The sequence below is a fragment of the Aulonocara stuartgranti genome, assembly GCF_965226115.1.
Source record: "Aulonocara stuartgranti genome assembly, chromosome: 3".
NCBI lineage: Eukaryota > Metazoa > Chordata > Actinopteri > Cichliformes > Cichlidae > Aulonocara > Aulonocara stuartgranti.
The window spans coordinates 47787549-47905171 of record NC_138941.1 but is presented as its reverse complement, the minus strand read 5'-3'; the positions used below and the strand labels follow the sequence as shown (position 1 = coordinate 47905171).

Sequence of the window (117623 nt, the reverse complement as noted above, 5' to 3'; positions counted from 1 at the left end):
ATCGCACAATAAAGTGGATGCAAAATATCCACATAATTTGGCTCTTACATCCACAGTGAGGTTTTACAATTGTGAAAATATGAGCATATAAATATCAATAACACGGAGACAAAATACACAAATTTCCATTGCAAATGACATTGCCCTCTTACAATATTTACAATAATTAAAAGCTGTGTAAGTAGGCTTTTAAGGGTTTTTTGAAATTATGAATAGAAGCCAATTCTCTAATTGCACAAGGCAACTTATTCCACTTAAAAGATGCTCTAAATATAACAGAGTTTTTCAAAAGTTGCTTTTAACTCAAGGAATTACTAAATTGCGATTTGCTGAAGATCGTGTAGTATGATTATATATTTCATCGGGATACTGCAACTGAGCAGAAAAAGAAATGTGGTGTGTTTAACTGTATTGCTTTCTTTATAAATACAAGTAAGCCATAGTATAATTTAGCTTGTACAGGAAGCCAAGAAAGTTTATCATGCATTTTATCGATATTTGTATGGCATGAACACCTTAACACTAATCTGGCTGCCTTATTCTGGACTAACTGAAGTCTGTTCAGATCTGTCTTCTTAGCTGCTGACCAAATGATTGAACAGTACTCTAGATGAGATAATACTAGTGCATTAATGACATCTTTCATAATTGAAAAAGTAATATAAAAGGAGCATTTCCTAGCTATAGCTACGCCCTGTCCCATTTTCTTAATAACAGAGTCTATGTGCTGAGACCAGGAAAGATGCTGATTTATGGTAACACCAAATAATTTAATCTGGGTGACCTGTTCTAATACCGATCCAGCTATGGAAAGATTTAGTTGTGGGCTGTTGACTAAGCGTCCTCTGCTTCCTATTAACATGGATTTGGATTTAGACACGTTTAAAATCATGTTGTTTTTACTTATCCAGTCAGACATGTTCAGCAAATCTTGTTGTAATACGCTTGTCAATTCGGAGTTGTCACTGGCTGAATAAAACATGGTGGAATCATCAGCATACATTACAAGATGAGATTTATCCAGGACGTACGGCAAATCATTGAATCCGATTAATCTCAACAGCTACAAATGACAACATTGCTGAAGTCTAAATATTAATTCCGGGTTTCGGGGACCTTGGTTTAACAATTAATTTGTCAGATTTCAGGACGGCAAAATCACCTCTGGCCTCTCTCAGCCGTGGTAACAGTTCTTTTCTCTTCTTCCTGATGGACTGAAAATCCTCGTTGATGTAAAGACTGGTATCTTTCAGCTTTCTGGCAGATGAGAGAATTAATTGTCTATCTTTATCTGGGCATCAGTTCCCTCATCTGCAAATGGTTACTGGACTTCCTGACCAACCGCCCCCAACATGTCCGGCTGAATAATCGCTGTTCATCTACAATCACAATGAACACCGGTGTACCACAAGGCTGTGTGATGAGCCCTTTCCTCTACTCCCTCTTCACCCACGACTGCAGACCTGCTGATGGTTCCAACACCATCATTAAGTTTGCAGATGACACCATGGTGATTGGCCTCATCAGTGACAACGATGAGGCCGCCTACAGGGAGGAGGTGGATCGTCTGGCTGAGTGGTGCAACAGAAACAACCTGCTGCTTAACACCGAGAAGACCAAGGAGCTCATCGTGGACTACAGGAGGAATGCTGACCCACATCCACCCATCCACATTAAGGGGACGGCTGTGGAGCGTGTGAGCAGCTTCAAGTTCCTGGGAGTCACATCTCCGAGGATCTCACCTGGACGACCAACTGCTCCAAGCTGGTCAAGAAGGCTCACCAGCGCCTCTTCTTCTTGAGGACTCTGAGGAAGAACCACCTGTCCTCAGACATCCTGGTGAACTTCTATCGCTTCACCATCGAGAGCATCCTGACCAACTGTATAACAGTCTGGTACGGGAACTGCTCTGCCTCGGACCGGAAGGCGTTGCAGAGGGTCGTGAAAACTGCCCAGCGCATCGCTGGAGCACCACTTCCTGCCATAAAAGACATCTACAGGAAGCGGTGTCTGAAAAGGGCTGGGAAAATCATCAAAGACCCCAGTCACCCATCACATGGACTCTTCACCCTCCTGCCCTCTGGGAGGCGCCACAGGAGCCTCCGGACTAAGACCACCAGGTACCGGAACAGCTTCTTCCCCACAGCTGTCAGACTCCTGAACTCTGCCTCCTGACATCTGACCCACGTTAAACTCATGGACTGAACATACACACACCCACAATGGACAACTGTATCCTCAAACACACAATAATAACATGGAGTGAACCACCACTCACAACCACTAGCACTTTATATAGCCTCTGTAGGAATTATATCTCACTTATCTTAACTGCACTACTGTATAGCTCTGTGTAAATAATCATTCTGTACATTCAATAATCTTTAATCCTACAACTGTTTACAACTTGCATAGTTCCCATTTCTGTATAGCTGTATATCTCAGATTCTGTAAAGTTATTTATTTCATATTCTGTATAGTTTTTCATATTTATATCCTGTTCATAGCCTGCACATACTTATAGTTATAGAATATTCACAACATACTTCATACCGTGTACATTATAACATACCATAATAGACCCATTTCTGTAATATACTCACATATCTATATTATTGCTATTATTTATTGTAATATATCTATATCACTAAAGCACTTCTGGATGGATGCAAACTGCATTTCGTTGCCCTGTACCTGTGCATGTGCAATGACAATAAAGTTGAATTCTATTCTATTCTATTCTATTCTATTTAAATCGTTGTAATCTGACCACAATCTGCCTGGATCGTTCATTTTCCTTGTATGGACCAACTCTGTGAGCGCGTTCAATTTGAATGCTATCACTGTCCAGGCCCAGTTTGTTCTTCAGCATGTGTCGGACTTTCTCCTCTGATCCTTCCCAAGTTTCTGCTTTTTTTATCTATTAATCCATCCACCACAATGTTGTTCCTCCTCGATTGATTTTCTAAATAATCCATCTTGGTTGTTGATTCTTTGCGTTGCTCATGTATGCTACGGACTGCCGATTCAAACTCTTTTAGCTTGCTTTTAATGCACTTCTCTTCAGTTTGCAGCTCAGTGAAAACCCCATCCGTGAATTGCAGGCTGGATTTAATTCATGTACATGAATGCTAAATGCTGTCCAACCTTTTGTTAGTTTCATCCATGATTAATTGGACAAATATCTTAAAGTTATCTTGCTGTTGGTGAATCAGATCTTTATAAAACTCCTGTTGCTGTTCCAGTATAGCGTTCAGCGTGCTAACACTGACATAGCTGTCATCCTCTGCCAGTAGCGCCATAACGGCCTTCGGGAGCATATTTACCAGGTCGTTTCACCTCCCCACCAGTGAAGATCGCTGTTTTCAATTCCAAAACTCAAAAAGGTCCAGTGACAGGTAAGAGTGGCTTGCTTGTTGTTCTTCTGAATACAGATTGAACAAGAGCAAAAGGCACGTGTAAGAGTATGAAAGATGCTGAGGGAGTGTGCAACAAGTGTCACTTAGTGTATATGGGAGAAAGACACAATCCATAACAGCAATGCTCAGTGGTTAGTGGATCTGAGAGCAGACCACTGCAACTTCCCTGAACAGGGTCCAGTAACCAATGAACCAATGTATGAAGAGTTGGACAGCACCAGGCCCCGATATGGTTCAAGCCTACAGGCTGAAGAAGCTGACTGTACTCCATGAGCATCTGGCAGCACAAATGAACCAGCTGCTAGTTGATGAGAGACACCCAAATTCATGGGCTGCATCCTCCTGAGGACCCGGCCTTCGCGGTCTACGTGGGCCGGGTCCTCAGAAGGTCGGGTAGGCCAGAAGTAAACGGCTGGGGAAATTGGACGGTCTAGCCTTCTGATTAGCGTCACCGCTGTCTCGGTGGAGTTTAATAAACTCAGCCGTCTGCTCCTTGCTATCTAAAATATAACAGGACACTGGCGTAAATTCTCGACTGTCTCACACTTCTGTTTAATCAGTTTTCTGTTTGACGTTTAGTCAGCTGTGTAAAAACCAAGGAGGAACCCACCCGGGGGATTAATAAAGTTTTATTTTATCTAATCTAATAACTTTAATCTCAACCAAACCGATTTACTCACGAACAAACAAAACACTGAAAAAAGCCCAACAATAACATTTTTAGGTTGTCTAAGTGACTTATATATTACGTTGAACCCGAGTAGCGAAAGTCTGCGGTGATCTGAAAATGATGTGCCGGGAGTTGTGCCGTTCTCGGCGGCTTCAGTGACCCTCGAGCTCCCGGCTAGCTATCGAGCTGGTGGGTAGCAGACGCCTCCGAAAACGTCGAAGCACTTTTGCAAATATGCGATATCTTGATAAACCGAGCAGATATTTGAAGTTTACACAGCTTTCTCGCCTGAAAATATGTTAAAAGTTTATTTTGTGACCCAGAAAGATTAGTATGAGTAATTTTAAAACTTAGTAGCGGCCGCCATTGTTGGAAACTGGAGTTTGGCTGGGCCGCGCTATGAATTCTGGGATATGGTGGGCCACGAAGGACACACCCGACCCATTCTTCAAATTCGGGGAAAAGGACGCATTTATCGGCTGCATTCAGAGGAGTCTACGAATTTGGACAGCCTTCGGCGCGTCGCTGTGACATAATCGGTCTACAAATGCGGCCTCAGGAGGATGCAGCCCATGAATTTGGACATGACCCCAGAATGGTTAACTGAAGGCCGGACAGTCCTGATTGTCAAGGACCCCCAGAAGGGACCGGTCCCATCCAACTAACGGCCAATAACCTGCCTCAGCACCACGTGGAAGCTCAGATAGATGGATATATGTAGAGAGAGAGAGAGAGATATTACACACTTCTGAGCGAGGAAAATCTGAATAATAACATCCTGTTTCTGTTTGAGCCTCAAACGCTAAACCCACTAGAATCAAAATAAATGAAAGAAACACGCACTATAAACCATCTCCACTTGCGCCTTCTGTTTTTTAAAAACTTGACCTCACATGAAAGCAGCACTTACCACCAAACCAAATATTCCAGCTCAGAGTTTCTTAGAATAAAACAAGGCCGAGAGGAATCTGACCAAAACAAACTCCTCATGGTCTGGATGAAAGGTGGGATGTCTGAGCATGTCCACATCTGTTGCCTCTGTTTTCTTTGATTCTCTATCACTTCTCCTTCGTTTGTTCTTTCTATTGAAACACAAAGATAGAGACTCATACACACACATGTAGTTAAATGCGTTGCAATTTGGTGGCATTCCACAGCTGTGATTATCTATAGTCCAATTATTTCTGTCTGCAGGGAGAGAGTGGGAAAACTTCAGGCTATGGGGAGCAGACTGGAGACAGGAGCATGGCTGCGAGATCAGACAAGAGCGCATTTGTCCAAAATAATTGTTTCTTTTTAAGTTAAAATACAGAAACTCTGCAGAATAATATAACTGTATAATACATTTTATGTGTTGGAGCTACCAGTTTTGATAGCATGTACACTGAAAACCCTGAAAAAATACTGTACAGTGTACTATTTCTAAAGTAAATACATTTTTTTCTTTTTTAAAAATATTTTTGACCACAGATTCAATTTTTGCAATTTACCATACACAGAAAATCTCATAAACTTCTGCAGGAAAAAAGATAATGTACCCTTTTTTGCTGTGTAGTTATTTTCACCATGTGTGATACCTTATGTAAGAAACTTTGGGGATTATTTGAGAGCACAATTATTGTTTGGGTATGGTGCCAATGAGGAATAAAAGTATCTAAATGCAGTTCATTAGTATAGTTTTACCCTTCACTTAACTTAACATTTCAGACATTTTTCATGCCTTTTAGTGGCTTCTTTGGCTGTTTTCATCGCTTTGTATGATATCTGTTAGACATTTTCAATACATCTGACTCAAACTAACACCCAAAGACGCATGGGAACATGTTTATTATATTTACAACAACTGTTTATGTATAATATGCTAATTTTAACCTTTAGATGTGTAGTTAGGTGTATTTTCCCCTAGGCTATATACCAATGTCCATGTGTGACATTTTTTCATGACACACTTTAACAAGATGTTAAACAACATGCTGTGTGTTGTTCTTACACCACAGCTTTGACTGGTGGTGTTTTCTTGACTGATTGTGTCTTAATACAGCTGTTATATAAGAAGACTGGTAAGAATTTAGAAAAATGTGGGATGTGATTAAATGTTATTGTTGGCCTGCAAACCAGCATAATTAGGTGGTCGTGTAGGTCTGCAGAGCTTCAGGGTGGAGGGTGGAAAGTCTTTGTTGTGATAGGAATAGAAGTCCGTGAACAGAGTTAAGATCTTTTCATAACAAGCCTAACTTGGAAGTTACCTCTTCAACTATTGAGATTGAGCAGGAGTGTCTGTGTGTCTGTCAGCATAATGCAGAAACACAACGGATAACCTGTAAGTGTTTTTAAACTGCACTCAGAGATTCCTTTCATAACTTCTTTTTTTTTTTTTTTCTTTTCTTATGAATGGGGATCTGTGCAGTCACATGAAGTATTTACTCCTATGTAGACCGCATTGGCCCAATTTGGGACATTTCTCATCATCTCCCTTCCTTTCATAACTTCAAAGGACTGATGACTGAAAATAGTTTCCTCCAGCTGCAGATAAGAGGGCTTTTCAATATCTGGACTGAGTGCTAATTCACACTTTTCCCATTTCTTTAGTAAGCTCAGCCTCAACGGGAACAAGATTTTAAATTATAATGTGCAACTTTTTCTACACTAAAACAGAGAAAAGGTTATTTTTTAAAAGTTATTAATTAAAACACATTATTAAAAAAACATATTTAACTATAAAAAACTCATTAAATACAATGTATATTAATAAAATAAACAATACATATGATTAAATATTTACTTTATTAAATTAAATATATATTTATTAAAATAAATAGAACTTTATTAAAATATCTCAGATGTTTCCAGCAATGTCCAGACCACATAAATTTATATATATATATATATATATATATATATATATATATATATATATATATATATATATATTCACTTCATTATGGTATAAAATATGCTTTATTATGTCACCCACCTGTCCATGACTTTCCTCTCACATTGAGGAACTTTGCATGTCACTTGAATGACTAAACGTTTCTCCTGCTAAAAACGCTGCATTCAGACGAACAAAATCAACTTTATGGGATTCCTTGGCTAGTAAATCAAGACAAATTGAACTTAAAGACGTCTGTACTTTTTCTGTCTTTCTCAATATTTGCTAAACAAAAGTGTTTTACACAGTTTATCTTAGGAGTGATTTCCTTTGATATGGCTACAATCTGCTCTTCAGAGGCCTGCAGTATTACGTTATACAGCAAAATTATAGTGAAGCAGCTCTCTTGCATTAAATCATGCAATTATATGTGGAGATGGCGGCTTAAAATGAGCTGATAGTTTTCGCAGTGGATCTCCTGTTTCAAATAAAAGCCCAGGACTGTCCTCTCGTTCTGCTGCTTACCGCCTGATGCTGTTAACAATACAGCGGGAGGCGCCCTCACAACTTCTGCCTCTTTGGCCCATCGTATTGGAAGAGACGTCCGAAAGCCGCTCTCTCATTGGCCGAGCTTTCCATCGGTCAAATCGAGGCGTTTGGCTAGTGGGAGAAGTCCCCGCCTACCTCGCGTTGTAAAAGTTTTCCCAAAGTTTGTTGCCGTGGGAATTTTGTGAATATTAGACCGGAAATAGGTTGTGTGGATATAAAAATAAAAGCTAATGTAATGTGAAATTTTCGCGTTAAAAGCTAAGTATATGAGGTGGTATTACCAAAAGATGATTATGATACGTTATAACACAAATCTACCTTTATAAAATTCGACTAGAAGTCACTTTGTGGTCAAGTTAAACATTTTAACCGGAAATAGAAAGCGACATTTCACTGTAATTGTTGCTAACTTTGAGCCCCGCGTGAAAACTTTCTGCCCTCCCCCTTTTGCACTCCCTCCCTCCGTCCTTCTTCCTCAGCCAATCCATCCGTTCCTCGTTGATGTTACAGCGGTGATGGAGAAGCAGAGTTACCGCCACCGGCGCCGCTAACCTCAGTAACAACACAGACAGCAGGACGAAGAAAACGAGAGGGATAACGGATACACGGAGCGGAAGGCGAAGGATGGAAACCGTGGAGCAGCTCGTCTCCTTCCACCACATTCAGGTCCAGTTGAGCGGGGGCGCGCCTTGGGGGTTCACGTTGAAAGGAGGGCTAGAGCACGGGGAGCCGCTCATCATCACCAAAGTGAGTGACCATAACAACTGACAGCGTATATACGTGTGTTTGTGTGTGAAAACTCCCTGTTTGGACGGGCTGAAAGTATGTGTAAAGTCGCTTATGCTGCACTGTGTTAAATGCACGTTGCGTTCTGTAAAGTTTTCTGCACAGATTTAGACCCTTGGCTTGTTACTCGTATGCCACTGCACTCTCATTGGATGTAGGAATTGGATTTCATAAGGATGTGGCTGTTGCAACAGGCCTGACCCAACAGAGCAGCGGTTGTGGTGGTTATTGTCGCAGGTCTGTGTAGCTGCTCCCCGGGTTGCTGGTTTGAACTTTCCACTGAAGTGATTGTGCACAGCTTAGTTTAAAGTCCTGCTCTTTTTGTGAAGGAAAAAAAAAACCATGTGATTCTCCAAGGCTAAAGCAGATATCCGGTGCAGGTTGATGTTTCTCAGCTGTCACTGTCTTTGATTCCCCCCCCACCCCAACACACACACACACACACACACACACACACACACACACACACAATGTAATGCCACTGTGCTTTCAAACCTGGAGGTTAAAGGTTCCTGCCTGGGGGGATCCTGAATGAAAGGAGACTGTTCATCTTCTTGTTACGTCATTTAATGTGAGGTAAAGACGCCCAAGTGTTGACAGACGTCATACTTTAGATGACTTGGTCTGGGCCATAAATAATCCAGCGTGAGGCTGTTTGTGGGATGTGGGAATCCTTGTAAATGAAATCCTGTGATTCTCTGTGCTCATTGCATGTTCCTCACATGGTTTCTAAGATGCTTTTACTTGAGTTTGCACTGGTGCGGTGTGATGTTGTGTCCGCACAGATTCAAGAAGGCATCTAAAAGTATTTGGTTGCGTTCCTGCATCCACAACTTGTGATATAGCCTCAGCCTAAATCACAATACTTTAAGGAAGTTTAAGTTTAAGGAAGGTTATTTGTATGTTTTTGCAAACAAACAAAATAAAGGGCATTTTATCTTTTTTAATTTATTGCCTCGCCTGCAGCAGCAGTATGATATACAGTGATCCATCCATCCATCCATCCATCCATCCATCCATCCATCCATCCATCCAAAGTCAGATCGCAGTAGCAGCAGGGTATTCCAGACATCCTTCTACCCAACTAAACTTTCCAGTTGCTCCTGGCAGATCCTAAAACGTTCCCAGGCCTGACAAGCGATATATAATATCTCCAGTGGGTCTACCTCAGGATCTCCTCCCAGTTGGGTGTCGCCAGAAAAAAGAAAACCTCTAGGAGGCATCCTAACCAGCTGGCTCCTTTTTGACACGCCCTCTGGACATCTCTAAGGCTTAGCCCAGCCACCCTATGTGGAGGAAACTTTTCTGCGTTACTCTCTTGGTCAATACTCAGACTTCATGATCCTCGGTTGGGGTTGGAACGAAGACGGCCTTTTGGCTCAGCTCTCTTACTGCTGCGGCAGTCCGCTATGATGTCTGGTTTACTGCTGACACTGCGACAATCCGCCAGTCCACCTTCCCATCCCAAGATGTAGAAAGCTACTCTGTAAGGTTTGTGCACTGAAAGCTAATGTGCTAAGGTTTAATCCATTTGCTTATTCTTAGGCACAGAACAACAGTTGCCTTTTCCCCCCCCAAAGCACGTGTCCCCTCTGAAGACTCTTAATGCACTACAGAATCTATTACTTTGTGCTGTCAAGTAAGATGAACGAAAATGTGTAATAAATGGTGGCGGGCTGCATCATCGCCGAGAAACGCCACCTATCTGAAAGAGATGTTCAGCAAGCTAAAGACAGCAGTTTTACCTTCAGGCTTTCAGAAGCTGATGTGACCTCATGCTGCGAGATCAAGTCGCTCGGTGGGGGCAAGGTTTCCTCCCAGCCTCTCGTCTCACAGTTTGATGCCACGGGTGGTGAGCCGGTAGAACCGAGGAGGGAGTCTTTGAATTACTACAAGCAATTATTGCTGTGTGTTCTGCTGGGGGTGGTCCGTGCATAAGTAGGACATGCAACCTCTGCTCCCAGTGCCTCTCGTGCTCTCTCTCTCTCTCTTTCCCACTCTGTTGAGAAGTCACAGCAGCAGCAGTGGTAGTGGTGTAAATGTTGGCTGGTGTGCGTCTAGATTGACCACAGTGGGGGAATGGAAAACCTGGCTCAGTCATCTGGAAACACAGTAACATAGCTCCTGGGAAAATGTGACTGAGACCGCTAAAGGAGATAAAAATCAAAGCTGGGCTCTGTGGCTGTTTTGTGTCCGGTGGCGAGCTGACACTCGCACACAGATGGATACACAATAAAATCAGCTCGGAAGGTGAGTGACGGACAGGGAAGTGTGGTGCTGAAATGTGTTTGGAGTGTTTAATGATTAAGTGTTAAGTCCTTGAAGGAAAGGGGAGAAGGACAGGCAGAGCGAAGGTGAAGCTGAGGTGTGTGAAAGGCGTGAGTGTGGAATGTGTTTTAGGGTCAGGGAGGGCCTGCACACAGAGCGTTACGGTGTCTGTGGACCACAGATTTAGAGGGATGAGCACTGTGTGAGCCTGTGACTTTCTTTATCTTATCTATTCGCTGTCTACAGATTTCTGTTTTACAAAATAATCTTAAGTCAAGGTCCCATTCCAGCTTTCTAAGATTGATAACAGCCTGTGTTGTGATTGTGCCTCAGTACGAAGCAGCAGGTTACAGGCTGATAAATGAAGCCAATGCCTAAAGACAAAAACTGCAATTCTTCCAGTGGCCACTTGAGGCTGTTTTGAACAGTGTATAAATCGCCATAGACTCCCATGTTAAAATGGAGCAGAGATAAGTAGATTTACAGCGTCACGTGGAAACTGGTTTGATCTTTATTGCTAGTTTCTTCCTTTGTAAGAACTCTGAAGGGGTGATTTGTTCCTTTTGTTAACGCCACTTAGATTTTTTTGAGGCTTAAACGTTATTGATCACCTTCGCTGAACTCAACGTCGCTGTGGCATTTTAATGAAATTACATTGTTGATACATTGATGACATGGTGCAACTCTGGCAATCTGTTGCACACTTTAGAGTCACACCAACCAGATCCTGAAGCAGGTGGAGAGCTGGGACTCGTGCTGAGCTAAATGCTGGCTCAGTGACGTGTGAAGCGGGCGTCTTATCTGTACAATCAGAGGCTCACTGGAGGAGAACAAGAGTTCAGTTGTAGTAGTCAGCTACAGTCCAGCATGGTGGAGTTGGAGTTCGTCTTTGGGTTGAGGAACTTGGTGGAGAGGCGGCTGATCACTGTTTTGATATATGTTGTCAAAAAGCGAAGCATGGGTGCACCTTCTTTCAGTTTGCTTGCTTTTATGCTGAATGCTGTTGCCCCCACTATCCTTGGGTTCCCAAGGCGCTCCCAGATCGGATGAGATAGGTAATCCCTCGGGTGTGTGTCGGTTACAACAGTATACCTCTATTTAACAAGCAGTTAATGAAAAACGAGTGAGGCAACAATAGGTCATTAAAGCGTTGTTTGTTTCAGTCAGATCTTCTTACAGGCTTCTCACATTTAAAAAGTTTCCTTTTCTCAGGATTTATGCCTGAAAAGTTTTAATGTGGATACAAGTGTCATTCAGCAGCGTGTCTTTATGGAACAGCCTGGTGCCCTTTTCACAGTGTCTGTGTTTTGAAGAATGTGTGTGTGCTGCAGGAGGGGGAGGGTTGGCTTCTCCAGTCTGAGACAGCAGAGGGATGTAAGCCATTTGGTCAACATTTCACCAGGAGCATAACTAATTACTACTCTCTGTGGGTGTGTGTCTGTGTGTGTGTGAGTGTGTGTGTGTGTGTCGATTTCCCAGACTGGAATACTATGGTGTCCTTTCAGCCAGTGATCAGCTGTGTGATGACACGGTGAGTTTGAGGTTTTGTTTAAAGTTGGTCGGTCACTCGTTGGCTTTGCTGCTCGCTCAGCCGTTCAGCGACTTGGTCTTTGAGCCTCTTACCAGTGCTTTTCAGCCAGTCGGTCAATCGAGACGTAAACATGCTTTGGTGAAAATAGAGGTGAGGAAAAATGAGTCACGGTGCATCTGGGAAAGCCTAAAGGCGAGTCAAAAGCACTTTATTAGTTTGTTTCTACATCTTCATGTGTTTAATTGGGGCCAGGGCACTGATGGTGATGGTTTCTGGTTATGTTGGTAAGTAAATCAGATTTTTGAGAGCCTATAGCTCAATAAAGGCTTGCATGTTTTGATTTGGATGACATCCAAAGAAGACCTGTTTGTCTCTCTATCTGGAATCAAACTTGCAACCTTTTGCTTGTCAAGTGAATGTGTAAACACCTAGGCTATTGCTATAGCTCAATGAAGTAGAGGGAAATGGTGAAATTAAATAAAATCTCAATAAGTGATAAAATGCCATGTAAAAAGCTCAACATACTCCAGTAAGGAGTGAAAATAGGAACAAAGTAAATAGAGGTATTTTAGTTTGAAGCTGGAAAACGTCCTCCATGTGGTAGGTGAGCTGAATCGGTGTGCCAGAGAGGAAGGGAAAACAAAAACTTGAACGGTTAAAAGCCTTTTCACCACCTCATTATTTTAATCTTTCCACTCGACTTTTAAAATAAATACAAAGCCCATGAAGAAGTCTTAAATTAGCACCTGTTGGCTGCGGACATGATTTAACTTGGCGCGCTTCAATGGTGCACAGAAGAGAGAGTTCAAGAAGGCCCGCCAAGTCTTCGACAAACACACTGGTTATCCATTAAAACGACGTATTTCTGACAATAAAAATCCAACATCAGACACTTTTTCAAACTTTCTAACATGTTGACAGAGCGTCGGTTTAATGCCAAGCTTCGTTTTTCAGGTATTTTTAAATATTGTTTTTCAAACAAACCACACGTCATAGTTTCCTGAGAAATGTAATAATAAAATTCAGTTAGCGGAGATTAAACTGAATAAAAATGCACAGAACGCAGTCAAAGAAGCATGAATTTTATTGTACGAGTGATAGAAACTCCTACTTACAGTCACACAGGTGTGTTTTAGGGTGACGTCTCATTAAAAGCCCTACTGGTTGTCAGACCCGTATGTTGTGTGACATTTGTTATGTCCTTTGTAGTTTTGGAAGACTAAGTGATGAGTTCCTTTCATTTTTGTGTTTGACAGAGCAGCTGCCGCGGCGCTGTCAGCTCGCTTTCATGTGTGGTTTTATGATCTACTGCGAGCTCTCTGCTGTTTCTGTCTCTGTGCCTCCTCAACAGGTTTTTTTAGGCTGCTCTGCGGTGGCTGACCGTGAGACGACGCTCCAACGGGATCGTTGCACATCTAAAAGAAATCCATCTTTGGCTTTAAAGATCTTGCTTTGGTCACAGTTTGAGGGGCGGTTTTAAGTTATAGTGGCTAATTGAGTCTTTTTGCATACAGCACGGTAATTGGTCATGCTCAGAATTAAATTTAATGGCTCATGTTTTCAACTCTGCTGAGGTTTTTAGATGGATACCAGTTGCCCACTTTACTGCTGTGCTTTAGATTGTTTTTCCCACCGAAGCTCTTGCACACCCGACATGTTTGCTATCTAAAAGATCTCAGACTGCATTGTGCAATTTAGCATTTTTACAGAATGCCTCCAAATGTTGACCTTATATCAGGTGCTCCATTGCAGACTGTGTAAGTCAGGAGGGGCCAAATACAGCCAGACCAGTGAAACTCTCCTTTCTGTCAGTGCAAAGAAGATTAACTACACATTTAATGCCTGAGAAATCTGAATGTTACAAAAGGAAGGGCAACAGTTCATCTGTTTTTCTGTGTGATAAAGAAATCTTGCTGGAGAAATAAATCTCTCAGCACGACTCTTTGAGCTTAAATTTTAAGAAACTTGTTTTCTTTGTACAGAAAAATATTTGTACTGTCTTTCTGAAATTTGACTCTTTTCTTTGAAAAAAACTTCTATAAAAACAGAAATTTCTATAGTAGATAGTGAAGAAACATGAACTTTACCATTATTTAATACTACTATTACTACTAACTACTAGCTGCTATTTAATTACTTTGGTGTTTACTTCATGAGGAGGATGTTTCAGTTAATTTATAAAGCAAAAAAAGAGCAAAAATTTCAAAAATTCATTGTTTACTGCCTATCATATACAAATATTTGCTATTTTTTTGAATTCATAGCGTAATCTGCTTAATGTTTTGACCGTTTTTCAGACAAATTTGTCTTAATGAGTCAAACCAGACTGGTTGCAGTTTAAAAAACAAACTCTGCTCATTCAGGTTGAATTTCTTGATAATAAATGGAAGCTTTCTTTTAGCCAACTCAGGGGGGGAAAGGCCTTCAGTTCCTCCAAAAAAACTGAGGGTGTCTTTTACTCAGATGTACAATAGTTGTACCTTTTAATAATAGAATTTGGTCATTATAAAGAACACCTGAAGACCGGATTCAGATCATAGACTAAAAGCTGCTTTCAGCTGCTCCCTTATTCACAAGGGGTCACCACAGTGGGTAGCTCTGCATATTTGATTTGGCAGTGAGTTTTATCCCGGATGCCCTTCCTCACGCAACCCCAAAGGGATTTGTGTCTCCTCCCGAGATCGAACCAAGCTGTGGTCAAAAGAGCAGACATGATGCTTTTCTGTCTCCTGCTGTCGATACGCTCGGTGTAACGCTAGTTTGGAAACTTTTACTGGAACATAATGTGTTGTCACCAAGGCCATTAACATTATTTCACTTCATCTGTCTCTGGTTAGTTCCACACGTGACGTATGCGTGAGGACAAGTAACAGGAGGTGCACTGAGACTGAGAGAAGGAGAATCTAGCCTGAATATAAACACAGTAACAGCAGGACGCAGCAGCGGAGATGCAGGGACAAATAAATACACCGTGTGCCAAATTATTATGCAAATTGTGTTGAAGTGTCATAAAGATTAAATAAGTTGTTTTTCAATTAAACCCATGGATGGAATTGTGTCTCGGGACTCTTTGTATCACTGAAAACAATCTCGGACACCTGTGATCATTAGTTGCCAGGTCAGCCCAATTAAAGGAAAAACTACTAAAGAAGGATGTTCCACATTATTAAGCAGACCAGCATTTTCAAGCAACATAGGAAGGGAAAAAGGATCTCTCTGCTGCTGAAAAGAGTGAAATAGTTGAATGCCTTGGACACGTAATGAAAACCTTCGATATTTCACGAAAATTTAAGCATGATCACCATAATGTTAAGAGATCTGTGGCTGAGCCAGAGCACACATGGGTTCGTGCGGATAAAGACACAATGAGGAAGGTTTCTGCCAGACAAATACATCAGATTAAGAGAGCAGCTGCTAAAAGGCCATTACAAAGCAGCAAACACATATTTGAAGCTGCTGGTGCCTCTGGAGTAGGGCTGCTCAATTAATCGAATTTTAATCACGATTACGATCTGGGCTTTCAACGATCATTAAAAATGACAGAGCCGATTATTAGCCCCTCCCTCATTTATCCGCGACACCTTAAAGGCCGGTCCGTGAAAATATTGTCGGGCATAAACCGGTCCGTGGCGCAAAAAAGGTTGGAGACCGCTGATTAAGAGGTCCCGAGGGAAGCTCGGAAAGCTAAGCAGAAGTTATTTGGAGAGGAGAGTGACTGCTGTTGGTTGAAAAGAGAGGTAAAAAAAAAAAAACTTCAGTGGTGTTGCACACTATTTTATATTATTTTCTAAAGTCATTGTTAACCCTTTAAATCCGGTCAGAGCAGCATGCTCCGTTTTGTGTAACTATTTTTAAATCCCTGTAGAACCCGAACCGCGTAAGCTAGCGCAATAATTTGTTTTGCATATGAAACCGGAGGAGTTGTACTTACATCTTATGCCATCAGCTTGTCCTCGGTCACGGTTTCGTTCCACATATAGCTTTGCAAAAATTGCATAAAAAGCGCTTGCAGGAACAAAAACATAATATTCCAGAAACACGCTTTGCCGATCCGATCAGCTGTTCGTAACACTTCCCACAGTGAAACAGACGTCAGCGCGAACTGTCGCATGTCCGCCATTTCCTGGCCGAAACCGGAAGTGACGTCATTTTCGCGGAAATGTAGTTTTTTACTTGTAGGCCTTAAAAGCCTATACTGGTCATGTTTGACTTTTCTGAATAGTTTCTGGGATGCTTAGAACTCAAATTGCACTGCTGGAAATAGTTTATTTTGATGCACCTGCTGTTTTCTTTGCAAATTTGCATCATAGGATTGTTTTTTTTGTTTTTCCTGCAGTATATAAAAATTGGTGTATCTCCAAAATAAAACTATGAAGACACTCAAACTAAATTTCCTGTTGTTGTAAACTATTTTTTGCAACTTTTTTGTATTTAAAGTTTTGAGGGATAAACCTCTTAAATTTCTCCAAGTAGAAATATATGTAAAAAAACAAAACAAAAACGATATAAATTTTTTTGTAGTTTATTGCACTTTTTTGCAATTAATGTAGTTACTATGGACTTAATGCATACATATTATTAAAATATGGGCTATAACAGTTATTTAGCAACTTGAAATGCTCCCACAAATGGCACTACAACATGTAAAAAAAATAATATAAGCTCTGGCGGACTTGGTTCTATAGTAGGTCTTAAAGGGTTAAATAAATATCGTCAAATAATCGCGATCTCAATTTCAGTGAAAATAATCGTGATTATCATTTTTGCCATAATCGAGCAGCCCTACTCTGGAGCCCTGCGAACATCAAGGTCGGTTGTTTGTGACACCGCCCTCTGGTAGCACTTAACAGCTACAACATGTAGATAATGGTCTACAAAACTGTGTGTAGACCAGGTGTCCCCAATCCCAGTCCACGAGGGCCGGTGTCCCTGCAGGTTTTAGGTGTCCTTGATCCAACACAGCTGATTTAAATGGATAAATTACCTTCGCAACATGTCTTGAACTTCTCCAGAGGCCTGGTAATGAACTAATCATGTGATTCAGGTGTGTTGACCCAGGGTGAGATCTAAAACCTGCAGGGACACCGGCCCTCGTGGACTGGGATTGGGGACACCTGGTGTAGACTCGGCAAAGCATAAACGCACAGCCAGGTTTGAGCCATTACAAGTGCTGATTGGAGTGACCCTCCAGCTCCCAGTGGACAAAGATAAAAAAGGACTTGAAGTTGTTGCTTACGCTACGAGAGACTTGTGACTGACATCACTGAAATTGAGGACCTTCAAAGCAACAACCTAACCAGGTTAATTTTGGGAAAACACTAAATAGGAAGGACCTGAGTGAACAGATTAGCAGTTACAAGTCAATAGCCTTGTCCAAATATATTTTACAAGATACAGTTGGTCCCAAATACCTTCGTCGACAAGCCCTCAAAGCACTTAAGCACCATCAGGGTCCATCTCACCCTGTCTTCCTCTGTCACACCAACCCTCTGCATGTCCTTCTTCACTACATCCATAAGTTTCTCCGTGGTCTTCCTCTTTTTCACCTGCCTGGCAGCTTCATCTTCAACACCCTTTGTCAAAAATATCCACTGACACTTCCTAATTTTGTCTCCAAACTGCTCAACCTGAGCTCTCTCTCTTACATGCTCATTACTGCAAAAAAACCGAAAAATTGTAGAAATAGTTTGAAGGAAACACTCTCGATTAAAATTTTAAGAACAAATCATGTGAATAAGCAGCTGGCGTAATACATGACCACAGTCTATCACTTGAGGGTGAAGCACGCCAAAACAAAGAGTAATAATTCAAATTGCATGTTCAGATTGGTCTGGTGTTCCTTCAGTTGTCAGCCTAGGAAAAGAGTTAAGAGCCTGTACTGTTCTGGGAGCTGTACTCTTGCTTGTTTACGGTCCATTTTCATTGTGGTCCAGGTGTTGCATAAAGCTGGGTCTCCATTCCCATCACCATCTCCAGTCTCCTCTCACTCAGCTGGCAAACTCTCGGCCAATCTCCCAGGCCGCGCAACCACCGAAACCAGCAGCGCTGCACTGACCGGCAGCAGGAGGTAGCTTTGGTGCTGTGTTTTCCAACGGCTGAACTCTGACCGAGCTGTTTTTAAGTTGGGCTCCCTCAGAGTAAAATTATGCAGAGCTTTGTGGAGTCTTCACAAACCCAGCGAAGACCATGATATGACTCCTGCAGTGGAGAAAATTTCATTGGGTGTTTCTTTATTTTTATCTGATTATCACCCTACTGTCTGGTCATGAACTCGTGCCTGTTTTTGCACTAATGCCTCACATTTTTGTGGATCTGGATGACTTTTGAAGTTAATCAGGAGTAATTAACAAAGTTTGGCATTAGCACGGTAGTGTACTTAATCTACTATTTTCACAACAGTTGAGATCATAAGGAAATCTGGGAAGCACTTAACTGATCCAGGATCTAGATTTAATGGCTTTATCACAGGATAAATAAGGATATAAACTGGTAAAACTCCTTTAAATGATCAGTTTTGTCTGCTTAAAATTGTTAATCTAGTGCAGTTGAAGCAGAGCAGGTAATGGCACATTGTTGCAGGGTTTTTGGCACTTTAAGACCGTCTCATCTTAATCCAAACTGTAAATCAGTACATGTTGGCACAAAGGGGTGAGCCTCCAAAAGAGTTTGATGTTTTTGATTTGTGGCTAAGAGGGATTTTTCTCCTTCTTCTACTGCTGGAAATCAAGCTGCATTTCTTGTGGGGAGCATTCCAGCACAATGAGTTTCAAAACAGCAAGAATCTGAGATTCCCAGCTGATATTTTTCTTGTTTTGCTTTTTGTTTTGCTGACGACAGAAACAGAAAACTCAGGGATTTTTACAAAGGAATGTTTTGACATTTGGTCAAAGGTATGCAGCCAGCTGTCTTGAGGTTGTAAACAGCTGGTGTGTGTGTGTGTGTGTGTGTGTGTGTGTGTGTGTGTTTTCCCCCTGCATTCCAGTAAAGGTAGCCTCCAGTAGCAGTCTTCTCAGAGGGGGGTAGATAAAGATGCCATCAGATAGAGATGCTATTGTACCTACTCTGTGTGTGTGTGTGTGTTGTGTGTGTGTGTGTGTTTTTCCTGTCCACTGCCCTGCTTTGCTAACTGTCCTACCTAACCAAAAACATATGTTGTGCAGTAACAGCGCACAGCAGCACAGTAGAGTGCATTGATGAGAGGGCGGCAGAAAAAATGTGGGAGTATTCATGTTTCCAGCAACTTGTACTGAACTTTACTTTATGAGGGTTTTTTTTTCTTTTTTTGTTCATTTATGAAGCAAAAGCAGAGCCAAAAAAATCCACGTTTTACTGCCTATCAGATATGAATATTTTTTGTTGGTTTTCAGCTTTTCTTCTTAGTTTTTGGACCATTTTTCAGACAAAACAAAACTGAATTGAGTCAAAACCAGACCATTTTAAAATCAAACTCTTAACATTATGAAAAAATACGCTATAATTAGTGAAAATGAACAACATGTTTTAATTTGACACTGTAACAGTTTTTTCTTGTGATTAGTTGAGTTTCCTACATATAAATGCATGCTTTCAGTAACTTTCCCTGCAATTCTTCCAACATAACATGGCCACTGATGGTGCCATTCCACCAAAGGTACACATGACATGATAACTTAAAAATCAGATTGAGAGAAGGTGAGATAACTTTGGCTCTGTGTAAGCACCTGCACACACAACATGCTAAAGTAAAGCTAGCCAAGAACTCTGAGTGATTTTAAAGCTGAGTGCATTCAGACTCCAGCCCAGCAGCCAGAGCCTGGGCTTCAGCAGTTAACGAAGGCAGAGATCAGCACACAGGCTCTTGAAGAACTGTAGTTTAAGGTTATGTCTGTGTAGGTTCTCTATCATCCAGGTCCCAGTGGTCCTAGGAGCTTGGAAAGGAATCGACTTGACTTAAAGTTTCATAAAGACATTTTCACCTCTCATCCTCTCACGACAGACTGCCACATTTCAAGTGTGTATCTAATGATTAAGGTGCAATAGTAAGGACACAGCATGAGGTCACCTTTCTGTTTCCTCTCTTATTTTCTCATGCAGTTACTTCAGCACTGCATTGCTCGCTCTGATATTACGGGACGAATTCTTGATATTCACTCGAAAGCTCATGCAAGAAACTGGTATAAACACCCCGGTTTTCATGCCTTTTTTCTTTGTAGGTTATCGTGTTTCACAGATGACTTGTAGCCACACTGTGAGGCCTGACCACAGAAAATAATCCAGATGGAGTTAACACATGAAATGTTTGAGAAAAACGGTTGGTTGAGGGAAACATGTAGCTTGTGAGTAGGTGAAGTTGTAGACAGCTGTGTGCATGTGTTTGGGTGGGGCTGGAATGCTTCTGTCTCTGATCTGTGGAGCCTTTGGTGGTTTCTTTTAGGCTACGTCTGGAGGCGCACACACACACGCGCGCACACACACACACTTTGTAGCTATGTGAGGATCCGTGCTGACATAATGAAGCCCTTACCTTAAGCATCACAAATAAGTGCCCAACAATAACCTACACCTGAATCATAAAACAGATCCCAACGTAAGGGCCTGCTAATGAGACCAGTGCTCACAAAGATACACGAAGAAAACCCCTGTTTGTGTAGTGAAACTTGCCCTCGAGCAAAATTATATCATTGCAGTTTCGAGGCTGCTGCAATTCTTGTTATTTTTGTCAGGCATTCCCCCTTTTAGCCCCTCACTTGAGGGGCAGGACACACACCCACACACACCTCAGCCATCTTTTCTTAGCTCAGATTACACATGAAATGTTGATATGATGGAAAACAGTTTTTGACAACAATCAGTTGAATTTTAGTTGAATGCCTACAATCATGAGGAAGTCACAGTAACACTCACTCCTCTCCTGTCAGGGCCCTGAGAGCTCAGCGCTCCTCTGTTTGGGGAAAACACATGCAAATAGACGAAGCACAAGCAAATTAGGCTGTTCTCCAGTTGCAGCGCACCCTCAGGGTGATTGCAGCCTTTATCGCTTACCTACAGCAGTCTCATTTTAGTGACTTTGTTCTTGTTTAGGATGCTCAGAGAAATAAAAACAAAATTTTTAAAGTGTGCTCTGTTATCAGAGTTCAGTCATAAAATCATAATGCAGAGCCCGGAGTTAAGCTGACTGTGCTGAGATTCAGCATCAGAGCTGAGACTGAGACTGAGGTTGAAGCAAACAGAAACAAGTCACGTGCTCACAGTGCACGCAAATGTGTTTCCTTGGCATCTGGATCCCACAGAAGAAGACAGAGCAGTGCTGTTGGTGAAAGAGAGAGACATAGGTCATGTCGAGATTCATGGGCTGCATCCTCCTGAAGACGTATATGTAGACCGATTACATCACAGCGACGCGCCGAAGGCTGTCCAAATTCGTAGACTCCTCTGAATGCAGCCGACAAATGCGTCCTCCTTTTCCCTGAATTTGAAGGATGGGTCGGGTGTGTCCTTCGTGGCCCACCATATCCCAGAATTCATAGCGCGGCCCAGCCAAACTTTTCACACAGCTGAATAAATGTCAAACAGAAAACTGATTAAACAGAAGTGTGAGACGGTCGAGAATTTACGCCAGTGTCCTGTTATATTTTAGATAGCAAGGAGCAGACGGCCGAGTTTATTAAACTCCAGCGAGACAGCGGTGACGCTAATCAGAAGGCTAGACCGTCCAATTTCACAGCCGTTTACTTCCGGCCTACCCGACCTTCTGAGGACCCGGCCCACGTAGGTGGAGAGCTGTCCACCTGCTGCTCGTTCGAGTCACTCTATAATGACTCTAAAGTGAGACAATCAAGGATCACCATAACAACGACCTGGCCAATGAGACAGCTGATAGGAAAAACATAAGATGGGAAGGGCTGGGACTAGCTTGTTAGAAGCTGCTGAACTTTGAAATTAAGTGTAAGGATGGTGACATTCTAATTGATTGATTTTAAAAAAAGAAAAAGTAGGTTTGGCATTTGTTTAAAGCAAACTGTGTGTAGAAACACTAATAATAATGTATAATTTAAATTACTGTCAGCACTGAACGAGTGGACAAATATCAGCTGACCACATAGGGGGTAAAGACTGTTTACCTGTTTTGTTTTTTTTTTGTTTTTTTTGTCTTTGGTGTTCTGCTAAAAGATCCACTGTGTCACCCTCAAAGTGGTGATGTCACCATTTACTCCAATGCTGCAGTCTGCTTCCGGGCGATAGTGGTCACCACGCAGACAAAACCTCTGCGTCAGCATCAAGTCAAGAAGTCAAAGAAAGTCTCATCTGTTGTGATTTAAAGAGCACAGAGATTCTCTGAGCTTCTGCACTGACATATCCTTAAAAACCAATCATACACACTGAGGTCCAGGACCGGCTGAAACAGCACCAGCAAGCGGATGTGATTTCTGGTATGTACTGCTGTTTAGGAAGGCAACAGCAGTTGGTGTATTGGCTTCACTGTGTACTGGTTAGTACATTCGTTGAACAAGCAAAAGTTTGATTCAGTTTGGAGACATAAATCAGTCAGGAAGGGCGTCTAGCATCAAACGAAACTGCCAAATCAAACATGTGGTGCTATCCTCTGTGACGATCCCCTGCGAATAAGCGACCAGACGAAAGGGGTTTGTCACACAGACAACATTAGTTATTTTAACAGTTGGAGCTTCCCATGTCCCAAAATATAACATGTAATATTCTGCATGCAGTCATCAGGTTTTTGTTTTTGTTTTTTTAAAGCAAGTTTTGGCAAGCCAGTTTTTAGCTCCTCCAGTGTTGGCAACTCAAGGCCCACTTATTATTATTATTATTATTATTATTATTATTATTACTGGTTTTTTTTCAGTAACATGGGTTAACCCTGGAGAACCCATGGGGTCAAATTTGACCCCATGGGTTCCCTAGTAAACCAATGGGGCCGGATCTGACCCCTTGGGTTCTCCAGGGTTAAAATATGTTTATTTTGGGAAACATGAGCTGAAATTAAAAGCTGGAGATATTAGTGACACCATTAGCTTATTCTAGCCATTCATTACTGCAAACTGAACCCTTGTAAATGTTGCTACTTTAAATGGACAAAACAGGATATTTATAGTGACGAGTTGCATTTGATTATCTTTTAACAAAATCTGATTAACTAACCTATTTACTAAACTAATCTGATTTTTAGTTTATTTTAGGCTTCAGTAAAAAAACTCAACTGTAAAAACATGTTTTATGATAGTTACGGTGATTTCGCTTCCTAACCCTGGTGGCATGTTAACAGATCCAGCAGTTAACTGGCTTTTAACAGTAAAAAAATGATTTAAAAAAAATTAAACTTAAACGACTCGTACTTCTGGCGCTGACACACAAAACTCTGATGGATTTGTTCATTAGTCGATTAGTTGCTTTCTGTTATAGTCATTGTGGACAAACCAAGACACTGAAAGTGATGAGAGATATTTTCTGATCTTCAATAGACCAAACACTTGATTGACAAATGAGTGAAACAATGGTCACATTAATGGACAGCTGCTTTCTGATCGCAGTCCCAGTTGTTTCTGGTTGCGGTCCCAGTTTACCTCATTTCACAGTTTATTGAAGTGGATTGCCTTGATTACCGCGTTCCTTTAATCCCACCTTGTTCTTGGCTTTCGGCTCCTTTCTATAACATTTTCCACCGACCGCAGCGCAGCTATTTTCCTCAACTCTTAGAAGCAGTTTCCGAGCTATTATGTCGGATTAAGAAGGGCTGTTACAGGAATAATTTGTGTGCGTTTCTCTGCGTCTGTGTTTATATGTTTACAGTTTATTGCAGCGTAGCCATGCCCCAAACCGAAGAATGTACCCCACACACAAATTCCACCACGCAATGCGGTCCATACTTGTAGCTAGCCCGGCGAGGCGACTCCAGTTTGAGGTCTAAAATGACACAAAACTCTCTTTGTGCGATTGCTCCTCCATCGCCGTCCCTCCTGTCTCTCATCGGTGGCGTCTGAAGGAAAAGTCCTTTCATCCCTTCGTCTTGCTCCTCCGTCCTTGTCAGGCAACGTGGGTTACTTAGAGGGATGTTAAGTGGGATTTCTCCCCTCATGTTCTATCTTCATTGGAAATGGGACGAGTGGAACTTCTGAGCAGGGAACCAAAGTCTGTGGGTGCAGGGAGGAGGGCGACAGTGGGTGTGTTGCATTCCTCTAGGTTAGGATTTATGAGGAGTTTTGCCCAGATTGTTTATTCATCTGCTGGGTTTCAGTTGGAGTCTGGTTTCTGAAAGCTGATTAAAGCTGCTGATAATCAATATTCGCTGTCACTGTCCCCAAACAGACAAATGAGAGGGATTGTGGTGTCTCAAGTCTATCTTTCACATTAAAAACAAAAATGCCTCAGACAACATTTGGACCATTGTGGGAGACAAACTAAATACTGAAACAACTCCTACTGACACTAAAGCTACAGCTGTGATAAATTTAATGACTAAAATAACCAAAACTAGAAAATAGTGCAGGTTCTGTTGTTGTTGTAGTGGGAAAAAGTGGTTTTTGAATGTTAATTAAATCAACCAGTCATATAAATACATTTTTTAGAGGAAAAGATGAAAGACTACACTAGACTGCATCTTAAATTATGTAGTGGTGTAAAAACAACCTTACATAACTGTGAAAAATCTCCATCTAATGTCTCCTTTTGTGTGACAGGTGGTGCAAACGCCCCAAATTTAAATTATTCCTCTTGGGAACTTGTCTTGAAAAGGGAGTTATTTGCTGATTAACTCATCATTGCAACTCTAGATAAAATTTAAACTTAGCTAACTGCCTCCATGAGCCTCAAAGAGCAGGTTTTAGATGTAGAATTATGAGTTCAGCCATTTCACTTGACAGTAAAGCTTGCACATGTACCGATTGTAAGGTTGGACGGGGATAAGAATGATAAGAAGTGATATATATGGGAGTGAATTGTAGGAAAGATGGATAAACTGGGACCAGACAGATTCTTAGAAATGTAAGAAGGGAGGAAGATGGTGGATTAAGGAGGATAAAAGGGTGAATGAAGAGTAAAGACAGAGGCAGGATGTGTCATGCCTACAAATATGTCAAAAAAGACGTCAGCTAAGAAGAGTTGATTTAAGTGGAAAAAGGGGGAGACCGGGGTCGTCTGCAGTCCCTTTAGCTGTAGGGTGATGAATGGAATAACAGACGGATGGAGAGATAATACATCAAAAGATAGAGGTGGAGAAAACTGCAGAGGAAGGAGCTGAAGGTTTCAGGTTTCGGGATACACTTTGCTAACTATCTACTTCTATGAGTCATTGAACACATCTCTGGGAAACTCACGTAAGGTTTGGTTTGTGTCTCTGAGACAAGAGTTTTTTTTGGACCTTTAATTACATATAATAACGTAAAATATTTGACTTTAGCACTCAACTCATCTTTCAGCCACAGCAGCTGTACTTGATATTTTGGATAAGCTGAGGATTAACTGTTATTTATAATTGCAACATCCCCAGCTTGCAACATTTGAATGTAAAATGTGTACTCAAAAAGAAAGTTAGAAGCCACATTTGGTTAAGGCCTTGGTCACACGGGCCTAGAGACCTGTAGGCAACCATCTGGCAACCACCAGTTGCCAGGGAAACATGTATTCCCTAACCTGTTGCGAGTGGTTGCTGGAGGTTGTTCACAGTTACTGGCTGTCAGAGTGAAATCTATCGCTTAAATTCACAGAGTCCTAGAGATTGGTTAGTTGCCTCCTGGTAACCACCTGCAAAGTGTTTATTCCCACTGGTGGAGGTTGTTAGCGATTGCTAGCATGAAGTTATCACTAAAGGATATACAGAGCTGAACTGAAAACCTTCTTGTGATTGCTTTGGTCAGTTTACTGTGGTTGGCAGTAGTTTGCATTGAAGATGCTTACCTGTCAGTAAACACAAAGTACCTGTGAAGTGTGGCACCAGAACTGAAGAACTGATCTTCAAAGTGGGCCATGTGCCTGGTGGGCTGTGGAGGTACTGCAGGTGGGCAGCAGAAATATTCTTTAACTGCTGGTAACAGTAGGTGCTTAGTTTGTGATATTGCTCATTATTCTGACCTAATATTACTAACCTTGCATTAAAATTTGTATCCCATGGCAGGTGGGTCACACAACACTTGCATATTCAAGGATGGCATCACTTTTATTTTGTTGAGAGTGAAGATTTCAAATTGGATGGTGCCCAGGGGATTATCTGGTTGCCAGAAGTATTCGCTCGTCTGCCTTTACACTCATATGAAACCACCCTTTGCATCTATAACAACTTCAACTCTTCTGGGAAGACATTCCACAAGGAAATAACCAATTCCGTGAAGTTCTCTAAGCTTTCTGTTGAGCAAATCTGAAGGCTACGTGAAGTTTGGAGGTCTGGATCGATTGACTCTGCAGAAAGATGGTGACCTCTGCACATTGTATGCCTCATCCACTAACCCTGCTCTGTGATTTTAAGTAGCCTACCACTTCATGACTGTCATTTCCAATGCTTCCACTTTGTCATAATACCACTAACAGCTGACTGTGGAATATTTAGCAGTGGAAAAATTTTCCGACTGTTCTTGATGCAGGTAGCATCCTATTACGGTACCACGCTGTAGTTCCCTCAGCTCAGAGAGCGATCCATTCTTTTCCAAATGTTTGTAGAAGCAGTCTGCATGGCTAGATGGATGTGATACACTTGCAGCCATGGTTATGACTGAAACACCTGAATTCCATGATTTGGATGGGTGAGTTAATACTCATGTCAAAAAATTGACATTGACGATGAGGACTCAAAAACTTACCTTTTTAGTTCTTAAATAAAATTGTAAAGGTGTTTTTTCTTACCCTGTAAGAACATCTCATGCTTTATCAGATATCCAACAAACATAAAAGTTATGATGTAAACTCATGCATGTTAGGTGCCACCTTAGACATTGCTGCTACCCCATGATAGAAACAGAGTGTCAGTGCTCCTAAGGAAAAACAGAAAAACTGAGGTGTTGTTGGCCTTCAAAACAAATAAACAGAGCTGTGGCTAGCTATCAAAAAAAGTTTCCAAATAGTTTTCCATTGGTGGTTTTAAAGCAGTAAGTGTTAATTGGAGATGCTTTAAATCTGTCTTCAGCTGTTAAATGAACTGCTCGAGACTGTTTTGTTGATTTTTGAGGTTTGTTTTAATCCCCTGATGACAGGTTTGCTGTGAGCAAGTCGTTGCCAGCTAATGATCGTTTTCATTTCCAGATGAAGGCAAACAAAAAGAACCATTATTCCTCCCTAATAAGCTGGGACTTAATACGTATAAGAACTCAATCTCTTCTACTTGCAAGATGCCAAAAAGCTTCTTCATCTGTGATCAAACAAAAGCTTTTGTGATTTTGATCTGATCGTCAGCGAAACATGTTGTGACTTCTATTAAAAAATACTTGACGGGCAGTCCAGAGAGAGAAGCAGCTTTGATGTGACAGGAGTAAAAGCGTATACAATACACCCTCTATCTGTGGTGCTCGTAAACACACAAAGCACATCCAGTGCAGAGATTGAGGAATCGCGGGTGGGTGTAGGTAGGTGGGGGGTAGAGGCAGGTTTCAGTGGAGAAGGGCAGGGTCGTTTAGTGCACATTAAGAAGTTAATCTTTCACTCATATTTAAGTGTGTGTATGTCAGAGAGACACAAAGAGTCTCTTTATGACACTGATGGATCAAACCAGCCGGCCTCTGGTCCCACCAGGCTGCCGAGCCCTTTAACCTTTGCTGCTGTGAGCGCTGGTCACCGGAACTAATGGCTGCCATACTCCACCAGAAACACACAGCCAGGGGTGTGGGTGTGTGTGTGTGTGTGTGTGTGTGTGTGTGTGGACAGTTTAAATATCAAAACTCCATAAACACAGAGGAATAACCTTTCTGTGAGTGTGTAGAATAATATGACAATCAGAGGTTAAATGTATCCATACAGATACAGTGTGTGTATTTAGGAAACATTTGAAACGGCCAATCACACTTTTCAGTAATTGAGTCGTATTTTATAAATGTCTCTGGGATGTGCAGCACCCTGCACTGTGTGTATCATTGCACACACACAACGTCACATTAGATTGCTGAACGAAGCTAATTTTAATCTGGTTATATGGCGGTTTATTCTGACATAGCCTGCATAGATTAGTTCATTTTCTACATCAGGGAACTGGTTGTCAATGGTCTTACCTTAGAGGCAGAGGCGCTGAAAACAGGAAAAACCGTTTTTCCTGTGGAAGATGGCTGTGGATGTATGCATGGTTGTTTTAAGCCTTGCATTTAAAGCAGTCTGCAGTGTCACAGTGATTACTGAAAACCACGCTGACCTTCTTATTATCTTCTTTTTTTTTTGTTTGCTGGTGTTTAGCTTGAGTCTCAGTTTGCCGTTCAAAATTGTGTGCATGTCTTCCAAAAGAGTTGAATGACCAGAGGAGCCACACTCTGTGCTTTGTGTATGTGCTATCACCAGTGTGAGGGTGTCCTCATAAAACCTCTGAGCTGAACTGTTTTCATTTGTTTATCTGTGTCATCCCCATATCAACCTGAGCTCAAATCCATCCCCAAAATGGACTTTCCCCCGTTTTGGTGTGTACATATACACACACGTGCCTCCGTCTGTTTATACATCTTTGTGAGGACCAAAAATTGGAATGCTACCATACTTGTGGGGACAAATTGCCCATCCCAGGAGTTTGAAGGCATTTTTAAGACTGTGGTTTTTGGTGTCAGGGTTACAATTAGGTTATGGTTTGGGTCAAGAGTTAGGGTAAACGGAAAGTATTGGAAGTATGGAAACGTGTGTGTTTGTGTGTGTGTGAGAGAAACCTGAAGGTCGCACAGTCACAAAGTTTTTGCTGTTTCTTTGTGCGTGACGCTGTCACTTCAGCGTGTGAGTGCCTTTAAATGTGATAGTTTGATTGTCAGGATTGTGGTGGATTATGGGATTTGGAGGCTTGTTGTGCTATGATGATGTATAGATGTTGATGACGACTGAGGGTTAAAGTTCGACAGGTTGGGTCGGGGGTTAGCGTGACGCTGCTGGGCTTCCTGAGGATTGTTGGGCCGTGGAGCTTTGATGTGGTTCACAGCTCGGAGACTGTAATGAGGGGCTTGCTTTCCCAGATTAGGCGAGATTATGACGGCTTTACTGGAGTTTAAAGTGGTAAGAGCATCTTTGGTGTAAATGCTTGTGGGGGAATTTCCAGAAGTCACCTGCCAGTCAAACATTATGGGCGGCACATTTCTTCTTGTTGTCATCCTGTTTACCTAACAGCACTGGCACTTTCTTTTGTTTAGTGATCCTCTTGGTTTAGGTGATTTTTTTTTTTTTTTTTTTTAAAGGAAAAGAGTTCAAATATTTATGCAACAAACTACATCAAACTTTAAATCCTAAAGCAGCTCTTTAGTGCAGCCTTTTATGGGTGAAAACTGTTTATAGCCTCATAAAACTCATAAGAATACAGTTTCCCCCCATTATTTATGCGCTTTTCCTCTATTTGCCCTTATAAAAAGTGAAATAACGCGAATGTTAAAGCTTCTGCAGAGACGTGGGACTTGATGATGACATTTAAACATCCTGCACGCTTTCCACTTTTTGTATTTTATTTCTCATCATTTTTAAGCCATCGCGGCGCTTGAGCTGGTGACTGTGTTTTCGTCCAGTCACATCTTCTTGGCATTTCTTCAAACATGAAGAGTTGCTCTTTTTTTTTTTTTTGTTTTTTTAATTTGAATTTAAAATATTTAGTCTCCTCGCGGGAGTACAGCTAATAAAAATATACGAGTGGGGAGACCCACCAGAAAGTGTCTGCGGCACATTATAAATAATTACTGAAAACGTTCTGGATTAAAAACAAACAGAAGAAGCCACCAAGTCGGATCACATGTACATATGTTTGGATGAAAGTGGAGGAATGTGCCAACTGGTTTCAATAAATGTCACAGACACACATCTCATGGCACGGCAGAAAGTCCACAGTGTTTTGTTTTCCACAACCTGTTACTAACGTGCTCCACAGTGAAAGCAATTTAGCTGCAACTGCGGTTATTTGGTGGGTTGTGTGGCGTATACGGAGCAGCGTACTGGACCACAGAGGTCTTTACAAATGAGTGAAAGAATGAGCTGTTCAAAAGAGCTCATTGAATTCGAGCGCACTGCCGTTGTTGCAGCAAGGCAGTTTGTGAAACTAGGTACTCCAAAATCAACTGTAAGAGGTATTATTCCAAAGTGGAAGCGTTTAGGAACCACAGCAACTCTGCGAAGTTACGCAGAAAAGTTACTACGAAGTGACAGGTCACGGTAAGTCTGCAGAGCGCCAAATTCCTCTGGAATTAACATCTGCACAACAACTGTGCGCTGGGAGCTTCATGGCTGAGCAGCTCCTGTCTGCAGTGTGTTGGTGTCCCAGTGCTATTGTCAACATTATGTATTGCAGGGGTGTCAAACATAAAGCCCAGGAGCTAGAATAGGCCCGTCAAAGCCTCCAATCTGGTCCACTGGACAGCTTTGGAAAATGTGAAGGAGTGCATAGCTTTTGAATTTTTTACAGCTTTTCCTACTGATAAAGAATCACAGGAAGTTCCCGTTTTTCCTCTATAGAAATGACTGTATTTTATATTGTCGGCCACTTCTGCTTCCTAAAAAAGGTGAGGATTCAAGCCTGCCTTTGTGGTTCAACACCGACTCTAGCTTTCATCAGGCCTGCAGATGCCTGGAGTAGGTCAGCATGAGCCTCTCTGTGATTTTTGGAGGACTTCATGCTCTGCTCCAGAGACTGAAGTGCGAAAAGGAAAACTACTGAAGCCATAATTGAAATTAGAGCCTCGTAGGATGACACAGAACTTTGGCACATGGAGGAAGCTTGAGGTTTAACGTTAATTTTCGTTTTTGGTGTTTTGAAGGTGATTCAGTTGTTGCGGGGGTTTCCATGGTAACTTGTGGTAAATGATAAATCAACAGGTTTGAAATCACAGTTTCTAAAACTCTCTTACACACTCACATGCACAAGCAATAATTTAATGGGATAACAAATATAATCCAATAGATTCTCCCGTTTCTTAATGATAGACTTGTGACACTGATAAGTCTGCTAACTTACTCAGTAAGCATTTTTGTTGGCTTCCTTTCCGGCTTCAGCTAAAGTTAAACCTTGGTTAATGCAGCTCAGTCTTCCTGAGCAAAGAGCTTAAAGTGTACACACTTCCACAGAGCTTTAATCCTCTAGTTTCACTCACTCACACGGCTGCACTTACCGTTTTCACTCTGCATTGTATGTTTAATCTCTTCATATTATTGTAATATTATATTTTTATTTTCCTTTTTAAACTTTGCTTCTAGAAGATGTATTCTTGTTGGGTAAACACTGGCTTAACCTTAGGTGATTTTCACTTCCTTTGTTGCATGGGGTCTACATAAATAAATTCAGGTGCATCAGTCGATTGGCCAGTTTCCAGCTGATCATCCGTGATTGGTGATTGGCCAGTGCCTTCCAGACAAGATTGCAAATACAGGGATGAGGATTGAGCAAAAAACACCCAACAGGGAGAAGATGAGCCACATCTTTGTTAATCAGTGGATTAACAAAGATGTGCGTGATTCGCTTCCTGTCTGGGCTTCGTCAGGTCCAGGCCAGTTAACCAGAGTTTGTCCAGGACTCGAAGAAGCATTTCCCCTCTAAGAGAAGCACAGAGAGAGAGACGACTTATGTTCACAAGTGAGAGGGCGTTTGCTCACATGCTGCAGTTCATCCATGTGACGGAGCTCGCAGGATGTTTCTGTGGTTTCGAGTCTTAATTCAGGATGGCAGTGATTAGTCAGTGTTCAGATTTTGACTGACTTAAAAATAACCCAAAAAGGCATTGGTTTTCCTTTCTTTTACCTCTTTCTTGTTGCCTTCCTCTCACTCTTCTCTTGTTTTTCCTTTCCTCTGCTACCTTCTCACTCTTGTTTTGAATTTGATCCAAATGTGTCAGTGACCCAGGGCTCCCTGCTCTCCTAAACAGGCCAAATCAGTAGAACCTCACCCATAAAAGGACGTGCCTGACTGGGGGGGCATTGTCTTGTTTGCGCCCTTGGGTTCTTCCATGGAAAAAAGGCAATTTAAGGACAACACCACGGATCAGTGGAGCTAGACTCCCGTATACATCATGCAAACGCACACATATGTGTGGCCGTTGGCGCTTTCGGTGTGAGCGTGGGAGCTATTTTTTTTTTTTTTTCCGTCCCTGCAGCTCCCCTCCTCCCCACCCTGATAAAGGAGGCCTTGTGTGAGTGTGGGTGTGAGGAAGGGAGGAGAAGCTCACAAGGCTCAGAGTGGAGGGCAGAGGTTGATGAAGGGTGTGTGCAGCTGTATGAGAATGAGTGAGGGGAAAAAATGAACATAACATGAAATGCTGGGGACGCAAGAAGAGAACTCTTAAATATGCTTTTAGTAGTGCTTTAAACCTGCGGGACTCACTCTGGGGTCACAACTTGAAAAGGAGGGGTCCTAGAATAAGAGTTTTCATGTTTTCGAATGCATTTTCTTCTATTCCACTAATCCACGAGTTAAAATATTCAAATATAGATTTTCCTCACACTGCGTCGTTAAAAAACCCATCAGCTGGTGTTCTCCTGACTCTAATGGCAGTTGTAAATGGAGAACAAGCTTATTGATGCTGTTTGAGGGTAACTGAAGCTTCAGTGTTCCACTTCACGTTTATAGAGACAAAGAAACAAAGAGAGGGCCTAAAGGGAACAAAACCGTAGAAGTTCATGATGTTACTTGGCTGATAAGGAGAAAATGTTTGTGGGTTTCTTAAGCTGCTTTATTCACCACTGCCTAAAGGTTAGCTCATGGTTGTTTTCATCATCATTCAGTTTTTCAGCTGTTTATTGATTAATTAGTTCCTCATTTGTCTATAACTGGAAAAATCATCCCCCGTTGGATTTTTGTACCTAAGTGAGTACATTTAATTGCAGTAACACATTTAAAACCAAAGTCCTTTATACAAAAACAGAGGTACACCTTTAAAGATACTTTTTCTAACTTCCTTTTTTTTAAATAGTTCAAAAACCTTCCAAAATGAACTAGAACCTGAACGATATATCAGCTACATTGATATCGTAGCTGTTTACCGATATATCAGTATTGGCCTTTATAAAGACCTTTAGATTACGTTTTAGAAGAACCAGCATGGCAAACAGTGATCAGACTTACATGTTGGGTTAACTGGTGATTCTAAGTTGGCCACAGGTGCAGATGTGTGATAAAGAAAGCTTTAAGTGGTTAGTAAGACAAGAAAAGTGCTGTATGAAAATCAGTGAATTTTCCCAAAGTATGAATAAGTAATAGTAAAAGTATATAATATGATTGTACACCTAATTTTGAACTTGTTTCAAAAGGTGCAAATTGTCAGCTTGAATAGCTATTGCCTGTCAAAGGTAGAGGAGCAGTTCTTTGGAGCAGTGATTTCCAGTGTGGGGACTGAAAAGTCACATTTAAATGAAAAAACGTTTAATTTTCAATTCTGGCATTTAGTTGAACATTGCTAATAAATATTTAAGTTTTTAATCTTTAACTTGTTATATATGTTGTCAGTAGTGCAAAAGAACAAAAAGAAGCATTGTCAAGTGGTAGTAAAGCTTTGAATGGAAACATCATAACACCAAAATGAATCAAATGAAAAAAAAAACCCCGCAATGAAATAAATTCCTGGATTTGTCCTGTGCGGTTGCTCAAATGACAACTTGTGCACCTCAAAGGCAGTGTTGGGAGTGTTGGGAGTTCTGGAGTCTGTAGCGTCTTGCTTATTTTCTTCACAGTTCTTGATCTCGTTGCGGAGGTCAAACACAGAGTGACTCAGACTTGTGGCTGTGAGCAGCCCCAAGTAGTGGAAAAGAAGGTGGATTCAAATGTTATCATAACAGGAAATGTGGGAGAAACTGGCCTCTACCTTCAGAACTGCAGAAAGAACTGGCAGCTCCCTCCGAGTCATGTTTCCACGTTTCAAACTGCTGTTTCCAAATTTACTCCTCAGTGCATCCGCAGGCATTCGGCTTGGGAGATGGAGGAGTAAACAATAGCAGAAGCTCAAAGCTGGTGCACAGCAGGAGGTCCTGAGAGGGGGTTTCTCGTCCCAAACACCCCCCACCCACTTCCAGGGTCTTTGTCCTTGGGATCCACTCAAACATGATTGGGGGGGGCATGGTTCATGGAGGGTCTTGTGTTTACCTGTCATGTTGATGGCTCTATTTAGGGCCTTGACACGGAGGAGATGCACCACTGAGCATCATTCAGTGTGTTTCCATGCTCACAAGAAACCAGCTAAATCATCGCCTTTCCTGCCATGAGGAAGCAAAGTTTCTGCTGTGATCAGTCATGAATGGAATAGAATAGAATAAAACAGAATGGAATAGACAACTAGTAACAACTAGGAGAGATTTGCTGAGTTTGGGCAGCATGTCAAAAAACAGGTTGGACAGTTTGACAGATGACTATGTTTGCAGACGACATTGTGCTCTGTAGTGAGCGTAGGGAGCAGGTAGATTATAGTCTGAAGAGCTGGAGGTATGCACTGGAGAGAGGAGGAATGAAAGTGAGCAGAGGCAAGAGAGAACAAATGTGTGTGAGTGAAAGGGAGACAGGTGTAACAGTGCAAAGAGTAGAGGTAGTGAAAGTGGATGCGTTAAAATACCTGGCAACCATCCGAAGCGTCAGACAGTGCACACGGTAATTTGTGACAGAAGGACAGCAGGAAGAGTGAAAGGGAAGTTTTACAAGATGGTAGTGAGTATGATGTGTGGTTTAGAGACAGGAGGCTGTGCTGGAAGTGGAAGAGTTTAAGTTGCTCAGAGTTTCATTGGGAGTCAGAGAGGAAAGGCTGAGATGGGTTGGACATGTGCAGAAGAGGAATAGTGGATATATTGGATAAAGGGTGTTGAAGATTGAGCTCCAGGCAAGAGGAAAAGAGGAAAACTACATGGAACGAGAGCATGCAGAGGGTTGGTGTGACAGATGCTGAGGATAGGGTGAGATCCAGGCAGATGGTCTGCTGTCATCATCATAGTTTTTACAGCTATTCTTTCATTTTTATAACTCCTTTATGAAATTGGCCTATTAAGCCTATTGGCTATATTAAGGCTAGATGCCAGATAAACAAGACAATTATCAATATATTGCATTACATAATTGGAAAAGCGACTTCATTGTTATCATTATTTGTCCTCCTTGCAAAAAAAGTTTTCAGTCACAAAATATTTTCCATCTTTAAGTTAAAATTCTAAAAGTGGCATATTATAATCACACAATGACCAACAGCACCACACTAAGACAAACGTTTACTGCAAAAGGATTTCATCAGGCTCGTTCAGCTTCATGTTTGCGCCCTCATCCTCTCCTTGTGTGTGTTCTTGCATGTGAATGTTACATGCACCTCAAAACCCAGCTTCTATGTCATTCAAACATATGACACATCCACACCGCTCTCAGTCCTCCCTAAAAGCAAAAAACCTAAAAAAAAAAAACCTGTTTTATTCTCTCTGGACGTCTTCGTGTAAACAATCGAAGAGTGGTTTCCTTCTTTCGCTTCTGTAGCCAGCAATGAAAGAAATGACACAGCTTTTCCCAGACTCTGCTGCTGCGTGCCAGCGCTTGTTTTTTTTTCCTTTTCAGAGCATCTTCGCTTTTACACACAAACTTTCTTAGAGCTGCTCATTTTCTCTGTCTCGTCCTTTCTGCAATTTGAGGTTTAAATGCACGAGTTCCTGCACCGCCTCGCCCATGGTAGGCGCACAGGCCTGCTTTCAGAGGACCCTGCGTTGACATCTATTTAACGGTAACCACCTGCAACATTAAACCAAGTCTTCCCCATAAAAAAACGTAATGATTAACATGATGAGGCCAAAATAAGCCCAGTTATGCCTCCACGACTCGGCTAATACATGTGTTTACACATGCACATGTGTCTCCTGCTGGTTGATATTGAAGTGCACATGTTTGCTGTGTTAATCATCTCTCTCACACACACACACACACACACACACACACACACACACACACACACACACACACACACACACACACACACACACACACACGAACAATTTTGCAGTTAATGATCTTCAGTCTGAAGCTAATCGTTCCAGTTTTTGATAAAGGGACTGTTGTTCAGCGCAGTCAGGTGATAGCTGAGTGATGACAACCTGTGACTAGCATGTGGGGGGATTTCCGTCGTTTTCCAGGGCACAGCAGTGGGCACTGTGCCACTGTATAAACACACACATACACACACCTCGAGGCTGTGAAGTCACCACTTGAATCTAAATATAAAAGGGTGTGTCTGACCTGTGTGTGTGCGTGCGTGTGTGTGTTTCAGCTCACAGAGAGGCTATTCTTCTCTGACTCCTCAGTGCTTGGAGTGACCTCACCCTGTCTGGACATCCCACAGCAGTACACACACACACACACACACTGCAGACATGTGGGTCAGACTGGAGTGAAGCTGAGCTGTGAAACAGCTGAGAGGAGGCGTATAGATACATACAAAGTGAGGGGAAAACCCTTTATCGAGCAGGGTGTGACAGATGAGAGATGTTTTGGCCTTTGTGTGCAGAGTGTGTCTCTGGAGCTGTTTCACTTTGTTTTGGTTGTTTTTCTACTGTTTGGCACATGCATGATGGCACGCTGGATCATTTCAAACAATTATACATGAGTAAAAGTTATTCAGCTGCGGGTCTTCTTCTAGACCTTGTCAAAGTGGTGACAAACCGTCACCCTCGAATGAGAGGAAATTGGTTCTGATGTTCAGGAACAAAACAGAAACCACCAAGGTTTCTGTTTTTAAACAAACAAACAAACAAACAAACAATAACACCTTCTGTCCAGTTTCTATGAGGGAGAAACTGTCCAAAGAAATCAAAACGGGGACCACACTATAAATGTGTTATTCTGCAAGAAATTAGGACATTTTAACATTGAAGTCTATGGTGCCTCAAGTGGCCACTTGAGGAACTGCATTTTACAGTTTCGTTTTCCTCCCTCCTCATAGCTCATCGTTTGCTACAGCTTCTGTGAAGGACTGAGAGTCAGTCTCAGACAAAATGAGAGCGCCGCTTCAAAGAAAGAAGTGCAGCATCAATGTCAAAGCCAAATTTGTCATTTAAGTTGACATTTGATTAGAGATTATCAAGCCAGCGCCTTGTATCTCCAGGAATGTTGCCTGAGTTTGCCTTCGTGAACTCTCGATTAACGCGGATCCTGAAGCCGACGTCTTCGTGCTGTAAATTTTTGCTACCGATCGTCGGTCAACCTTTGTGGAAAGTTGGCTCTCTGGCAGGATGACGTGAAGCACCTAGAACGAAAAGGATGTCAAGAAACGAGTTCTGGGTAATGACTTCAGCCTCCCACACATCTGCCTGCTCTGTGCGTCATAAACTCTCTTAATACCGCTCTCTAATTATGCCCCACAAACCCACGTGCTGGGGTTTAGTATGTAAAACCCACAGGTGTGCGTGGCAGATTACAGCACGCCGCCCTCAGGTCGTCTCCTCCCTCCCCTGTTCCTTTTCCTCCTGCTTCCTTTTGCTCATCCAGCCTCTTCTTCCTACCTTCCTCATACCTCCTGTCCTCCCTTACTCCTTCTCTATCTACATAGCCTATTCTCTTTTTAAGTTTCTTCCTTATTAATTATCCTGCTGTTATCTGTGTATTTTTCCTTCTTTTTCTTTCATCTTTTTGTCTGAGTTCCCATCATCCCATTTCTGTATACTCCTACATCCTACATCCGGCTCTCATTTCCCTTCTTCCACATTTCTTTTTTCTCCAGTCCTTCTCCCTTATTCCTTCATTTATTCCTCATTTTTTCCTTAATCTTTCTCCTTTCCACCCAAACCTTTCTTCTTCCTTCTACCGTTACCTTTGATTACATCCTCCTTAATTCCTTATTCCACTTCCAACACACATCCTTCTTTTAGTCCTTTCTCTATTCTCTTGTAAGTCCCCTTCCTCTGTTTTTTTTCCTTGTTTTTGTTTCCTCTCTTCTTCATCATGTTTGGTTCTGATCTTAATCATCTTTTCTTCCTGCCCTGTTTTTCACTCCTGCTCTTTAGCCTTCATAAGTTTCCCTCCTTTTGTTGTTCTGTCCTGCATCTTCTTTACTTTGTGTTTTTCTACCATTCCCCCTAAGCTATTCCTTCAGGTTTTTCCCATTCATTCCCATCTTTCTATTGCGCTTCCTCTCTTCTTCTTCTCTGTTTTCCATCTCCCTTTCCTTTGATACTTCTTTATAACCCTCTTTAAACATTAACCTCATTAGATCTCCTTCTTCTTTTGTTTTTCATGTAGTTGATTTTTTCCCTCTTCATCTCCTTTCTGTTTGCTCTTCATCCACCCCTTCCCTCCATCCACCTCCTTTCAGTTATTCTCTTTCTATCTATACATCTCACTTTATTCCTCCTTAGTTCCCCTTCTGTTTTATTTCATCTGTCTACACTATTTCACCCTCTTGTATATCTCCCCCCTCATCTTCATCTCTCTTCCTGTTTATATTTCTTCAGGCACTTACCTTTTGGCTTATTAAAAAAAATCCTTTTCCCTTCCCTTTTTCAGCGCATGCTGCCTTGCTTTCTCTAAAAATCTTGTCTTCTTCTTCATCATATTCCCATCCTACGTTTCCCCCTTCCCCATTACATTCCTCCGCTCCTCTTTCATCCATGGGAAAATGACAGATTACTCCTGAAGCTTAACGGCACACTGATAGTTTTAGCAGAGCCAAGCGTCGACCAGAGTGTGTTTTAATCTTCCACCAGCACTGTTTATTTCATTAGAGTCCAGCATTTATTACATTGCTGGATAATTAGGGGTCATATTATTGCTGTGTATTTGAGTTCCTAAACCATGCGTGTTGTGCTTTGGACTCTGTGTGTGTGTGTGTGTGTGTGTGTGTGTGTGTGTGTGTGTGTGTGTGTATAACAGTGATCCTCATTGTAAGCAACATTAAACATCCCAGCACTGCAGCCATTTCTGCCCCTGGTTTGTTTTCATAATGAAAAACTCATTAGAAACAAGTGAACATAAGTACTGTGTCACATGGGTTCAACACAGCCTGGCGGCCTTTTTGCATACGTGTGTCTGTGTGCGTGCATGTGTGTGTTCTGTATTTTACAGTAATGTGTGTGTGGAAGTGGCTTCAGTAGACACAGTTCAGTGTGATGTACATTACATTTCACTGCTCCCTGTGAAAATGTTTGGTGTTCTCACCTCTGTGTAGGGGTCAAAGGTAAACTTCAGCTTCAAAATGATGTCCTGAAGCTGTTATTGTGGTTTTAGCCGCTTATTAATTAATTGTGCTCTTTATTTTTTTGTTTACAGTGGTGCTTTGCTGTGGCATAAACTCTATAAACTATTTATGTTTCATAATCAGCTTTTTATTAGCACGGTTCAAGCGTAACACACTTGAGTTTTTAACAGCCCAGGGCTCAGATGTTTTTAAAATGTTAGACTAGGTAAGAGTCAGTCTGTACCTGAAGTCTGGATTAGTTTTTCACTGTAAATAATCCAGATCAAAATCCTGTCTTCCTTTCATTTAATGATATTTATCCCTGTCTGTCAGGGATGCTCAACATGCTTTTAATGAGAACAGTTTAACATTCATCCTACAGCTTCCCTGTGCCTTACTTTCCTGTAACCCTAGTTTTATAGGGTTAGGCTAGTATAAATGATCTAACCCAGTTTCACTAACCATCCGTCTTTAGCTGTCAGTGGTGCCACAGGGTTTGTTTGCTTTTTGGGGACTGAAGAAAAGTTTCAGTGGTTATAGGTCGGGAGGTAGAGTACGTCATCTGTTGATCACAAGGTTGGTGGCTCCATCTTTGGCTTCTCTAGTCTGCGTGCCAAAGTATCCTAGTGCAAGATACTGAAGTCCAAGTTCTTGCATCCATCAGAGTGTAAATGTGCGTGAATAGAAAAAAATGCTTCCGTGAATGTGTTTGAATGGCTAATTGAGACATGTTGTGTAAAGTGCTTTGAGTGCTCACGCTGAGTAGAAACGTGATGTATAAGAACCAGTCAGTTTATCATTTGCCCTTCCTTTGGTCTTTCTGTGAGGAGTTTGCATGTTCTCCCCGTGTTTGCGTGGGTTTCCCCGGGTACTCCGGCTTCCTCCCACAGTCCAAAGACATGCACTTTGTGGGGAAAGGTTAATTGAAAAATCTAAATTGCCCATAGGTGTGAATGCGGGAGCGCAAATGGTTGTCTGTCCCTGTGTGTTGGCCCTGTGACAGACTGGCGACCTGTCCAGGGTGTACCCCGCCACTCGCCCTATGACAGCTGGGATAGGCTCCTGCACCCCCCGCCACCCTGAGAAGGATAAGTGGAATGGATGGATTTATTGAAACGTACATGGAAATACAGGTAACAAGGCACAAGCAGAGTTTGTAGATTTCTATCCAGTTTGAAAGTCATTATTAATAAGTCAATAATACCTTTGTTCTTCAACACAGCCCAGACTCTCTTAGGCAGCGTTCTTGTAACTTTAAGTAGTCTTCAACAATAGTTCTCCAGGTTTCTTAAAGGACAGTCAAACCTTTTCTTTGGATGTTAGCAACGTTTAGATCAGTGGTTCTCAAACTTTTCACAATGAGTACCACCTCATAAAATATGGCTCTTGAAGTACCACACTTATGACCCACCCAACTCCCCGTTGCTGGCCGCAAAGGATTACCGCTCACTCGCAGAAGAAGCGGATCGGATTCTCCTGGCTACCAGGAGTTTCGGCATCCAGGCGATAGTTCCCGACTTACTGATGGCATCTCCCGCACCCCCACCGATTCTCCTGGGGGCCTCTGACTCATCGATGGTGGCTAGGATCTCAGCACGGTGACAACTTAACAGCGCCGTGCTGCCTTTGCAGTTTCAAGGCCCAGGGAAACGAGCCCGCAAGCACTCCGTAGTGGCCACGACAGCTGGCGATAAGCAAAGGCTGCTCTTCATAGAGGACTCAAAGCTCTTGTGTAGTCTTTGCATACCTCCACAATGGTATATTATTTAATCTTTAAAAAATGGAGACTTCCTGCACACCACCAGAGAGAGTTCAAGTACCACTAGTGGTACACCTACCACAGTTTGAAAATTACTGCTTTAGATGATCCCAAACAGCTTCAGTAATGTTGAGGTCCTGGCTCTGGGGAGGATAATGTTTCACAGTGTTTTTCTTTCCAGTTATGTTTCTTTAATGCACTGGCAGTGTGTTTGGCAACTAATCAGATAGTTTCAGCATGGTATTACAGGATGGGTCACAATCTGTTGATGTTTTTGTGACAGGCTGCTAATAATAAAATGCCTAAAGATACAGTTTAAAATTGGTTTCCTGTGAAGTTAACTGTTATGTGCAGAATTAAACAGGTTCATCTCTTGAGTTAGGTGCCCTTTGTTATCCTTGAATGATTAATAGTTAAATAATAAGTCATAAAATTATTCCTGGTCAGGTACAAGGAAAGGACTGAAAGTGAGTGAAAAAAAGGCAGCCAATGCCAAAAGGCTTGAGCACTGTTGCTTGAGACCAAGTCCTTGGAAGCAAATACAAAACAGTAAGGAGTGTCTTAAGACATTTTCACAGTATAATTTGACAGCCAACCTGGAAAACCCTATATAACACTTACCTGAAAAAATGATGACTTAAGAGAGTAACACCTCAATCTGCCGACCTGACCCCACCCTCATCACCATTGATGTTACTGTTTTAGGTCCTTCCACAACAACTGTTAATAGATGCTCCAGCAGGGTTTTCCAGAGAGGTGTTTTTTGTCATCTGTTTGCTATAATTAGGGATGTTGATAGAAAACAGTTTTCTGGCATTGCTCCTCTCAGGTATGATAAATGGACACAGGCCAATGCATATTAGAAAGACCTGATGACTTACCCTAAGTCACTAAGTCATCATTCTTAAATTGGACTCTTAAAATAGTTTTAAAACAGCACAGAAACAGAGTGCTACCAAAACCCAAAGTTGTGATAAAAGTGTCCCTTTCAAATGTGACTAACTGCTTAAAGTTTTTCATGTTTGGATGAAAATATTTAACCTTTGAAGTCGATGACAGCATCAGACCCAGGAGAGCTCGGCAGAAAGAATGAGTTAATATGTGAAAGATCTCACTTTATGTTTGAGTTGGCTCGCAGGGCCGAGTCCCCCGCTGCGTGTCTGTAAAATCCTGAAACCGTGAAATCAGACCTGTGTTTCCATGACACGCATTCCTTTGATTTTTTTTTTTCCTGAAGCAGTAAAAGCAAAAAAGTGAATGAATGAATGATTAATAAAAGAAGGGGCAGGTCTGCTCTCCGTTTCCACCCTGGAATATATTCCTTTACGTTTGCCCCAGAGACATCTTTAAAGAGCATTTATTCTGGGTTAATAGTGGAATTCACCTGGGGTTGATAACTGAAAGTGATGGATAATAAAACCAGCTTCTAGCTGCCTGGTGACCTCTGACAAAGCCAAAGGAGAAAAAGGATTTCAGTCACTATTTGAGGGTTGTGAAATTTGGGGGTGGGGGGCGGCCCGGGATGTATGTATCTAATGATTATTATTAGATACATACCAACAGCATTTTATCACTTATCTCTGAAACAAAGTTTTGTGTTCCCAGATTACCCAGTATCAGTGTCTTTAGTTTAAACACATTTAAATTAAGACAGTGGTTTGTGAACAGAAATCTGTTGCCACCCTCACTTGTGCTTATTGGTTTGTTTGTTGCTGTTTTTTTGCAAAAAGGTACATTTTTGAAACTGTTTTAGCTCGAGAGGCAGTGAGAGAAAAAAATGCATGACAGTGCCAACATACTTATAAAAGATGACAAAGTGTTTGAGTTGACCGATTAACACACAACCCAAAACTTGACGACCTCGCCTGTGCGTCACCTGTAACAATGGTTTTTGACACCTCAGCATATGTCAATAAAGATGTGGTTTAATGACCTTTAGAATAGTTTCCAAGGGTTTTCCAAGTGTAGCTGCATAGGCAGAGACCACCCTCACTAACTTCTGAGGCACACCCAGTCATTTTGTTGTATAAGCAGGACTAAAATATGACAAACCAGATTGGCCAACAAGTTATCCGGTTGAGAAAATGCAAGATGAGATAAGCGTTCGAACTTTCAAAATAAAGCTTGTCCACTGATTCTGTTCTGGCGCGTTGGATTGTACATGATGGTTGGTCACTAAAAGACTTCCTCCCCCTCTAATGCAGCGGTTTCTGTGAGGCATGCAGGTGTGGATGCAGACAGTCAGCTGAAAAATACGACGTAATCATTAGAGTGCGTTCACACCTGCACCACTTTCTGTTTAAAACGAACTCAGGTTTGTTTTACTCCTTGCTGTGGTTTGTGTGTGGAGATCGGACAACGGCGACTGCACGGACTCTGTCAAGTTTCGAATCTAAACTCTAAGGCGGTTCGTTTATAGAGAGAACATGGTCCAGCCTCGACTAAACTACCAGGTGTACGTCGCAGGTCTGAGCAGAGTAGCAGGTATGCGTTGCATCGGGGATGCCACAGAGTACTGCAGACCTGGAGAGTACACACACTGCAGCAGTAAACCATATAATCAACCAATGACTTCCTGCATTTTCTTTGTTCACAGCTAGCCAATAAGCAGACATTCTCATGTGGTTTGTAGTACGGATGTCATGAGACGCGATCAAGTACTTTGTGATGGAAAAGTTCTGACAACTTGATGGTTTGATACTTTTTGATGTTTGAAGAGAATTTACAGTAATGTTTCTGATGATCGAGGAAACAACTGTTTTATTGATGCTATCAGGCTGCAGCATTTTTAAGTGTAGGTAAACAGCGTGCATTTTCCATCCTGCTTTTCCAATGAGCTACTGTCACTGATGACACACTACCTATGTGGAAGTGTTAGTACTACTGAAACGAGGTGCCAGCAAGCGTTATAGTGCATTTGCAGTGACATGCATATTTGTTCTTTGGATGCATGAGCATGTTGTTCCAGTACTTCTCTAAATGTGGGAATAAAACCGCAGCAAAATAAATGACAAAAAAAGATCCGTCCTGATTTTTCTGTCATTGTTGGCCTGACTGTCTTCCTGCCGGTGGTCCGCTCAGTAAGCAGGTCATTTGCCCCGTCCGTCTGTGTGTTCCTGTCTTTTATTTCTTTCATGCTTTTTGTGTGTGTGTGTGTGTGTGTGTGTGTGTGTGTGTGTGTGTGTGTGAGATTTATGGCTGAACTGAAACCTCTCACCACACTGCACCGCACAATCGTCAATGTCTCACTTCTCTGCAGCCTAAAAAACACCCTGAGACATCCCAGCAATGCATTAACGGCACAGCCTTCACCACTGTGTGACCCGCAGTCACCTCTGTGCCAAACACACACACAGAGTCTATTACAGGGGAATGTGATGGGTTTCTGTGGGATGTTTGGTTCGGGCTGTTTTTGGAGATGCTGTTTAGGGTGAAGTTGCCAGGGGGACAAAGACAGTTTAACAAAAAATGTCTTCAAAATGGGCTTTAAAGGAGTCGTTCTGGCAGCGCTGATGTGTCTTTGAGTGACTTTTTTTATTATTAGAATGATTTCTTTTTTTCTTGAATGTCCTTCTGTTTGCCTTCTAAGTGTCCTCTTTCATCTCAACCAAATCGTGTCTTTGTCTGCAGATCGAGGACGGAGGGAAGGCTGCCCACTGCAAGAAGCTGAAAGTTGGTGATGAACTCATTAACATAAACGGATCCCCCCTCTACGGCAGCAGACAAGAAGCCCTGATTCTCATTAAGGGATCCTACAGGATACTGAAGCTCACAGTCAGGAGGTAAACGCTGTGAGAACTACACAGATCCACGAGAGGTTCATGCTAGGGTTAGCAGACAGAGCTGTGGGTGGAGATGTCATTTGACAAAATCAGAAGCTACGGATACCTCTCACACAGACTCGGATTCGGCGCTGCTGCAGAAGCAGCTATACCAGCATTCGTGAGAGTTCATTTATTTATTTAGTTCATTTATTTAAATAAAAGTTTGCAACGGTGAGAGGAACTGAACAAGAACAAGCTGAGATAATATTATAATGTGTAATTACCTCTAACAAAGAACCTCGGCGAACGGGCTCACGAATGAGGTTATCACTGCAACATCGTCCAACAAAGTCCCCCTGCAGTTTTGGTAAAGATAATGACTTTGCTGTGATTCTTGGCTGTATTTACATGTGAGATTGTGCTGAGAGAGAAAGTCAGAAGAAACAGAAAGGCTCTTACTTTGTTCTGAGAGCGAGGGCTTCATGTGTTTGCAGCTGCTGAGCAGTGGGAAACCAACGAGTGCAGGAGATCGGTTACAGAGCAGCACTGTCAATTTTTTTTACCCGGTGCTCCTTTTCTGGGGAAGAAAGCTCGAAAGGGGAAGGAAAAGGCACCAGTTGGCAACAAGGAGGTGACCTGAAGGGTCATTACTGAGTAAGGTTTGTCAAAATAAATCAAGACTCAGATACTAATTGATTTAACTAGTTTATGTCAACATCATTAAAGTACTGAACAGTTACCACAACTCTTAACCTGGTCAGTGCATATTTTTGAAGTCAGTACACTTCACCTTTAAGGTAAAGACCCTACAATATTAGAGAGAAACCCCCAACAGTCAGACTGTCCCCTATGAGCAGCACTTGGAGACGGTGGGAAGGAAAAACTCCCTTTTAAAAGGAAGAAAGCTGTGGCTGAAGCAGGCTCAGGGAGGAGTTGCCAAATGTTGTGACTGGTTAACTATTATCAGTTACCCGATAGCCACATTATAGTATCGTTAAGATAGTGTGCTTCGGCTGCGGTTAATTTACAAAGGGTCATTACAGCAGGTACCACATGTTTCATTTGGCTCGTTTTATACTGCGTGTCCTTCCTGATACAACCCGGAACCTCTAACCCCCTGGTTTGTGTCTTCTCGGAAAATGGTTTTGAGTATTGAGTATTTTCCTGGTTATCAGTATCATGTTTGAAATTCCTACCTCTCACCTGTCAGTGGAGCCAGAATCCAGGAAAAGGTCACCAACATGTAGCCACACATCTGAAAGCATATTGATTTGTTCTCCTGATATTTAGATTGTAGTATTGATATTTTAACCTTGTACAATGCACATTCACGTGCTTTGCAGACTGCTGTGTGCATGCTGTAACAGTGTACTATCACCAGGGGGCAGTGTCAAAGGAGTAATGCGGTTCACGCTTATGATATTGCCGGGCCTTTAGTTTGGTCTCTGCAGCAGGGGCTAATGTTCTTCGTCTTAGAAATGAGATGATGTGAAACTCGAGCTTAAAAACATTTAATACGTCCTCTTCAGCCACTGTCATTGCCCTTCGAGGCCCTTCTTTGTGTTCGTTTTTGTTTTTCGGCTTCTTTTTCTTCACGGTGAACAAAGTTGTCGCTTCCTTTCTCTTTTATTTTTCAGCCATTCAGCATTCGGCCTATTCACAGCATCATTCCCGTCAGCCTCTCTGCTTTTATTTTGAGGCATGTCAAGCTCCCAAGCTGAGATTGCAGATTTCAAAAAATAATAATAGTTTAAAAAAAACAACCATAATAGTTAAATAAACGGCACTCGTACATAAACTTCATCAACAAGTAATTTCGTGGCTTCACAGTGAACGTTGGCTCATTCGTCTTCTTTGACTTGTTGACCCCTAATATTGTGTTTAGTTTGATTCTCAGCATTGGGAAGGAAGGTGAGGGAGGAAGTCGCCGTCCTTTTCCCCGGTTCATCGGCACCTAAAAGGCGCGTTCTCACACTTAAGATGTTTTTCACGGGAAGTCACCTTTGACTTTCAGGGTGTCTGAAAGGAAACCGATGAGCAGTGAGGGCGGAGTATAGGTGACTCTGCTTGTGTGTGCGTTTGTTGACATCTACACCAGCAGTTGTATATCCTTAGTGCTTTATTTAAAAGTCATAATTGCCGTTATTCAAAAACTCACAGGACTGTGCACACATCCAGAAGATTGTAACTGACACTTGCTCTGACTTGGACTTTTGCATTCACTTCATGGTTGTAACTCTGACGTCAACTCTCTTTAAGCACCGTTTATGGTCCTTTCCAGAAAGAGCAATCTTGCTCTATAGCAGATAAATTTCTGTTTATCATTTAGGTACTTTGCAACTAGCGTGCTTGTCAGAGCTTCCTGCTAAAAACAGCTACGCATTGTTTCTCCTCAGAACTTTAATGTTTGATTCATGGGATGTTTGAGGTTGTGTGTAGTCTAAGGCGCAGGCTCCAGCGCAGCTCTGGACCCTACACTGTAGCTTGACATGCACCTTCACAGAAGTGTAACTGCAAGTTGAAGTGGTGCACACTCCTCAGCAGCTTGAAAGGTCTGTTTAGGAGTAATATGCAGTGTAAACACGCTGTATTGATTAACACAAGGATGCACCTTATTGAGACATAGTAAAAGGGTAGAAATTTGTGCACAAAAACACACAGACACACAAAGGGCAAAAAAACATCATTTGTGTTTTGGCTTTGGAGCTGGAGCTAATGACGGGAACAGTTTCAGCCCGTCAACTGAACTCCAGTTGGCATCTTAATGTGGATTAAAAAAGTGCTGGGGGAAAAGAGCAGCAGATCTGAGCTCTGGCATTTAAATTGTCAGGAGCTGGACTCAGCCGATTGCTGCTTTGATTGAACTGTGAACTTCAGCTATTTATCAAGTTCTTTTACAGTGAGTTCAGATATGAAATCTAATTGAATTTGCGTGTCAGGTTTTTGTTATCACTGACGTTTTGACAGTTTTGAATATCAGTATAATAAATCGACGCAATGACAGGAATTTTAACTGTAATTACATTTGAATTGTAATTATTTCTAACAAAAATAGTTTTAATCTGTTCATTCTGAAAACACACCAGGGATCAGCGTGCTCGCAACTGTTTTTAGATGCTTGCTTTTGTGCTTGTGCTGCACAGCCATCTGTCTTTCTCAAGAACCAACAGTAGTCCGCAATCACGCCCGGATCAAAATCTCCCTGATATCAGTTCTCCATCACTTTTCTATCTTACATCAAATCTGTCCTGCCTGCTAACATCTTCAAGATTTGGTGGAAAAACACTTGAGGTAAGTGCGTCTTCAGTGTCATTCTGGCACTCCTGAGCTGATATGTTTTCATTGTGTTATCCACAAGCTCAGCATAATTCTCTGCTCTGCGATTGCCAACAAAATTCGGGATAACCTGTGTTAATGCTTCCCATTGCTGCTGATTCAGGACCAACCTTACCTATACTTGGCGTCACTTTCCTTGAGACCAGACTTATTTCTTGAATGCTGAAGGGCGTCGCTGTTTCTGTCCAGCCATCCTAAGTTGTCCAACAGTTGGCATGTCATAACTGGGGGAAAAAATAAAACAAACCAAAAAACAGGTAATGAAAATGAGTTCGCAAGTGATGTCAGCAAGTAAAATTTGTTAAAGTACAGTTGACTCCCAGCAGCAAAATACTGGTTGATCAGTGTAATAAAGTGTTTCAACAATGGGCGCTCTGTTACGGGGTCGTTCGGGGAGGCCGTACCTGTTTCTATAACAAGCAATTAGTTCAGAGCACACAGAATGAGTAACTGGAGTTGAGTTAATGGCTGGCCTGATACTCTAAAATATTTTGACAGATTAGTAATAGTCATACTACCATTTGTATTGGTAAATGTCATTAAGAATACGTTCATTTGAAACCTTTTTAACTTTAATACTTCTGACCCATGTGAGGACACGTCACAGTCTTATCAGCGATTTGATTTGGGGATATTTATTCTGGTACTTTTGTTGGCTTGATTGACTCTGAGCCTACTTTGAATAACCCTTTTTTCTCTCTACCGATGTGAGTAGTCTCTCTCATATTTCAGGCCTGCTTTTACAACAAAATGATCGGGTGTGAATTAGTGGTTAGTGAGAGTGGTCCCTGCCTATGCAGCTATCCTTGGAAAACCCTTGGAAACTGTTCAAATAGTCATCAAAGCACATCTTTATTGATATACTGAGGGTTCAGAACTCGTCTTTAAGAGTACAGGGGAGCTCATCTTTATAGGGGAAAGGGTTAAGGGCTATTTGTATAGACTTAAACCTATATGTTTCATCTTAAATTGCTGCTCAGACCAATTAAGCAGCTAATAATATCAACCAGAGCTCTGAGAATTGCATTAAAACAACAAAAATCGGACGTTTTGCCAAATAAATGAAGAAACGAGCTGCATGTTTTTCCATAACATCTTAAAAAGTTTTAAATTTAAGCTGTAAATATCCAGAAAGTCTGAAGCTGCTAACTTGGCAGTACATCTACAGCATATCTATGTAACCGATCAGACTGTTAGTGTTGAGTGTTTAGCATATGTGTGGACACATGTCGGCTCTCACACAGCTTTGGGAAAGCCCCAGCAGTCAGACATGCAACACATACCAGACACCAGCACCCACTGTGGGTTTCACTGGGAGAGTTCTCATCGCCAGTTGCATTCCTAAAGACATTTCTGTCTGTCCACTGGTCAATCTGTCAGCCTGAGCCTGCTGAATATGATGTACAGTGTAGTACGCATGTGGGTGTAAATACTGTTGTGTGCATGCCTAACAGAATTAATCCGCCTGCTGCAGAAACGGGAGCAGAAAACCCCGAGGTGCTGGACGGCTGGTCTGGTTTCAAGGCCAGAACAAGGCGCATTGCTGCCAAACAGCTGTCTGAAGCTGTCCAAGGAGACAAAGCAGTAGTTGTAACACCACTAATATCTTGGATTTACATCTTAAGTAAGTTAGGTAGTATGGAAAAATCAACGCCAGTGTGAGAGAAAAGTTGATAAAAACAACAAAGCGTATGGAAACAGGGAAAGCTTTTTCTTTTCTCTCCCTGCAAAAAAAGAAACTATTATATATAAACATGTGTTAGATTTCAGCCTTCATCCACTAAGTTGCAACAGTAAATGTACACTTGGAAAATTTGCACATGAAGATGTCATTAAACTGAACAAAACCTATGAAGTAATCCTTCTATCTAAAGCTCAGATCCTACTCTTATTTGTTATGAAATTTGCATGAACAGTATGTCTGCAAGCTCAGTGTGGATTGTGAGTGAGACTGGACAGATCGGTCTAGTCTGGTGACAGAAAGAGATCTGAGCCTGAAAGCAAGCATTTCATCTACGTTCCCACCCTTGATTTATCATTGAAAGACTGAGATTGCAGATAAAAGTTGTGGCAATGAGAACTTAGAGGCAGGATGTGGAGATTGGCCATTTGGTAGGGGCTCAGAGTCAAGCTTGTATTCCTCCACATCGAAAGGAGCCCGTTGGGGGTGATTCACGCATCTGACTAGGGTGCTTCATGGGTGAGGTGTTTCAGGTCATTATCTCTTGGCTGATTTGGGGAAACACCTTGGCCTCCCGTCAGAAGGGCTGGAGATTAATCTTGGCATCTGTTGGACTGTTGCATGTTGGACCTGGATAAACGCAGGAAGATGAAAGGATAATGTTTACAGTGTGGGTGACGGCATAATATGCAGCAATTGGCAGGTGGAGGAAATGATCTTCCTCTAAAAGCGGTCTGTGCTCAGAATGCACATGATTTTTGCTGTTACAATGGTCACCATGCCTGAGGAAGCAATTATAGTCAGAAAAGCTCACCGTTTTATATCTGAGAGATAGACTATACATTAGTGAAGAATGGCAAATTAAACCAAAGTGCATGGAGTCTTTAAGAAGGATTTCTCTGCAAATTATGTACAGCAGCTAAAAGAAAAAAAAGTTCCACCTAAACTTATGTCCACCTCTGTTTTTGTATGAGTTAGAATTATAAATCGTCGTTAACAATGGCGATCCTCCACTGCAGTTGTATCATGCAGTCTGCACCCTCTATTAGAGCTGGTCTCCTAATTGGTGGGAACACTTTTATGTCCCAGAACAGCTGAAACTGTGGCCAAGAAATAGGGAGCCTTTGGTTAGAAAATGGATGAATTAACTAACTGAATGAACTTTAATTAAAGTTAACGTTAAAGATTTCCCCCTCACCTCTTCTCTGACTGTTTGGAGCTCAGGTGGTTAAAAATGTGGGCGCATCTCATCTTAAAACTCATAAAACAGCATAGCCTTGTAAAGATGACATTCAGTATTATAACCTCCTTCAATCTGTGCAAGCTCCTCTGTATGAATCAGCATTTCTGTGCCATTAGCCTGCGTGTTTCTCTGTCTGTGCCCATAAAGAGGTATTATTTGTTTTTTTGGCTGGAGTGCTCTTATTTTGGTCGCCCACACATAAATTAAACCCCCTGTGATTGACACGTTACTGACACTAATGACCAATCACAGCCTCTGTATTAGGTGGGACTGTGTTGCACTTTGACCCTGACGCTGTGCCAGTCACGTCACCCGCCTGCCAGTCTGGTTTTAGTCATTACTGTACAGGAACAAGGAACCCTCTGAAAGTACTGCACACACACACATACTGGCTGGCCAGGGATGATGAAATGCTCACATTTGCACACTTGGCTCTGCTTGTATAATTTTAACAGTGGAAAAGGGCCCTTAGTCAAAAGCCAAAACTCATTACCACCTCTTTTAGTAACACATAGGGGCTGTTGGTGCAGAGATGTAAATGGATGGACGTTCGTGTTCCTTACTACATCTTTAGTGGGAATGTGTAAAAAGCGTGACATGCTGTGGTTTGGTGGGACAGATATTTTTGGCTTGGACTCGGTGATGCCAAAAAGTGGCTAGCTGAACAGAAAGTCCCTCTTTTGCCATTAGTTTCAGATCAGACTAATTTAGTAGCATTACAGTGTTTGTATGAATACTTGAAACTGCAAAATGTGGAAGATTAGTTCACAGTTCATAAGTTTACAGTTTCAGTTAACTCAACACCCATTTTTTTGTGTGCTTTCATGAGCAGAACAGCAGTGTTTTCCTGCACATAGATGTTGCTTCGGCTGGTCACCAAGGTATATAAAGGCCTACCATTTATTTATTTATTTTTTTGTGTGGCACATTTGGCATTTTAGCATCTTTTTATCCATTGGTGCCTCTGGTGGTGCAGTGGTTTGCACAATTATTGGTTTATTCTAGCTGGAGACACAAATCCACTTTGGGGTTGCGTCAGGAAAGTCATTCGGTATAAAAGCATGCCAAATGAAACATGCCGAGCTGCTAGCTGTGGTGACCCCTTGTAGCAAGGGAGCAACCGCAAGTAGCTTATAACATGTTTTTATCCACCCGAGTTACAGGTAGTGCAAACGCATGGACGTAGCCACTGCAACGTTACATAATGACTTTTGGACACATTTTGAATCCTCCATGTTAGTGTTTTGGTCACAACATGTTAGTTTTTAGAAGCTAGAATTTACTATATTTGGATAAGAAGCTATTGTGCTAATCCTGTGGTTAGCTAGCTTGCTTATGTCCCAGTTACACAGACCTCGAGACTTGCTGGCAACTACTTGGTAACTACTGGTCATTTTGGAAAAAATAAGTACTGCTAATGGTTGTAAGTAGCGGCTCACTCCTTGGCGGCCGCTTGTCGGGGCCTGGGGCCTGGGGCTCGCTCGGGCCCCTTTGGAGGTGGGGTGCCCCCGGCCTCTCGGCCTAGGGCTCGGTCACTCAGGCGCAGCTGGGGGCCGGCGGAGCTCACGGGCGCGTCACTGCAACTCCCCCTGACTTCTGCTCCGCGGCTGCTGGGCGAGCCCTCATCTGGGACTCTCCTCAGCTCTTACTGGGACAGTGGCGCGGCTGCCCCTCTGTTGGTCTTCCATGGTCTCTTGTGTTCTGGGGGCCTCTGGATGTCTGGAGTTTTGATCTCCTCCATACCCGCTTCACACCCTGGAGGACGGGGCTATGGCCCCCCCACACTCCCTAGCAGATCATTACATGGAGAAACCTTTGGAATGCAAGCATGCTGATCCACACAGGTATGCACACATGGGTATTCACAGACGCGGACTAAAGCTTTCTTGGCTGCTGCCTCAAAGCACACTGTGCGCTGTCTATCTTGCGTGCTGCACAATATCGTTTATTACTTAGTAAATACTGATATCTATGACTAGCTAGGTGCTTTGTTTTCTCTATTATTATGTTGCTCTTTGTTGTTTGCTGTCTCCTCTGTTTGTTTGTTTGTTTGTTTGTTTGTTTGTTTGTTTGTTTTTTCTCCATACAGGTGACCCAGGAGTTTTTTTTTTTTTTTTTTGTCTCTCTTCCCCCCCCCTTCTCACCGTCTCTTCTCCCCTTTGGTTTTCTTTCTTTCTCTCCCCCTCTCTCTCTCATTCATTCCCCCTGTCCTATTTATTAAAAAAAAAAAAAAAAAAAAAAAAAAAGACAAAGGATGAACTGAAGCTCTGCCATCACGTAATGTCGCATACTGCTGTTTCTGATGTCATTTAGAAAAAAAAAAAAAAGTAGCTGCTGTAGCCCCATTCACATGGGCCTAGAGATCAGTCAGTTGCAAAGAGGTATACGAACTGTATGTGTCGTTTGCATTGAAAACGACACGTTGTAAAAATGAGCAGTACTTATAAGAAGCTGTACAGGCTGAGAATGACAGCTGAATAGTTTCTGAAGTTTGTGTCTTTTCCTCCATACAAAAAAAGATGAGGGCCTCATCAAGCACAGGAAATGTTTCAGGTTAAAAAAGCCACAGCCCTATCAGCGCTTTACAAGCTCATAGTCTGACAAGGCCTGAACAGCGCCCTCTTCTGGAAGCTTGTGCCCGTTTTGTCTTTTTGCTTGGCAACCTAAAGGGAATCTTTCAACCAATCATCTTGTTTTGTAAAAATTTGGCAAGACTACGTTTAATTTACATTTCATTTCTTTTTTTCCCCACCAAACTAAAGCACTGCTATGTTTTTACATCTGTATGCACATGTGTATGTGTTTAATAAAGGTGCGAAATTATCCTGCACACTCGTTCTGTTATTCTAAGCTCCATTAAAGCTCAAATGGTCTAAACGGCCTTACATGGGGAGTAATATTGTGGATTATTATGTGCTCAACACGTTTGCCTGTGGAAACATCAGGAAGTCACTCACCGGGGGTCCCCTGTACAGTAGTGGCCTCTGAATAAATGGTCTTTTCAGCCGATGGGGCCTGTGGGGAAAATGTACACACTGTGGATTTAATTATGAGATGTAAATTCAGTGGAAGGAAATGTGGAGTTGGCGAGGAGAGATGATGATTTTGATAATAGTACTTTTGTGCAACTTTTTTTTGCACTACTTCTTTTTTTCTTTTTTGCTAAACTCTGCTTGGAAAGCTTTGAAATAGAGGCTTGTGTATGATTTACAAAAGGGCGTATTGTGTCTGACAGCTTTCCATTGCATTTACAGTAAGGACTTCACTCTCGTGCCTGTCGGCTGCTACAAAGATGTTGCATTTAGTCTGTTTTCTATCTGTTTCTCGCCATTCTTAGCACCATTGTTTATTCTTTAAATAAAACACATTCAGATCAGACTTACTACATTGTCCTGTTGCTGAAAGAGGAGCAGGCCAAAGGAAGGCCCACAGGCTAAATCTGGCAAACCGCAGGATTTTACTGGCCTGCCCAGCAGTTCAGTGGAGGGTAAGAAAAGGGGAGTGTGTTTGGGTCCATTTTAGCTTTTATTTTCAGGAGTGATGCTTTATGGCTCCTTTAACAAGCCAGCTGAGGGTGAAAGAGACCCACACTATTGTTAACTGCTGCTGTATTTTCTCTTAATTAAGACAACCACTGTCTTAAAAATGCTTCTTTTAACAGAAAAGCAAAAAAACATAAATTTGAACATCATTTTATGAAGGACAGAGCAGTAAAGAGCATTTTTGTCCTTAATTACCCCAAAACAGCCGCAGAATTGGCCACACTTTATAATAAAAATCACACTAGCATACATGAAGACATGCTTATGTAGATATGATCATTTGCTACATATTATATAGGGGAGTTCTTCATGTGAATTCGATATGACTGACATATACTTCTTTTGATATGTCAAAGGAGGGAAATGCCAGTGTAAATAACAACGCTAGCTATCCATATGGAAACAGTTTGCTTTATAATCTATTTTACATAAATGTGAAAATAATTTTCAAAGTGAGCTCCATGTTGTAATGAGCGATTTGGATCATAAACTCACTAGAAACATTTTTACAGAGATTATAAATCAAGAATGAAGCCAGTAATTTTCCCAGACTTCCGTACAACCTGAAGTCTCTGTGCAGCTAGGGGAGTCGCCCCCTGCTGGCCATTCAAAAGAATCCATGTTTAAAGCACATCTGCATTGGCTCCACTATGTCTGTCTTTTATGAACAGTCTGTAAATACCACCTGTTCCACCTTCCACTGTGGAAATTACCTGCGCCTCTGTACACCTGTCTTACTGGACTTTGATGGCTTTCAGTAGACATTTTGAAGCTCTTTTCTAACTCATAAATATGTTTTGCATAAAAGGTTAGCTTCATACATCTATAGGAACATCATTTCCTCTGCTGCGTTGCTGTATCTCTTAAAAAATGAAATGAACATCTCATTCACACATTTTCCTACATAAATGAAACATAAGAGCCTTTTTTAAGCGTCTGTGTTCTCTGATAAGAATAGTTTTCAGTTTCTACGCTTGCCAGCCCTCTGCCCTCCTTTTCAAAGTGTTGTCGCCTCGGAGTATTTTTGTCTCTTTACATATTTTGGGGTGTTTTTAAGCGAGTGATGATTTTTCCAATATATTTCTGGAAGTGAAGTTTGGGGATGTTTTGTTGGCCCGACCTGGAAATGTCTCTTCTATAGTACTTCCTGTTTTCAGAGACCTTTTGTTAATTTCAGCTGCAGTGTGTGTGTGTGTGAGTGTGTTTTGGCTTTCCTCAGTGGTGGGCAGCCACGGAGCATGCAGGAGGACATTCTTCAACTTTTGGATCATTATTTCCTGTTCTTCCCAGAGTTTCCCGTCCCTGCTTCCTGTCCAGCTAATGTGTTAGCAAGATTTGTGTGTTTACTTGTGTGAAAAGCAGCGTCTTTAATGGGAAGCGGACAAAGATCAAACAGTTTATTTACAGCGACTGATGGAATAGGAAGCTCCTCTGTACATGCAGGTGTACATGCGCCTATGTTTATATTACATTTGCCAGCCATGATAACAATTACATGAACCCGGAAGAAGCATTTAAAATGTTAGTTTTATTCGACCATTTTGATGTGTGCAACTGTAAATGGAAGCACCAAATCTTTAGAACTTCAGTACCAAAAAACCCGTTTAGGGGGCGCCAGTGAACTACACATAGCATGAATCTTAACTGGTGCGAAACAGAAGCGATCAGTATTTATAGAGTCAAACTGCTTGACTTTCTTTGTTGCATCTCACTTAAGCTATTTTGAGTGATTCCTGTACGAAGAATATGTATCTGTGTGAATTTAAGAGGAAAAATCATTTAATAAATGTGCAGCAGTAACAAAGTATTTTGGTAAAAAAATGTGAGTTTACAGATAAAATGTACTGTGTCTTCAAAGTCTGGATAAACCAGTGTCACAACGTAAAAATGTCTGCCTGGTCTAAAAAGTGAGCCTGCATTCTTTTTCATGCCCAGCAGGGGGCGACTTCTCTGGTTGCAAAAAGATGGGGAACGTTCATTAATAGAGTCTAAAAGCACAATTATCCAAAGTATACTCGATGACTAATGAATGGTACATGACTAGTTGTTACCCAGTGAACACGCTGTGTCTTCAGTTACACGTAAACCTCTCATTCCACGTCAGGGTTAACAACCAAGCTGGTGAAGGCAAAATTTGGTGTTTTTTGCTTTTAAAACACTTTAATTTAGATTCTGCTGCTCAGCGGGTGGCTCAGCTCATCCCATATAGCCTCCCCCACTTACTCTGCAGACAGCTTTGCAACCACCTCCCCCTCAGACCCGCCTTTCATACAGTTGATGGCTTATCTGTGCTGTGCTCCGGTCTTACTGCTGCTTTCCACGTACAGGTTTCCCTTTATCAAGCGAAATATGGGAGGTCTCAGTATCGAGACATAGAGCTCTTTTTCTCTATGATTTTGTAATAATGAAGAAGACTAATATGCACTGTAGAGCAAAAAGAGCCAAAGAAGTAAAGCCTCGGTTTGGGTTCAGGTCTGTAATTTGGCAGCTTCGGTTGGGTCTGGGTGCTCTGGTTTCCTCCCACAGTCCAAACATGAATGTTAGTTTAATTTAATTAGAAAGCCATTGGTGTGGATGCAGGCATGAGTCTGTCTGTCTCTGTGTTAACCTACCTTTTGCTCAGTCTCTCCGCACAGATCAAGGTTATCTCGCTCTGTCATACCCAATTTCATTTTTATATACGTCTCTATAAATACTCTGTCATACTCTGTCAGCAATCTGGTAAATGTCTAAAACTCATAGAGATGAGACGACAGAACAACAGGAAATACCCACCGACTCAGCGAGGCAAAGGCTGGAGTTACGTGGCAGAAGGAGAATACGTAAGGAAATTAAAATGATAATTACAAGAGAGCCTGACATCACGTTTGATGATTTTGACAGCGTAAACACGACTTTATGACAAAGCCCTTTCATCTCGACTCACCCTTTCATCTGCGCTTCACATTAGTCAAACATTTGTTTTTAACCGAAGGCCGCAGTGGGGAGGAGGGAGAGGAGATGAAAGAATGGAAACAGGGAAAGTGGCTGGGGGAGAAAAGAATCCAGGGTTTGTGGGACTTCTCCGGTATTTAGGTGAAAGAAAATGCTGACATGTTTTGACATGATTCCTGACTCAGATAGGAACGTGAGAAAAGATGACATGTAGCAAAGCTGCAAGATTTAGGCCATTAATTTAACACGAAATTAACTAGTAGTTAAATCAGGTCATATGAGCTTAGTTTGTGTGCATTGTCCCTGACAAATAAATGGATGGATGAATTAACGGGGTGGCTGTCAGGAGGGAGAGCAGCGCATCTACTGATCGGAAGGTTGGTGGTTTGATCCCTGGCTCCAGTCTGCATGCCAAATTGAGCAAGACCACAGATGCATTGGGCATTAAACCAGATGCTAGGTGTGAATGTTAGCTAGAAGGTAAGTAAATAACTTACTCTTCTAGAAGAAAGTGCTTGTTTGAATGGGTGTGAATAGCAGGTTGTAGAGAGTAGAAAAGCACTAAGTCCATATGTATATCAGTCTATTTACCATTTACAAATAGACAGGTAGATCTGTCAATAGACACATAGTTGATGCATGGATCAATGGAAAGATGAAGGGATCAATTGATTGATATGGATATAAATAGGTAGATGAATGGATGAATAGATGTTAGCTGGATCGGTTAGACTGATGGTGGATGGACTGATAAGTAGGTAGGTGATGATATATGATAAGTGGGTTGATATAAATTAATAGATAGAAATATGGATCAATAGATCTAGATGGATTGATTGATTGATGGGCTGTAGGGCTGCCACGATTAGTCGACTAGCCACGATTACGTCCACTATCAAAATCGTCGACGACTGATTTAATAGTCGACGCGTCGTTTGAAGCTTTGTAAGATCACAAAAGACGCAGGAATAAGTAGCAGGATTTAAGAGTGTAATAACGGACTGAAGCAGAAGATGGCAGCACTGCATGTACAAGGATGCCAGCTGCCGTTAAACCCCGAAGAAGATGTAGCTCTGTCCCAGAATTCATAGCACAGCCCAGCTCAGTTTACATAAATGGCGGCATCTAGTTAGTTTTAATATTACTCTTATTATTCTTTCTGGGTCACAAAATAAACGTTTAACATATTTTCAGAGAATGTAGCTGTGTAAACCTCAAATATCTGCTCAGTTTATCAAGACACCACATATTTTGAAAAGCGCTCCGACGTTTTCGGAGACATCTGTTACCCACCAGCCGGGGGCAAGGCTCACTAGAGCTCCCGGCTAATCGTTTTCAAACCCACCGCCGTCTTTCGCTACTCAGGTTAAACATATATATAAGTCACTTAGATAACTTAAAAATGATATTGTTTGGCATTTTTTAGTATTTTATTTGTTCCTGAGTAAATCGGTTTTGCTGAGTTTAAAGTTATAGTTTTTACACAGCTGAATAAACGTCAAGCAGACAGCTTATATAATATTATATAATATACAAAATATATAGTCCGCTGTCCCGTTATATTTTAGATAGCAAGGAGTTTATTAAACTTCATCTAAACAATCTGCAGATTTCATTAAAATTTAATAAACTATCATCTTGTCTTTATTTTTAGTTAGCACAGACCTTAAACACTTAAAGCTGTAAGCTAATGATAGTTATATAAGAGCAGATGCTGCTGGTGCAAAAAGCTGTACGTTTTACCTCCAATGGATGATCATCTGATTAGTCGACTAATCGCAAAAATAACCGGTGACTAGTCGACTATCAAAATAATCGTTTGTGGCAGCCCTAATGGGCTGGTAGATAGGTTGAGGTCCGTAGATTATGAATGGTTGTAAATGTATGTGAATAGGTTGATGACAGCTAGATAGGTCGATGGATAGATTACTAAATATCTCTAACTGTGCATAGAAGTGGTAGAGTGTGCCGAGCCTTTAATTATATTGTTTTATTTTATTATTTGACTAAGCCTCTCCACAGCCGCACTGCACATCAGTTCATTCACATCTATGAGAAGATAATGGCTTCAATAAGTGCTTGTTAATTTGAACCAACTGAAACCAGGTTGCCATCTGCTGGCTCCACTGTGGTTGTATTATACGTAGTGTCTCTTATTTTCTTTAATAATCATTTTTTACGTCAACGGTTCACAAACAGAGGTCAAGTTTGTTTCTTACTGAATCCGTTGTCATATCAGTGGTGTACTTTCATGTACATCAGAAATGCTCACATGGGAAATGAGTGAATTATCAAATTTAGGTTTAGAAACTAACTCGTGCAGAAAATGAGACACAAAATTGTTGCAGATTAAACTATATCCCGATTTGGAATAAAAACTCCAGGAAATGCATCATTTTTAAACATTAAAAGTTTGCAAGATGATGAGGAGCAGAGGATATGTGAGGCACAAAGTGCTTGGTGATACTCCAACCTCAGAAAATTAATGGAAAATGTAATAGAGAAAAATTAATAAAGTAGATGTGGTGAAACTTTCTACCTAACTGGTAAAAATAAATAAAAACTAGAAACTTTACAAAAATAGAGAAATGAAACAACGTTTTTGTGTTTAACTAACAACAATAAAATAAAAGTACAGAAGAATTTTAGTCTTTGCTGGTTTCAGTTTTGTTATCACAGCGTGCCTCCACTGTGAATCAACCTTTCCCAATATGCCTGTACTCTCAACTTCTTATGTTTCAGCCTTTAGCTAATACCTTTATAGTATAAGGTTTAAAAAGATTAAATCTAACATTGAAACTAGTACAAACTAAGCTAAAACTAAACATTTTTAAACAATAAAAACTAAACTGAAACTAGCAAACCTACTCTGGAAAGTACCTGAAATAACTGAAACTAATGTGAATTGAAAACTTAACAAAAATAAAACAAATATTTTTAAAAATGCAAAACTGTATTCACTGAGGCCTCAGTCAGGTACGTCCAGAGACCCTTGACAATCTCTAGTCAAAAAAATGCTGTTTCCAACGACACTGGCAGGTATGGTTGAAACATTACGGTTCTTTGTTATGCAATACAATGCAATTGGCCCATATCCTGCTCTGTCTCTGCTGTGGGTTTATTTTTCCAGATGAAACCTTCAGGATCATTTAACTCCTTAAAACGTCAATATTAATACCAGAATCGATGTGCTTCATCAGAGTACGGTTAAATAATTAAATTTCAGCTCACAAAAGTGCCTCTAATTGTGAGTATTAAGCTCTATTAGTCTTGAATGTTTTGGGGGATTGTAATTGAAGTGTGTTGACGGGTAAAAGAGGACATGATTACCTGGACATTCCCAGTTAAATTAGCTGTAATGTCAGTGATATCCTGCCTCACCTGTATATTTAGTCTAGCTCAATCAGTTGTAGTGTTGTCTGAATGTTTTACAGATTAAAACAAAATCTTAAGTTAAACATTTCGCTTCCTGATTTTGTCCACAGGCCGGCTGTTTTAGCAGTGCTACTCTATTTCGCAGTTTTGTTTGTTCGTGTTCATTTGAAACATTCTTCCTGGAAGAGAGTTTCTCCTCTGACAGCCCGGCTCATCTCGCTCTACATGGCGAGCGGTTTTGTTTCTTTTGTTGTTTTTCTTGTTAGTGAATGCTTGTTTGACTCTGTCACAAAGGGATTTGTGGGCCCAGACACACACACACTCAAACATACTCGATTCTGAGGGGGAATTTTCCACAGACAGATAGCTGGTTAAAAAGTACACTCACACACACACATCCCGTTGTTTTGCTTTTTTTTTTTTTTTTGTACCACATGGCCCCTGGAGACCGGTGTAAGACTGAGATCTGCGGTGCCAAGAACCATGAAACACAATAGCCTGCCCCCATCACTCCTTCCCAAACTGAACAATAGACATTCCTGGCATTCCTCAAAAACCTCTTCCTCACACGCAGATAAACACACACATACATACACTCTGGGTCTGATTAGAGCCCCAACTGCAAATGATTTTGGATCTGACACTGTTTAGCATGAAATATCGACACTGTGAACAGAAGAGAGCGTGTGTTTATGTGCTTTAGTCTGAGGGTTACTGCTCTCCTGCAAAATGTTAAATTAACAGGATGGACACCAACTTTTAGGTTGGAGTCCACTTTACACAAGCAGAGTGGCATGCAGAGCTGGGACTGAAACTGAAAGGTCTTTGTGACAGTGATGGTCAGATTAAAACAATTATAAAAGTAGCACCCTGCAGAAAACTGCAGGTAATTGTGACAATCTGCCAGCAGGCCTAGCAGCTGGTGGTTATATCACTATCAGAGTAGCTTTGTGTAATCCACTGTTAAAAATAATCCCTATTTAACCAAAATGTGGTTGTTGTGAAGCCCGTCACTTAATCATTTGTTTGAAGCACGTCGTTATACCTTCTCCCGCTTTGCTTCGACAGCATTCAGAGTTCAGTATGGACTTAGACTGCTCTGAATATTCTGTTTAAAGCCTGATTCAGAGAAGCATGTTAATATTTTCTCTTTAACCTGTTTAGACGCCAGTGTGCTATGAGGCTCATTTGGTGGCATGGGTTCAGTACGCCCCAAGCTACTGCTCTCTCTCCTACTTTTCCTGCCCAGGTAAGAACTATATCTTGACTGATTTGAGAACCAGTTTAAAATAATTTCCAACCAGTCCGAGACCCATGTTTTGGATTATATTCTAATGAGGTATTTCTCTAATATCTCTAATGAGATATTGGAAATGGTGATTAGCTGCCCTAACACTGTGTTGTATCAGCATTAACATGTGGTTGAGTCTCTCCTAAATGCGTGTGGTCTGCAACAGTTTATCTGTCTCCTCCGGCCTGCTTTTTATTAACTGGCCCATTAAACTGTGATACATGACACTGGTTTGACTCCCCCCAACAGACAGACAGACACACACACACACACGCAGATGTATACACACATACACAGATGGACAATGTCGTCTCAAATTAAAACAAATTCCTAGGGGCCAATGTGGACACACATGAACCAAGACCTTAAGTGTGATCAGCTCAGCTCCAAACTTTAATTTTGGTGATTTCCCATAGCTCCTAAAGTTTATGTTTAGTCCATCAACAGCCAGGGAGGTAGTGGTAAAAGATGGAGAGACACTGTGATTGGAAACAGGTTAGAAATGGAAGTAAGAAAGCTCAGGTTGTACAGGAGCCATACTAGTGAACATGATGCTTTCAGGCTTTAGCTGAGGCAGCTGAGACTCGAGTAGGTTGAGTGGTGCTCATTGACATGCAGTGACAGATGAGCCATAATGTAGTATGTAGTGAATTTACTGTTTTCATTTTTATTTTGTAAAATCCCTGTTTTACTTCAGTAAAAATAAAATGTAAATAAAGTAATAATAATAATAATAAAGTAGTAAATAAAATGAATCCAGTTAAAAACGCCACTTGATTCAATTTAAAGATGACTTATTTCTACTCATTTTCTGCTCCATATTTTTTTATTCTTGCACGCTATCAGAGAAGCTTTGCATCAGTCCAAAATAATCTGTATTCATCTTATACTGGGTCATGATGTAACTCCACCAGTTCATCCTCTGAAACAAGTTGTTCCTCTCCTTTAAAGACACTTTCAACCTGACTAAGAGTGTCAGAAGACTCACAAAATAATTCTACAACTATTCCTAATCTCTCTGCCTAAACACTGACGTCAGAAATAAGCCCCTTATTTCAGATTTTAGATCTGCACATACCGGGGCTGGTGTCTGTGGCATCCTGCATTTAAGTAATTATGTGCAAACTTGTTGGCTTTGAAAGTGACGGTGGAGCTGCTGTAATGTGTGGCGGTAGAGAAGAGCAGCCACACTCCTCACTGAAAAGATAACCCTGACTGTCATTCACAAGTTAGTCTGCTGCAGAACACATTACAGAGCCAAAGCTTTTTCACATACTCATTAACTCTCAAATTTAACAATCTGATGCTGATTTCGGTTAATTTACATTTCCTCCTTTCCACTATGGATATTTGCACAAATGGGGCATTGTGTTACAGTTTGCAGGATAGCACCAAAGGTCTGTCATCAAAGCAAACTGTTTTCTTAAGAATCTGCTGTAGAGGAATATTTTTTTAAATGCACACCCTCCTTTACCCTGCTTGACTCTAATGGGGAGCATAATTTACAAAGTTAACTTCCTGTTGTTCACGAAGACTTAAAACTAGAGACTGAAACCAAAAGCTTTTAAGGTCTTAAATGATGGGAGTTAAAGGCTGTTTTCCCATTCATCTCTATACAGCTGGACTTTTGGAACCAGAGCCATCACCTGGTCGCCATTAAAAGCAGTGCAGGTTTAATTCACTTCCATAATAGCTTTACTTTTAGATCTGGAAGCTACGTGCTCTTAAACGCACATTATGCTTTGACAAATTGAAAAGTACTTCTCCATTGGTTAATTACATGGCAATACAAGTTAATGTTTAAAAAGCAAATCTATATATTCAAATAGTTATTAATTGAATCCCCTGAGCATTCATTCACATGAGGAAATGGTTTAAAAACTGCCCATAAGTTAAAGATAAGCTAATGTACAGAGCAGTGATTTTGATAGGGTGCAAGTGTTTAGGTGATAAATTGTCATGAAAAGATCAGAGGTGATAAAACTAGTCTTATCCTTTCATTCACAGTAAAAAACCTGAATTCAAACAGGAAATGTTCTCATTTTCTGTGGCATCAGTTAGTGTGTCTGAGGGGAAAAAACAAGTGGAAATGCATTTTGTAACTTGGAACAGGATGTGTTTGACGCAGAAGAACTTTATACACGTAATCGGTTGTATGAAGACACCTCACATGGTTGTTTTCTGATGATTTCTTTCCTTCGCTGTTCTTTGCTTGAAATATAAATACAACAAGTCAGCTAAGAGTGAGTTCTGTCTCTTAAGGTTTAGGCTAGCACTATATAAGCTACTTTCAGCACTTTCATTTGAATTAACTGCTGCGTCTTTCAGTATTTACTGATAGTTTCAGATCTTATTACCTGAACTTTCAGCATTTCAACCACGTTTCAGATTATACTTCATCTGACATTTCGACTCTCTTTGGCACTTAAACAGTGTGAGTACCAGACAGTTATTCAGTGTTTAAACTTCAGCTCCCTTATATGTCTTATCTTAAGCTGTTACTGCCATTCGAACACATTTCATAACATAAGAATCTGTCATTTAAAGTTTTACTGTGCATCAGCAGGAAGGACCTTTTACTTCTTAGTTACAAACCACCAGTGTTGGTCAAGTTACTTGAAAAAAGTAATCAGTAACTAATTACTGATTACTTCCCCCAAAAAGTAATCCCGTTACTTTACTGATTACTTATTTTCAAAAGTAATTAATTACTTAGTTACTTAGTTACTTTTTAAAAACACGATTTACAACCTGAATAGGTGATAAAGCGATAGAGCTTTCAGCCCAATTCTACTTTTTCTACATAATCCATCATACAAAATGTAATCAAATGGAAAAGTCTCTTTTTAAAACTTGTTTTATCAGTTTTAATCTTTTAACTTTATGCATCAAGCAAAACTTTAATTATATGCAACATTCTCTGACTGGAAGTAATTTGTTTAACATTTAAACCTATTTTCTGCACATTCCAGCACATTATTTATTTATTTATTTTTTTTGTTACACTCACTCTTTGACATAGATGCAAGTAAAACACAGCAGAAAATAAATAAAGTCAAAGACTCAGCAGTCCTTTTGCTCTATTTTCACCTGTAAAGCAGGAGCAGGGTAGGCGCAGGTTCACCCTGGTGCAGGTGAGCCGAAGCGGTCAGTGGAAGAATCCGCGAGTTTCTCTATGAGTTTCCCATTACGTCATAGCGCACTCGGTGCTTGCTTGGAAGTTTAGGGGTTTTTTCGCTGTAAAAAGAAGTTTTCTTCCCACGCACAAGGGACACTAATGTTTTTGTCACTTTTTATGGAATCAAACTTAAAGTAAGGTCAGTACTTCCACGCTTTAAACGCTGCACGCTCATACTCTCTCCCACACTCGATATATGATCCATTGTTGATCTGCACACAGCTGTTGTCATGAACGTCACACTTGCTTACGTCACTGTCATGAGACATTCTCACAAAAAATCACGGTTTTAGTAACGCAGTAACGCAGCGTTCCTATGGGAAAGTAACAGTAATCTAATTACCGTTTTTGCAATAGTAATCCCTTACTTTACTCGTTACTTGAAAAAAGTAATCGGATTACAGTAATTTGTTACAAGTAACGCGTTACTGCCCATCTCTGCAAACCACAGTGATGTTCTTTAAGAAAAATGTTGCTTAAACTTTTCCAGATTGTTGAATGTAGTAAATGGTAGCATAACGCTGATTTCAGAGACATTTCAGCAATATACACAGGAACTGAAATTAACGGTGTTTAACTTAAGGATTGCACCACTTAAATGTACATCAATCACATAAAACCCAAAGCCATTTGTTATTGGGATGGACTTAAAATGACAGTAAAACTGATAAGTCTGCATGTAGCTAAGGCATTGAGCCTGCGTCATTATTTACCAGAAGCAGATTTATTTTCATATATTTCTGAACATTAAAAAAAAAATCAAAATTTGAGTTGGCACAGTGGACTAAAGAAGTCAGAAATTAGTCAAGGACAACATTCAACTCTTAAAGCTCATTTTCTGTTCAGTAATTCATGTAAATAACTGTAATTTGGCATCTTAATCAGAAAATAATGGTCTTTACTATGTTTATGCTTTTTTTGGGAAACTGGTAATTTGAACATTCATGGATAACATAATGGTACAGTCCCAAACAAAAGTTTAAGACCACTTGAAAAATGGCAATGGGTGGATCTTAACAAGGTTCCAAGTAGATCTTCAACATGCAACAAGAAGAAATGGGAGTGAGATAAAAAAAAAAAATTGAGCATGCAATTTATTGAAAACAACACTTAAACCGAATAAGGCTGATTTACTGCTGATGTCACACTGTCATGACATTCTGATGGCAAAGGCAAAAAAATGTCCCTTTTTGAACATGGTTGGGTTGTTGAACTGCATAAGCAGAGTCTCGCAGCACACCATCGCTTCTGAGGTGGGACACAGTAAGACAGTCACTTGGAATTTCTTAAATGATCCTGAGGGTTATGGAACGAAAAAGTCAAATGGAAGACCCAAAAATTTCACCATCACTGAGCCGGAGGATCCAATTGGCTGTCCGTCAAGACACTGGATGATCCTCGACCCAAATTAAGGCCGTTACTGGTGCCAACTGCAACCCCGTAACCATCAGACAGCATCTGAGACTGAAGGGCTTCAAAGGCCTTATCTCCTTGAATGCCAAAGAACTGACTGTTTGGACCAAGGAAGAAAGTTTTATTCTCTGATGAGAATTTTTTTTTACCTTGAAGGTCCTGATGGTTTCAAACATTACCTGCATGAAAAGCAGATCCCACCTGAGAAGTTTTCTACGTGTCACAGTAGAGGGGACACTATAATGGTCTGGGGTGCTTTTTCCTTCAGTGGAACAGTGGAGCTTCAGGAGGGCTATGTCCAGATGTTGCAGAGAGCATCTCTAATGACTTGGGCCCTCATCTGTGTGGTAACGACTGGGTTTTTCAACAGGACAGCGCTACAGTACACAATGCCTGCAGGACAAGGGACTTCTTCCAGGAGAATAACCATCCTGCATGTTCCCTTGATCTAAATCCAATTGAGAACCTTTGGGGATGGATGGCAAGGTAAGTTCACAAAAGTGCACAACAGTTCCAGACAGTGCATGCCCTTCGTACGGCAGTCTTCACCACTTGGAGAAATGTTCTCTCTCACACCTCATGGAATCACTTGCATCAAGCATGTGATCAACAATAATGGTGGAGCTACTCAATACTGAGTTCATATTTGGAACTTTGATTAATTTTTGGGCCGGTTTACAGGATTTTTTGGAGGTGTGCTCTTAAACTTTTGATCATAGCCTGTTTAAGCCTGTTTAAGCGTTGTCAGTTTAAGTGTTGTTTTCAATAAGTAGCATGCTTAAAAAATGTTCTGTCTCGCTCCCATTTCTTCTTGTTGCATGTTGAAGATCTACTTGTTAAGATCCAACCATGCAAAATATGATTTTTTGCTATTTTTCTAGTGGTCTTAAACTTTTGACTGTATTTTAGCTACTGGTGAATTAGCCATTAAAGAAACATAAAATGGTTTTGATAATTAGCAGTACTGTTAATTGAGGCCCACTATAGCATAAACCTTCACATTGGATGGTGACCTAATAAATGCTTCCATTCCAGTCACTGTTATGACCTTTATACCTTCATGTTTTCTAGGTTTCAGACCATCATGTACATGGCGATGGGTTGAAATTTGGTGCTTTTTAACTCCTTCAAAGTTTCACAAGTATATGAGAGCGCTACAATCTGAATCTTTTACGGCAGAAAAAAAATACATTTAAGCTCAGTTTGAAATTCTGCTTAAAACTGTAGTCAAATCAATTTTATACCCCTCTCAGTGTCACAATCTAAAGGGGGTCACAGTTTTGTTTTTCTATGACCAGTTTTGAGTACATATATCATGGGATACATCGGGATTTCAATAAGAAACTGCAGTGGTTTCATTTCTTTAACAGAGAGTAACAGAAACCAACATCGGTACCTTGGATGTTTTTTCTGTTTTCTGATAGTTTCACTGGAGAAAACTTTGTGAAGTGCATGTTGGATAAACTTTACAAGTTCATACCACAACGTGAGATGGGTTACCAGTAGGGCTGCTCAATTAATCGAATTTTAATCACGATTACGATCTGGGCTTTCAACGATCATTAAAAATGACTGAGCCGATTATTAGCCCCTCCCTTGTGCTTTACTCTCGCGCTGCTCCGTGTGGCAAATCGAGCGCACCTCTCTGCATTTCGAACACGCATCACAACAATTAAGAGGACCCGAGGGAAGCTCGGAAAGCTAAGCACAAGTTATTTGGAGAGGAGAGTGACTGCTGTTGGTTGAAAAGACAGGTAAAAAAAAAACTTCAGTGGTGTGGAAACATTATGGGTTCGTGGATCAAGTAGACACAGTGTGTAAACTTTGCTACGGTGTCATAGCTGCACCACAGAGCAACACTGCAAAGTTCACTAAACTTAGATGTTTACATTTTTCATTTATTTTTTATATTGCAAACATTTGCACTGTTATCAGTATTTGCACACTATTTTATATTATTTTTTAAAGTCATTATTCAATACATTGTTATTGTTAACCCTTTAAATCCCTGTAGAACCGGAACCGCGTAAGCTAGCGCAATAATTTGTTTTGCATATGAAACCGGAGGAGTTGTACTTACATCTTATGCCATCAGCTTGTCCTCGGTCACGGTTTCCTTCCACATAAAGCTTTGCAAAAATTGCATAAAAAGCGCTTGCAGGAACAAAAACATAATATTCCAGAAACGCGCTTTGCCGATCCGATCAGCTGTTCGTAACACTTCCCACATTGAAAAAGACGTCAACGCGAACTATCGCATGTCCGCCATTTCCTGTCCGAAACAGGAAGTGATGTCATTTTCGCAGAAAATGTAGTTTTTTACTTGTAGGCCTTAAAAGCCTATACTGGTGTTCTTATAAGTCATGTTTGACTCTATACTTTTCTGAATAGTTTCTGTGATGCTTAGAACTCGAATTGCACTGCTGGAAATAGTTTATTTTGATGCACATGCTGTTTTCTTTGCAAATTTGCATCATAGGATTGTTTTTTGTTTTTCCTGCAGTATATAAAAATTGCTGTATCTCCAAAATAAAACTATGAAGACACTCAAAATAAATTTCCTGTGGTGGGAAACTATTTTTTGCAACTTTTTTGTATTTAAAGTTTTGAGGGATAAACCTCTTAAATTTCCCCAAGTAGAAATATATGTAAAAAAACCAAAAACGATTTTCAATTTTTTTGTAGTTTATTGCACTTTCTTGCAATTAATGTAGTTACTATGGACTTAATGCATACATATTATTAAAATATGGGCTATAACAGTTGTGTTGATGTATAGCAACTTGAAATGCTCCCACAAATGGCACTACAGCATGTAAAAAAAAAATATATATATAAGCTCTGGCGGACTTGGTTCTATAGTAGGTCTTAAAGGGTTAAATAAATATCGTCAAATAATCGAGATCTCAATTTCAGTGAAAATAATCGTGATTATCATTTTTGCCATAATCGAGCAGCCCTAGTTACCAGTCAAAACGAAGTTGCATCATATGAAAGGTCTCCTTCTTACCTACATTCTGACACTAGACTCATCTTGATTCCTTCTGTGTTAAAATAATTTTCTAATGTAGTTCTAACAACAGGAGGCACTGATTACTTAAAAAAATTGAATTAACCAGTAAAATTAGATATTGGTATTCTGTTGTATTGAACATATTATCTTATTTGCTGTAAAAAAAAATCCTTGCTGGGGGTTTTATTTTTAATCTAACTGTGCTTTTATCTTGTGAGTCAAAAAGTTAATTTCAGACTCAGCACGCACACAATCGAAGGGATCAGCCAGTAACAAACAGCACATTGTGCTGCAGAGGCTAAAGTGGACTTCACCCTTCCTGCCATCAGCCTCTGGTATGGGCCTAGTCTCACTGTACTGATTACCTGGTATGCGAAAGCTGTGTGTGTATGTGTGTGTTTAACCCTTTGGAATTAGCCTTCATGTTTGCATGCGTGTGTCTACGCAGTAAATGCATGCCTACGAGCGGGTACCAGTCAGAAATCCATAATCAATGGTGATGAGGGGCTGCAAGGCAAACAAACAAGGGTCTGATTGCATGCAGACACACACAAGAGAGACCCATTAAGCAAACAAATAGATTCTTATCATGCGAACACAAAGGGGATAGAGGGGAGGAGGTGAGCTTGTTTAAGGCTTTCTAGCATAGTTGACCCTTGACCCTGACGGAGCAGACAGGGAATGTAAGGAATCTCCCCACATGCATGTACACAGTGTGCTTTCCGTGGGGTCTGCAGGAGATATACGTCTCCGGGAAGTCCTTTGAAGCCCACAGAGGGCCTCATGTTATTAAGTATCAGCGGTTGTGTGCTTGGTTAAACTTTAACACCGTTCATGCTGGACACTCACCTCTTGCTGTTTGCTCTGCAAGCTTCATGTCTGGTCAGTATTGAGGGGATAGTGACATTGATACACTTTTAGCCAGACACCGCTAAGGTGAATTTACCCTCTGAAGAAAAAAAACAAAAGACTCTTTTATAAAAGGTGCAAATAGTCACAGTGACCACTGGTTCCTGTTTTTGAAGCCTGGATCTGAGTGCCATCTTAGACTTTGGATATCAAACATAAAAAGTGAGCGATACTGCATGCTCAAAAGGTATAGATTTGTCAATCACAAAATAGACCCAGTGTTTCTCAGTGTTTGGCACTCACCAAATAGGTTTTGTGCTCACACCAAAAGGAAATTTTAACCATTTGCTTCTGTGAGGTTTAATGTACGCAGGCATAAAGCACATTATTGTTGTTTATCAAATGGCTGGAAATAACAGGAAAACGGTGACTAAGTAAGGTAACGAAGACTCGTTATGCTAAGCAAATGTAGACCAATCAACTTAAGTACTTACCTTAAGTGAAAGTATTCACCTTCCAAAGACTTACTCTGAACCAGTAAAAAGACTGATTTTACTCTAAATTGGACCATAATTTTCAAAATCAACATCATACCACGTTAAACAAGTCTTGAAGCTGTGACTGGGGACCGCAAAGTCACAAGGAAACTGTTTACTGAGGTCATAAATCATGTGAGAAGCACAATCATTTCCCCATAGACATCTATATAGTCAGACTTGATTGTGCAGCCACACTGGTTGCCCCCTATGGGTCATCAAGAAGAATGCAGATTTGAGGCTGAGTTTACCCTCTGAAAGATCATCTTTATATAAACTTCGTGGGTGTTTGGCTTGGTTCACCTGTTACTGGAATCAATGGATGATCATAATTTCTTTAAGCGTGCCTTGGTGGTCTGTTGCTGCGCAGAGCAAACAATCCAACAGTTTTACGTTTTGACTGCAGGTTAGTTAAGTTTTCCTCACGGTATCTGTAAGAAAAAGTTATGAAACCCTCATAAATATAGCTTTCTACATCTCTCTTATCCAACACTGTTTTCATTCAAACAACTGGGCGAAATTTTCTCCCCAAATCTAAATTGGTTTAAAATGAAAAAATGTCCACTCTGACCCACAAGCTGCATTGAACCTGAAACTTGAGTAATCAGTTGATAGATTAATCTGAAAAAACTTGTTGGAGGATAAATCAGTTTAGTTTTTTGTTTTTTTTTTTTAAAGAAAGGAAAATCCAGACATTTTCTGGCCTCAGCTTCTTAAAGGCAACCACTGTAATTTTAACATCTGCTTAACATCTGGTTTTTGGACTGTTTATGCAATTCAAAGAACCTATCAGAAGTTTTTCTGGCTTCTTTTGTGAATTCGGGATTTTCCAACATTTTATAATCTAATTGAAAAAGCAATTTTGGTATCATCATCATTAGCTTTAGTTTAAAAGTATTTCAGCTGTCATGTTATGTGGATTTTCAGTTGTGTATTTTAAGTATAAATGGTCTTTCATGCTTTCCTCTAGAAGTGCATGGTTGAGAGTTGACATGAAATGAACGATAAGGCAGTACATTAACGACATGCATGGTAAGTTCCCAGCTAGAGTCTAAACTGGGAATGCCGTGATGGGATTTTTATGTGGTTGTTGCTTTTTTTCCTTCTAACAACACTTGATTATAATTTAAGCTACTAGAAGCCTACTGGGAACAGTTAGGTTTGTTTCTTGTTCTGTTTTTTTAGTATATCCAAAACCCACTCTCCAAAAAGAATCATCATAAGTAAATTTTATTTATATAACATTAAAAATTAAAAACCAATGTGCTTTAAATGAAAAAACAAACAAACAGTGTATGAAGATATGATTGCAATGCATTTGTTGTTGTTGTAACCCATTTATACATACTGTAGCAAATTGTAAATACTCGTATTAAAATGTAACTTAAAAATTACATTTTAAATTTATTAGGTACAACTTATTACAGCTTATCTAAGTGTGTGTCTGAGACAGCTGTACTCGGCTCTCTGCTTGTAGTTCTCCCAGAAGTTCTTTTAGCAATCACAGTTTAAGGTGAAACTAACATTGAATGAGTTTGTTCTTTTACAAAGGGGCAAAATTGCACCACTGCAATGGAAAAGGGTACAAACCACAAGACAAAACTAAACCTTCGAGATCATAACCATTAATCCTGTTTCGTGAATCACTGGGAGCCAACATTGAGACAGAGGCTAGAATTTGACCAGTTTTTTTTCCTCCTGCCCGCTGCTCTGTCCTTTGAGCAACACTAGCGCACAAAGTTTGAATTGCAAAGGATAATATTTCTTATCAGTAGCACAGTGTTTTCTCTACTGTCCATCCATCACCACCACTCATTGTGTTTGTCTATAATTATTCTGCAGACCTCTCCATCCTCTACTACGTTCCCTTTCCTTCACCACATTTTGTTTTTCTCATCTCTCTGCCAAAGTGTAACCCCCCCCCCATGTCTCTCCAGCACTCTGCTGTCTTTACTCTTTCGATGTCTTTTTCATGCTCTGCAAACACACGTGTGCACGAACACACACACACACACACACACACACACACACACACACACACAAGGAGGAAGTACCTCTGAACACCCCCGTCAGACAATAACAGTGTGGAACTCTGGGTATTATTCTAGCAGCCGTGCGCTACTTTATCTGCCCTCCACAATACTTCCTCCCTCACTGACTCACACATCCTGCCTGAGAGGGGGCGAGAGAGGCAGGGAAAGAATGAAATGGGAGAGAGAGAGGCAAGGAGAGGGAGAGGGAGGGAAGTAAGGAGAGAAATGCAGAATACAGGAGGGAGTAATAGTCATGTTTTGTCTTCCAGCAAGAGGAGCAAGGGAGGAAGTAAAGAGGAAAAGGAGGGAGAGGGGAGATGAGGCTTGTCGGTTGGTTTTTCCCTCCTGGTCAGAACCTGCCACCTACTTTACCTCCTCAGATGGACAACAAGCTCTCTGGCTTGAACTCCACTTTCAAGTCACACATTAACTCTTATCAGACCTCAGCTGGCTTGAGGACGAATTTCTTTCCAAATTGTGACCATAAAAGCAAGAGAGTGTTGTGTATGGGACTTAAAGCAGCAGAGTGTCTTTGAACTTGAACTGTGGCTGTCAGGGAAGCTGTGAAGAGACCCGATCAGTTTGACAGTGGACGCTTCAGCTTGGGGAGTCTGGTAAGTTTGACAGCCTTTGTGCAACATTATTTTCAAACTTACGAGGAATAATCTGGACATTTGCATCCTCTGGCTCATTTTAAAATCACAGCTTCTTGTCGCTGTGAATCTTTAAAGAAACTGAATCCGTCCTGTCTCCAAAGCAAAGTGTCTTCAGTCAGTTTCAGTCCTTACTTGTTTGTCCAGCCGCCTTTCTGGCATTCGGTCTGTACTGTATTGAGACAGTGTGTGTGACTGAGATTATGCGCTGTGACCTTTGCGGTATCAGTCAGCTGTTGCCGTTGCTGACCATTAAGTGGGACATTCCAGCAGATCCTCTAATAGAGGCTCATTCAGAGTTGAGAATTTATAATTTCTCGGCCTTTGACTGCTGTCGCCAGCTTGTGTCTTCTTCTCGTCTCCTTGCCACTTCTCTCATTCCATCCAGCTCTTCTATTTAAGATCCTAAAAACCTGCATAACTCCCAGAGAATACATGTTGAAGTAGAAGCTCGCTACGTAGAGCCAACGTGATTGAATTTCCCAATTGGTTGCGGTCAAAACGGAACAATTATCATCTCTTATCTCATTAACTTTGACTCCACGTCAAGGACAAGCTGCTGTTCAGGGTGTGCCAGGGAATTATTTGAAAAATGTGCTTCATGTGATTCCTCTTTGCTTGTTGTTGCCAGTTGGGGGACAGGTAGCCAATTGGGTTACAGTGTCAGGAACAGGAAAGTGGGAGTTCTGTGGATTTATTATTAAGCCTGTTTCGTTGATCCAGATCTTTCAGTCACCGTGGTTAAAAGGACAGTAAGAGCCGGGTCCTTTGTGTGTTTCCTGTTTTTCATAAATAAAAGAGTCCCTGTGGATGTTACTATAATAATGTTACTATAATGTAGTACAGATCTTCAACAGTTTTGAGTAAAATAGGTTAAAGTTTTTGCCTCTTTTTTTTTTTTTTTTTTTTTTTTTTGCCAAAAAGTCCAAATAACAAAAGATTAAACAGTTTTAAGCAGGGAAACCGGTTCTTTCACTGGGACTTTTTGTTCACTTCCTGGGTAGCTGTTTTTCTTATGGTGAGTTTCTTGCTGTAGCATGTATATACAGTATATATATACCCTTAGATTTTCCCTGCTGTTTTTTTTTGTGCATTCCCTTACATCCATTCCAATAGTTCAGAAACTAACCCTCCAGGAAATAGAGCAAGATTACCCATAATTCTGTGAAGCTGCAAGAAAGCATCTGAGAATGAACAGGGGAACTCAATGGATATGCAACTGGCCAATCATGGTCATTGTTGGCTGCATTGATGCGACATGTAGATTTCTATGGAGGTCCATGTCAGATTAGGATGTAGGGCTTCCTAAGAGTTTTCAGTTATAAGAGACCTACGGTGTACATTTAACACTAATGTTTTAGTCCTTTGTGAGTTGTTTCATTTTTTCGTAACTGACATAAACACAGCTTTTAATTTAAACCCTATGTTTTAATAATTGGTTTAGGAAACTTGAACTAAACACAGTCTTCTTCATTTTAAATAATCTTTGACCAAAAATTTTCGTAACAGCTTTGACCCTTTTCTACCACTGTAACATTATCAGAAGAAGTACTTGTTATTGCCCTGTGATCGGGATTAGAGGGTAAAGGAGGCTGTGCTTTAACCTCCTAAGACCCGAACTCTTCCACGGCATGCATTTTTAATTTCTCTGTGATATTTGAACATATTGGAACCTGATGAATGTAAAAACAAAGAATTTGCAGATTTTTTTTTTAACCTGATTTTTGTTTCTAAGAAAAATAAGAGCCACATATGAGGATATTCATTTAAAATTTCGATAGAACAGTAGCGGTATAATGTGCTCGTAAGTGGATATCAGGCCGTTGTAGTCAAAATTGAGTATTTTGGTCTAAATAACCCAAAATGTGATGTTCACATGTGTGGACGCCAGGAGGTTAATGGCAGCTTTTCCAAAGCTGTAGAATAGCCTCACGGTCAGTTTCTATGCTGCATGGAGACTTACAGAAATTATTCAAACATATGTTTTCTGTGGTTTTTTTGTTTGTTTATTATTTTATTAGCTGAGATTTATTTTTTTAATAATACTTTATTAGTCATTCATCCAAGTTTTCGTACTGTGAAACTTTCTGTTTTGGTTTTGTTTTAAGCTGTACAGCACTTTAGTCAAGTTTGTAAGAACACTTATGTATTCCTATGTTGGAGGTGCAGCTCTTCATGCTGTAAATCCCCTAATTTGATCACTGCTGCCCTCTTGGCTGCTGCTCTCAGCCTTTTGAAAACGCACTGATTGGCTTTGTGGTTTTGGAGAGCTTTTCCCTTGTCCCCTGCATTGCTGCACAACAGCAGATCAGCGCTCTGTTTTCTTTTAAGCTACGAGTCGGCACATTTTTCCTTTCTTTTTTACCCTTTGTCGTGCACACCATCTCCATCTGACTTTGGCATTACTACATTTGATTTTTCACAGTAATCAATCTCTGGAAAGCTAAACTTGGAGAAACTGAGGAGGTGGCAGTGAGAAATGGGGGGGGGGGTCTGTCAATGTTTGTATTTTGTTCAATAATGGTATTTTGTCTGGTCAAGTTTAGATAGTTCCCACACATAGTGCAGCATACACGTAGGAGCGTAGACGCACATACGCAGGCTCTGCATAAACTTTCTCAGGGGATAATTTAAGGACATTGTCAGCAGAGTTGAACAATCAGCGGGTTCAGATAGAAATCCCTCTTAAGGAGCCAGAATCAGGAAACTGGAGTGTTTATTTTGGAAATGGGTCTCCTGCCCCTGCTTTATCATAAACAATAATATGCAAAAATGGTCCTTTCCTTTCCCTCTTGGTGCCAGGATCTGCATTCTTCTCCCAAAACTGTACTTCCCTATGTTTTTCCAAAATAGTCTAATTTTACATTTTTTGTACTTTGTGCTTGATGACCTTAATAGTCCTCTCATTGGAGTGTTGTTGGGAATTAAACTTTGGCCCTTTTTTTGTCATAATTATCCACCATGTCATCCAGTTGGTATTTCGGGTGTTTTCAAACTCACTTTTAAACCTTTTGGGACAAGTCAAGCTCTCGGGTCAAAGGATTAAATGCCAGTCAAGGTTGAAGTGTATTTGAAATTGGAGCGAGCCAGTTTTGTGAAATTTTAGGTTAATTGAGTTGTTATTTGACTGATGATGGCATTTTTCAATGAGTAGGTAAAAGAAAATGTCAAGTCAAACAAGCCGAGTCAAAGTCAGTGGCAAAAAGTCAAAATGAAGTAAAATACAATAAAGAAAATCATTTCAAATTGAATTTTATGAGATTTTCTTTGATTTAAATATCCAAAAGCGTCCTTTTGGTTCCAAAAACTCTTCCTTTTTACTAAAGCTTATTAATTGTTATACTCTACATCTAAGATTTTTGCACCAGATACTTGAACCTTTTGTCTTTTTTAAAGTAAGTTTCTCACTGGGTGAAGTCTCTCAGCAAATTCCCAGCTTTTCTGACTTCAGTTTGATTCAAGCTCACACCTCTTAGTTCCTGTTCTCTATAGAGGAACTAGGAGTATGTTATTTCCATCCAGCAACAGTATTTCCAAGTCAGTGTTATTCTTAAAGATATGATTACCACCATAAAGGTCCATTCAAACTTGAGGAATGTAACATTTATAACTGCCTAGTCTTCTCACTCTTTTCTTCTGCTCAATCAGCCCATCTTGCAGTCTGTCTGCAGGGGGGCTGAGCTGAATCTGGCGAGCATATGTGATCGGAAGTCTGAACAAGGGACTTAGTGAATATCTTGGGATACACTGGAATGCCTGGCTTTAGATCAGACCGGAGGGCTTACTGTACACGTTAGATGAGTTTTTAATGGACATAGCGCTGAAGTCCAAACAGCTTGCGAGGAAGCCGTTTCCACAGGATTTAGGTTGGCACGGCGCTGCCGCTGTAGGCATACATTTTATGTGAGCTCTTACGATCCAAGACACTTAGGCTTGTGGTTGCAAACAAGCATGTCATCTTATACATTTTGCCTATATTAATCATATTCAGACATCCTGCTTAGAAGTGGTGGGTAAAAAGATCCCATAGACATGAAGTAGGTAGGAAAAAGGAAAACCGGCCCTATTAAAAACAAGGAAATCACATTAGTTGCCAGGGGAAAAGCATGTTTCACATTTATACAGACACACTGGAAGCATCCGGGCGGGAAATACAACCCCACAGCCGCTTCTTTATGTTTGACCAAAATCTCAGGAGTCCCCTAAATTCAACTGGCCTGCAAGTGGTACTAAAGGATGTTTCTGGATGTGTTTTAGTAGAAGAACGCAGTGTTCCTGTAATACAGGGACACTGCAGTAGGTACCATTGAACTGCTGGTAAATTGGCTATCGGGGCCGTTACTTTCCTCTCTGATCAGCTGATTGATTGATTAAACACTTGATTCTCACCTGTGTGTTTTTGTTTTTGTCTCCACAGACGTAGTGTCCCTTTCATCAGGCCTCACTCCTGGCACCTGGCAAAGCTGTCGGAGCTGCCCTTCCCTCCCCCTCCCCCTCCCCCCCCGTCCCCTCCTCCAGCACCACCCTGCCTCCCCACTGCCGACTCCCCACCTCTCCCCCCTCCTCCACCCCCTCCACCTGCCATGCAGCTCCACCCCGGCCCTTACACACTACCCTGGCACACGACTGACAGCAGGTGAGCTAACGTGTGAACAAAGTTTTTATGTGTCTCGTAAGTAGGTGGTGCTGTTTATTTGCATTTTCCTGAGAGGTGGGTCCCTAATTTTTTCTGACAATTTTTCTAACCTTTAGGTTTCATTCAATAAAAGCCACCATAGAAAGGTGGGTTTTACTCAATGAAATCTTCCGAGCTCATGTAAAGTTCTGTTTGTGCTCTACAGGGGATTTTCTATGTTTGAATGCAGTTACATGATTATATCACTACAGGGAATTGCTTTCATAATTAAATTAATTATCGTAATGAATATATTAAATGTTGAAGCTTGCAGTTATGTAAAGCAGTAAAAGCCTTACTATTTTCAGTGATGTCTCACATATGTAGAATGTGAAAGTAGCAGGAGCTTTGTTTGTTTGCTTGAAAGATGATTTGAGCAATAAATCACTTGGTTTAATCAATATTTACATACTTTCGAAGTGTACTATATCGCTTAAGGTCGAGGTAGACATTCATCATACTGACTGATATTGTTGATAGTGACATTTGGCACTGGACTACATAAGTCTTTATAGCATGAAGCCTGTGAGCGTGATGTTTATGGGCCTCAGGGTTTCCAGTGGTGCACAAACCCAGTGGTCTGCTGGGTCCGAGCTGAGCCCCGTGAGGGAGTCAAGATGTTTTTTCAGATATAAGATACAACACAAGAGCGATTGTGTTCTAGCTCCATATTTTTAACATTGGATTCGGGTTTGGAATAGATCCTATAGTGAGCCTTAGTGCAGAGCCTCAGTTCATCATCTAGCTGAAATAAGCTGTTTTAGCACCTTTGTCTTGAAACTAACTTTCTTCTGATTGGCTCAAAGAAAGGGTTGAAAGCAAGTGGGAGGGGCTTTTGTATTTTAGATTAGATTAGATAGATTAGATAAAACTGTATTAATCCCTTGGGTGGATTCCTCCGGGAAATTCAGTTTCCTGAGCAGACAGACGTTGCATGTTACAGAGTTGGAATACCAAATAAAGGGTATTGCTCCATATTTTTTGACATCATATGGAGCCAAGAATAGAAAAACAAACTGTGCAGTGGCACAACATGCAACGCACACAAAAAATGGCAGGTGTAAAATGGGCCTAAGCGACTGAAGAGGTCGGAGATATTCACCTTGTTTCCCTAATGACTATTAATGATAATAGACCTTTTACCGATAAGGTTTATGCAAGATGTTTTGACGTAGTCTTGACGCAGTGTGTTTCAGATGATCTCCATGTAAAGCTGTTGTTTATATGGTGCGCTCAGTGATATCTCTGATTTTAAGGTTCTTTTGGGATTCGTTTTTCTCCTGGCTTTAATTTGTCGCTTCCTCACTGAGGGGAAGAGTAATTACAAGCTGGGGAATATAAGATGAGCATCTTCATCTGAATTACAGCAAATCAGGTTTTGCTGCTCCACCAAAAACATCATACTTTATATTAGTCATACAGTATGATCCCATTATTTGCAAGTCCCCACCTGGGATTTAAAAAAAAAAAATTGGTCCCTGTGACTCTGACTGTGCCCCTAAAGCCAACAATTGCCAGGAAGCAGGTGACATCACTGTTTTAATGTCAACATGGCCCACACAGGAAGCAGGTCTATTTTTGGCTTCTATTTAAACATTCCAAAGCAATAACCAATCAGATCTCTCTGGTGACCAGCTCTTTGTTCGTCTGCTCGTGGGGGACAAGATGTTTTCTGCTGCGGTGGCAAATCCATTCAGAGCCCTCGGGGTTTTTAAAAGTGAAAGGGATGCAACAACAAATTCAGATGGATTTTGTTTTGTTATTTGGCCTTCTGCAGTTAATAGTTGCAGTTTAAATCAAGAAGTTTTAAGAAAGATGTAGAATAACACTAAAATGGGGTGGAGTGGAAATTGGTTTAAGTAATTCACCTTTCCAGTTGAGATGTTGATGAAAAGCAGAGTTTTTAAAAAGTGGTGGTGTACACTTGAGTTTTGGACACCAAACATTTGAATGCTTCATGAAAGAGTCACACTTTTTCCAGTGTGGTCTTTTTCACAGCGACTAATCCAAATCACACAGCAACGCATTAATGGCTAACCTTGTTTTGCTGATGGGTTTATCTCAGACGCCCTCTCGGCGGAAGTTTGGTGTGTTTTCAGTATCATATCTTCCTGCCATGTGGTGTAATTAATCTGTACCAATTACAGATCTTCAGACTCTAGCAATTGCTCATTGAGCCATGAGATAGTAGATAATTATGTCATTAAGCCCAGCTTTGCTAAACCTCTAAATTGTGGAAGTATTCAGGTTTCTTTTTTTTACTACTAAGTCATAAAAGTCCTGTATGACTCCATTCAAAATTACTTCTAAATTAAATCCCACTTTTCATGGATTTGATGTTGAACTTATCTGGCTAAATTAAAACATGAGAAACATGGTGCTGAATGACCTTAAACTCACTGAATTCAATATCTACAGCATCATTTTAAAACAGCCAGCCCCAAAAACATCCACAGATTCCCTTTTTCTTTTAAAAGAATCACAGTTTGCTGTCATTTTAGGTTAGCATAAAACATGTCTTAATATGGACTCCAGGATGACAATTTTGCAATCATTAAAACTGAATATTTGAAGTCAGAATAAATGCCATCGTCTATAAAAGAATATAGATAATAATGATTTTTTAAAATAGTGATTCTTTTAAGGAATGTCAGTACATTAAAAGACTTTTGAATGTTTCAAACTGGTTTAACTCTAAAATAAAACAAAAGACTAGGAAATTATTTACTATACCTGGCCACCCATTGACCACCCATTGGCCACCCGATGTTAAAACATGCAGCACAGACAGCTTTTTATCCATCATTTGGGATCTTGCAATGTTCAAACTCATGACAGAAAAGATTTGTTTGTGCACATAATTGGAATAATAAGTTAAACAGCAGTCCAGACTCATTAGTCATTCCCCTCCAAATTCATTAACATGAAGCTGCCTTTTGTTGAGTTTCTGGCCCTCTGACAGTGTTTTGCCCATGTGCCCATATAAAATATCAGGTGGGAGACCATTCTACATAAACTATATTCTTTGTAGTTTTGCAGACACGTGACAAGTCAATGTGATGTTTTCTGACATATAGATATCATGGTGCTCATGCTGACAATGTGGGATTAAGTGACTAAGGTCCCACTTACACAGGCCTAGAGACTAATCCATGACCATCAGGCAACCAAGAGAGAAAAACTAGTGTTCCCTGATCGGCTGTGAGTGGTTTCCAGAGGTTGATTGCAGTCGATGGGATTGCTCAAGTCCCAGCCACACAGATTTTCAGACCAGTCAGTGACCCCCTGGCAACCACCTGTCACTAGGGAAAAACATGTGTCACCCAACTGGTTGGCAGACCTTCTTGTGACTATTTGATTGCTAACATATTGCTGTGATCATAGTTTGAATTTTCACCCAGCAAGAGCCAGAAACCCCCAGGAACCACTGCCATCCAGTTGGGGACTACACATTTTTTCCCCATCAACTGCTGGGTGCAGCACATCCAATATGGTGGCCAGCTGTCAAGCAGCATGTGTAAATGACTAATTACTTAGTGAAAGTGCTACTTTTTATTGAAAATTTCCCAAATCAATGAGTATTACTTCCGCTCTGAGTCTAGCTATGAGATTTTTTTTTCTGCTACTGTAATACATCAGTGACAAATAATTGAATCGGATAGTCAGGTTGAATAAAACTCTTTGTATTAGAGTATGATCTCACCAAGCTACTCACAGTAAAAATAGCCTTTATGTCTTTGTCAGTTGTTCTCCTTTTGATAGCAATCAGTGATCTAACGTACCACTGTTTTAATAGTCCCACATGATGTGTGCGTGTGTGTGTTAGTGTGCGTGGGGGGTTCTTATTCCCACAGTTCTCCCGCCTGATCTCATCAGTCGGATGAGGAGGCAGCTCCCGGCATAACTCTGGACAATGTCGTGTGACTCCCAGAAAATGTGGACAAAGAGAGGAAGACGTTCAATAAACTGTGTTTGTGTGAAGGAGAGTACATTTTGTACAGTCCGTGTGTGTGTGTGTGTGTGTGTGTGTGTTTTATTTTTGCTCTAACCATGTGTAAGCAATAAGTAAAGTAGGGATAAAATATCTCCAGCTTTCACAGGAGTGTGTATGCCTTTTGTAACTCTCACATCGTGCGTTTGTGTATTTGTGCTGGTGCGTCTTCATCAAACCTCACACTCACATGTTCCACATTGCGTCTGATTGGGCAGGAGTGACTGTCATTTCCTCTCCAGCTCCCGTCTCATTTCCTCTCTTCCTCTCTCTGTCACCCAGGTCAAACTTATACAGAAGCCTCTCCTCTCCCATCCATTGCTCACTTCCCTCAAAGACAGTTTTCTCATGCAGATAATGAAGCGTACTTTCCACCCTGCCAGTCAGAGTATTGTATCTCACTGTTTTACACCCGTGATCTTATTGAGCGATTTATGTACTTATATTGCACCACTCCCAGGGCTCCCATTTATGTCATTCTAGTACTGAACGCTTGAGACTGACGAACATGCCTGAACATGTCTGGATGGACACTAGAGAAACTGCAATGTTGGCATTTCCATGTTTGCTTTATTTTGCAGAGCTGTTGTTTGCTGCTTCAGCTTAATGGTGGTTTCATAGCATTTTCACATAACACATGAAAGATCTTTGGTTTGAACCTGGGAGCTGGCACAGATCCCTGCATCAGAAATGGCTTCTGGTGTAAAAGTCTATCAAACCAAATATTCAGTTCAATTGAATTTTATTTATATGGCACAGTAGCACAGTTCCCTCAAGGCATTGTTTGGATCCGCATATCCAGATATGCAGCTCTAAACAACTTCTGTTATACAGCATATTAATGAGTTAAAGGTCACTAATTTTATTATTGACTTTAAAGTCTTGACTTTATTACCCCATGATCATTATATAAAGGACATAAATTCCTCTTCATGTTCCAAAAGCCAGTGAAGTTTTAAGAGTTGGCTCATATAATTCTTACATTATCCAGCCATACTGGAAAACGGTAGCTGTCAAACACAGAAACATTGCTTGTCTAATGTGAGAGACACCATGTACATAGAGCCTACTGGTAAGAGCATGGAAAGGAAAATGACCTATACGCGTACTACAAATCATCAAAACATTGGAATACATGAGCATAAAACTTGTATTTAGCGTAAAAGAGTAAGTTGAGGTTGAATAGTTTACAACTGACGTTTCTGAAGCAAAGAATTGTAAACCATAAATACCACAAGCAGCAGCCTGGAGATAGTCTGCTGGTTGTCTTGCCCATGTTGGTTTGAGATCAAAGTCCTTCAGAAATTTCTGTCTCCTGTAACCCCTCCTCTGTCTCCTTGACAACTTTCCCCATTGTTTGAATAAGACACCAAAGAAATAACAAAAGGGTGAGTGACCACTCTCTCCTCTTTACAGGAAAAAGAAATACCACAATAAAAATGCCTGCAGGTTTTTATTGGAGCCTTTATGGCACTGGATTTGAACCAAGCGCATGAACACTGGGTGCCCTCAAAGCCCGCTTGATAAGACAATATGTACGAAGTGTATTTTTCTATCTTTGCTGCCTAAGCTCTCCTTTTGCTCCCTGTTATTCTGTCTCGTGTGGTTTTCTCCACGAAGTTGAGATGGTTGGGAATTCTTTTGTTCTTTTTTCCTCATTTTTTGGCCTAATAAACAGTCGAAACTACAAGGGGGGCCAAAGAGCTCGAGAGGATGATGTGTAACATGGGTCACAGGTCAAATTCAAACCCAACATTGCGGTTGAGTGGCGGGTAGTTGAGTCCATTGAGCAACATTTGATATACAGTACATATGACATTTATTGCATGTCTGTCTGCCCTAGAAGGGATACCTCATCTGTTTCTCATCTGCCTTTTTTTCTCTCTTGATTCAGCTGGGGGAGTATTTTTTTTCTTATCTAAATCAAATGTGCTAGGATAGATTATATTGTACAGACGCTTCTCTTTTTTGGCTATATATATAGTTATTAGAAAGTAAAATGTTTTTTAAAAGCTCTATATATATATATATATATATATATATATATATATATATATATATATATATATATGTATATATATATATATATATATATATATATATATGTATATATATATATATATATATGTATATATATATATATATATATGTATATATATATGTATGTGTGTGTGGGGGGGGGGGGGTAAATATTGTGCATTTGATGTAAAGAAGTTGGGACAGGGTAGGACAAAAATTGGAAGAAAGGAATGAAGGAGGAAGATGAAAAAGGATAAGAGGAATCACGGAATGACTTAGACATTTTGACTGTAGGCAGCGTGAGTTGATGAGGAGGAAATCCCTCTCTGCCTAAAGAGGCTTCCTCCGAGGGGCTTTAAAACGCATGGGGCTGCCGTGGATCTTCAGCTCACCACTGATAGAAAACAGATCCACCAGCTGTTCAGTGGAAATGTTGTATGGATGGGATGTGAAGGGCGGGGTAATCGAAACTTGCAGTATGAAAATTAAAGATGACTTAGTATATGTAGCTTTTAAAGGCATTAACTGTCTTGTCAGTCAAGAAGTAACATCATAATGTTCTGGAAACCACATGAAGTTGCTTAGAGAACATTAAAATTTACTTTGATTTTGATACTGTATTGACTTTCCTCCGCCTTTCCCTGCAGTTGTTACAGTCCAGCTCCCCAGCAAAAACCTTTAAACTACTTTAAATGAAGCTGGTAGGGTCAACCCATCCAGGGTTAGAGTAAATGAGGTCATTTTTGTGTGTTGGAAAACCCAAAGGGTAAAGTTTTTAATCTAGTAAAAATTCCTAAAACAGGAGTGAATGTTAATCCCAACCTAATCTTTAGATGAGTCGCCAATTACGTGTTGGATGTGAATTGTTCGATAATTAATAATGGCAAGTAGCTTAACCCTAAATCCATAATGCTGTTTAACTATGCTAATCAAAGAATAGTTGAACAGTTCCCCAAAACTCAATAATACCAATAAAACTACCTCTGAAGTCTTTAGTGGTAATGACCCCAAGCCCTAGATTTAACCCCACCCCTAACCCTATAACCCCACCCACACGTACATCAATATTTTGGCGCACGTGTTTTGTGTACATTTCTGCAGGCACTGCGGAAGAGGTGGCATGTATCTAATCAGCAGCAATGGCAACATCTGGGCCCATTGCATACACCACTGATCATATTGACTACACACGCAGGGTTAATTTTGCTTTTAAAACTAAAACAAAGCTGCATTTTAATTGGCCATTGAGTGCGTTTCTCTTTTTGTCTTTATCAGACTGTGTGCAGTGTTACTGCTTTATGGTTAGGGTTATATTTTTACTTGTTATTTTGCCATAATCTTGACAGCACCTTAAACTGGTGAATAGAGATATTTTTCAAAATGAATACAGAAAAGTCCTTGTTTTTAAAAAAAAATACCTTCTGGAAGAAATCTGGATAGTTTTTGATGTGTTGTCCAAAGATCAAGTTGGCATTTGTTTGCTTATTTAGTCTGCAAAATAACCCAAAGCACCACCCAGTGTCTGTTTTTGAAACATTTCGTTTGACCTTCTGCATCTCCATCTCTCTGCAGTGATTTGTCCATACAGTGGAGTCAGCTGTCCAGACCTTACTCCTCCACTGACCGAAGCAGCTCCCTGGGCTCCATGGAGAGCTTGGACACACCTACACCCACCACGCAGCCATACTCAGACTCCCATAATTCACCAGTCGATCCCACCCTCTTCAACAATAAGAGAGACTCTGCCTACAGCTCCTTCTCCGCCAGCTCAAACACATCTGACTACACGACAGTCCCTCTCAGACCCGGTGAAGCCAACTCAATGGATAACCTCTTGTCTTGTCAAGGCTACCCTGTTAGAGACACCTCAACCCTTTGCGAGTCACCTAGTGAGGGCAAAGATGAGGCACCGCTGATCACACAAAAGTCCAGATCACTGACTAGGCCGAGACCAAGGCCCATCGAGGTAAAAGAGAGACCCTCGTCCTGCTGCTATGAGCAGGAACGGAGGGGTGGAGGCTTTGAGATTCTAAGAAATGGAGAAACAGGAATGGAAAGAAAAAGGAACCCTCCTCAGCCTCCAACCAGAAAAGATAGTTTTAGGGCAACCCGGAGTCATCCCAATTCCACCAACCCACGTTGTGCTTCTGCTCCTATTGAAAGTTCTGGTGTTTCTTCTTATTATGAAGAAAATAAGCTCTCACTTAATCTTGAATCAGGAATGCATAATGGCTTCCCTGCACCAGGAGGAGGTCAAAGTGGGAATTTCGAGAAGGATACTTTGGATACGCACTGTATCCAGACGGAAAATATTAGATTTATAAAATGTGACACTAGTGCTCATAAAGACTACAACTCAGAGAGCACCTCAGAAAAGCTCTCTGAACCACTGACAACTTCCTTAAATCCCAACCTCCACTCTGATTCTGACACCTTGCCTGCAGAAGCCTCCACCGAGGTTCAAGAGCAGTCCTGCATCTCCCACACTCAGACCAAGCACTGCTCTACTGTGCTACACAGGCACAGCGCTCCCGAGAAGCTCCTTGCTACACAACTTCAATTGCTGCAGTTTAACAGTGACAGCCCTTCTGTGGAACCATGCAGTCTATCAAACCCTTCTGAGCCCTCTTTGTCTCCCTGCAGCAGCCAGTGGTCCCCTTCATCACTTCAGCCAATGAGTGAACACCAAGAAGCTTCTCAAAACCACCTTCATGCCACGTCAAACAAATGGGGAGGTAGCCGATGCTCAACCCCAGGATCTGTGTTCTTCGAAGGAGATGGAGATGACAAAGATTCAAGAGAGAGGCTGAATGTGAATGGCGGTTCTCTCACACCGGATCAGCATCACGTGCCATGGGGTCGCTCTGTGAGCATGCCAGGGGAGAGCACAGGATCATCAGCACAGGAAAGACTGAGCTCTGAGCAGATGCTTGAGCGGGACTTTGAGCCTCTTAGTGCTGCTGCAAGTATGGATACCTTACTGGATGAGCAAAGAGCAGTGGACAGAGGAAAAGGTGAAGAAAAAAAACAAGAAGTTGTAGAAGGTGAGGCAAGTGCAAAAAAGTCCAACTCTTCCAGGAACCATCGAAGGAACCGCCGGCGAAGCGAGAGATTTGCCACCAACCTGCGCAATGAGATTCAGAGGAAAAAGGCCCAGCTTCAGCGCAGTCGAGGTCCAGGAGGGTTACTGTGTAGTAGAGAAACTGTCCAGGAGGAGGATCCAGATGTCAATGAGGAGGGAGATGCAGAACAGCCAGCCCAGGAAGACGGTGCCAAGGCTACATTTGCCATTCCTTCTCTTCCCCAAGATTCCCAGACCTCAGAACCAGTCATACCATCAAACACCTCAAGTGAATCAGACCGTGATGTCTTAAAGACTCAGTCTCCATCCCTAACCTACCCTCAGAACAATAGTTTATCCAGATCTGTCCAAATTCTGGACCCAGGCGCCCCGAGTTTTGGTGTTGGCATCCGAGTTGTGGAGGAACCAGCTCCCGCTGGCAAGGCCCGCCGTTGGCGTTGGACACCTGAGCACAAACTCCAACCAGAACCTGATCAAGACAGACAGTGCAGAGTTTCCAATGAGAGCGTTTTAGGAGTAACAGGGTCTCGTCATGGAGTTTGTGCTTTCACCTCATCATCTACATCAACATACGGCCGCTCGTCTTCAGGTTCTCGAACCGAGGATTCTGATATCCTTCCGTTTGCAGATAGAATGAAGTTTTTTGAGCAAACGAGCAAGGGCGTGTCTGTTTCAAATGCCCTGGGGTCTATCCGGAGCACCAGAGGGGGAGAGCCTCCAAACCAAAGGAGATATTCCTATCAGGGGGGACCACAGGAAAGCTCCCTGCTTTCAAACACTGTGGAGGCCAGGAGGCAGTCTGTGAGTAACAGCAGGGAGAGGCGGAAAGAAAAGGAGAGGGAACAAGCGAGGGAAAGGGAGGAGAGGTTGAGGGAGCGAGAGGAGAGGCTAAGAGAAAGGGAGAAGCAGCAGGAAAAGGAAAGACAAGAGAGGGAACTGGAAATGGAGAGGGCAAGGATGAGGGAGATGGAGCGGGAGAGAGAGCGAGAGGAGCGGGTCCGACAGTGGGAAAGGGAAAGGGAGCTCGAGCTGGAAAGGGAAAAAGAAATGGAGAGAGTGAGAGAACGAGAGCGACTCCAAAATCAAAGAGAGAAAGAGCTTGAGAGAGAAAGAGAGAAGGAAAGGGAAGAAGACTGTCAGCTCACCTCTCATCAGGAGTTTTATCGTAGCTGTGGCTTCACAGTAAAAACTCAAGACTTCCAACAACACAAGGAGAACTTCCACAACTTCCAGCCCAAACCTCAGATATTCTCCCACAGCCAAACCCAGAGTCACGTCCCACGATCAGCTTTTTATCCAGTCAGCACCCCTTCCCAGCGACCAGAGAACCGACAAGCTCTGCCCCCGGGATTCTCAGCACAGAGTTACACATCTGCAGAGGTAAGAGGGATGCTCCAAGGGTCTACTCCATTTTTTTTACCTTGCCCCAACTAAGTGAGCAGGAAACATGGTAATACCCCAGATACGACTATACAATAGCATCAGCAAAGTAGAATTCGTTTACTGTCCCCTTTTAAAAACGAAACAACCCTCATTGACTTGTTCACTTCATATTTTGCCTCTGCCTCACCTGCAGTAACCCTACTACTAATGGTTGCTTTATGTTGTAAGGTGAAGACTCCAAAATATTAGAAAGAAACCCCAATTAAATTACCTCCATGAGCAAGCACTTGGCTACAGCGGCAAGGAAAAACTCCCTTTTAACAGGAAGAAACCCCAGCAAAGTTTCTACCTCCATATTTTAATTCTTGGCCTCTGTTAAAGGATCTCTGTGGGATTACAGTTTAAAATATAATAATGTAATATAATAATAGTAATAATAAGGTATAAAACATCTAATTTTCCTATAGGAAAATCACAGGTGAAACATTTAAGAGCAGTTGGAAATAAAATAAAAAAATAAAAAATAACAACAATAATAATAACAATAATATTCATGAATAGCCAGGAAGTTGTTTTTTTTTTATTTCTTTGCACAATAATAATATGTAATACTTTTTTGATTGCTCTACTAACTCTTTTGTGTTGGTTTTATATGTGTAAAAGTACTGGCAGCAGCCAGTGAAACTCCTTCAAAGATTTTTTAAAAAACTTGACCTCTGACCTCAAGGTCAAGGTCACTGAAATTTAAACTCGTCTGAGATTTTTTATAATTACACCTATGTTATTATTTTCCGGATTCTAGGGTAATTTCCTTATGGGATTACCACATTCACATGATTTTCAGAAAACTTGACCTCTGACCTTGACCTTGAGATTCCTGCCCGTCACATGACATGTGCACCTAACCGTGGCAAAAGGTTAGTCTACAGCGCTGATTTTGTTTGTAGGGCTTTTTAAGGCCTTAAAAAAGCACCTTAGTTAACGTTTGAACTAAGCAAAACTGTTATTTTATGCTTGAGTAAGTTAAACCTCGCTTTAAAATAATGGTTAAAAATACTTATCTCAGTCAGTCAGACTTTATGATTTTTTTGTTGGGTTGAATGCCAATTTATTTTTCTTTTTTGTGTAAAACACCTTTTTATGCATTCACAAGTGGCGCTCAAGCTAAACCATTGTTCGCCATAATTACCAATGAACTCATTTCTGTGTTAATGTTGCGTTATCATATTGAGGCGATGATCCTGAGAGGCAGCCTGCCTAAGTTGAATCACAGCCAGTGTTCCAGCAGCATTGAAACTTAGTACCTCTTTAGAGAGTGAAAAGTAAACTTTTCTGCTGGACCAAGCTGAGATGACCACCGGAGACCGAAAACTATCTCGCTCCTTTCAACCAGCACCACAAAGGGATCGAGTGGCCTCGCTTGGATGTTGGAGCTAAGCGGCCGCTCGGTCCAAGTGCTCCGCGGTTGAACAGTGGGTTTGAAGCCGAGCCTCTTATCCTGCATGCGGTCACAGTCTGAAATTCTCATTCAGCGGATTGTTGCAGCAGAACTTAGAGAGCGAGAGAACGAGCAGCGGCGGGACACTTGTGTCAGCGATAATAGCGGCGTAGGGTTACATCTTTACCACAAATTGATCCGACTTAGGGGGGCACAGACCCTCTTCTGAACTTTTGCTTCTTCTGTGAACTCCTGCACATTCGTGCCCTCATCATTCGACACCAAGCAATCCACACTGACATTTGTTTTGGACTAAATGTATTTTGAGTTCAGCATATGTTTGGTTCAGGACACTTCTGTGAGGGTACGCCACACCAAGGCCTCCGGGGAGCCGTGAACCTCGGCCTCCTCCGTGTCGGCATTCTTCTCAAGTCAAAGGTTGCCGGTTAGATGCCACAGCGATAACCCCGTGTGTTTAACTCTGCTGCTGACAAGGTCCATTGTTTTTTAGTGGTAACAGATGTGCTGGATGGGTGATAAGGGGAAACCCTAATATCCAGGTGTCGGTGTGACGGTCAGCCTTAAAATTCACTCATTTCACACAGTTCCCTTTTGTATTGAGAAGTGAGGTTTATGCTGTCATTAAGGTGTGTGTGTGTGTGTCTGTGTGGTCATGTTTGTGTGTTTTGGATACAGGACGGAAACCAAAATCTTTGCAGCCACTTTTATTATTTGTGGTCTGTCACTGAGTGAAAGGAGGCCGGCTGCGCCTTTAAATTCAATTGATGTTTTACAAAATCAGATTCCTTTTTTTTCCTTCTAATTTTACCTCCCACGTCATTACAAAAACACACAATGTACTCTTTGAAGCAATATATCCTTCCCCAAAGGCCATCAGTTATTATTTATACTCAAAATGAAACAAATTCATGTTAATCACTGAGCTGGCAGCGGATTACGATCAGTTGGAAGACTTGACTTGGTTACGAAATTATTTTTAGATGAAGCTGTCAATCCAGCCGTGTTTCCAGTAGAGATGGACCGATCCGATATTACGTATCGGTATCGGTCCGATACTGACCTAAATTACTGGATCGGATATCGGAGAAAAATAAAAAATGTAACCCGATCCATTAAATATCACGAAAGCACCTCACAAAACTTGCAACACGCCGTAACTCACCTCAGAACGTTAGCACGTCGGAGCAGTATGCATCACGTGATAGAGCGGCTGTGGCATGCGGGACCTGTCGGTGGTCTGGATAGCATGTGGAGCTTCGCTAGCAACCCGGCATTTCATCTCCGACAAAGTTATCCCCGAGAGAAGTAAAGCAAGTGTGTAAGTCCATCTCTGAATGTTTGTAAAGCATTCCTGCGTTAAGCTTAACAAGCGACTGCCTCTCGCTCTCCTGCTGCTACTTCAATCATGAAACTGCTTAATGATCAGCTGATCAGCTTTTCTGTCGCGAGTCCGTCTCTCTTGTTTGTTTTTGGTCCACTTTGCACCAGAAAGAGGAAACCAGCGGCTGAACAACAGCAGCACGTTTAAGCTTGATAAGCTGTTGTTAGAATTTATTTAATATTACTTTCTACACCAGGATCTTTTTCTACGTAGCTGACGCTGGTAACTGTGCAGGGGCGGATCTAGCAAAGTTTAGCCAGGGGGGCCGATAGGGCATTAACTGGGAAAAGGGGGCACAAAGACATACTTTTCTTTCTTATTCTCATTTAAAATGTCGAGCTTTTAATAAGTAATTATCTGACACCCAAAGTTTTAATTTGATGTAAAAGGAATAGAAGTCAATTACTGTATATAGTGACTATTAAGTCTAATATATACCCTAGTAAGCTATAGTACTTTTTCCTTTGGGAAGGTACCATCTGTGCAGTCTGCAATTTTGTTGAAGAAAGATGTTGAATCTATTTAATATTTCTTGAAAAATAATTGATTTCTGTGCATTTTTTTTCACACTGCATCAAATTAAGGTTGATTACGTCGATTAAGCATCATGAGGTGGAGCGTGAGGGGTGGTTCCCTATTTTTTATTTATTTATTTTTGTTGTTGCTGGGAGTTGGAACCCTATTAGTTAGGTTGCTTAATATTTACGCTAAGTACTCTTTAAAATACCAGAATAGGGAGGATGGTGTAGGTTTAAGTTTATTAGATTGATCAGTATTGCTGATTTTTTGCATACAGGTATAACAGAATAGCTTTAGTGTAGTTGTTGTTTTAAACTTGAGTATGAACTTATACAAAATGCACCAAGATATTTAAAAAAACTGTTTTGTTGATTAAAAAACACTATATCGGATTCATATCGGTATCGGCAGATATCCAAATTTATGATATCGGTATCGGACATAAAAAAGTGGTATCGTGCCATCTCTAGTTTCCAGCTTAATATTCTTCTATCAGTCTGTTTTTAGCTTTGGCATGATTTTATACACGAGGTGATGAGGAAATTGGACTAAGACCAGCCATAGCATCCACTGAGGGATGTCTGCGAGGTGGGAACAGGGCGAGGCTGAGGCAGCAGTAGAGTCGTGAGCTTCGAGAGATCTGCACGGTAGCCACGTAAAGAATGATAACGAACCGAACAGCATCACCAGGAAGCAGACTGGGTGGGAGTCGATGACAGATGGACAAAAACGTTTTTACATCCACCACAGTGGCAGAGCTACAGAATAACGAATGTAAACAACCTGGTTAAATGACAGCAGCCATCAGTTGTTCTGTGTCCAGAGGGAGGGCATGGGGTCTACTCCACAACATTTATTTCACAGCTTAAGCATTATTCTGCAGTTTCAGACTTCCTGTATAAAAATGTTTCTCTTGTATAACAGTTATGGCCAAAACGTGTCATAAATAGTGCTAAGTCCCTTTTAATAATAAGTCAAAGAGCCATCCAAGTGCTTGTGAAATAGAGCTTGTTATTAGTTGTTATCTTTTGGTTTTATGCTCTGCTGACATCAAGTGACGGCCAAATATGTAAAATTCACTTCCAGCTGTGCCAACAGAAAAACCATCTGAATGTTCTGATTTGCATCACAGACAGTCAGAAAATATTCCTCCACAGCTGTGTGTGTGTGTGTGTGTGTGTGTGTGTGTGTGTGTGTGTGTGTGTGTGTGATGAGAGTGCAATGAGTTCGCTCACTGTTTCCCTTGTGTAGTCACAACAATTTTGGAAGCTTCTGGAAAATTGTGTAAAAGTCTTAAGCCACCCCTTCATATGTCTTCATATTATTCCATCTGACACTTGAGTTCACAGCCTGAACTGTCTTAGGCAGCTAACTTCTTTACGTAGTCTTCAGGAATAGTTCTTCAGGCTTCTTGAAGGACACTCAAAGCTCTTCTTTGGATGTTGGCTGCCTTGAGATGATCCTACACTGCTTCAAGTATATTGAGCTTTGGTCTCTGGGGAGGCCAATCCCTGACTGATAGTGTGTCACTTCTGGGTTTTTCTGTCCAGGTATGCTTTTACTACACTGACAGTGTGTTTGGGGTCATTATCATGGTAAAAAATAATGAAGTTGTTGCCAGTCCGACACTTTACAGATGATATTGCATAGTGAATCAAAATCTGATGGGATTTTCTGTCTTCATTATTCCATCAATTTTGACAAGATCTCCAACACCACCAGCTGAAATGCAGCTCCCAACCATGACAGAGCCTCTACCATGTTTTACAGATGGCCGTAGACCCATCTCCTGACTTCCTCCATACATATTGTCAGTGATTTGAACCAAAAATGTAAAAAAATGGATTCATCACTCCATCAGACCTGTTTCCACTGATTTTCAGTTTTCAGTTTCTCCCTGTTTTGTTTAAGAAGGTCCACTGAGACATTTCCGATGAGGCTTCAGTGAACAGTAGATGGATCAACTGAAGAAGGCCTGGAGAGTGATTGCTCAAGACCAATTTAAAAATAAGTCCAGCTCCTTGGAAGCAAAATATGTTTATTTTACTGACATGCAATAGTGGCTCTGACTGTAAAATAGACAACAGTGCAGGAGATGAAAGGAGCGATCCATCCTATCTAAATAAAATCTTAAGTGAACAAACAAATCTACAAAAGCTGCATGTACTACAAACAGAAACATCCTGCAATAAAGCGAAGATGAGGTTAGCAATCTCTTTAACTGCATCCCAGGAAACTGTTACGTGCAGGGAGAAAAGGACCCAAATGCAAAGCAAAAAAGAGCAGAACTCAAACACAGAACGACAACGAGGCACGCAATCCAAGCAGAGAGCAGGAACAGTCCATCAAAAATGCTGTCCACAAAGAAGACAGCCAGGGGGAGTGATCAAAGGATGATTCACAGCAAACTGACTTCAGGGTAAACCCTGTGTTTTCAGTGTTATGAAGGTCCCGCTGCCTTCCCTTCCATTACAAAACGCAGCCTTACTAAACAGTCCTCACTCGAGCACATGTGATATGATGAAGAAAGAAAAGTTATAAATAGGAAGACAACAAACAACTCGGAGTGGAAAATGTACAGATGAAGAGATTTACAATTAAATCACACAAAAATACACAACAAATGTTAATATAATTATTAAAAGTCAGACAAATGCGTTTTTAGAAGACAACTTAAATATGGTAGAGATGGAGAATATATTAAAAACAAAAGTGCATTTGAAGCTATATAACAATAAAAAGTTGACTCATTGTAGTTCATCAAGTTTGGTTTTAGACTTAGAAATACTTCACACTCAGCACAAGTTACCTCCACCTCTCTAAACCCCGTCACCACTGCAGGGTGGAGTAACACACCAATTTCCCTTCAGCTGGGACGTGTGCTGAACATCACTCAGCTCCAAATTGAAGCCTTCCTTCATTCCTTTGGTGTTATTAACCGCCATTAAATCTCTCCACAGACTTATCCTGCCAGGCAGCAGGAAACAAGCAAGCTCAACAGGAAGTACAGCCTGACCGAGAGGTGAGCCGCTTCCTTCTTCTCCCGCACCTTTTTTTTTTCCCCTTCTTCTTTCTGACCTGGTTATCTTCACGTATTTGCTCACGGCCTTTCTTTTCACTCGCTCCATCCCCTGTGTGGTTCTCCGGAGGCGTTTAGGTGCGGTCGGGCCATTGTGCACTGGCGGGCGGAAATCCCACTCAGTCATGCTGTGATTTGCCTGTAATGAGCTCTAAGTGTGTGGAGTAATCACGCGTGCTCCAAATGTGACCATAATGATATGTGGTTGGATGTATGTTAGCGGGAGGGGCATTTAGGACGCATAGTGCTCGTTAAAGGGCCTCTGCTCGGATTTGACCTGAGACCGAAACAGCTCAGTGAGCATGGTATGCACAAAGGAAACATTTACTGTAATTGAACCGCTTTCACTGTCTCTGTGTTTTTGCTTTTTTTCAGGAATACTCCCTCTGGAAATGTCCATCTTGTCTTTTGTTACTTGAACTTTGATTGTTTTTATTTAGCAGTTTATTTTAACAGGAAGACTCAATTTTGGGGGGCAAACAAACTGTTTCCAAAAGCATTTTCAAAACTTTAACAGTATACACACTTTACAAATAGAGCACAATGTCATCAGAAGAATTAGTGAAAAACGTGGCATTTGGAACCAATTCAAAACAAAATTTTCAACCCAACCTGCTCTAAACCACCTTTTCTGTTCAGTTTGAAGGTTTGAAGCACGTTTTCTCTCAGCAGCAACTCCTGTATTTCAGTTTTAAATAGAGGATCAAAGATGCATGTGTTTTGTGACGTGCAACTGTAAGAACCTCCTGCCAGCATGCATAAAAGCAAGCACAAGGCTCACGATTTCAGTCTGTATAAGTGCAGTCGATAACTGGCAAGCACTTCATTTTATTTTTGCTTCTTTGATAAAGGAAAACATCATTACTTAGGGTGTAGTCAACAAGATTGACCATTTTCATGATCTTGGTGTCAAATCATACATATACGTTCACTAGACACTTTATTAAGTACACCTTGCTATTACAGTGTTGGACAGCTTTCGCCTTTGCAGCTACTTTAATTGATCATAGTGTAGATTGAACTAGGTGCTGGAAACATTCCTCAGAGATTTGGATCCATGTTGGTATGACAGCATCACACAGTTGCTGCAGATTTGTCAGCTCCACATCCATGAGAAGAATCTCCCGTTCCACCAGATCCCAAAGGTGCTGTGTTAGACTGAGATCTGGTGACTGTGGAGGCCACTTGAGTGTGGTGAACTCATTGTCATGGTCAAGAAACCAGCTGAGATGATGTGAGCTTTGAGACATGATTTGGTGTCCTGCTAGAAGCAGCCATCAGAAGATGGTACACTGTGGTCATTAAGGGATGGACACGGTCAGCAACAATACTCTGTGGGGTTTAAATGATGCTCAGTTGGTACTAAGGGGACCAGCGTGTATCCACACACTGTTACACCGACACCTGAACCAATGATACAAAGAAAAACCTCAGCATGCCATCTAAATGTCGTGTGAATTGTAGCCCCAGTCTCCTGGTCTTAGCTGACAGCAGAGGCACTCTGTGTGGTCTACTGCTGCTGTAGCCCATGTTCTGCGTACCTTGGATGCAACGAGTGGTTACTTGAGTTGCTGTTACCTTCCTATCGGCTTGAAGCAATCTGGCCATTCTTCTTCACCCACCCACTGTTTTCCTCACTGGACATCTTCTCTTTTTAGACCATTCTCTGTACACCACAGAGATGGTTGTGTGGGAAAATCCCACACAAATCAGCTGTTCCCGAAATACTCAGACCAGCCCGTCTAGCAGCAACAATCATCCCAAACTCAAAGTCACTTAAATCTCCTTTCTTCATCATTCTGATGCTCAGTTCATGCAGTCTTTGGACATTGTCATAATAAATGTTTTTTGCAGTCATTTGGCGTTTGAATTGAACTGTTTTTGTTCAAATTTAGACAAAAAGAAACCGAAGAAGTTTTTAAATTGTAAATTTCAGGCTTTGTCAAAGTTAGAAATATAGAAATCACAGGCAAAGGCCAAAAATTCACGTGGCGTGAATGTGAGAAACAGCTAGGCTAGTGTTGACTAAGCCTTTCATCCTCAGCTGAGCTCTGTTACAAGGAATTTGTGTCACGATGTTTCTGAGCTCTTCCTTTATCTATAAGCTTGGCTCACTCTCTATTTATTTATAAAATAACCTTTCTCGTGTCACTCTACTTTCTCCACAACAAAAGGGACTACCCAAGCTGGAGGCGGGAGTCCAGACCTCCAGAGAACATCGGTCAGTACCAGCAGCACCTCCAGCAGCCTCGATGGGGCCTCAGACACACAGACAGCAGCACCGATGACCACAACGGCTACGCTTTTGCACCTCCACCAGCTCCTCTTTATCTCAGAGGTCGAGCCATGTCCGAAAACGACCTCCGCTTCGACAGCAGCCAGCGCTGGTCCCCTTCAATTTCCATGGCAACCAGCCAGACCCTGAGTGAGGTGGAGGAAGGCAACATGAGACGTGGAGATGCATCAAGTGTTTCCAGGCAAAACAGGAAGAAGACACCCCCTCCTCCAAGACCACCACCCCCAAAGTGGGAGCAGTTCCACCGCCGGCGAGCGTCTCACCACACCCTGTTCGCCTCCTCATCTGCTTCTGCTGCTCCTCACTCCATCCCTGCCTCCTTCAACTCTCCAGGGGCTCACTATTCAGCCCACTCGTCCACCTACATCCCTCCACCTGACACTTCCAGGCAGAGGTCCTTCAGTCTTCCTCCAGAGAGGCAGGAAGTGGTGGAGGGCGGGTGTCCGAGATGCAGCTGCAGTCAAACCCAGGAACGCACAATCGCCCCGTCCAATCAGAATCAGCCTCAGTTTCAGGAACGCCTCATTACCGTTGCTCCACCTAGCCCCATGTTCTCCAGGAGGGGATTCAGGCCGGTGGCTCCGCCCCATAGAGAAAGGGAGGCTGAATCACCTCTGCCGCCTCCACCGCCTCATCCTCCTTCAGTAGCAAAGGAGAACAGTGTGAGCAGGTGAGACTGGAGAAAATGCTGATGTTTATAAATAACTTTGTTTTTTTATTAAATGTTGAATTATTTGTTTTAGAAAAGTCAGAAAAACGAGAAGAAAAAACTTTTGCATAACAAAACAAGAAGATGATCGATTCCTGTTCTCAGGCATAGAAAACCAGTAAAGATCAATATTTGATGGGCTAATATCAGTCACTGTTAATATTTTAATCAGTGTTACTTTGAAAAAGGAATTAATTATAGTTACTAGTTACTTCTTCAAAAAATTAACTGAGTTACAAGATTCGAAAAGTAACTATTGCGTTACTTTAAAGACATCTTTAACCCTCTGGGGTCCGGGGTATAATTGGTCATTTTTGACTACTTTTGATTTTCTCTCTACATTTTACCTTTAAAAACTATTTACTTTGCCTTGTTTGGTTTCATTCTTTTCAGCACAACCTCACGTGTGTGAAAGTACAGTTATGTTTTCATGTTGACATACTGCATTGACACCATTGATCTAAAATCAGACAAAAAAACATAAAATCCAAGTAGAAATTTACATTTTTTACTGTAAATGTGACGAAACTATTGAGGAAAAAACGCTGTGTATTTATTGTTTATCATGACTCTGGTTTTACGTGGCCTCTCAACACAATTTAAAAACTGGTATATGTCACCTTGTTGCTTTTGTCATCTTAAAGTGGTCATGTGATTGGCTTACCACGACTACTTTATTCTTCCTCAGTGAAACAGCAGCACTCATGCGCTTGTTTGTCCCCTGAGCTACAGGTGTTGTTCCAAAAAGTGATTGTCGAGCAGAAAGTGATAGCTGAACGCGGGAGCGCGCAGCTGCTTAAAGCTGTAGCACCCAGTTTACTTACGTAGACAGCTACTTCCGTGCAACTGTAACGCCGTTATTCCCATCACTGATTTTAATAGACTCCTAATTCCTGTGCTTGGTTTACTGATGTGTCAGATTATTTTAATTCTCTTGTTTCTCTGTAGTTCATCTGCGACGGACGTCAGCTGCAGCCCAGACCACAACAAAATTACAGTCAAACCTTACAAACAGCAGCCCAGCGTGAGACCTGGAGCCGAGTGGGAGAGAGCTTCAGCCCCCAGGGTTCACAGCGACACGGCGACCCCTCCTATTTTAGAAAACGGAGGTGTCATCGAGGCTTCCAGTAGATATGCCAGTCGAACCGACTGCGAGCAACTTCGTGTGGACAGAGGCTTCCAGATGGAAGATCAGCAGAAGATCCTTGAAACAGGAACCGAATCAGAGACGACCCTCAGCCCGAGCCCGGAGCACAGCCTGGAGGCTGACCTGGACGTCCCCCTAGAGACCGACATCGATGACTTCCAGGAGGAGGAGCTTCCGGGAGAGGACATTCCCATCACAAGCGAGCTCCCGTGCTTCGCCCTCCCTGTCACGGTCCTGGAGACGGACATCGACACGCTCCCGGATTCTGAGGCATCTCCGTCAGGCAGGACAAGGGTGGAGAGCAGCTCCCTGGAGGAGGAGCTGGAGGGTGGGGAGAGCAGCAGCAGAGAGGGGCTGAGCCTGGAGGAGCTCTTCCCCCAGAGCAGTGAGGGCGAGTCGGGCACAGAGAGCTGGAGAGAAGCACAACCCGTAGAGCACAGCACAGACAGCCTGGATAGGTATGAGAGAAGAGAGTGTGTGTGTGTGTGTGTGTGTGTGTGTGTGTGTGCGTGTGTGTGTGCGCGCGCGTGCGTGTGTGTGTGTGTGTGTTACACAGACCATTTGATTTGTACAAGACTTAACTGTTCTCATCACTAAGCTCATTCTGTTTCCCACAACCTTTCCAAAAGACTTGGTTCTTCTCTGTTAGGTTTACAGATGGTTCGTAGTCGCAGGCACAGGTGCATGGTGGGTAATTAGCACCACATAGAGTGCAGACGGGTTCATTTTTTTAAATCTTAAAACTGAAAAATCAACAAAGAAACATTTGTTTTTCATTTTTGTCTTCACTTTTTTTAATGAAGTGTCTTTATTGTCACTGTACAGCAATTTTGAATGCAATCTCACCAACAGTCCTAAAAAACATATAAAACTATATAAGATTTAAAAACAGATTTAAAAAGGGGGAAAACATAAAAACATTTTTTTTAGTCTGTTTGCCCTTTTAATTGCTCTGCCCCACCTGATGGTCACAGATTAAACAGGAGGTGACCGGGCTGGGAGAGATCTGTGATGATCTGATTATGATATTAGGCTGTCTGAACTGTGTAGGTCCTCACAGTTTCCAATCATTTTAACCCTTGATAACACTGATAACCCTCTGGACCTTTTTCTGTGCCACCACACAACAAGGAAACCCCACGTGGAAGCAGTATGTTAAAATGCTATCTATAGAGTTGAAGTAGGAAACCAACAGTCTCAGAGGGATGTTCTTCCTCCTGAGGACACTCGGGAAGTAAAGTCTCTGCTGTGCTTTCTGGGATCAGATCCTCCTTGATGTAAACTCCCAGAAACCGGACGTTTGTGACTCGCCTCCACATACTTCCCACTGATAATTAAAGACAGCACCTTTTGTTACGAATGTGTTTAGGAGCAGGTTGTTATCTCTGTGAACGGACACAGTACCCTTCTTATCTTTAATTTCAACATCGTACGATCCTTTCCAAAGGCCTGGATTGGACCCTGACAAGTTCTTTGACTTAACACTGAAAACTTTTATTTTAGCTTACCTGTAGTCCAGACAAAGCCGTATAGATGGAAGCGGGTCAAGTTACCAAAAAACGTAGTTAAAGTAATTGTGAAATTCTAAGTCATGGATTTATTTTTAATATTTCAACCCATTATGTTGAAAAAGAACTCCCCTAAGCATTACACAGTGTTGAAAAAACAAAACAAACTTCACTGTCCTCTCATTTGGCTTCATGTTTCACAGTTTTGGAGCAGAGTTGTGCCGAGATGCCGCTCGTTAATGTCTTGCCTCATTAAACCCACGTAATTAATTGCACTTCTTTTACATGCACCTGTAATCTCCGTGTTTTTACAGCTTTGTCTGTTTTGCACCTCTTTTTGTCTTTTATCACTGTGGGAATAACATAAACTCCCCTGCCGGTGCCTTCTCCACAGGCGGTCAGGAGCTAGCTCCAGCTGTTCGTCCTATTACAGCACATCAACGGCCAAGGCTCAGATCCTGTCGCAGATGAAGGACTTCACAGATAACAGAGAGCGCGACAAGGATGACGAGCTGACCTACAAGGTAATTCATGCGACTGCTGTTTGAAGAACGGGTGTGGTGGAGATAAAGGGAGAGGACCGCTCCTGGTTATTGGGCTTTAAGTTCTTCCTCTGTTGTGTAGAAACAGCTGATGGAGAGCCTCCGGAAGAAGCTGGGAGTGCTGAGGGAGGCTCAGAGAGGACTGCAGGAGGACATCAGAGCCAATGCACAGCTGGGAGAGGAGGTAAGGACGAACTCATTCACCTGGTCATTATGTCAGCACAGAACAACACACTTATTAACATGTTGTATTTTTCTTGTTCAATCAGATTAAAAGAAAAGTACCTTTTTCTTTTTAAAGCAAAGCTGTTTATTGCTTTGTTTTAGATGGTTTTGTGTGGTTAAACACACAAGAGTGGTTAAACGCTCTTGTGTGGTTAAACACAAGAGATCTAATGTGCTAAGAAGAAGTGTGATGTGTAGCGCTGCAGTAACTGCACAGAGACGAAGCTGATGAAAGAGCTGTTGAAGCTTGGTTAAGAAGGGAGGTGCTCATCAGTGAGCGGCAGTTTGCCTTCACTGGCTTCAAGAGTACTACAGATGTGATGTTTGCTTTCTTGTGTTGATGGAGAAGTATATGATAGCGAGAGGAGCTGTGGTCCTGCATGAGGAAGTCAGGAGGGGCAGAGAAGTATGTGAGGGTGGTGCATGTATGAGGACAGCGAGGAGGTGTGCGATAGGAGTGACAGATGGGTTCAAGGTGGGGGTGGGATGATATGCACGATCTGATATCCTCATGTTGGTGTCGTTCCTGATAAAAAAACAAAACAAAAAAAAAACTAATTCTGGTCCAGGTTCACCATTGCAAGTGACCAATCACATTGTAGTGATAGGGGTTAAGGTTAACCAAACTATATCCTTAACCACAACTGCATCCTAACCCCCGCCCTGAGCCTGACCCGGACAGCCTCTCCTCCTAAGTGTACGTCATCAGCATTTTTGTTTTCTGTGACATCATAACAGTGTGATTGGTCAGATGCAGTGTTGATCCTGGACACATATTATGATGATCCAGGAACAACACCAACACAACGATCACACAGACTGGGATTATAATAGTGATCGGCTCTGAGCCCCTTTTTCTATTGACTGATGAGGACAAGCAGGAGTCTCTGTGGACTGTGATGTTTGCAGACGACGCTGTGATCAGTAGTGAGAGTCGTGAACAGGTGGGAGAGATCCTGGAGTGGAGGAGGTATGCTTTGGAGAGGAGGGGAATAAAAGTCAGTGGAAGCAAGACAGAATCCATGTGTGTGAATGAGACGGAGGCAGGTGGATAGGTAAGCATGCAGGGAGTGGAGGTAGAGTTTAAATACTAAGAAAAGAGGAAGGCCACAGAGAATGTTTATGGATAGTGAAGGAGGACGTGCAGGTGGTTGGTGTGACAGAGGAGGATGGTAAGGATAGGGTTTGATGGAGGCAAATGAGCCACTGTGACAAACCCTAAAGGAGAAGACATTTAAGGAAGTGTTTAAGAAACACGAATGAACAGTGCAAATATGAGTGTAAGAGTGTGGGGACCTTTAAAGCTAATAGTGTTCAGCCTGCTAGGTTTTTTTCTTCACTTAAATTAGCACATTGTGTTGGATTTTCTAACCAATAGGAGGCTACAAAAACCAGACAGGTTTATTTGAAAAGTTCGTGGCAGTTATTTTTTTAATAGCATCTTATGGATGCAGAATGAAGAAGCGTGTTGATGCTGGGTAAGGTTTCACATCCACTGCATCAGCTCTGTGTTTCATCAGCTCTGTCCATCACGTCACTGACTTACAGTAAATCTGCTCTTCCTGTTTGCTCTCAGGTGGAGAGCATGGTGGTCTCCGTGTGCAAGCCCAACGAGGTGGACAAGTTCCGCATGTTCATCGGCGATCTGGACAAGGTGGTGAGCTTGCTGCTGTCGCTGTCCGGGAGGCTGCTAAGGGTGGAGACCACGCTGGACACACTGGACCCTGATACGGAGCACCACGAGAGGGTGAGGGTGATGAGGGTGGAGAGAAACGAGGACAAGAGCAGATGTAGACAGAGTGGACTTGTAGTGCATCGGGCTTTGTTTTTAAAATACCTCTATTCTCCCTCTCCCTCGCTCTCTGCACTGCAGCTCCCCCTGCTGGAGAAAAAGCGTCAGCTCATGAGGCAGCTGTCCGAGGCTCAGGACCTGAAGGACCACGTAGACCGCAGAGAGCAGGCTGTGAGCCGTGTGCTGGCCCGCTGCCTCTCTCCAGAGCAGCACAGAGACTACAGGTGGGATATATGCCCAGTGTGGCAACATAAACAAACCCACCGGTGGAGAGTTCTGGTGAGAGCTCACTTTTCTTTGTAAGAGTGTAGTCAGGAGCTCTGGAATGGGTTCATCTAGAGACTGGAAAGTGTCACAGATCCTGCAGCATCTGGTGAGTTCTCTCTGGACCTTTGAAAATCCAGTGGAGATGGTCTAAAGTATCACGCCAGACCGTATCCAGGTCGCCAAGGGAAGCCAGGAAGCCAGATATCTCTAAAAAGTCTGGGTCATGTGCATAATGTGTGTTATGACCTGGGTTTTCAGTGGGGTTGTCTCTGAGCATGCACCTGAGCTCGTGCAAACCATGGGAATCTGACTGCTTCACTAAATATAAGCTGAGCTCAATACATTTTCTTGTGTTGAAGGGCAGCATGTGACAGACACTAAAGCATGTTTACTCCATAAATCAAAGTATCAAAGCTCAACATTCTACCCCAAACATCTTAATAATATTCACTGTGGGTTTTTTGTGTTTTTCCCTTCGGCAGCCACTTTGTGAAGATGAAGGCCGCCTTGCTGGTGGAGCAGCGGCAGCTGGAGGACAAGATCCGACTGGGAGAAGAGCAGCTGAGGGGGCTGAGGGAGAGCCTGGGACTGGGGCTGGGGCTGGGAATGGGCATGGGCATGTCGATGGGATATGGACAATATTAGGAACAACAAAGCTTGAAAGCGGAGAAGAAGGAAGGGTTTTTTTGTAGACTTTACTTGGATATGAAGAAAAGGAGATTTGGTGATTACGATTTCATCTGTCTGAGAAAAGGATGCCATCCTGATCAATTTTCATCGTGAACCTCCGCTCTTATTTTGAAGGAAAACTGCATCACTTGTTTTGAGACCAAGTATGAAACCATTGCTAGGAGCTGATTAACTTGGAAATAACTGGGCTGGCTCCATCTGCAGATAGCGAAATCGTCTCCTTGTCTAAAACTGACTGCCTCACAGATTTCTGAAGTCTTCATGTAGCTTCACATTTAGCACCTCGAACTACTTTTTTAAGGATTAGCAGACCTGTACGCAGAGAATTCAGGTCCAACACAAACAGCTGAATCAGCACCCTGCAAGGCTCTAAGTAGGTGAGAAGGAATGGAGGTCTCTCAACAACAGAGACCAGGAGAGAGGCACGAGTCCAAGGTGTCAAAATGAAAAAAGACGGGGGAAAAAAAGACTGTTATTATCATTAACTACAGACTGCAGTGGATGGATAAATCTAAAGATATACCAAAACATATCAACAATTAATCTCCAGGATATGCGATCTGAGAGCACAGAGCATGCTCAGTGTTGGAAATGGGGGGCGATCTGTGAGTGAAACAGCTGGTGAAGATTCATAGTGAGCGGCTTCTCGTGGACCGAACGAACACGTGAGAAAATGTTGTACCCTCTGCTTCACGTTATGAACCACGTACTGTAACATTTATTGTCCTCTAACCAGTATCGCGCCACGCTGCCAAAGACATTTTTGCTTGTTGAATGTGTCACTAAGACGCTGCTCACTTTGTTGTTGTTGTTTTTAATGTATTTAAATCTCCTGGTTCAGAGAATTAAAGGATTTTTTTGGTGCTTAACTTAACCACACTAAAGCCAATATTGTGAAATGCCATTTGCAGGATTATTAACAGCTAAACATGTCATTTCTACAGCCTTCAGCAACACATATACTGTTTTATCTAAGCATCATATTGTCATATCACTTTATATTCTTTTTACTGTAATGTCTGTGGCTGTAAAGATGTGTTACTGTGTGGAGTTTGACACTTCACTGACTTGTTCTGCCACGGAGTGACCGTTATGTACAGAAGATGCGTGTTTATAATGTATATAGCGGTTTTGATATTTGAAATGACTGGAATAGGTTGTAAAAGATGAGAAAGAAGACCGGAAGGAGTTGAAGTTTACTGTATATTTTGGCAGTGGATGAATCCAGTGTTTGGTTTGTGTTAAACTAAACTTTGTGTATCCTTTTTCATTCTTTCTGTCCAATAAGCTTGTTCAAGCAACTGTAAAGTTTTAAAAATGTTTTTAAGTCCACCATTTTTGCCCTAAAATTTGTATTCGAGTCCCAAATGTTGTATAAATTTTGGCTATTTTTGATAAGAAGATTCAAACCCTGTCAAACCCTTTCAGTATATATAAGGTTACATCTAGCAGCCAGTTAGCTTAGTTTAGCATTGATGACAAGCCCGACTCTTTCTGCCAGCAAAATTAAATAATTAACACATTGTATTTTGTTTATTGATCCATAAACAAAGGATTGAAAGTGTGAAAACTGCAGTGTTTTAAAGCTCTACCTCTTGATGCTAATGGAGCTAGCATCTTGGTATTTAGGATTTAGCGGCTAATTGTTTTAAGTTGTTTATTTTAGCCTTGTTTTAAAGTTCAGCTCAAATTAAACAAAACCAATCTAATCACTGAGTCATAAAGTAAATGTTAAACACCAATTATTATAAAAACATAAGGTAAGTATCACAATTGATACTGGAACAAAAGTGTAAAGACCTAGCTACTTAACGTAATTGTTTTAGCTTGTTTTGGTTTTGTTATAACTTTTAGGTTAACCATAAAAAACACAAAATAAACCATAAATAACCAACCTAGATACAATGTGTTAAATATTGAGCTTTAAAGTGCAGTTTGTACACATTAAACAAACAAAATGCAGTGTTCCCTTGTTTCAAGTCTTTCTGCTAAGATAAGCTAAGCTAACACGCTCTTGGAAGTAGATTGATATATGTAGTATCAGTTTTCTCATCTACATTTTATCTAGAGAGCAGATACAGCCCGTTTTAAAACTGAATTTTGTGGTTTTTGTTGACAAAATGGAGAGAATTCAGCTTTCCTGAAAGAGAGAAGAACTTCTAGTTAATTGTTTATTGTTACAACCCTCCATTAAACTTTAAAACAACTTCTGTCTTGTAATTTGGGATTTGTTGCCAAAATCCAATTCCAAGCTTTTTCCGCTGGCCTAAACCTCAGAAAGGAGTCCAGACCTGCCTGTCTGAATAAATACAAATTCAAAACTAGAAGAGCAAACCCCATTCCAAAGATTTCTAAGGAAAGTGATGCTGAAGGGAAATGAAACGGCTCTGAAACGCTTTGGTCCAATCTGTTTGATCATTTAATTATTGATCAACTGAAACAAAGAACAAACCTACATTTTATTCCATTATCATTTCATTTTCTTAAGATGTCCAGTTAAACTTAAAACTGTGTTACTCCCATGTTTTGTACATATTAAATGTATTCCTGCTCTATAAATTGACTGGAAATGTACTGATTTGAAAGGAGAGGGACAGAAAGTTGCTTATTGGACCTGAGAAAGAGAATAATTCTTCTGTTCATGTTTCCATCTGTCATTTTGATTTAATACAAACCATTTTTTGTCTCTTTTTGTAACATGCATTACTGAAAAGGCCTGTTTTATAACTGCAAAAACACTCATCTGAGGAAAAAGTACCATAAATAATAATAATGATATTTTAAACCAGCTTTGGGTCTCCTGCTGTGATTTATGCCCTCATGGGTAAAAGCTCTCTTTATATCAACTTGTCCGGTGCTGAAATGCGTTTTCCTCTCGGGGTGGGGCCATTCTTCAAATGTGGTTGGACGAAATACGGCTCGGGATAAATGGAGGTTGACTGATGACGAGGGGGAGTCATTCAGCAGCTCTGCGGGATCTGGGGAGTTCTCCTGAAGGGAAATGATCTCTGTGTCATTAATACTGATGCTCTGTCTAAATTGCTGAATGGAGCAGAGGCCAGGAAATACAATATTAACGTACAGTGTCGTGAGTTGTATGTTTAAGGAGCAAAACCGCCCCAGTTTAATGTTTTGGTAACTCCCAAAATTATTTTTTATATTGGTTTAATGGTTAATCCACCAGATACACAAGCTATTTAACTAAAATGATGTTCTTAATGTTAAAATATAATTATTGTTATTAATGAATTCTGAAAATTACCATTTATAAAAAAGACCAAACAAACTAAAGTACATTATTATTATTATTATTATTATTATTATTATTATTGTTGTTGTTGTTATTATTTTGTCCAATTGCAGTTAATTACTTGCATTCCTGAACAGAAAAAAATTGTATTTGTATTCAGCGCTTTCATAAAAGCCAAATTTTTATGCATTTGCTACTACTAAGGTCATGTGGTTTAAGGTCTTTTGTCCTATTCACTGGAAAGTGAGTGAAAATAAAAATGGGTGTCATTTTACAGATTCTGCACTCAGGTCCGTATCAGTGAAATGCATCTAGATTCTGCTCTTTTTCTGATTCTGCCCATTTCTTCACTTTCCCGATGAACTTGCATTTAAATCCAGCCCTCTGTACTACTGCAGTCTCTCTGTGCCTGAGTCCTTTTCACAAAACATGAAATCACTGTTTTGTACATTTTAACACAATTGAATCCCCACATTTGTGAAAGTCTGTAACAAAACCATCAAATCTGATCAAGGTTATTTAAATGCTGCAAAAGAAGAATGGATTGGAATAAAAAAAAAATACATATCCTAACCTTAATTACTGCGGGAGAATAATGGATGATGCTCATAGTGAATAAAAAGTAAACTGACTGCATTTTTTGGACAGAGATTCACTTTTAATGTCTATTTTATAATATAATACAGATACATAAAAAAATACACTCCAAAATAGAAGAGTCCATGAAATGTACAAATGTGCAAAATATTAATAAAAAATTATAAAAATTGAGGCAACTTTGCCTATAGTACAATGTATAGAATGTATGAAAAGATCTTTACTGCAGATACTAATTTTACTAATTTAATAATACTAATTTTGTGTTGTAAGATTATAAGTTTAAAACATTTTTAGAATATAAACTGCTTCTCTTTACAGCTCCTCACTCCACCAGGGCACTTTCTGATAGTGTGCAAATGTGGTGCACGTACTGCGGCTATCATACAGACAACTAGGAGGTCCAAAGGTTGGCCTACCTATTATTGGCTGAGGTTTTAGTAGAGTTGTGGCTGAAACACATAAAAATATATTATTAATTTTAATCTCCCCAATCAATTTTTGAAAAGTAACTAAGTAACTAATTACTTTTGAAAATAAGTAATCAGTAAATTAATTGGATTACTTTTTTGAAGATGTAATCAGTTACTAATTACTTTTTTCAAGTAACTTGACCAACACTGGTGATGATGTGCCCATTATAATGAAGTCCTACCTCACCTGCTAGTCGCTACATACATACATACAGCCGTAGGCTGGATCTCTTAAGATCTCACTGTTCTTTCAAATCTTCTCTATCAATACCCATCCCTACCAAGTACAGAGAAATGCAGGGCTTCAAACTAAAAGTTTCCATTTTGTCGGTGACTAGAAAAGTGTGGTTCGCTTTTACATCACAAAATGTTAGAAATATGAGCCATTCATAACAGCCTGAAAGGTTGGGAGTTTAAAATGCAAACCAATGGAAGCAGAAGTAGAAGTCTATAATGTCACAGAGCACACGGTGTCTCTTACTGTGTAGCATTGTACACAAGAACTTTAAAAATCTATAGTGTGTGAGGCTTTGTAAGTTAAGGGTGGCTCGCCCTTGTCGCCTGTGTGTAACAAACCATCTGTTAGGGGTCACGGATTTGACACCTTAGCGTTATGAAAGTGGGGAAACATACTCCTGGCTTAGAATCTCAGTTCTAAATGAAATTCAAAATGTTTTTTGTAAGTATGGCTAATGTATAATATGACTTCTAAGACACACACACACACACACACACACACACACACACACACACACACAACACAGAGAAGAAGAAGAGGACGGTGTCGTTTACCACGCATCATAAAAACCCAATCATTAATCTTCCAACTGTCTCTTTCTGTTCTGACTTTAGAGTCTTTGTTTGTTTATTGAGCCGTACTTTGGGAGTCATCTGTTGTGATACTGGTGAAAAAAGGGTAAAAATCTAAAGAGCGCGTGAGACTGTTAGCTTTGTTGTCTGGCAGTAAACTTTTCTACAATGTGTTAGTGAAGAGTGACTTGTACCTCTGGCCCGTTAAGCAATGGTTTAAGAAATTTCACTGCAAACTATAAAAGGAATCTGGGTTTAAATAGAACACAGCAGTGTTGGATTAAGTGTAGGAAACACTAGTGTAAGGTGTCTATGGAACAAATCTCCTTCAACGTTCACATTGACCAAAGTTGATGACTACAGGCATTTGTCTCAGTCACCTGATTGTGTTTAGGGAAAAAAAGCTGCTAAATACACTGAGATTGCTCCACATTGTTAGTTAGTTAGCTCTGGATGTCTGAGGGTTCTGTTAAATTTGGGGTGAACAAAAAACATGTTCTCTCGTTAGCAGATGTCTGCGCTGTCACTTGTCATGAAAATGTCCAGAGTTAGGGTTCAAGCTTCCTCTTCAATCACCATTGATCATTAATTGTGACCACAATAGATTTGTCACATGATCCCCATAAACAACCTGCTTTTATAGAAATCATTGTGACACAAATATTTAGTTTCTTGTTTCACAATGTGCATGAACTGAAAATCTTTAGTTTCGTGTTTATAAAGTATCGAAAAGAATACATTTATTCCAATGTATGAACTACACTTCTTGTAAAAAAAAAAAAAAAAGAAGCTGATTGGAAATGCATTCAAAAAAAGCTCCTGCCATGATCTTCCTTCTGTGAGCGCGCACACACACACACACACACACACACACACACACACACACACACACACACACACCATTAATACAAAGGATTGCTGCAGCTTTTGGATTTTCACTCTTTGTTGGAATTAATATGTACAGTTGCATAAAAGTCATTCCAGTTTTTTGCCTTTAAATCTACGATACCTTTCTTGTTCAAATGGTTTACTGACATAGTAAAGAAGTAGCCGGGGAACAAAGTAAGTATGAGCAAGAATAGTTTACGGGCACTTTATCAAATAAAGAGGATTTCACCGTCTGCAGTTTGTGGGAAAAAAAGGTGCCACATTAAAACAAATCAGTAGATCCACAAATTATGGATACAGACTGGTTTCAGCTATAGTGGTAGAGGTACACTTCATGCACTTAAAAACATACAGTTCAAAGGCATGCATTAGAGTGCATTGGTGCACACTTGGGCATCTTTTATTTAACATGGTTATGCCATTGTGATTTTTTTTGCTATGCTCAAAACTCTATCATATATTTGAGATATATTTGACCTATATGCTTGATATCCAGCTAAAATCTTGAAAATATATATTTTTAAATCAGTAACTTTGCAAATTTAGAGGAAATGTTTTTGGAAAACAAATGAATCACGTTTTAAACACGGTTTGAATATTAACGCTGGCAGACAGACATTTATGAAGCGCAGACATGCTTACCGTGTGAAAGAACCGCGGATGTCTTGGAGCAGAGAAACACGCTGTATTGTTGCTTTTCTCTTTTGCATAAGCAACGCCCGACTGTCAAAAACGCTCTGTGCGGGTAGCAACTTTGCTACCCAAAGTCGCACGTCCAGACATCAACCGGTCTTCCCACCGGCCGGCTGGACCCTCAGCTGGGATCTGCAGCACAACCCCGCACTGGCCACTGGGGCACGGCAAAACTTGTAAGTCCTAGTTTTGGTCTTCACTGCTCCCAGAGAATTAACAATTAAAGAGAGGGATCCAACACGAAACTCAAATCAAACGATGCAGTCGGAATTGTCCACAACCACGCTCAGTTTCACAAATAAAAAACTTGCACCAACCGTACTGTTCATAGACACAGGAGGGAAAACTGAAAACATCCCAGAAACTGAAATTGTAATCAATTAATCACGCGAAAGCCGCCTCTACGTCATTTTGCAAAGTTCCAGAGCCTTTATACACAGCATATGCCAAGCAGACTCATAAATCATATGTAGCCTTAGAATTAAACATCTACAGTTTAAAGAAACACACAGGTCAGTGCCTCGCTATTGTCTCTAAACATTAAGATCCATAAAAAATCAGCTTTATCAGCAGAGCATATAAGACCAGCATTCACAACAGACCTCTGCCAGATCTTCTGCTAACTCACGACCCACCTGGCAGTCGCACTTCCTGAGCTAAACTACTCACATCTCCGCCTGGACGCTGGTTCTGTCATCTGGTTGCTTCCTTTCCATCATCGGACTACACCTGCCTGCCTCCCTGCCAAGTCCCTCACTCAAAGTATATTCTGGATCCTCTCTGGACACTCCTCACCCGGAACCCCTTGGACACCCCCTCCTTGCATGACACTGTAACCTGCAACGCGTAAGCCCTAACCTCCATAGTCTAATCCTGCAGCTGTGATTCACTAGACTGCCACTGACTACTTGTCTCCTCTCATTATAGTGACTGCGTACCTCCATCCAAGCCGCTGCCCCTTTTTCCATTCCCAGGATCCATCCATGAAATCTTGTACCTAGTCATAGCACTCAGAGTTTCATGTTCACAGTTTGGCCTCATAGTTCTCAGTTCATAGCTTCCACAGTTCATAGCATTCATAGTTTCCTGCTTTGTACGTTAACTAGGCACTGTAAATAAAGCACTGTGTTCACGCCCGTTTTGCCTCCCCCGGTGTCTGCATGAGTCCACACCCACAGCCTGGCCCTCTCAGCCGTAACAGGAGCACGCTCTCATTTCACAAGTTGGCCTACATTTTCCAGAAAGACAGAAAGTCAGCGCAGTTAAAACCTGTAAAAATACTGAATCAAGAAAAAGGTTTCACACCATGTTTCATCAAGTTAAAAACAAATCCAGCAAAGCTGCTTCTAACACAAACATTTATCTTTCAGATCAGTGTCTAAAAAGCATCATTAAAAAATATGATCCTGCATTTACAAAAGTATCTCCTGTTTGTATAAATTCACACTGAAAACTAAAATACACAGCGGTTGACAAACAAAATTAAATAATGTATTGCACGTCTATGTTTTAAATATGGTATCGAAAGTCAATGCGTATATTGTCTAAACAATTTGAAATTTAGACGGTCAAATACACAAACTAACGAACGTGGTCGCAGGTGTCAGGCTTAACCCCAAGGAAAGAGTTTGTTGGCTCTTATCAACCTTTATGCCTGTTCCCACCCATCCTCAAAGACTCCATCTCCCCCATTTCTCGAGATACACGGCGTCATAAGCACAAACCTTGGGGTATGTTTTGGGAAGCCGCAAGTTCAGCTTAACTAACCCATGAAAATCTGCTTGTAAAACACGCAATTTGCATTTCAGGGCGCCTGTCTAGAAACAAAGTCTTTCTATAAGGCTTATCCATGTTGTTAGGATAAAACAAAAAGATGAATTCACACTGAATTATCACTTAAAACAATCCGCAGGGCCAGCTCTGTTCTAGGATGCCCTCTGGACCCTGTGGAGGTGGTGAGTGACAGGAGAACGGTGACTAAGCTGTCATCCCTGTTGGACAACATCTCCCACCCCATGGAGGAGACTGACAGCACTGAGCAGCTCCTTCAGTGGCAGGCTGCGGAGCCCACGGTGTGGGACGGAGAGACTCCGCAGGTCTTTCCTCCCCACTGCTGTCAGACTCCACAACAAAGACTTTTGCAGCTGATCAAACCCACACATGTGCAATAAGACTAAGTGCAATACTGTTTTCTGACAAAGTTGTATTTTTACTCAGTTGTATATAGCATTTTTATTCTATGTTTTATCATGTTGTATATTTTATTCCATTCTGTGCAGTTGTGTACAGTATATTATTCTCATTGTATTCCAGTGTTCTCTAATTTTTGCTGTATAACTTTGCACTGTCCACTTTCTGCTGTGACAAAACAAATTTCCCACGTGTGGGACTAATAAAGGTTATCTTATCTTATCTTATACTGTATAACCAAATAACCCATCATAACCAAATAAGGACATGCTTACTGTGTATATTTTCCAATTACTGTGCAGCCGAGAGAAGGAAATAAGTCAAAAACACAGAACCTGAATAGTAAAAATGTCTTTGGCTGCTTACCGGGCTGCTCTGAACGACAACCTGAAAAGAAAAACCGAGACAAACACGTGCATTTGTGAGAAAGCGAATAGATGAAATTATTTATTCAAACAATCTCACAAAATGATCTCACTACACTGCAACTTCTAAAATAATTCTGAGCTCACAATTTTTCTCACTGACTAATTAATACTGTTATACTTTAGTTTAATGTTTGTTATCACAGTACATGCACAATTTATCATATCAATACTGATAACAGACAAATAAGAAAACAGAGAAGATGGTTAAAGTAAACTCATTGGTGCCGTTTCTTTGTAATACAGGTTTGAGGGATGATCAGATGTGACATATGCAGTTACTCTTGCTGAACTGCGAAAAAAAATAACTGTCATGACAAAGAAAACTAACAAAGATGGAACATGAAATATCTGCACTTTATAAAATAGAGAAACTGACTGAATAGAGCACAAAATGTTCATATCAAAAAAGTGTGAAAAGGAAACAGTCCAGTGGCTGATTTTGTTTGATTACATTTTAATAATAGACATGACTCTGAATTCCTTTAATGCTAAATGGACTCTTTCCTTGTATCCAGGTGAAACATTTCATTTAGAATAGTCACATTTGTACCTCTAATTAATCTCACACTTCGTCCACCCCTGATATAACCTGAGCAATGAGAAAATATCTGAAAAAAATAAAACATTTTTCTTACGTTTGCATAAGGAAATGATCACCACAGTGAAAGCGCACGCAAACTGTTGGAGAGCCATCGTTATCTAAATAATATGATCAGCTCCGCCCACTTCTACAAGTTATCAGGGCCTCATCAAACAATCCAGTCAGACTTGTTGCTCTTTGTGGTTTTTGTTGAGAACAGAGATACATGTATTTACTAAAATCTTGTGTAATGTTTAAACCAAATTCTCCACCCAACTCCTTAACAGACTGTAACTGACCTCATCAGTTTTTCTTTTCTCCTCTAAGGACGTTATGTGTTTAGTAGCATTCTGTCTGTGTTCGTTATGCACACTTTAAGAGAAAGAAGACACCTTTTAACACTGCTTTGTTCTATAATTTGGGTTCATTTTGTTTTTCAAAGGACTCAAAGCAGACACACATGAACAGTTTTAATGAAAACTGGCACAACAAACAAAAGTATTAATATCGCAAACTTCACTTAGTCACAAAGTCCAAACTACTCTGCTCTTTATGGTTTGGAGATAAGCTCTTGCAGACTTACCTCACAGTCACAAGTATTTTTATTCCTTTTTTATGCCTAAAGATGAATAAAAATACTTCAAATTGAGGTTGTCATAATGCATGCATGACAGGGTTAATCATTGATCATTTAATCATTTTCAAATTTTGTGTGACGGTAAATACCAATAACATCTCGAGCTGATTTAAATCGGATTAAGGTCAAAGTGAACGTCACACTGAATGTGAAAAGCATTAAAAACTTTATTGCTCTAGTTGAAACTTCCAAATGCTTAGCCAAAACTAGGTACGCAGCCAAACTAGGTAGTCACCGCCTAGCTCTTGACCTTGATCTTCACTGTTACCACCCAAGGTCAAAGTTGACGTTGGAAAAAACATTTCAAGAAACCGTATTGATCGTGCCCGGAGAGAGCTGTACAACACAAGCCATGACTACAGCCCTTTGCCATTTGGGGGTAGTTGCACGTCCCAAGTGCTCTCGTTACCAATGCTTTCCAGGTCTCGTGAACTTTCTTTCTTATTGAATGCATACAATGGTTACTAATTGTTACTAATACTTTTGTATGATCACTCACGTGGGGTTTTGTAAAAATGAGTAAAGTGCAAAACTGAAAACTGCTGCCAACACATTTCTGGCATAGACTGCTCTGGGAGCTTTCAAACTGCTTCCATTTGAATGTTTTAAGATTATAACACTTTATAGTCATCACACAATATTAAGAATTAGGAAGGTATTATTAAATCCACAAGCCATATTCTATAAAGCCTTACTCCTCCCTAGTGTGCGATTTATAAACCCCACTATAGATGTTTATTCTTGGCTTAATTTATGAAGTCAAACAAAGTGATTAACAAAGTATTTTCATGCACACACACACTTTAATGGGAAAACAGTTTTTAGCTGAGCTTTTATACATCAGGTTCAAGAGGTTTGCAGGGCAGGTGATGAAAGAGGGACTCAAGGAAGCAGAGATGGGGAGAGAGAGAGCAGGCGACAGAGGAGGTGCAGAAATTTAAAAAGGAGAGACAGAAGAAGGCGACAGAGGAGGTGTAGTACTTGGTCAAGAGAAAGGAGGAGGTGACAGTGGGTCAGATGACCAAAGAAAGGGAGAGCACGGAGAAAGGCTGCACAGGAGGCATGGATGACCAGGTAACAGACATAAAAAAACGGCAAAATAATTGTGCACGCAAGCACACACTGTCAGAACACTGAACTGATCTGTATTTGGTTCGTGTGGTTTCCTCACAGAGGGTCATACGTTGAGGGCAACACTCAGGCAAATGGACATGTGAGAATGCAAGGATATATTAATAGATTTCTTTTTAATTTAACAATGTCAATAATGTTGTTAATGTGTGCAATACAATCATTTAAGATATAGTTATTTGAGAGAGTGACAAGTTTTCTTGCCATGTTTACCACGGGGACTTGAGCCCCGTGTCAGGAACCAGTCAAATACAGATGACAGAGACAGAGAAGGATTTGATGTTTCAGACATCATCGTCTGCACAAAGCCTGCACATCCTGATCCTAAGTTTATAGTAGTGCAGAAGCGAGCTAAAAGTGTGTTGTCTTTTAAACAAAAGTGGTTCACAACTTTTCCTTGGTTGCATTACAGTGCCACTTTGGGGGTGCTGTGTTTTCACTGTGCTCTCTTCAGGTTCTCAGGACATGCAGAAAGTCAGGTACATTTCCATGCCATGAACATCTTTGCTCAAAAAGGGAACACTGTAGCTTCAAAACTTTCTTCAGCTGCTGCCAGACAACAGGAGGAACCAAGGTATGGATTATCAAAGATTGCAGCCTCCATCAAATACTTAGCTCAGCAAGGTTTAGCTCTACCAGGTCATGTAGGTATAGTTTATTGGTGTCAATACAGTAATGCAAATGATTGAATATATAAATAAATAAGCAGAGTCACCATGTGGTATTTTTGCCATCTGGCAATAATTTCCTTAGGGATAAATAAAGTTGAGCACAAAGTTATGCCTATGCTCAATTTTGAGATTTTGTCATAAGAAGTGGTGGCCATAACAACTCATCTCAAAAAAATTGGAGACATGGTCTTTGTACTACTGTGTCAGTTATAACAAGCATTTCTGAGTTTGGGATTTTTCTTTTTTTTCTTTATTTGAATATTTTGTTCTGGTTTCTGTTTAATTTTTTATATTTGTTTGCTTTAGAGTGTAATTCCTCCCTCAGTCTTCCTTCCTCTTGTATCAAGTCTTGTTGTATTACGTTTATTCATGTGTCTATGGGTTTTTCCCATTTACCTTTTGCACTTCCTAGTTCCCTTTGTGAGGTATTCAATTATTTTTGTAGAGGCTAAGGCTAGGCTTGAAGCCACTGAGGTGTTCGTTGGTGGGAGTGATGCAATGTCACTGGTATGAATTAACTTATTAGACTTGATACAGTCCAATAACTCCAGCCTTACTCATCTTG

General features: G+C 41.1%; 1 protein-coding gene across 1 annotated transcript; it reads left to right on the top strand.

Moving 5' to 3' along the window:
* The first annotated feature begins 7901 nt into the window (after positions 1-7901).
* On the top strand, positions 7902-107499 carry shroom4 (shroom family member 4). Its single transcript, XM_082519507.1, has 12 exons — positions 7902-8257; positions 44736-44887; positions 78364-78582; positions 86204-89093; positions 95416-95477; positions 97709-98500; positions 99488-100144; positions 101589-101718; positions 101819-101920; positions 103538-103708; positions 103835-103977; positions 104503-107499. The coding sequence occupies exons 1-12, from the start codon at positions 8135-8137 to the stop codon at positions 104663-104665; spliced, it is 5604 nt and encodes a 1867-aa protein (XP_082375633.1). The 5' UTR covers positions 7902-8134; the 3' UTR covers positions 104666-107499.
* The last annotated feature ends 10124 nt before the right edge of the window (positions 107500-117623 follow it).

What these genes read in the sequence shown, in the direction of transcription:
- shroom4 (XM_082519507.1), top strand. Translation starts at nt 8,135, where the DNA reads ATGGAAACCGTGGAGCAGCTCGTCTCCTTCCACCACATTCAGGTCCAG. An exon ending in ATACGGAGCACCACGAGAGG is followed by an intron (nt 103,709 to 103,834) that starts GTGAGGGTGATG and finishes TCTGCACTGCAG; the next exon opens with CTCCCCCTGCTGGAGAAAAA. An exon ending in GAGCAGCACAGAGACTACAG is followed by an intron (nt 103,978 to 104,502) that starts GTGGGATATATG and finishes TCCCTTCGGCAG; the next exon opens with CCACTTTGTGAAGATGAAGG.